The sequence below is a fragment of the Hippocampus guttulatus genome, chromosome 12, assembly GCF_054856545.1.
Source record: "Hippocampus guttulatus isolate MCC_2025c chromosome 12, RoL_Hgut_1.0, whole genome shotgun sequence".
Taxonomy (NCBI): domain Eukaryota; kingdom Metazoa; phylum Chordata; class Actinopteri; order Syngnathiformes; family Syngnathidae; genus Hippocampus; species Hippocampus guttulatus.
In genome coordinates this window covers 15,782,733-15,923,779 of record NC_141272.1, presented here as the reverse complement: position 1 = coordinate 15,923,779, position 141,047 = coordinate 15,782,733, and the positions used below count along the sequence as shown (strand labels likewise).

The 141,047-nt window shown below is 43.0% G+C and overlaps 11 protein-coding genes and 1 long non-coding RNA gene across 21 annotated transcripts in view; 6 read left to right on the top strand and 6 right to left on the bottom strand.

Annotated features, from left to right (window-relative positions):
* Window positions 1-25,253, bottom strand: part of gjd1b (gap junction protein delta 1b) — a 33,124-nt gene extending 7,871 nt beyond the window's left edge. Inside the window, exons 1-2 of the mRNA XM_086126177.1 lie at window positions 24,693-25,253; window positions 24,337-24,534 (exon numbers count right to left, since the gene is read on the bottom strand). Of these exons, the coding sequence (XP_085982303.1) occupies window positions 24,337-24,407 (71 nt within the window). The 5' untranslated portion in view covers window positions 24,408-24,534; window positions 24,693-25,253. The remainder of the gene's footprint in view (window positions 1-24,336; window positions 24,535-24,692) is intronic.
* Window positions 25,254-32,018: 6,765 nt separating this feature from the next.
* nop53 (NOP53 ribosome biogenesis factor) lies at window positions 32,019-40,540 on the bottom strand. Its single transcript, XM_086124768.1, has 12 exons — window positions 39,803-40,540; window positions 39,563-39,636; window positions 39,332-39,434; window positions 38,749-38,951; window positions 37,008-37,063; window positions 36,834-36,929; window positions 35,583-35,684; window positions 35,279-35,497; window positions 34,919-35,094; window positions 33,923-33,989; window positions 32,570-32,646; window positions 32,019-32,462 (listed from the first exon to the last, which is right to left on the bottom strand). The coding sequence occupies exons 1-12, from the start codon at window positions 40,003-40,005 to the stop codon at window positions 32,402-32,404; spliced, it is 1,437 nt and encodes a 478-aa protein (XP_085980894.1). The 5' UTR covers window positions 40,006-40,540; the 3' UTR covers window positions 32,019-32,401.
* Window positions 40,541-40,545: 5 nt separating this feature from the next.
* LOC147197637 (histone H3.3A) lies at window positions 40,546-42,963 on the top strand. Its single transcript, XM_086124769.1, has 4 exons — window positions 40,546-40,697; window positions 41,561-41,706; window positions 41,881-42,034; window positions 42,123-42,963. The coding sequence occupies exons 2-4, from the start codon at window positions 41,579-41,581 to the stop codon at window positions 42,249-42,251; spliced, it is 411 nt and encodes a 136-aa protein (XP_085980895.1). The 5' UTR covers window positions 40,546-40,697; window positions 41,561-41,578; the 3' UTR covers window positions 42,252-42,963.
* A 651-nt stretch (window positions 42,964-43,614) lies between these two features.
* On the top strand, window positions 43,615-47,269 carry LOC147197636 (histone H3.3A). The gene is made up of 4 exons (XM_086124771.1): window positions 43,615-43,777; window positions 44,754-44,901; window positions 45,780-45,933; window positions 46,022-47,269. The coding sequence occupies exons 2-4, from the start codon at window positions 44,774-44,776 to the stop codon at window positions 46,148-46,150; spliced, it is 411 nt and encodes a 136-aa protein (XP_085980897.1). The 5' UTR covers window positions 43,615-43,777; window positions 44,754-44,773; the 3' UTR covers window positions 46,151-47,269.
* A 13,080-nt stretch (window positions 47,270-60,349) lies between these two features.
* LOC147197635 (homeobox protein otx5-like) lies at window positions 60,350-65,066 on the bottom strand. Its single transcript, XM_086125416.1, has 3 exons — window positions 64,412-65,066; window positions 63,482-63,633; window positions 60,350-62,739 (listed from the first exon to the last, which is right to left on the bottom strand). Exons 1-3 carry the CDS (start codon window positions 64,509-64,511, stop codon window positions 62,101-62,103), a joined length of 891 nt encoding a protein of 296 aa, XP_085981542.1. The 5' UTR covers window positions 64,512-65,066; the 3' UTR covers window positions 60,350-62,100.
* Window positions 65,067-66,326: 1,260 nt separating this feature from the next.
* Window positions 66,327-79,902, top strand: LOC147197634 (uncharacterized). Of its 3 annotated transcripts, none has more exons than XR_015102453.1 (2): window positions 66,327-66,509; window positions 78,293-79,902. It is a non-coding gene; the product is annotated as an uncharacterized LOC147197634 (long non-coding RNA). The 3 variants fall into 3 exon arrangements; XR_015102455.1 differs by lacking the exon at window positions 66,327-66,509 and adding an exon at window positions 66,528-68,342; XR_015102454.1 differs by lacking the exon at window positions 66,327-66,509 and adding an exon at window positions 66,528-68,477.
* A 1,779-nt stretch (window positions 79,903-81,681) lies between these two features.
* Window positions 81,682-86,295, top strand: LOC147197633 (inositol-tetrakisphosphate 1-kinase-like). 3 transcript variants are annotated; one of them, XM_086125451.1, is made up of 11 exons: window positions 81,682-81,792; window positions 82,043-82,067; window positions 82,714-82,836; window positions 82,934-83,011; window positions 83,732-83,849; window positions 83,948-84,049; window positions 84,436-84,476; window positions 84,563-84,728; window positions 85,263-85,330; window positions 85,429-85,591; window positions 85,664-86,295. In XM_086125451.1, exons 1-11 carry the CDS (start codon window positions 81,710-81,712, stop codon window positions 85,807-85,809), a joined length of 1,113 nt encoding a protein of 370 aa, XP_085981577.1. In that variant the 5' UTR covers window positions 81,682-81,709; the 3' UTR covers window positions 85,810-86,295. The 3 variants fall into 3 exon arrangements, with proteins under 3 accessions (XP_085981577.1, XP_085981575.1, XP_085981576.1); XM_086125449.1 differs by lacking the exon at window positions 82,934-83,011; XM_086125450.1 differs by lacking the exons at window positions 82,043-82,067; window positions 82,934-83,011 and having other exon boundaries at window positions 81,691-81,788.
* Window positions 85,914-94,558, bottom strand: LOC147197632 (uncharacterized). 2 transcript variants are annotated; one of them, XM_086125447.1, is made up of 6 exons: window positions 94,359-94,558; window positions 92,166-92,212; window positions 92,004-92,073; window positions 90,395-90,460; window positions 88,755-89,638; window positions 85,914-87,521 (listed from the first exon to the last, which is right to left on the bottom strand). In XM_086125447.1, the coding sequence occupies exons 1-6, from the start codon at window positions 94,402-94,404 to the stop codon at window positions 87,453-87,455; spliced, it is 1,182 nt and encodes a 393-aa protein (XP_085981573.1). In that variant the 5' UTR covers window positions 94,405-94,558; the 3' UTR covers window positions 85,914-87,452. The 2 variants fall into 2 exon arrangements, with proteins under 2 accessions (XP_085981573.1, XP_085981574.1); XM_086125448.1 differs by having other exon boundaries at window positions 92,172-92,212; window positions 94,359-94,557.
* Window positions 94,559-95,339: 781 nt separating this feature from the next.
* Window positions 95,340-102,480, bottom strand: sars2 (seryl-tRNA synthetase 2, mitochondrial). The gene is made up of 16 exons (XM_086126267.1): window positions 102,214-102,480; window positions 102,031-102,126; window positions 101,371-101,400; window positions 101,124-101,264; window positions 100,975-101,029; window positions 100,821-100,887; window positions 100,542-100,647; window positions 100,399-100,446; window positions 99,997-100,105; window positions 99,546-99,591; window positions 99,375-99,462; window positions 97,972-98,084; window positions 97,788-97,881; window positions 97,517-97,609; window positions 97,367-97,432; window positions 95,340-96,438 (listed from the first exon to the last, which is right to left on the bottom strand). The coding sequence occupies exons 1-16, from the start codon at window positions 102,478-102,480 to the stop codon at window positions 96,298-96,300; spliced, it is 1,560 nt and encodes a 519-aa protein (XP_085982393.1). The 3' UTR covers window positions 95,340-96,297.
* A 291-nt stretch (window positions 102,481-102,771) lies between these two features.
* Window positions 102,772-110,283, top strand: LOC147197630 (kelch-like protein 12). Of its 4 annotated transcripts, none has more exons than XM_086126230.1 (6): window positions 102,772-102,940; window positions 103,238-103,399; window positions 103,591-103,744; window positions 103,893-103,971; window positions 106,120-106,347; window positions 107,376-110,283. In XM_086126230.1, exons 3-6 carry the CDS (start codon window positions 103,591-103,593, stop codon window positions 108,868-108,870), a joined length of 1,956 nt encoding a protein of 651 aa, XP_085982356.1. In that variant the 5' UTR covers window positions 102,772-102,940; window positions 103,238-103,399; the 3' UTR covers window positions 108,871-110,283. The 4 variants fall into 4 exon arrangements, with proteins under 4 accessions (XP_085982356.1, XP_085982353.1, XP_085982355.1 ...); XM_086126227.1 differs by lacking the exon at window positions 102,772-102,940 and adding an exon at window positions 102,966-103,024; XM_086126229.1 differs by lacking the exon at window positions 102,772-102,940 and adding an exon at window positions 102,994-103,155.
* Window positions 110,284-111,425: 1,142 nt separating this feature from the next.
* Window positions 111,426-126,947, bottom strand: fbxo46 (F-box protein 46). Of its 2 annotated transcripts, none has more exons than XM_086125038.1 (3): window positions 126,536-126,947; window positions 114,916-115,540; window positions 111,426-114,833 (listed from the first exon to the last, which is right to left on the bottom strand). In XM_086125038.1, the coding sequence occupies exons 2-3, from the start codon at window positions 115,393-115,395 to the stop codon at window positions 113,022-113,024; spliced, it is 2,292 nt and encodes a 763-aa protein (XP_085981164.1). In that variant the 5' UTR covers window positions 115,396-115,540; window positions 126,536-126,947; the 3' UTR covers window positions 111,426-113,021. The 2 variants fall into 2 exon arrangements, with proteins under 2 accessions (XP_085981164.1, XP_085981165.1); XM_086125039.1 differs by lacking the exon at window positions 126,536-126,947 and having other exon boundaries at window positions 114,916-115,107; window positions 115,191-115,361.
* Window positions 126,948-129,011: 2,064 nt separating this feature from the next.
* Window positions 129,012-140,721, top strand: coq8b (coenzyme Q8B). Its single transcript, XM_086125040.1, has 16 exons — window positions 129,012-129,131; window positions 129,999-130,180; window positions 130,781-130,922; window positions 132,320-132,525; window positions 133,506-133,572; window positions 133,639-133,710; window positions 135,016-135,135; window positions 135,249-135,334; window positions 135,593-135,733; window positions 135,799-135,880; window positions 137,395-137,488; window positions 138,223-138,364; window positions 138,581-138,688; window positions 138,770-138,835; window positions 139,523-139,609; window positions 139,789-140,721. Coding segments are annotated over exons 1-16 (1,902 nt in total). The 5' UTR covers window positions 129,012-129,130; the 3' UTR covers window positions 140,095-140,721.
* The last annotated feature ends 326 nt before the right edge of the window (window positions 140,722-141,047 follow it).

The window sequence follows — 141,047 nt, the reverse complement described above, 5'->3', positions numbered from 1 at the left end:
GCGTGAACGTTGGCTGTCTCACGCTACTCGGACTGTCGGTCTAAATACAGACTGCACGCAAAGATATTTTTGCTGATTGAGCGCTGTCTTGAGGTTTGAGCCCGTTTCTACTCAAGATCATCTCTCACGAATCACCACCATTTATTTTAATGAGAATCTCATGAACGACAACATGATGAATGGCTCCATTTAATTCATGTGACTGAAAGTGCACAGCATTAAATAGCCCATCGAACGTGACCTCATTACATTAATCATGGATTTATGGCTCTGTATGCATACAAGTAAAAAGATGATGTGTGTGTGTGTGTGTGTGTGTGTGTGTGTGTGTGTGTGTGTGTGTGTGTGTGTGTGTGTATACATGCAGGGTTCTAAATGAACTTTTTTGAGTCACCAGCCACATTGGCTGGTGACTCTAAATTTACCAGCCAATCAAAATTCCCGCTCGCCGCTTTTTTTTTCTTCAACTTTAGCTCAGTATATTGGGGTCTTGTTGACGAGTGAGGGCAGGAGGGAGCGAAAGATGAACAGGCGGATCGGTGCAGCGTCTGCTGTGATGCGGACTTTGTATCGGTCTGTCGTGGTGAAGAAGGAGCTGAGCCGAAAGGCGAAGCTCTCAATTTACTGGTCGATCTCTGTTCCAACCCTCACCTATGGTCACGAGCTATGGGCCGTGACCGAAAAAACGAGACTCCGGCCAAAATGGGTTTTCTCCGCAGGGTGCCCGGGCTCTCTCCCTTAGAGATAAAGTGAGAAGCTCGGTCACTCGGAGGGTCTCAGAGTAGAGCCGCTTCTCCTCCACATCGAGAGGATCCAGATGAGGTGGCTCGGGCATTACAAGGATGATTAGGATGCCTCCTGGACACCTCACTGGTGAGGTCTTCTGGGCATGTCCCACCGGCAATAGGGCCCGGGGACGACCCAGGACACGCTGGAGAGTCTATGTCTCCCAGCTAGCATGGGAACGCCTCGGGATTTCCTGGGAAGAGGTGGAAGAAGTGGCTGGGGAGACGGGAAGTCTGGGCTTCACTGCTAAAGCTGCTGCCTCTGCGACCCGACCCCGGATAAGCGGTAGAAGATGGATGGATGGATGGAGCTCAGGTGTTGTAGTGCTCAGTGTCACTACCAGGGGTGCAACGGACGGAAAACAAAACAGAGGTAATTAGAATTTGAATGATTCCAGTTTTCCTTCATTCGATTACGGTTCCAAATAATTCTCAATTTAGATTGGAAAACAAAAACAAGAAAAAACGACAAACTGAGTTTGAGAGTGAATAATTGACCATCTCTGCCCAAGCGTCCCTTTAATATCAAATTTATGATGCTGAATTGATAAGTTATTATTTTCTGTTTCCCTAGAGATTTATTTTTGAAAACACGAGTACATGAGTACACACCGGCCTCACACTGATGGGCTAGCTTGCTGTGTAGACAGACACAAGCAGATCAATTTGGCAACCTTTTTCAGATGAACAGCAGGTACAGTGTGTGTTTACAAAGAGCCTGTTGTGGACACATCATGTCTTTTAGTGCAGGTGAGAACACCGAAAATACTCTATACGCTGATGTAAGATGGTTATTTGCATTCGAATTAAGTCACCATTCAGTTGTGAGATATGGCAATGTTGGCATATCTCATAACAGAATGGTGACTTAATTGAAATTTGGCACGAGACTTATTTTTAATTCACTCAATTATGAAACTAATGTTCAACCTACTGTAGAGTGATGCTGAAAGTGGGAGCCTGTCAGACACAGCGCTTCGTCAACTCATGCACTTCGTCAACCTGCTTTGCGCAATTTCGTCTTATAATTTGTAAGTGTTGCACCGACACTTAATTTAGTTGAACTAAATTAAGTTGTGATTGACGCCTGGTGCACACACACAGCGTGAGCGTGCGCACTCTTCTTCCTCCTCTACTCTCCTGCATCTCCTGCCTCCCTGCTTTTTGGGTCTTCTACCATCTCGCCAAACCTGAGAGTCCCTGGATCCAGATGATTTTATTCCATGCAAAATTCAACAAAAACTTGAGCGTACATTTAGAAAGTTAAGATACGTTTAAATACATGAAAAAAGGGACGGCACGGTCGGTGATTGGTTAGCACGTCTGCCTTACTTTGCACTTTGGTTTGTGGCCTTCCTGTGTGGAATTTGCATGTTCTCCCCGTGCCTGGATGGGTTTTCTCTGGGTATTCCGGTTTCCTCCCGCATTCCAAAAACATGCATCGTAGGTTAATTGAACACTTTATATTTCCCCTAGGTGTGATTGTGAACACGAATGTTTGTTTGTCTATGCGTGCTCTGCAATTGGCTGGCAACCAATTGAGGCTGTAACCTGCCTGCTGCCCGAAGACAGCTCGGATAGGCTCCAGCACACCCACGAGCGTTGATAGGATAAACGGATTAGATAATGGATGGATGGATGGACATGAAAGAAAGGAAGAAATATGGAAAGAAAGACAGAAAGAAAAACTTTCTTCTTCTCTTTCAATTCATCTTAGTAGTCAGTGTCCCATCAATTGTAATCTATTTTTGGAACAGACCGGCAGGCTACTCATGTTAACTCGTACCCACTACCACCATGTGTGTTTGTGGGGGGGGGGGGGGGGGTTCGGACAATGCACATGTACAGTATCAACATCTCAAAAAGGCTATGTAAGCAGGAGTGATCGCATTGACCCTCTCTTGTCCCCCTCCATCCCTACTTTCCACCACTCTCCCTGTGACTGCTCACCCCTCACCCTCCCTCCACAGCAAAAGAGGAAGGACAAAAAAGCTGCTGGACTCTTGTCATTAACTTCAAAGACGTAGCGCATTCACTGATTTCTGCAAGCAGTCTTAGGGGCTATTGATAACTTGATTTATTAAACCCTTGGTAAAACGGTCAAACCAGTAATCGACCGATACTGAGGGTGAACAGTATACAGTGTGTATTCATTCATTCATTCAGAACCGTTTATCCTAACTAGGGTCGCGGGCAGGACTGCTTTTTGCAATGGGCAATGTGGGAGACCACCGTAGGTGCAATCTATATGAGCCCCCTCAAAAACGCACATGTGCGCACGCACGCACGCACGCACGCACACACACACACACACACACACACACAAACTAAAACAAAACATCGCAGTTCTCTAGACTACCACTCATTTCCATGTCGTGATAGTGATGTGTGCTCTGGGGCACCCTCATTGTCATGTCAACTCGCTGCTGAGAGTCATCTAGGTTGTGTGAGTCCGAAGAGGCAAGGGGGAGGGTGGTAGTGGATCATCTTACGACTGCAAAGGTTGACAAGGTGGGGGGAAAGAGATGAGGCCACACAACACAAACGACTTTCAAATAAATGGTTTTGTCAGTAAATAAAGCGGGAAGGAAAGGCTAATGGACATCACATTCTCGTGACATCGCACGTGTCACACTAATTAAACCTTAATGGTGGCACTGAGCGGTGCCCCTCGATGAGGCTGACTCTGAAGTTGAGCCCAGCAAGGGAGCTTCATTCAACTCTACCAGGGCTGTAACAGAAAGCGTTGCCCGAACGTGGGAAATGTGAGAGTCGACATCAGAATGCGATTGGCAAGGCTGAATGTGCTGACATCTGTGGTTAGATTGCGAGCGGAAGCATACTGTGCCTTTGAGCCTCCTGGTCTCAGCACACTCGCCCATCCGCACTTTGTCATAGATACCGTGATAAACTGGGAGAAAATTTAACAAGGATTGAATTCGGAGAACAAAATTAATCGGGCACACAGGGCTATGGCGTGGAATATGGTGTTAACTAAGCATTTATTGTGAAGCGGTACTGAGTTTACTTTGTGTTTGTGGGTGAAATAGTCTGGCTGTTCCTGTTGATCTCCTTGTGCTTTCCCTGCTAATTGAGGCAACTAAGTCCTCCACCCAAGGAAAGGGTGCCAAGGAAATCACATCGTGAGTGTGACTGGTGCATGCCAGGTGTTTTTTTATGGTTCTTGGGAGAAATTCTGCCCCCCAACAAGTGCCTGCACACATATTTGCATGACCTGGGAACACTCAGTTGATCTACGATAATATGATTGCGAACAAAGGCATCTCTTGTTAAGTTATAACATTGTATAATTCATGTAAAAATGTTGAATTTTGTGGTTTGTTCATTTCCCACAAGTGCATTAGCCACAGGAAGAGAATAAGGCAGGGGGAAAAAAGCACATCAAACTATCAAAGATAATTCTTAGTAGCGATCCTGCTGTACATGAATTCAATTGTATTGCTACTTTGTAAAATGTGAATTCAGGAAAAGGCCCTGGCCACTGAACCCGAGACTTCGCCAGAAAACAGTTGGACTGAATTTAGAAGTGTGAAGGGAAATCTACCAATCACAGTCGTGTTGCCAGTCTTGTGTGGCACAGATGTGGATTCACAGGGCAGAGATAATCCTTTGCAGCACGTGAGCGCACGCAGTTGACATGCACCGCTCATCACAACGACAGACCACTCATGACCTCTAAAGTGGAAAAATATGAGGGCATTTTTTTATGCCAGTCTTTCCACCTGTGATGAGCTGCCAAGACAAAGAGTAAAGGGGCTGCAAAAAAAAAATGGGGGGGAGGGGAGCTAGGAGGGGGTCTTTGTCATGACTGCATTAAGAAACTTGGTGCAGGTAATTCCCAATTATAGAATGCGAGAATGCAGCATAAAACACAAAAACATTTCGTGTCTCATCACAAGCAATAAATACAACATCAACTAGATGGGGATTACAAACGATTTCCACTCTCCGGTTTCAGGGGGAAAAAAAGGACATCAAATTGTGTTCAAGAATGAATCTGCTCCAGACTGGGATCAAAAGATTATAAAGTCACCCAAAAAAAAAAAAAATCCAGTGCGGCTGAGACGACATCTCCTTAAATTAAAAGAGAAACTTGCCGGGTGGCAGGACAGTATGTGAGACATCGAGGGGGTCAGTAAGGAAACCAGCAATGGAAGAAAATCTCATCACAGAGAATGAATTATGTAATAGTTTCAACACGCAAACCCACTGCATGTAATCTGTGACTGGGCCAAGGGAGGATTCTTGCATTAGATTTTTTTTTCATTGTTAATGCATTCAAATACGTTGAGATTATCCTAACCCGTACAGTAAAACCCCCCGCCTACCCAGTCGACTCCCCATTTGTCTAAGAGTCAGAGGAGACGCTTGAATGAACATCTACATTGGAGGGAGACAAGAACCCCTTCTGAATAAATACGGTATTAGTTTCAAATTGTGCAATTAATCCTTGCTTATGTTACAGAAATTGTTTTTTTTTTCAAACACAAAATTACTGAACACAGATTCTCACTCCTATAAATAATCAAGAAGTAACCACGATTCATTGCTCCGCACATTCGCTTTCTTCAAATTTAGATTCCTATGAGCAGGTTTCAGCACGCTCACACCCTCTGCTCCCAGCAGACTCTGTTTGTTGTTCCTTTTGAATAATATTTTGCCTGCGTGACCACGCCAGCGTTGGGGATTATGCAAAAACCGCCAACACATTGCACACACGTAAAGCAAGTGCAGCAATTGGGTTTCTGCCATGCGACTGTATATACTGTCTATTCATCCCCTGCGACCCCCGCTTCACTATACGGGGTGTTGAGGAAGTCGCTGTGCAAATGTATTTTGTATTGAAACGTGCCTGTTAATTTTGAAAACGAAAAAACAAAACGAAAACAAAATGGCTTCTCAACCATCATGTATAATGTTTTGAATGTGCAAAGCTGCTTCTAATAATGGACAACATTTCGTTTTGTTAAAGTCCATACAGTAGACGTGCCGCTTATTATGATGTTGTACAGTTCTGCAAACTGTAAAAACTACACACCACATCATATGTGTCATGGCTAAATTTCAGTGAGTGTTGAACAAGAGGGCGGTGAAATCGGATAAGACGGAGAAGTCGAGGCAAAGTGGAGGAAGTCATTGACAGTGAGAAATAAGAAGACGTGATTGTGGAAATGAAAAGGGAGAAGAGCAGCTGAGATTCCTTACCCAGAAACCCCATCGCAACCCCCTGCCCTCCCCACTCCTTCCTTTCCCCTGGTTTCTCATCCTTTCAATCCCCCCCCCCCCTCCACTCAACATCCTTCTGCTAGTTACCAAGGCAACAGGCAAGGAGCAGAAAGGAGATGAGGGGAGAGAGAAGTGTGCCGGCGAGCAGCAAAGTAAACTGAAACAGCTTGCTTTTGCTGAGGTTCTATTGGACTAGCCGTACGCTGCCGGTTGACTGCAATGTTGAAGACGCTTTGAAGATTTGGAGGGAAAATAGGCTCTATTGCCCTGATTTTACTTCATCCATAATTTATTTCGAAAGCTTGCTGGAAACTTAATAATGAGACACAGCTTAAAGATAATGATGCTCTTTTCAAAAGAAATTGAATGAGGCATTGAGTTTAGTGGTGGCGTTACGATGTGAGATTTTTCTCTTTGTTGGCAGCACTTGACAGTGATTTAAACCTCTTGAGTGTTATGGTGGATCCGTTAATCCTTTTCAGACTCACGCCTTTAACCTTCATCACTAACCTGCTCCCTTTCGACTTAGCTCTGCCTTTTCCCTGCTCAGCTCTCCCTCTCCTTCTCTGTCCCTCATTGTGTCTCTGTTTCAATTTTCTTTTTAATATAAAAACATTGAAACATTCCCACAAAAAAAAAAACGGGCGGTAACATGGGCAATCAAAAATCTGAAAAAATCTTGGGGGAAAAAAAAGGGGGAACAAATCCTTGAAAGTGCAAACGCACAGGTGCCGAATGGTAAAAATACAACACAATACAATACAATACATTTTGCAGGGGTTGACTTCAGGTTTAAGTTGTAATATCACTAATCACCACTAGATGGCATACATATCTTAGTTGCGCTTCCACTAGGTTTTATATTGCCCGATATTACAACTTGAGTTGGCCTAAGAATTTTTGGTGGATTTGGAATGATATGGAGGAGAAAAATAGTTCTTAAATAATATTAAAACTGAGTGAGTGGATTTTTAAAAAAATGTACAGAATGACTTTTTGCAATGTTGGTTTGCCGTTCAGCAGTTTTGTGACATCTTTCAATTGCAATTTTGATGAAAGAGATCCCTTTCCATTGGGAGAAAAAAAATACAGTATGTGGTTATTTTGTTTGCTTCCAACCCGTTATGTTTGGTTAGAATAGTGAATCTTTTATACATGCAAAGCAAAATGTATACTCAAAAATTACGGATATGAACAGCTCATACTTTGCATGTATACCCATATTTTGTCCGCATCTATAATTGAATTTTTGTCAAACACCTGGTTTGGAAATGTGTGGTCCTACATCCCAATCGCAAAAAGTTGTAGTGAGTAAATGGAAAAAAAAAACTAAAAAATACCGTAACAACCACAATATCCCGTTTTTTTTACACTTTGCCAAATTGCTTGATGAAGAGTGGATATAGTGGCATGTCTTAACGTCGTTTTCCATGCAGAGCATGTGATAATATGCTGTCCGTGTTGTGCATCAACCTTCTTCATCTCTGTGAAACTGAGCCTGCCATGTTCTGATCAGGTCCCTCACGTTTTTTACAATTCTGTCAGAGCTTCTGTACGGATGAACCATGGACACCGGGCAGCATTGGAGCACATTTGTGGCCTTGCCTGCTATACAGAGTCAGCGTTAGTGTCATAACACCGCTCAATAAAGGTTTGATTAAGTTTAATGTTAATAGTTCTCTGTCAGCAAAACAATTGCAAATCCCCCTCTTGGATAAAAATTATTTACAGAGTCTCCCTCTGTTTCTCAGCATTATAAACAGGTAGGACATGACGGCAATTATTGGTAAATGAATCAAATGCCATCACCTTAGGAGAGTTGTAGGCAGTGACTTTGAGATGCCAAGGAATAAATATTCTCCCGTCCCATTGCAGACCACCTTCAAGTTGTGTTACGCTCTATTTATGTACTGGCAGATTTTGTAGACGCAAAGCTTTAGATGGACAAGGCAGCACATAGTGTTTGAAATCTGATTGAATACGCAATAAATAAATCAATAAATAACCACTTACACGTACTGAAGGCAGTGCAGCCGAGAGAAAAGATTGAAAACAAGAGAACAGACTGTTGGGAATAAATTAAAACTATTTCATGGAACAAACATCGTATTAGAATTCAGGTTGTAAATGCTGGCTGTTAATGTTTTGGCCCGTAGAGAAGGCCTTTGCCTCACAGCACTGAAGATTTCCGACAGTTGTGTCATTTGAATGAATTTATTTCAGCCTCTGACTGTATGCGATTGGTCATTCCAACACAAAATAGCAATACATCGCATCTCTATTCCATCAAATATCAAGCTGAGAATGTTGTAGCTTCACTCTGAGACTATCCTGCTGTGGTTTATCAATAGCTCCGAGTTCACAGCGGGTCATCTGGCGTCAAGCTATATCCAAGCACACACACACACACACACACACAACACACACACCACACACACACACACACACACTCATAAGCCCACAGGGATGTTCCGAGGCTTGAGGCCAGTAACAGAAGGGTTGAGGTGGCTGCACTCTCTCCTGCCGTCAGACCTTTACGCTGCATGGCCACCTTCTTCCGAAGGGGCATGCACCACTCATACACACGCAACTGCACTCAAATGCATAGAAGAATGTCGTGTACTTCGGTCATAGAGACTGACTATTTATCTGATAAAAGGTAAGGACACCTCTTCAGTCACATGTGCACACAAATACTTTTTAATCACAGAAAAACAAACTCTCCCAGATGTCGCAGGGCGTCACAAAGCCGATTGTGTCTGACATTGCCACGTTCATCCAATCCCTCAGAGAGGGATAAAACTACATTCCATGCCGCCCAGGAATAGTTATTTTAGCATTAGTGTAAACGTTTGGGCTCTTAAACCTCTGGTAACATGAATTAAAATGGTTTCCGATCAGGTATTCCAAATCATCTCATTTGCTCAGATGACATCAGTTGTATTCATTATTTTAGACACGATACAAAATACACACCTGCACAAAATCAAATACGATTCAAGTTGAGTTCTATTGCGTGCTATTGTGTTTGTAACTTTAATGGGGCGGAACTCCCCTGCACCAAATTATTTGGGAAGAGCTGTTTGTAGTACATCGGTAAATAGACTGACGATGTCATCTCAACGCAATACAATGACATTAGTATGTCCCACCTCCTTGACAAGCACAATATGTATTTTTGATTACAAAAGTAGCACTCTACTGTACTGGACTGAAAAATGGACAATGCCATTCATTATTTTATCCCACATTGTGCGTGTGCACGCGTGTGCACATGTGTGTCTGGGGGTTCATTCTAAGGGCATTGACACATTAGGACTTTTGAAGAGGGGACTGAAAAAGATTCCATCAATGCATTAAACGTTAAGAACCACAAATATCTCAACAATGTGTGCTTTCTAACAACCATAAAACCAGACACACAACTAAATTTGGGTGTGAAGTGCTTTCTTGGTTGTGAAAGTGCCACGTAAGTCGTCACTTGTGTTACAATTCAAATGACTGGTCATCCAACCTCAATTCCCAAAAAGTGGTTTGGGATGTCAATATGTTAAATATTTCACATTGTATACTACCTGAAGGGAATCAGATATAAAATGATACAGCATAACTTACTATGTCATCAGAGGCAACATTTTCTCTGAACAGAAGATTCTTCGTTAAAAGGTACAGGTATTCAAACTGAGTAGGATGTATTTAAAAAAACAAAAACAAAATATAAACAGACACATTGGCATCGATATGCAAAACCCCAGTTGGCTGTTTGCCCAAAACATGTTCAGTGACAAGAACTCATACTGTTAATTTCAATTTGAATTTAATTGATGTATGTCATGGGCAGTCATTGTTATGTTTCGATCTGGTTACGTTTGGTTTTGATTCCTCATGTGCCCTTTTTTCGCCACCTGTTCTCGTTATCAGTGTTCCTTGTGTGTAACCAATTAGCTCCCTCAACCCTTTGTGTGTTGTCCAGGTGTTTCCCGTTGTCTCGTCACTTAGCTTGTATTTAGTTCCCTGAGTTTGTGCCAGTCTTTGTTGGGTCATTGTGAGCTGTGAGTATGTGAGCATACGTGTGCTCCTGTCATGTTTTGTTTCCTGTTGTAGTTTGGTTTGATACTTGTGATTTCCAGGCATTTTTTTTTTGAGTACTTCGACTTAGTGTTTTTTCCATTGTACTCCTGTGTGTATTTTTTTGTTAAATACATTTTGGTCAATCCACCCTGCTCCTCCCTGCCTCCCTGCCTTTTGGGGTCCTACAACTACCATCACGCAAAACGTGACAGAATGACCCAACCTACTGGACCCCGCAGGACTAGAGGCCTGGTCTAGTGATGGGTCCATGAGGCCTCATGAGGCGTGTCGACACAATGACACACTGTGTTGATACTGTACTGATACTGTGTCGCTGACCACTGCCACCTGCTGGACCTTCAAAATCCCTGCAGCCAACCCACTTGACAGACTGAACAAACTGATTTGATGATGACGTGTATACAATGCACTACCTCACTCTACCCACAATGGCCACAAGCGCCATTGTTTATGTTATTGTTTATGCTGTTTATATTGTCTATACTGTTCAGATTACATGTCTTTTTTATACAGTGTAGCTACAATCCTTTCTTAGCTGTGTGTGTTTAATGCACAGCATGTTTGCATGCATATATGCACTGAGGATTGAGAGGAAGAAATTTAATCTATGCTGCATGTCATACATAAAGCATATTTGACAATAAAGATGACATTGACCCTTGACAATATCATTCACATCCATGCATTCATATTGTATCATTCAATGTGTTTCAATAATGTGAAAATCATGTGAATGAGGATGCTTGTGGCCTTTGTCTTCACAAATTTTGATTTAGAAAAATAAGATGCTCCAGTGTTTTAAATTTCAGTCTGTTGCGTTTAATGCATGCTATTTCCCCTGTTGTGGAGAACACACACACACAATGGAGTAAGACATGTCAAAAATCCGAGAGGCACTTGGTGAGACAAGGAGATTTTAATAAATACCTTATTCTCCAAAAGGAGATCAAAATGGCTCTACACGGTGGACAATTTGTCCGGAAGCTGCTCCATAATATGCACGTACTGTAGCAACGTCACTCGAGTGAAGCACGTCTCAGCAGTCGATAGTCTGCTGCTCTCTGCTGTGAGCGCGAGCACGTACTCGCGGCGCCGACCCAACCCACGGCACATATTAAGCTTTGAACTACGACAACAGCTAAGCTAGCCTAGCCGATGTAATGATGGTCAGCAGACAAGGTTTACGTTTTATGTGACTTTTAATAACAACGTGGCAGAGTCATCAAACATGCGGTGTGCTCACTCGCAGTCACTTTCTGGAACTCCCCCTTATAGGCAGGACCTCTCAATCAACTGGAGTACGACGTACAGTACAAACGTTCATAAAGCACTTCTCATATAATAATAGCCTATTATATGACAGCCGACATGACGCTCGAAGTCAGACGGACACATCTTTTCTGATAATCAGTGTGTTTTCCGTATTGCCCAAACATATATTTTTATTCGAGCGAGGGGGAGGTCTGGCTTGTTTCGGCAATCAGCATCGTGTCGCCAGACGCACTTCCTTAGATACCCTGTGCGGGCTTTTGCTGCGTCAATGCCCCCTGCACTGAGTCGACGCCCCCTGGACTAAGTGGCGCAGCCTGGACTGTGCCAAGCAGCCGATGCAGTCTAAACTGCGCCGGTGCAGTTCATGTGTCAATTAGCAGCCTGGACTGTGTCAACGCAGCCGATGCAGTCTAAACTGCGCCGGTGCAGTTCACTTGTCAATTAGCAGCCTGGACTGTGTCAACGCAGCCGATGCAGTCTAAACTGCGCCGGTGCAGTTCACGTGTCAATCACGTGATGTAATGAAGCAGCACATGCACCGACACGTGGTTTGCTCTGTGAGCCCGGCGCATGCGTCAACGCATCGGTGTCGCTGGACCCATCACTAGCCTGGTCCCACTGCCTCTTTTCTGTTTCCGGCAAGGCAAGGGTTGCCGTCGCCCTCCGTCCCTATTCCCGGCGAGGCAAGGGTTGCTGTCGCTCCGTCCCTGTTTCCGGCGAGGCAAGGGTTGCTGTCGCCCTCTGTTCCCGTCCCCGGTGACGCAAGTGTTGCGTCCCACCCTGTTTCCACAGAGTCCGGCCGGTGGGTGACTTTGGGACGTCTGGGATCCGTCCCTTGAGGGGGGGTACTGTTATGTTTCGATCTGGTTACGTTTGGTTTTGATTCCTCATGTGCCCTTTTTTCGCCACCTGTTCTCGTTATCAGTGTTCCCTGTGTGTAACCAATTAGCTCCCTCAACCCTTTGTGTGTTGTCCAGGTGTTTCTCGTTGTCTCGTCACTTAGCTTGTATTTAGTTCCCTGAGTTTGTGCCAGTCTTTGTTGGGTCATTGTGAGCTGTGAGTATGTGAGCATACGTGTGCTCCTGTCATGTTTTGTTTCCTGTTGTAGTTTGGTTTGATACTTGTGATTTCCAGGCATTTTTTTGAGTACTTCGACTTTTTTTTCCATTGTACTGCTGTGTGTATTTTTTGTTAAATACATTTTGGCCAATCCTCCCTGCTTTTTGGGGTCCTACAACTACCATCACGCAAAACCTGACAGTCATATGCCAACCCTCAACAAAGAGCTTTATGTTGAACGACCTAATTATTTCTTTTGGCGCATCATAAGAAGCCAAAAACAGCAACAACAAATACCAAAAATTCATTCTGATCATTTAGTAGCACCCAGAGTGACGACCAGTTCAGTGTGTACCCGGTGGCATGATGCCCTGACTTAAGTACTGGAAATTCATCTGGTTCTTTTGGTGAGCCCTGCCTACTGGCCGAAGACTGCTGGGATATGCTGCGGGATGCCTACATCCCTCATGATGATAAGCAGCTCGGATAATGGATGAATATGTCAGCTAGAAGGCCTTTATTGGGCCACCGTAAACAATAGGACAAAGAGCAGCATCGCAATTCATATATCCCATGACAGATTGTTAATAATGCTATTTATCATCATATACAGTACTTGCATCTACTTGCATTGTCTGTTTGTGCAACTGAATATTTCGGGCCCTACTTTGATTCCAGGCACAAGTCTAGAGCAAAGCGGAGTCTAACTGTGCTCTTTGGTGGGGTTTTCTTTCTTTTGGTATTTTGCTAGACTTTATGGCAGTAGAACTGGTGTAATGAGACATTTGCGCCTTTGTGCACCGTTGAGGGATGCCGCCGAAACGTGTACTTCCATCCCCCATTTGCGTCAAATTCAAGGAAGTCGTAGCGCACACCTGAGTATGCTGTGACTGACATTGCGGAAACAGAAAACCATCAAGTCTTCCGGCTCAGTTATACAGTGTATAACCCAAAATACTTTCATATTCGGGATGTGGAGGGACCATTATCGCAGGATAAGCCCCCTCTATCCCAGCAGAATGCCCCTTCAGCATTCAGATTAATCTATTATGGATCAGCCAATCAACATGCACCTAATACATTGTACGTCGATGGGGGGGGGGGGGGGGGGGGGGTTGCATCGCTGTGGAAGCCCACTCCCAGGTGGCCGCACAGGGTGCTATTAAAATATCTTTTCAGACAATGGTGATAATTATCAGTTCAATTGGTAATTCAGAGGAACTGCTCAATGCATGTTGGTGTCATATTTATGAATGAAATAAAATGACGTCCACCACACACATCCGCAGAGCTACGAATCTGTCGACCTCCGCCTCGATCAAATACACCAGTAGCGCATTGGACCACTTGCACTGCAAAATAGACCTTCTTTTAGCCCATCTAAAATGTTGTCGACTATATCCATCTATCATCTGCCCGAAGTTAGGCTGAAGCCTATCCCGCCTAACTTCAGGCAGGAGGCGGGTTACGCCCTCGACTGGTTGCCAGCCAATGGCAGGGCACACATAGATAAAACACCATTTGCACTCACAATCCCACCTATATATAGTGTTCAATTAAGCTATCGTGTATGTTTTTGGAATGTGGGAGGAAACCAGAGTACAGTACCCGGAGATAACCCACACAGGCACGGAGAGAACATGCGAACTCCAAATAAAATGGCCGGGGGCCGGAATCGAACTCCTAACCTCTGCACTGTTTGGTAACCATTCGACCATCATGCCAGCAATTTAGTCTGCTATTTGCACCCAAATTTGCAGATGCGCTGGGGGACGAGGGATAAACAGCCAGTGAGGCGTAGTGTGTCTACCAAATTCATAAACACGTTGAACTAGACCATTGCCCCGGCAAGAAAATCACAATGTACCAAAAATTGTTTCTACGCCAAGTGCAGACAACTATTTGCTACCAAAATGTCAGATGAGTTGGAGGCAAGGCAACCCCGTGCACCGAAACGCCCAGTTGTGTGCAATGTGGTCCCAAACACGCGAGACTAGACTTGCAGTGGCACAAAAATTAAGTTCGTCCCGTTTTTACACCAGTCAACCAAAATAGAGTCGATTGGCATTATTTAGCTCCGTCACTGACAAACAACTATTGTAAGTAACATGAATGTACCCACACTCCCATCTATAATTACATTATAAAACAGTGAATATACCAGATGGGTTTCAGGAAAATGAAATGAGCCGAACTTGTTGGAGAATGTTTTAAATTAGTTATACCATGGCTCAAAACTGGTACAGTATTGTTTGAATGATGAATGGCTTGAAGATTAATAAATGGGGGCTTTCTTCTGAGAAACATTCAGCAACACTGTACACCACAATCTCTGTGAAGATAAATGCTGCAGTTACCTTGGCAACAGATTAAGGGATCAAGTAGAGGTAAAAATAGAAACGTAGACACCAAAAATAGACTCACTAAAATATACTTCAGAGAGCTCATTCACAGTAGATCAATGGCACACGTGACAAGCACAAGAAGTGACATGATGTGTCACCATGGAAACATAACAGCCATTGGGTTCTTAGTCTCGGGTTTTGCTGGTAGGGATGAGATTGAAGTAGGAGCAGGAGAAAGAGCAGCGGAAAAGGGAAAGAGCGCAAAAGCCTGGGAGGCAAACTGGGGGGGGGGGGGGGGGGGTTGACGAGGGAAACACAGATAGAGGGAAATGATGGGGGTAATCCAGATTAAAATTGTGGGTTTTGGACAATCCCGAGTAAAGAGTGTTGCGTTCCTGCCAACTCCCCACCCACTGTGCTTCTCCCGTGCCAAATTCCAACCCAAATCAGCTGCTTTGGCACATGCAGGGAACCTCCATCACACACACATTCATCCCAAAAGCAAGTATGTTCATCTACCACCAGCTCTTAACCATAAATGGTCCAAACTGGCATCGCCATCGCTTCACGTTTTATTTTAATTCACCCTTACTTATTGAATGGGAATGTAAATGCAAACATTCAGTACAAGAATAAAATATGGACTTATCAGAAAATGCAAGGTGTACAGGTAGCTGTGTAGAGGGTGTGTTGTAATGGAAGTACTTTTGTTTCCTTTTTGTTCAAGTTTATTTTGTACTTTACTCAAGTATCACACAATACTTAAGGAGTATTTCACTGCACAATTTCTCATTCCCTTCACTGAGCCTTTTCCAGAAGTGTTTTTTTGAGGATTCTGTTTGGCTAAAATAGACTTACATTTGGTCGTTATAGAAACCTTTGCTCTGCTTCACAGGCAGCTCTGCACTGTATTCACATGTGTATAGGCTCATTAAAATGTCATAAGAACTCATACTTTATGGGAAGTAATGGACAATATTTACTTGGTTCATGTCTTATGTCATTCATGTCATGCTTAATACTAGATAGCCCAACATTTCAATGACCAAAGCATGTTCAATTTAAAAGACGTCCAACGGGCAAAGTTTTGCTGTCGAATCGAAAGTTCTGCAAACCAAAAATATATCTGTCTTGTTATTGCAGTTGCCACCAAAAAAACTCGCCATAATTGGGTAGGAGTGTCAATGTAACATATTGCCCAGAACACTCCTGCAACTTCAGTGCTTAATTGAAGAGCTTGCAAATGGGATTCTGTGTGAGAGAAAGTGTTCATGTGTCTCGGTGTGAAAGCACTCATATAACTCTGTATATGTTTATGTGCGAGAGAGAGAGAGAGAGAGAGAGAGAGAGAGAGAGAGAGAGAGAGAGAGAGAGAGAGAGAGAGAGAGAGTTTGTCTGTCTGTTTTTTGACCCTGTATAGTGATTAAATATAGTAACCACACTGCTAATCAGATGGCTCCTTTCTTATTGTGTATTTTAGGGTTTTGGTTTTCAGAGTGTACACATTTATTATTCATGTTGAGTCAGTCACACTGCAAAGATGATACTGCCTCGAAGGAAAGTGTCTCTCACACACACACACACACACACACACACTGGCTCCTCTGATTACCTTTAAATTCTGTGCAGGAGAGGCACGTGGTCTACATGGTGTACAGTGTGTACAGTAATGTACAGTATGCTTACAAGGATCTGCAAGATCTCCACTTGCGGATGATGTAAAGTTGTCTGCCGTGAAGTGGCCACTTGGAGAGATGATTTGTAAAATATATTTTCAAAAATTCTGACATTAATGCCTTCAATGAATTGATTTCTACAATGATTCAAAGGTTCAATGCACGCTGTTATCATATTTGTTTATTCATATTCATATTCATATTCATATTGATGAATGAAATATGATGACATCCACCGCACACATCTGGGGAGAGCAGAATTTTCTGCCTTTGCCTTGATCATATTCACCAAAATTTCATTACCCTCTTTGCGCCACAACTTAGACTTGCTTTTCGTTGGTCAAAAGCAGGGACGTGCTCGTAGCATAATTTACCTCGGGAATAGTCATTGACGGCAGCCTTCACTTGCCAAAAAATAATTGTCTGGGGGCGTGGTATTTGCCGCAAGGTTGTGTCTGATCATGTGCTGAAATGTCATCAATGGGTTGCAACAGTCACATGCTGAAACGTAATCATGGGAGGTGGGCATTCCATTACTGTTTCCGTTAGTATTTCAGGCCGACCCACGTGGGTCCAGTGTGTCCCTTGTCAGAGACAGCCATTCAGCGTCAAGAATGCAATTTCCACGTCAAGCACAAATAAAGAAGAAATAATATATATGCATGTATAGATCAGGGGTCAGGAACCAACGGCTCGCGAGCCAGGTGTGGCTCTTTTGATGATTGCATCTGGCTCGCAGATAAAACAAAATATTCTCATTTGTTTAATCCATCCATCGATTTTTCACTGCTCATGTCCTGTTCAGGGCTGCAGTTGGCTGGAGGAGCAATTGTCCATGATTTTAATTGGATGATACTGGGCCACGTTGGCCGGGAAACAGGTAAACGCCCCCTTTGAATCAGCCCGCTCGGTCATTAGCTCAAAGCTAATCCTTAGACAAAAAAGATGGCGAAAAGAAAAACAGATGACGAGTTTGGTAGACTTCAGGACGAATGGATCGAAGGATTTACCTTTGTGGATAAAACGGGTTCTGCGGTGTGTCTAATATGCAATGACAAAATACCATTGATGAAACGGTCGAATGTAAAGCGGCACTTTGACATGCGCAATGCTACGTTCGCATCAAAATATGCTGCGGGAGACACCAGAAAGGAAGCAAGAAAGCTACTGAGCAGGGTGCAAGCTCGCCAGACACAACTCCGCGTATGGACCCGGCTGGATTTTTGGCAATAGTGAGGAACGGAAAACCATTCACATTAATGGTGAGCATGGTAGAGGACCCGAGCTGAATGTCGGACGGGCACCACCCGAGGGGTGAGACGAGGATTTTTTTTATATTATATGACTCTCACTGAAATGCATTTCCAAATACTTTTCCTTCATGGCTCTCTTAGTCAAACAGGTTCCCAACAGCTGGTATGGATAGATAGATATCTATAAAGAAAATAAATAAACTACAGACACAAACACACACACGCACGCACGTACAGCGCGGAGCGTGGTGATTGGCGAAACAAACACGATATGGGCCGCATGCTATTGAGTTCTGTGGAACTGAAAGGTACACAACACGGCTTTCTTTTTTCTTTTTTTTCTGTGTTTGTCTGGGTGTTAGGTGTGCGGCACCTGCGTGTGGCGTGGTATCAGATTAAGATATACTTTATTTGTCCCACAATGGGGAAATTTACAGTCAACAGCAGCAAGATTGTGGGTAAAAGAAGAAAGAAGAAAAAACAAAGGGGTTTTTTTTTTGCATTCACAGATAAAGATAAGGTGGCTGTGCTATTTACCAATGTTTGTCACATCATTTCATTTTTTATTCAGCAGCCTGACAGCAGTCGGTAGGAACTCCATTCTCCATACCGTTTGGCTGTCGGCAACAACTCAAATGGACTCTACCGGCCTGAAATAATGCCGGCAGCTCACTGACGGATTCACCGAACTGACGATGCACACCTCGGGAAATAACTACACCACCTGCGCCACAACTTAGATCAGCTGGTTTTAAGTTCAGTATACGTTGAGTCATCAAATTGTCAGATGTACCAAGGCGTGTAAAAGAAAAAAAAAAACTCATTGTCTGACATATTCTCAAGCATTAAAATCAAGATCAACAGTTTTTATACTGAGCGAACATGTGCTGTCTATGAAAGTAGCGTTTAGTAATAGAGATTACTCACTGATATCAAGCGTGTGTCTGTGCGCATGTGTGGTTCCCATGCATTCATATTTTTGTGTGCCAATCAAAAAAAAAAGTGTTCATGTTCTCATTTCGAGTATCATGGCAGCTAGGGTTCCTTGAGAACTTGCTGTACAAATGACGCAGGAAGAGGATCAGACGAAGAGGACGCAATGGAGCGGAAATGTGATAAATCAACATGCCAAAAATGAAACAATTATTCTGTTGACCAAACTGCCATAAAAATACTCATCTTCAAGCAAAATGAGAGTAATTTCTTAGAGTTTACAGCATCAAACACATTCATTCGATTGGGGTCGTTTTAGACCCCACTCATGGAAACGCGTAGGTAAGGACTAGTCTGCTTTTTGAGCATTGGCACATCTACAGGCTATTTTGCAAAACACTGAGAAACAGCTTTCTTCACATTTTCATTACACTTTGCCATATTGTATACATTAATACTGAAGTTCAAAGTAGCTACAGAGAAACTGTACAGAACAAAAATATTACATTTTTTAAGGGTGAGCACCAATTTACAAGAACGATGTCATCTTATGTTAATTGTCAGGGTTATCAATTAGGCATTCATAATAAAGACCCAATGAGGAAAGGAGACACTTGATTCTGGTACCAATCACTTGAGGGGGAAACGAGGACAAGTGTTACTGTAGGTTTCAGTTCTCTGCACGTAACTCAAGGATCTCCCTGTTCACCCTCTCATTTATTTCTCATTGGGAATCGAATACATACCAATGTCCAACCTAAAGGGTGAGGGCTGTTGAAGGCCTCAAGTGTGGTGGCATGTTTGTCCCTCAGTGATATATGAGCTGGCCAAAAGTCAACCTGTTCAATCATGACATCCCTCATCTCGGAAGACGGTTGGGTTGTTTTTCACGGTGGTGTGTTCAGCTAACGATTTACAGCTGGTCAGCCCATTGAGGACGCTGACTGTTCATGTCTTCATCTTGATAACAGACACTTGAAGTCACAGATAATCTTATGGATGGATCAATGGATGAATGCATGGATGGATGGTTACAATAGCTGGACTCTTCAGAAACCAACATTGGGCCTTTCCAGCACATTGATATCGGGAACACTTCCACGTACAACAATGCCGTTCACACCATTAAAACTGCAATTGTTAAATTATTTATCATTATAAACACTTAGATTTGAAATATTTTGACACATGCTTACAGATGGATGATTAAAGTGAGTTGCAGTAGGGCATACTCAGATACAGTACAAAATGCCTCCCACCCGTGATTCATAATCTCCCCCCTTGGAGCTTGTTAGTTCATTTTAATAACAAGCTTCTTTCAGCTTTACCGTAAAGGCAGTGACATTACAGCCCACGGCTACCCAGGGGTGATTACATATGGATGGAGGAAGTGTGAAAGCGGGAAAAAAAATGAAGGGATGAAATGAACGAAAGGCAAAGGTCTCACTTGGCCTGCTGTGACGAGTCACTCAAAAACACTATTGCAATTGCACAGCCTATTTCTGGTGTCGTGCCTTTTATTTTCTTTGTCTTTTTTCTTTCTCTGCTCACGTTTGCCAGAGCAGCTTCCTGCCATACAAACATAATCATCCATCAACTCCACGGGGGTAGTGAGTGCTTCGGAGGGATTTGCTAGACAACGGCATGTAATGATCTAAAGGTCATGTGATGACAGAGCTGTGCCCATCAACAAACACACACAGAGGCGCATGTAAATACTGCTCACTGATTAATATTGGTTTTAGGTTGGTGTAGACCAGGACCGCTGAAAGAGGACATGTGCCACAAACACGCACGCATGCTTTCCTAGATGGACGATTATACCTGAGTGACGAAGCCCATTTGATTCAGTCATGCAGACATGCAGTAGGCAGAGTGGGTCAGTCTATGTCATGATTAAAAAAAGCCACTTATGTAAGAAAGAACAGACGCACTCTTGATCACCTGCACAGAAGTGTACCAAAAAAGACACAAACAGATCGTTGTCCTCAACCAAAGCCTCACTCAGGACAGGAAATTGCTCCAGGCAAAATGTATTGTTTACTTCAAAATTTAGCCTTAGCCTAATTTGGCCCTTGCCTTAATTAACGAACAGCAATATGGTAAATGGCTTGCCCTAATTAGAGTATAACGCCTAATTTGCAAACAACAAACAGTGGCTATATCTTATTATATGAAATTGAATGAAAATATATTATGACTTTAACTATACCAAGGCCGGCCCGGTGGTCGACTGGGTAGCGTGTCGCCTCACAGTGCAGAAGTGCCGAGTTCGATTCCGGCTCCAGCCTTCCTGTGTGGAGTTTGCATGTTCTCCCTGTGCCTGCGTGGGTTTTCTCCGGGTACTCCGGTTTCCCCCCCACATTCCAAAAACATGAGTGGCAGGCTGATGGAACACTCTAAGTTGTCCCTGGTTGTGGGTGTGAGCACGGATGGTCTATGTGCGATCGTCTATGTGTGCCCTGCGATTGGCTGGCAACCGGTTCAGGGTGTACCCCGCCTATTGCCCAAAGACACCTGGGATAGGCTCCAGCACACCCCGCGACTCTTGTGAGGATATGCGGTTCAGAAAATGGATGGATGGATGGATATAACTATGTCACCTGCTCTAATTAATGGAAACTCAACAGGATAGCTTATCACATTCATACACTTGATGAAGAAAATCCCCCCCCAAAAAACGCTAACACCTGCTCTCTGAGGTAGTGATGTCTTCTTTTATGACTTGAACTTTCTTGAGCTTCTTAAAGCTTTCATTCTTCACTTCCATTTGCAGTGAGCCATGAGTACCATTGCAATGCAAATGGACAAGCTCAAAAGCCAGTATCCCGCACCTTCTGTGTAGTTGCACTTCCTTTGTCATTAGTGAAAATCAATATCCGTTGAGGGAGAGGACACATTTGTATATTTCGCAGTGCGACAGTGGCCAATAGTGGCTCACAAATGAGACTGGGACCAGTGGGCACAAGACTATAGAGACATCATGAGTGATGTGTCGACAGCAGTTAGGTATCGAGAATCCTTATCCTCAACGGCTCCTGTGTACCGACGGGAACGCACTCCCACAGAATGCCACGTGGTCCCGTGGAAGTCGATTTACAGCTGGACCGCAGCCAGTAATGGCAGAAATAAATCATGGGTAACAGGTGAATACACAAGGGCTCCCCCTCACACGCTGAAACCACTGAACAGAAACACATTTTAGCTGAACACACACACACACACACACACACACACAGGAGCGCTGCAGTTTTCTCTTATGAGCGCTTATTAAGTGACTCACTGTCATCTCATGGAGACGAAATGTGGCAACCCGGCCCAAGCGAGAAACGATTCAGTCATTCACTTAACTCTTCATCTATTCTGAAAAATATTTCAGATTCATTCCCGTTTGGTTTGACGGTGCTATTGGAGAAAATAAATAAACGCAGCACAGCTCTAATCATCCATAGGTAACTGACTCCATGCTTATTTCACTCTGTCACGATTTGATATTTCAAGTTCCGCTCTTATAACATCATGGCTATCTGGGCAACAAAAATAAATGGCAGAAATTTGTGGGAGGGTTTTTGCCTGCGGATGTCCTGAGCGCCCCCCCCCCCTCCCTTCCCGCTGAGGTCACGACACACAGCACCATCTCGTGACGAGACAGTCCTCTTGGCTTCTTCCCAACGCCCAGCAGATAGTAGCCATGTGTCTGCGTGCTTATCTGCGAATAAGTGCTGCTTGCTTCTTTTGCTTTCACTTTGGCTATTTCTCCATCAGCTGCGGTCGCCTTCTGCAGCTCTTCGGCTCAGCTTCTCACTCTCTTTTGCTTCTCAACATTCCTCGAGTCTCTTCTCAATTTGTCTTTGTGCTTTGACTGCTTCACAACTTTTCCTTTCAATCGCTTTTCCGTATCAGTCTCCCAGAGCGCTTGCAGCATTGTGACAATTCAATCTCCGGCATCTCATAAGCAACACACCACCAGCAGCAAAGTAAAACCGTCAACAGGTCATATATTCACAGCCTAATCAGGGGTCAGCAACCCAAAATGTTGAAAGAGCAATATAGGACAAAAAAAACAAATATGTCTGGAGCCGCAAAAAAATAAAAGCCTTCTCTACAACTTACAATGAAGGAAACATATGCTGTATGTATGTAGGAGACTGGACTGTCTCAGAATTGTTATTGTTATTCATTCCTTTGTTGTGTGTTCACAAACGCCCCCATAGAATTTATTTTGTAATTTCCTCGCTTGATTTTCTGTTTTGTTTTGGTGCATTATTTTCGCTTTTCTTAGTGTCGGTGATCATTAATTTCCGTTTTTCTCAGGCTGTCTTTGAACGCCGCTCGAGTCGAACGAGAAGAAAGACGGCACGGAGTCGGACGCAGACGTGTCTGTGTTTGTCGAGACTGTCGAAAGCATAAATAAAGTGTACGTTTTAAAAAACCAACACCACAGCTCTCCTTTTTCGGAGCTGCGACATGTATCTATCTATTTGAGCTATATTAGCCTGCTATGAAAATCTTTTTCCATTTTCAAATTTTTTTATAAAGCTCCAGGGAGCCACTAGATGTCGCTAAAGAGCCGCATGTGGCTCTGGAGCCGTGTGTTGCCGACCCCCCGGCCTAAGTGAAATAGTAACATGCAAATGCAAATAAGAGTGACCGGGTTGATTCATTACATCATTGTCAATATAATATGGAAGATGTACCAATGTACAAACATGGGTTACATGAGCGCAGCCCATTTTTCTGTTTCATGAATAGACTCGAGAACATTTTACACTCTGGGCAAAATACTCATCTTAAATTCAACGTTATTTCATAAAACGCCTTGCATGTTTTCACTCAATAATTCAAGAGTCCTGCTAAAACACAGTGAGTCACTTCGCTTTCGGGAGGGGAAGTTCATTTAAAGTGCTAATTCATACATGCTAATAAGGACTCAATGCTGAACCTGATTTTTTTTTTTTTTTTTTTTTTTTTTTTTAAACATGACCCAGAAAACCCAGACGTCAGGAATACTCTAAGTCCCTGACGAGTTGTAAAATTGTGTTTTATACTGAGTATTGAGCTGATGCGCCCATGGGGCTAAACGCACTCATAAATAATGTCCTCTTCTGCGGCCTATAAGAACAAGTTATTCAAAGTAAAGTACAAGACATTGCGGCATGTAGTTGAATACATAAATCATATCCTTTATGAGCTTACTCGAGTGACTCGTTTTTAGTTATATTTAGGAATGACATAATCGAGTGACTGGAAAAGGGGGACGACTGCCGTGCGCACGTGTGAAGAGAAGGAGAGGCAGTGGAGTATGACAACAGCGGAGAACGTGAATGAAGGCGGGCGTTGGACTCTAAAGGCGAGATGTCCTCACGCCGCCCATCTAGCAGCGATAGTCAAAGCCTTTGCGCGGGCTAATAGCGTCTCTCCTGTTTGCCTAAATCTTCCATCGTGTCACTCAAGGGGATTAAAGAAGCTAAAGCCCCCCTGGCTCTGCCAACAGCCCCCTCTGGACCAGCAATCACTTAACGGGAAGCAGGACTTGATTCCTGCTCAGGACATGCAACAAGTACGTTTGCAATTGAACACGCTACCCGCGAAGGATAAGGAGCACGAGCTCCTGGGAGGATGCGCGAAGTGATTTGTTCCGAATGTGCTGATATTAATCCATGCAGACTCTCACCTTCCTATCATAGTAGAGTGCTGTTGCACGGCGGCCTCCAAAAGGCGCTCGAGGATGGTCCATTCTCCCATGGTTGCAGTTTGGAGGCATACACCGGGGAATGGGGGGAGAAGGCTGACCGCCAACCTTTCAAGTCTCTTCTTCGAGTGCACTTGAGGGTGTCACTGAGGCAGTACAACTTAATGTGCTGTTGTGAACCTGAAAAAGCAAAGAAATTGATTCACAAAATAGCTCATCTGCTTGTTTTTCATCTCTCGGGTTTGACCACGAATGCACTTGAAACGCCGAGAACGTACTCAAATTCAAAAATAATGGTGCTTGTGTTGTGCGCGTGCACGTTTTAAATCCGTCCGTACCTGCTGTCCACGAGGGTCTTCACACTTTCCTTGGAGTGCACCTGCCAGCGTCCAATCACACACTCGGACCGGTGCTTGTCTCCAGATGATTTTCAAGAAGCGGCCACAATTAGTGTCAATGTGTATCCATCTCCCGAGCACAACTACTCTGCCTCCACACACTCGATGAGAGCAGCTTGTCACACCGAACCGGGGTCATGTCCACACGCTCATGTGATCCTGAATGAAAAGAGAGATGCATCTCCCTCCCATCCTCTTCATCTTTTCCTCTCATCCAAGCTGGAGTAAGTCCTTCCTACTCTCCTGCTTGTGGTTCAGGCAGTGGAGAAGAAAAGCATCATCCTGTTGCCTTCCTCCACTCCTGCTCCCTCAACCGCTCTCTCCGCTGCTTCTGATTGCTCCACTTCAAGTCGCGCAAGTACTCTACCACACTGCCTCCTGCTCTATCTTTCTCTCTGTTTCTCTTAATAAGAGAGAGCTCCCTTTTCTTTTCCTCACCTCATCTTCCTCTCACTTGGTTCTTCTGTTTGCACCCTCCACCTGACTCGCTTTCGCTCTCTCTCTTGCTCTCAGAGCTAGTAGGCAGCCAGACCGAGCGTGTGTCTAGAGGATTACAGAAAGGATTCATCTCTCTGCTCCTCCCCCTCCCCTCGCTCACTCTTCATCACCGTATTTATCCCCCGAGCACCCCCTCACCCCCTCACACACACACACACGATTATTTATAAAATATCTCAAACAGCCACATCACACCGTTGTCAACAAACACTCTCCTCATCACAATCTTTTATTTTTTTGTCTCTGTCTGTTCTCATCACCTTCCTTCACACTGTGTCATGCATCATTGCTTCCCTGCAAAGACAACGCTTGCTGTTTACCCACTTCCAGAGCCACAACGAGGCTATGCAAGGATACTGAGCAGGCACACGGGGAGTGTGAGACAGAGAGAAAATGTGTCGGAATGAGTGAGTGAGTAACTGGCTGACCAGCGTGACTGTGTGTGAAATGACGATGAAATTAGCAGCACTCATTAAGATTTGGAGTCATTTACATTGAGGATGCTCTGATGTAACTGAAGTGTCCATACTCTCTGATGTAATACATTTTACTTGGCAAAAAAAGGGATGAATATATGGAGAATGGAAATAACTGCACAACATATATCCATCCATCCATTTTACGATCCGCTTTATCCTCACAAGGGTCGTGGGGGTGCTGGAGCCTATCCCATCTGTCTTCGGGGAGTAGGAGGGGGACACCCTGAACAAGTTGCCAGCCAACCGCAGGGCACACATAGACGAACAACCATTCATGTTCACACTCACACCGAGGGAAAATTTAGTGTTCAATGAGCCTGCCATGCATGTTTTTGGAATGTGGGAGGAAACCGGAGTACCCGAAGAAAACCCACGCAGGCCTGGGAGAACATGCAAACTCCACACAGGGAGGCCAGAGCTGGAAATGAACCCGGGACCTCTGCACTGTGAGGTCCAGGCGCTACCCACTGGACCACCGGGTTGCTGAAGAACATATAGTGGATAGAAAAAATTCTAGACAACCCCGTGCAATGACACTCATTGTGATATAAAACAAAAAAAAAAAAATAGCCTCTGATAAGTCACCCATTTATTATTGAATGGCTTTATCCTCTCGTGGGTTGCGGGCCTGCTGGAGCCTATCCCTGCCGTTTCCAGGCAGTCGGCGGGGTACACCCTGCCCTGAACTGGTTGCCAGCAAATTACAGCGCACACATAGACAATTATTCACAATCACACTTAAAGAGAATGTAGAGTGTTCAATTCACTTAGCCTGCAAGTTGTTGTAATGTGGGAGGAAACCGGTTTTCCCACACAGGAAGGCTGAGGCTCAGAATCAAACCCGTGACCTCTGCACTGTGACGTACTAACCAGTCACCCACTGTGCCAAATCATTTTAAAACTTTTTTTCTATCACAAAGCCAGATCAGTAAAAGCCTGATAAATTCTTCTGATCATTTGAATTAGGTGGGTTGGAGATGGGAAAAGTCGAAAACATGCAGAATAGGGGCCCTTGAGGATGGGAGCTGGTAAACCCTGGTCTAAGGCAAAGAGCCCTTGTCATATCGAAAATATGCTTATTTACTTTAAATACAGTCCAGGATTTCCCTGTGACCTGCCTTGCAGCACTTACGGTACTCACGGATTTAAATCTGGCAGCGTAAGATGGCCGCCGGTGGCTTCACATCTGCCTAGAGCGAGAAAGCACAATTGTTAGTCCAGTCATATAAAAGGTCTGTAGCCTCACCACACTAATGCTTGCCTTATTTGCACACGGAGCGATGATTAAAAGCAGAAAAGAGAGCAAGAGAACGTGAAGAATGGAGGTGTTTCAAGAAAGTCTCATTACCGTTGTTCATAAAAATGAGTTAGCTCCTGCCTAAAAGCAGAATGTCAGAATGTGAATCAAAAGGTTTTCACAGAATAAAGTCATCTGTGATGCAGACAGTCAGCGAATCATGCGCAACTCAATATCGATATGAAATACGAATCATTTCAACCAAGGTGCATCGACTTGAAGTACCTAAAACGTTATTAAAGTAATTTTTACAAAGAGACAAAAACAAATTAGCGTGTCACACATATTTTCTACACTACCAATTGAATCTTACTTTTTTATTAACTTATATCACTTTACTCAGTGAATTAAAATGTCACTGAGTAAAATTTTTCTTCAACAGATAAGGCACGTGTGCGCCAAAATGTTATCTCTGCAACCTCAATTGTATTTCGGAGCAAACGTTTTTTGTGCTGTGAGCCAAAGTCACGGAGGGTCACAACAGAGTAATGAGCCAATTTGCCAGCCTTAAAAAAACAGACTGCATTCATTGATGCTTTAACACATCAGGTCGCTGGCAATTTCAGCTCTTAATGTGATATTCGTTACATTAACTCCTAGAAGGCACATTTTTTGTTTGTTTGTTTATTGGCTTATTTTGTGACAATACAGTGATGCTGTTTTGCATACACTGTAACAATGTATGCGTTTTTTGGGGGGAGGGCATTAATGCTACATATTTCCTGTGTTTGTGTACTGGATGCGGCCTGGTGGTTAGCGCATCGACCTCACAGTGCAGAGGTTGTGGGTTCGATCCCAGCTCCGGCCTTCCTGTGTAGAGTTTGCATGTTCTCCCCGGGCCTGCGTGGGTTTTTCTCCGGGTACTCCGGTTTCCTCCCACATTCCCAAAACATGCACGGCAGGCTGATTGAACACTCCAAATTGTCCGTAGGTGTGAGTGTGGATGGTTGTTCCTCTCTGTGTGCCCTGTGATTGGCTGGCAACCGGTTCAGGGTGTCCGCCTCCTACTGCCCGAAGACAGCTGGGATAGGCTCCAGCACCCGTGCCCTTTGTGAGGATAAAGCGGATCGGAAAATGGATGGATGGATGGATGTGTACTGGATTAAAAAACAGATTAAAATACCTGAAATTGAATGTTGATTTTAGACTTTGACACAGTACAATTAGTCTTTGTTAGCTGCTTGTGAAATGTGCTTGCTAGATTTGTTCACATCTTGTACATCTCCTGGGGGCTTAGGCCTCACTGTCCATAAAACCTATTTAAGCCCCTGGTTGATTATAAACACAGCCACATCCTGGTTACAAGAGAGTGTACACATTTGTGCGACCACGTTATGTCGGCTGTTTATATTTCACAACCCCTTTTCAAAAAAGCATGGCATTTGAACCGTTTGTGTAGACTGTTCACTGTTCATATCCACTGTATAATGGAAATGCTTATTAAATATCTTATCTTGAAAGGCGCTTATAAATAAAATCTATTATTATTATTATTATTATTACAGAAACAGGCAGTATCACATTATAGGGTGGCTCTCACACACACACACACACACACACACACACACCTGGTTGACAGTTTTGGCTGTCGCTTCAGCCTTCAAACTGTCACCCAGGTAAGAGTGTTTCTCTTCACCAAAAAAAGACCACTGTCTGGAAAAAAAGAAACTTTAAACCTAACTTAACCATAAATAGACAAGATGAACGCCATACTGCTATTAAACAATGTTTGTTTTTTATGATGGTAATAGTGTGTCATGCACTTGTACTGCCGTGCATCATCTTGACTGGCTGCTGTGTCGAATGTGTCATGTCAATCGGACTCTCAAAGGCAAATGAAGGAAGCAAAATATTTGAAACATTTTTGTGCATGCAACAAAATTTGAAAATAAAAACTCATTTATAGGAGTACTGCCAAATTAAGACATCAGAAACTGTGCATTGATGTCAATGTAATTTTATTTTATTTATTTTAATTTGATTAAAGGTCATGGAACGGATTGTCCCGTGAGTGTATTTGTTTCTGAAACCCTGTGCATTTGTAGTAATTGACACCCCCCCCCCCCGCAAATTACAGATGATTCATCATTAATCTCACGTACAAAACGTTTCAAACATCATAGAATTAACTTGCAATTAAAGAGTCAGACGAAAACAGTAACTGAAATGGAGCAAAGTAGGAAATATTGGATTATGTATAACAAATTATTATTACCATGACCATAACGTAATACAGTATCAGCATTTTTGAAGTATTCTACAACCAAATGTTGTGTTTGTGAGTGAAAGAGAGAGAGACTGTGAGAGAGAGAGAGAGAGAGAGAGAGAGAGAGAGAGAGAAGTCATGATAATTCAGTAACAAATAACACCTGCCTCTCACCTCTGGCCTGTGTCGGGGTCACAGATGCTGTGCTGAAGTCGAGCACATTGACACGCTCCAGATGTGAGCTAAGGTCAGGCGTAGCAATATGTGCCACATTATTTAAAACACACACACACACACACACAATCCTAAAACAATTTGGCAGCATTGTGACTCCCACATGAAGAGAGACAAAATGGGGGGAGGGACAAAACACAAACAACTTGGCTGTTATGAGGAAAAACAAAACAAAAAAAAAACAGATTTCCCTAACGATCAGACAGCTTTGAATTTAATTACTTTTCTTTTTTTGGGGGGGGGGGGGGGGGGGTGCAAAGTCCTCATTCCAGTTGATGTTGTTTTTTTTATTACTTACTAGTTTGGGTAATGTAGTGATGGCAGAATCAATACGTTGGCAAGGCTTTGCTCCAAAGTGAAATGGAACAGCTGCTGGAAAAATTAGAAGCCATGAGACAGTGTGTGCAAAAGAGGAGGATGAATACTAATTTGGTAATATTCAGACTGCCCGTTTTTGTCCGAGTCTTGCCACTCTCACCAAGATACCTGTGACAGAAGGCACTTGATCTATGTGGCGTCTCGCTCCAAACACTAAAGGCACTCAGTAAAAGAAGTATATTCAGCAAATAAGGAACAACGGCCAAAGACTAATGGGTACATGCATATGTATACCACCCATATTTCCCCTGGGTGTTTCACAAAATAAAGTAAAAAGGTTCACAAGACTGCCCTTGAGAACAAAAGTGATTAAATAAAACTGACGGAACAATTCATGTTGATACTTTATGCCCGCCTGGCTTTCTCCACTGAGGCTTGATGAGGGGAGCGCGGCTTGCTGAGCCGTAGCTGAGCCGGAGAAGCTTGGTGCTGTTCCAGCTCGCTGCTCAAATGAAGTTCATCATCGGTTTTTCAGAGCACAAAAGTGGTCATCCATGTTTACCTTTACATCATGTCCAAACGGCTGACATGACCCCTTCTACAACTCCCTGCAAATTGAATGTCAGGCTGTTCAAGTGGTATCGGTATGTAGTATTGCAGCATTTGACTTTGACGTTCACAATTGTAATTTGTAGTGGTCAACCATATGAGTGCAGTACAGTTCTGTACAACTACAAACCTTCCACCAATAAACACCTATCTCATTGCTTCATTTCACTCTCAATAATTATATATATATATATATATATATATATATATTTTTATTTTTTTATTTTTTTTTTAATTCCCACTGCGCTTAAAAAGTATGGATACTTAATGCAGCAAACGAAACATGGCATTTGTGTTGCTCATGTTAAGAGCTAGCTAGCATTAGCTCATCCTTTATGCCAGGGGTGTCAAACTCATTTTTTGTCGCGGGCCACATTATAGTTCCCGGTTCCCTTGGAGGGTCGTTATGACTGTGAAACCATATATGGAAGTCAAGAATAATGGTTTATTCCTTCTGAACTCTGACTGTAAATTTCCCCATTGCAGGACAAATAAAGGATATCTTATTCAACTGTAGTTTAAGTTACTGTAATGAGGGTTTTGGTAACAAGAAAACTTACAATAGCTTTCTTGTTACATATGAGAATTTGAAATGTTGGTTAAAATTTTAGCAAGCATCATAGAAGTCAACATGTTTGATTTGCTTTCGCGGGCCACATCAAATGATGTGGCGGGCCAGATCTGGCCCCCGGGCCTTGAGTTTGACACCTGTGCTTTATGCAATAACATAACAGCTTTGCCAACGTTGTGAACAGAGAAACAAAGTACTAAATGAGTTGATAATATCCTGCCTTAAAACAGCCAAAAGTAGCTTTTTTTAGGCTGGCACGAAGTGATCCATGAATCGTTCGTGTCAAACAATACTTTTAAAATCACGGATGGAAAATATCTTGCTTCTTCCTATCTTAGCCTTCACTGATGCGCCCTGATTCATATTCCATGTCACTGCTCTTTTTTTTTTTTTTACAAGAGCAAAACCTCAATCTCAATCAAGATCTCAGCCATTGTTGTCTTCATACGCACTCCATTTACATTTTTCTTTTTTTACATCAACAAGTCCGGGGGGGGGGGGGTTGAAAAAAGTAATTAGTCTATTTCAACAAAATAAGGACAGTTATTCTTTTTCAAATGTAAGTAGTAAAAAGTAGTTTTTTTAGTAAAAAAAAAAAAAAAAAAAAAACAAGTACAGCAAAGAATGAAGTGACTGAGGGTGACATTCAACGTGGGGTTGGCTCCTTGTTAAGCCAAACTACAGTGTGGGATTAAATGACTGCAGGCACACTGCACCTGTGTTCCACTTCCATGTGTGAAAGCAGCGACATATCTGTTGGGAAAAGGCATGCAGCCATCTCTCAAATGTAAAAGCCTACATTTTCACACCGTTAGTGAATAAGAGGCTTTGCTGAAACTCTAAGCACCAAGGACAAAGTGGTTGCGCCTCATTCACCTCTGCGGGGGCACCGAAGGCAATTAAGCTTTTAAGATGATGGCCTGAAATCAATTACCCCATGCAAAGACGACTCAATCCCACCAGCTTGCATTTTCTTTCAGGCAGAAACATAAAAATAGTCACTCTACTTTGAGTGTTCAGTCAAATAAACTGTTAGGAAGTCAAAACTCTCAAATGAAGTAGAAATATCAGATATATATTTATACACTGCTCTAGACAGTGAATTCAAATCTGAAGAAATCTGCTACACGATTACACTTGACATGACTGAGCTTGTTGTTGTGCTTCGTTGAAAATCACACTTGAATTGTAGCACACCATGGCTTGGCACGAAAAGTCATTTTCTGATCATTACAACAATAATGGAACAATTGTTACCGGGTGAAAAGTCACTAGCCACACAACCACACTGCCATTTTTAATTTGTGTGTAAAACGGTGGTATTTTCTGAAAAGGTCAGCTGGTCATTTTGTTGTGTATGCCCGTTGGTTAGAGTTGGTTCCGTGATGTTGCATTTGTGGCTTTCACTGCGCTCCCTTCTTCTCAGGCTCCGCGGCGTTAAGTGATGGCTCTAAAAGCTCTCTTCTCCACATACTTCAGCTTGTACCTCCTCTTGAACCTAAGGCCGAGGGAGACGCTCGTTTGAGGCAACACGCATTTTGAAGAATCTGGATGTCCCCGTGACCCGAGGATGAAACGTTATGTAAAACTAAAGCAGATTCTTACTTGGCTCTCTCTCTGGGTTCTATCAGGTTCCTCTTCTGCAGACTCTTGAAACGGTCCTTGAGGATGCTGCCCTCTGGCTGTAGCAGCACAGCATTACATGTCCCAAAAAGACAGCCAGGTTAAATTCTTACTGCGCATTATGATTCCCCCATTCATTAATTAACTTATCTCAGGGATGGCAATGGCTAGTGATGAAAAAAGCGGAAAGGGGCGTGGCCTGGACGGGGCGACCAATCACAACAAGTAAGAGATCACACACGTCCAATCGCAGGGCCGTTTACAATCGGAAGATGGAAAGACTGATCGGGAGAGCTTGTGAAAACTCGACGATAAGGTACCTGACCCCCCTAAAATTTTCTCAACGGATTTAGACGATTCACAAAAATGATCGATTTAAGAAATAAAACGGCGGATTTCCGCGTATCCGCGGAAAATTGCCATCCCTGTTATCTACAGAAAATGGCCAGTTATTTTCTGGAGGGGTTTTCACCCCCGCCCCATACTAGATGATTTAATTAAATCTTACTTTTATTGGATGTCATTAAATTGCTATGAACGCCTGTAGAGCGCTCCAGCTTTGGAGAATTTATATTTTTTGGACTACAAATTCAGTAGTCACACTGGTCCAAAAAAAAATAAAAAACAGCATTATGACGGGGAAAAAAATGCTCTGCAGTATTATGTGGGTAAATTTACTCTACAAAAACAGACCAAGAACAGTAAAGTTTGTACTCGCACTTAAAATCTAAATTCCCTTATCGTTGGTGTGTTTGGAAATACACTCAGAGTGCGCATTGCTTTCCTCCGAGAGTTTGGAAACGCAGTGCTGTTCAAATGTGCCGTTTGATGATAGAGTGCTCCAAAAAAGGAGTGCTGGAGTCCAATGCATCAGACGGCACAGATGGAAACAGGTCACTCATGAGGTGCAGATTTGTTTATAACAGGGGTGCCCAAGTCCGGTTCTCGAAAGGTTCTATCCAGGATGTTTTGTTTTCTTCCAACATAGCTGATTCAAATGATCGGGATCATGATCAGGCTTCTCAAAGTTTGCTCATGAGCTGATCATTTGAATCACGTGTGTTGGAAGAGGGAGACATCGAAAACAGGTTGGGTAGTGGCTCCTGAGGACTGGACTTGGGCACCGCTAGTTTAGAACATAGGCTGCCTGTCTGGGCTCTAATTTTAGTTGAACGTGAGTATTTGTCGGAGGCAGAGCCAAACTAAGAAAAAAAGTGCAACCAAAAAATATGGTCTAAAAAAATACTGTAAACCCGTGGGGAAATTAATCAAAACCCAACAATTAATGGCAATACTATCCCTAGTAACAGGCAAGCTTTGATAGGAAAGCAGTACCTTTAGCTGTCTTAAGGTACTGGTGAGCTCATCACTTAGTTTGATTTCAAGGTCATCAGGCTGGAACCTGAAAAGGAAAGAAAAGTGACATCTGTTCATTGTAATCTGCCAAATAAATTGATTTTAAAAAACACACAAACACAAAAACCTACAACTGGTTAACCGTGAGCAGAGAAGGACAAGTACAGTTTAAAATGCTTATCTAGCTAACTGCTAATACACATTAGAAAAACAGCAAGACTGTTCAACAATTTTCCCACAAACAAAACTTGAGCAGGGTTAAAAAGTCAAAAACAATTCTCATTAAAACGATGGCATACTAATATATTCTCACATGATAAAAACTAACTTCTTAGTTGCTTGTATGCAAATCCTTGGAACTCTGGTGTATCTGCTTACTCAAAATATGAAATCATCAAGTACAGTACTGGTAAATCATTTGCAAGCGGCTGAAAATGTTTTCGCTAGCGCCAACGGTTCTTCTCCTGCTCTGGCGGGAGTCTTAGTTTACAGAAACCTCCAATACCACCACAAAATATTTTTGCAAGACATTTTTTGGAAAAACAGTTGCAAGGGGGGAACGTTGGGGGCAAGGCGGAATCACAAAATACGACGGTGTGGCAGGTGGATGTCGACTACGTTGGAATTCTTTTTCCTTTGTGTATTTTGATGGAAGGATGTCAGAAACCTTTCATTAAAACACCAGTAAATGGTTTCAAATGGTAAAAAAATAACGCCAAATATCCTCTCGATTAAATGTGATTTGGTATATATGACTAGAAATCTAATGTATCCCAGTGGTGAGGTTGACATTTTGTCACGAGACGGATGAGGTCATTTACCAATGAAGTTGGGGTTGAATGGTTTTGTTCAAGTGCATTTGGGGACTTAAGGGAAGCAGCACAATGCAGCTGCTCTCCCCAGTGAGTATAATGTCATCATAGAAAAGCTTTTTAACAGACTGAGACAGATTAGAGGAGCATGTTAAGTGCATACTTGAGTTTGCCAAGGCGCCTGGGCTGAGCTTTCTGGGCCTCCATTTTGGCCTTGCGTTGCTTCTGTCTTGCAGCGGTTTTCTTTTCTCGTTTTTTGATAGCAGTTTTGATGGAACGAAGCTGGAAGAGCTGCTGTCGTTTGCTTTTCTGATTTTTCTCTGCCACCCGCAGTTGCTCCTGATGGAACAAAAGATGCAAAGATGGCAACCAATGCCACATGCTCACTTTTTGTACATTTCACAAGCATTAGGAGAGCTGCATTCAGAATTGCAATAGTTAAAGACAAGACGGATTACCGAAAGCCACGCGAAACCCTTTTGAACATGAAGCTACCTTTTGCATGTAATAACTCTGTAAGCACCTTAATTTTTTCCGCCTTTTCTCTTTTCCTTTGTTTCTCAGTCTTCTTCTCTGCCAGTGTGATGGCTCCTCCCACACATTCCTGCTCTTCCTCCTCGACAGGAGCCACCTGCTCTTCCTCCTCGACAGGAGCCACCTGCTCTTCCTCCTCGACAGCAGCCACCTCTTTTTCTTCCTCTTCCTCTACCAAGCCTTCCACTTGCTCTTGGAAGATCGTCTCCTGCAGACACAAACACATGGTTACAATCAAGGCTTGCCCCGAATTGAGATCCGAGAGTGATAGTGGAGCAAGACGGACTCAGTACCTCTGTTGCTCTGTCTTCCTTGTTGACAGCGAGCTGTCTCTCAATTTTGCTTTCCGCCTTCTGCTTCTTAACCTCCACATCGTGGGCTTCTTGCAGTAAAGCCTGTATTCAAAATGTAAGGACATGAGATCATGCAAGTCTTTTGTTTATTATCTGCTGATTTAAGAGCAAATATCCTTCACATGTTATCTTGAATTTTTCCATTCATATCTTGTGATGTCCATGAGTTATATTTGTCTATCCTAATGCTGTAAGATTGGCGTCCATGAGTGGCGCTTACATGAGGAGAAAGAGGCACTGACAAGCAGTTGAAGAAATTATTCAATAAATAAAAAGTAGCAAGCACATTTGGTGAAATATATTTGATTTACATTGCAAGCTGCAGGTTTGCAAATCCGAAGATCTCAAGATACCATTCACACTATCATTTTCAAAACGGAAATACTGTACTTGAAGTGTAAGGATGGGTTCATCACTGGACACACTCAGAAATATGAATCAAAAATTCCTCCAAGGTAAAGAAACACCCATACCAATATCTGTGACGATAGCATATACTGTGTCTGAAGGGTGTGTGTAAAAATGCACAGATATTAGGTCACCGATACAACTTCAGCCTGCCATGATCTTCCAGGTTTAAGCCATGTTAGCCGTGTGGAAATACTATACGGTAAACACGGGTGACAACACTTTCAGCCAAATGCAAATTGTGCCCTGCTCAGGTGACGACTGAGGTGAGCCACCCACCTAGCAGTGAGTTAGTGTTAAAATTGCTGCTGCTAGCGGGCAGGATCTGCCCTCCTGCGTCCAGACTCAGAGGGCACTGAAGCATTATGAACACCACTAACCCTAACACACTTTAACCCAAACAAACTTATTTTTATTTTGCACAAATGTGAGGCATATTCGGAATGGTCATCCTGTTTGATCTATGGCGCCCGCCTTTTCTGCATGCATGAAGCAGCCAATCATACTGCAGTGGTGGTGGTGGAGGGGGAGCTGCCTAAAACCACAATGGGATTCATAAGGCCCCACGAATAGCCACCCCTTCACAGTGTCCACTGACTTGAGACCCATGCCAATTCCCTATATTTATGCCGATAAAGATTTGGATCGACTAATTGGCCAGTTATACAAGAAAAAACAGTGTTTACACTTAATCAATCCGATCAATTGGGCACAAGGGAAACTGTGATAGGTCGTTTGCATTCATAGTCCTTTCAATCAAGCTACAGGAGAAGGAAAATGTACCTGATGGGAGAAGAAATCTGGATTGTAGGAACCTCCAGGCCCGATTACCTCCACAGCAGGTAGCACGGATGGCTTCTTGTTCAATTCCTCTGGCCGCTACCGCAATATAAACCATGAGATTACTCCGTAGGAAGGATTCATATTGGGATACTACAGCTTGATACGGTTTCTTACCTTGACCAGCTTCTTGCCAGTCTGCTGAAGGTACCATGGATCTGCTGAACTTTTAGCTGTTCACAAAGACAAACTGAGGATTACCACTCAAGTCTTTTCAACAAGTAAACAGTACGGCTTGGTGGCAGAAGAGTGTATGGCAGTCCGGTCATAATGACTTTGTAGCTGGCACCATTGGAGTTCAATGGGCTCTTATCATCAGGCAAAAGGAGTTGTGTTACATTCCAACCAAACAGACAACGACACAGATCAGCAGAATAAGAGTGGAAGTGTGTTAAGCGTCGAATGTGCCGAGCCCACTACTGGGAACGTGTGCCATTCCCACCAAGTGTTATGCTGGCACTACACTTGGCACAACTACATTTTCAAAGCTACCCATTAAACGTTTTGAGCATTGGAGCTGACAAATGTGCAATGTCAAGGACTCCTTTTCTTTCTATCTTTCAAAAGTGTTTATTGGAGTAATCATGAAACATGACAAACAGCCTGATTAAATATTGAGGACAAAAACAAGAAAGAAAAAAAATTGGAATAAAATATAAAAATGTGACTTCAAAAACTGATCGTCAACAACCAAGAGCCTACAAACTGGTCAGCATTGTCCTGATTTTCTCAACCATTAATGGTTGCACATACCGTCTCGTAGTTTAATAGGCGTGCAGAGCAAATACTAACTCGGCAACCTGCTTCACTCGATAATTTAACGTTTGTACTATCTGCCTCCGCAATATGTTGAAGAGATTTAAATTGAGCAGTGTGCTTTCCACAAGACACCTCCAAAGGCCATCAAACGGTGCAGAAAATAAATCAAACCCCAACGAGCTTCTACTTTGGGCTCGTTTGATCACACTAACATGGCAGAGAAAAGAAAACGGGAGGATTATTTTAGATCAGGCAATCTTAACATTCCCTACCATTTGAACATCAGCTACAAAATTCATCAAGGAAAACCACGTTGTTATCTCAGGCATGGACAACAGAGGAAGGACTTTAACCCACAGTGGATTCTTACAAAAAAATTAGCAAGCATGATTTGCAACTTTTTCAATCAGCAAGACAAGCGAATAAACCCCTTGAGGATCAGCTTTGCGGCACAGTCAACGTCTGCATGTTACCACACTGTCACTGCGTCCATTGACAAATAGAGAGCCTGATTCAGTACCCCTGTCCTATTTAGACCCGCTTCAATTTCAAGGGCCGACATTCACGATCCAAATATACATTCCGGCTCCGCGCTGATGCTCCTCTCTCATCCTCCTCAGCTGCACTAGCCATCCATCCAGCCACACCAAAACAAACTGTCCAATAGCGCCCACATCTCCACTGACAAAAATGGGGCTGTAAAAATGTTGCCCATCACAAGTGCAAAAAAAAATACTAGCACCTGGCGTCAGTCAAGCGGCGACTGTCAAATAGCGCGGACATTTCCCCCATTAAAATCAGTTCTGGTACATACATACTGCAGAGAAAGCACAACCATTAAGCACAGACCCCCCTCTCCTTCAACAAACGTCACAGCCTTAATGCTGAGAACAGTCCACAACGGGTCCACACGAAGGACAACAAAAAAATCACATGACCAAAAAAAAAAAAAAACAGTCGAGCTCTTGAAGAAATTAAATTTCGATTACCACCCCCCCTCCCACAGTTCCATGTGATTTGGTCACTTCTTATTCCAATAAACAGAATAGAGAGCAGGCTAATGTATGACATCATTGTTGAACAAAAAAAGTTCACTTACACTCTTGACCCCAAATGTCATAATAATCTCTCTTTGGGTTGTTGTTGGCCTCTGTCGCCGCCTTTTTAGCTGTTGTGTTCGACGTCTGTCTGTTGAGTAGCTTTCTCTGTGTCCGTGGTACTACGCCTTTGGCTGCAAGTTGCTCTAGCCTCTTGGCATGACCACGAAGTTTCTTAGCATTGGGCTGTTGGTAGGACAGTACACTGGTGAAGCATAGAGGGGAGATTATCAGTTTGTGTGGTGAACAAGCAGAGGAAGAATAATTCATAGCAAGTACATTTGGTTTAAATGTATTTCATTTACACCACTAGTATTTGGATGCCCTCAGATCCCAAGATACCATTCACACAATAGTTTCCTGAGCTCCTATATGTTGTCTTCACATTTCCAAAAAGGAAATACTGGGAGCGCAAGGATGAGATCATCACTGGGCAAACTGTTTCTGGCTAATGTTTTGGAATATTTTCAACAACATACAATATGTTTACAAATATTGCAGACCACAGAAGATTAAATTCACCATATTTAAAATGAGGGACGGGCAATCCAATTTGACAGAAATCAGTAAGTGATGCATACTGACTCTTTAATTGGTGGAACAAGAGAGTCATGCTGGAGGATCAGGTCTATCCTGAGAGGACGCTGTGACTTCCCTTTCCTCTTCTTGCCTTGCACTTGCTCCGGCGCTTCAAAGATAAAATTTTAAGATTTGGGTTCAATATGGTCCCAACTCTTATTTCGAAAGAGTTTCAATGTAAATGCAAACCATGAAATTGTAAAGTAATACCGAACTGATATTATTCTCTTTGGTTACCTTTGTGATCTTTTGGTTGCTGCCCAACATCCAGAAAGAACAAATTGTCATCCGACTTGTCAGCCAACAGGCCACTGCAACAAATAATAACATTTAAATAACACTCGCGCACGCGTATAATGTGGAGTCGTGTCAACACGCGTTAAAATATGGACGATATGTGGACACGGGAGATCTGTTGTATTTTCTCAATTAATTTTATTTAACGTTTCCCAATAAGTGAGCGATAGGCCAACTCACCCGGTGGTCCTCTCCTGATGCCTGATGTCTTCTAAAAAATCCTCTACGTCATTAATGTCGCTGTGTTTGTTCCAGTTCTTTTTCTTATTTTTGTTAACGCGCTTTCTTCGACTACTAACCTCGCCTGTAAGATCCGAGGACTTTAAACTTAAAAAGCCTGGCTGCGACGCCACCACGCGTTTCAACCTTCTGGAAGGCGCCATGTTGGAGTGGAAAGAAAATTAAACACGTGTCTTCTTCTTTCAGGGCTGTTGTGGTGTACTGCGTGGAAACGGATTTGGGCGCCGTCTAGAGGATTGATATCGTAAATACTACACAGCCTGCGTTATATGTACCTGTGAGAGTACATACAGCACAATTATTTTAATACAGTATGTCGTCTTGTAGGTTTGACAATTATTTCCAATTGTCTGTGAGAAATGTTCTTACATATGATATATTCCACGGAATACAACATTATTAAGTACCCCTCTGGGTTTGGCTGTAAATTGCAATAATGCGTTTATATTTGTTCCAATAATACCCAAATAAAATATTTGAAAACACAAAATGCTTTATAACATTGGCCCATGACTATAAAATCGGAGTTTAGTTGCATGTTCTTTCCAAGTGAAATGTAGTATGAAAACCAATAATATTTTTGAAAAGTTAACTAAAATGTATAATTTCTTAAACTAAGAATATGGTTAGGTACGCATGGTGTCTTTGTTGGTAAGCATGTTGCGGCATGTGTTTGTCCCAAATGCATCATGGGAAACTTCCCTCCAAACGGGCTCCAATATTCTTTTTCTTTTTTTTCCCCCTCCCTTCATTTTGTTGCGAGAACAACGCGTAAGAGACTCAACAAATTAAATCCCAATTGAAAGCTGCAATTTCTCACAAAAAAAATTCAAAGGTAAGAATCACATTTCCACTCGAACATCAATCTATGATTTCCAGCGGTTCAGAATTTCGGATGGACGTATATCTCCTTGATTTTCGCTAAAAACAAAATAAAACGCAGAGCCGTCGAGCCTTGATCTGACTGCGAAAGAGAACCTGAGAAGCTTTCGTGACGGCTCGATTTTGTCTCGGAAGTGCGCCTTGACTGAAGGGTCAGCTGACAAAATAATGTCCACCAAGTGGACCCTTCACATGTCTAATGTCGTCTTCAAAAATAATATTCCACTTTCATTCGACGGGAATGACACAATTCGATCATTTTCTTTCACCACCATTGCGATCACGAGTGAATTTTCCTTCCCGTTTACGTTCTTCATGGCAGAGCAGGCAGCCATTATGTGCGGATGTGTTGGTGTTTTACATAGGGCAGCCAACAGGGGCGGTGTCACTTGGATTTCTTCTAAAATAGCTCTTTTTGAATTGGAAAATATACGCTAGTGCCACATAAGGATTAGTTGTGCTTCGAAACGAACATACCCTTACTAGTGCGCAATGGGAGGGTTTTCAGCAATGCTGTTGTCATTGGTCGAAACCTCCATAATAGCCCTCAAGCTCGCTCGTGATTGGACTATTTCGTTGTCATTTATGACGCAAGACATTCTGCTATTCTACTGCCCTGAAGATAGAAAAACATTTTTTGACGCGCACATTCAATCCGAATAAAAGCATTCCCAATGTTAATTTTTACACAACATACAACTTTTGTATTATTGTTCCAGTGTGTATGCCCTCCATATCCTCAACCGTAAGAGTATATTCAATTAAACTTATAATTTGGCATGTATTAATTGAACCAAATCGTTTGTATACTTTCAGCGTTGATCCACAGCAGCAATGGCCCGTACTAAGCAGACTGCCCGTAAATCCACTGGAGGTAAAGCTCCACGTAAGCAGTTGGCCACAAAAGCTGCCCGGAAGAGCGCCCCTTCCACCGGAGGTGTGAAAAAGCCCCATCGCTACAGGTGAGAGCCATTTAGGTCAGACAAGACTTTAATGATCTTCAGTAACACCTTGCAGGTGTAAATTTCAGTTGCTCCATTATGATGTTTTAGTTATATTAGCAGACCTATTCAGGATTGCCCTCATGGATTGATGTGAAGCCTCAGGAAACCAAGCACTTCTCCTGTCTTGTACAGGCCCGGGACCGTGGCTCTGCGTGAGATCCGTCGTTACCAGAAGTCTACTGAACTTCTGATCCGCAAGCTGCCCTTCCAGCGCTTGGTGAGAGAAATCGCCCAGGACTTCAAGACAGACCTGCGTTTCCAGAGTGCAGCTATTGGCGCTCTGCAGGTACGTGTCATTCAGAGAAGACGTGGAAGCTTTTCAATGTGGTGATGTCATCTCACTAAAATGCCTTTCTGTTTTTCTTTGGTCATAGGAGGCCAGCGAGGCCTACCTGGTGGGTCTGTTTGAGGACACCAACCTGTGTGCCATCCATGCCAAGCGTGTCACCATCATGCCCAAAGACATCCAGTTGGCACGTCGCATCCGTGGGGAGCGTGCCTAATTTTTTTTTCTTTCTCATGAAATGCTCTTCTCTCGACCCATCACCATCTTTTCCTTCTCTCTACATAGATAGTAGTTTGGTTTGAGGTTCTCAATATATTATGACTGTGATAACTGTCAATGTGTGATTATGTCTTGGTTGGTGCTACAAGTAGAAGAGTTTCTTTCAATATATCTTCATTTACGTTTGAAACTTTACACTCCTCACTTTAGCTATTGCTATGAATACTGTGTTTTTGCTAGCCATAAGTAGTGTGTAACCTGGAATGAGTATAGTACATAGCGTTAAGACATTTTCACCTTCAAATGGACATATTCATTGATATCATGGATCTTGTTTTTTTCTTTTTTTGTAATTTTAAAATTGACACAAACACAGTCAGTTCTATTTTTACAACAGTGGTGTTTAATATTGTATCCAAATGCTTTATTCTGTTTGTCAATTTCAAATGTCATTGCAATATTATGACTGCATGGTTTGACACTTCTACGCGGCATATATGTAGCAGACACGATTTAATTTTACACTTGGCTTTCACCACATTATTATGTTCATGCAATGTTCTGATTTTTTTGTTTCTCTCTCAGGTCGATAACCTATTTTTTTCTACGTTTTTTTTTTTATTTGTGTTTTTGGTCATTTTGAAGGCTAAAACATTTGTACTCCAAAATTCACATACAAACATAAATAAAACTTATTGTGGTTAAATAGAGTAATTGTATGCTATCTTTCATATTGAATCTAACATTTTATTCACAATGACAAAACCACATTTTGCTGTCAAAAATATCCTGGGTGTCTGCAATATGGTATTACATTACATTATTATTATTACATTAAGTCCCAAGAAGGTAGTAATTGGGTACTTGGACAGCCCGTGTATGCAGCAGAGTTGCTGCTGTTATATATTGTTTTTAAAAAAAACGCTGATAAAATAGTTTGATATGGCAGGAAGAAAAATAAACAAGTTAGTTGCAAATTACATTTGAAAAATAAAACTTTTTTTTCCAAAAATGTAATTTTACAAAACAGAATAATTACAATTGCAGGTTTTACTTTAATTAGTATGTCCTTTGACGTATACGCCACATAAACATTACATCAAATTAGTATGTCCTTCTACATACACGCCACAAACATTACATCACGCCACATAAATAAAAACTACTGTCACGAGAAGTAACTTATTTTCCCATGGCACTCAATTTACTACCGGAAATCATACACATGCGGACAAATTGTAAGAGGCAAAGCAGCTCACTCAATCATAACAACAAGCGCCGTGTTTTTGAACAAACAGAAGCGAGTGTGGTTGATTAACACGTTGAGACAAGTCTGAGAATGGTGAATCAAGCGCAAGTGAAACGTGACCCTAACCAAAAATGACTTCAACCCTGTTGCATTTTGGGACACTTGATTGATGCGGCGGCCATTTTACCCGCTGGACGCTACCTCTCATTGTGGATACGAAGAAGAAAATAGGCAAGCGAAAGCTTTCTCACCACTTCTATTCACTTTTTCTTGAGGTAAGTCATTTCATATGCGCTATTCTAGTCGTCAATTAACTTTAGAATTTGTAGTGTAACTTAAGTCAGTTCCCGTGTTCCTGTTTTCTTTGAATAAACGCTAGTATTTGTCGTGTTTGAAAATAACACGTCGCGGAGGAGACGACGACAGTGAAGTCGCAGTCTTTCTACAGCTGCTCCGACGAGGCGAATTTCTGTTTCGAATTGTGCGCCGGTTCCACTCGGTGCTGTACTGCTAAAGGGGCCGTTCAAGTCTGCTTTAAATATTCCTGAAATCCTTGGGAATCTCTTCTGTACAATTCTTTAGTCTCCTGTTAACCGGGAGTATAAGCAACTTGTGAAATCGAAGTTGTTTACGTGCTGCTCCGTCTGCCTTGGTCTTCATTCCGTTTGCGCATCAAACCGCCGCCATCATCAGAGCGAGGGAGGCGGGCCTCCAAACATTGGAAGCAACCACGAGCCCCGCCTACTTACCAAGACCAACGCGCTGATTGGCTTATGTTTCATATTTACATTTGAGTCTTGGCTGTAATGGCTAATAGTGTAGCTTTTCTTTTTTGATTGACGTCTCATACGTTAATGACGTAATAATTTCTTGAAGTTCTGAATGTTAAACTGCATTCGGTGGCGAAAACATGAATACTTGCCTCGCTATTGTGACTTATACAATACAATAGCTGTACCAAATGCTTGCCATTTGAAATACACTAATGCACAGTATTCCCAGACATGGTCATAGATTGGAGTTTCACAATGTTTGGTTTCGCTTGCAGAGCACCATAGTCAGAGCTGTGTGGAATATTTCGATTCTTCATGTTGCTCCACATTGGGAAGCTGTCACCTTGAGTTATACATCAATCATATAAAGTATTAAAGAAGGAAACAAATCAGTATTTCCAAAGCATCTTATTTAGTGACAATAATAATAAGTGATGCAAGATAAAATGTGTCTTCATATTGTTTCCATCATCTTCAGGCGATCTTAATTAAGTAGCAATGGCCCGTACCAAGCAGACTGCCCGTAAGTCCACTGGAGGCAAAGCTCCACGTAAGCAGCTGGCCACAAAGGCTGCCCGGAAGAGCGCCCCTTCCACCGGAGGTGTGAAGAAGCCCCATCGCTACAGGTGCTTTTTTTTTTTAATTACTTCTCATATATGTCAAAATGTATTTCTTTTTTTGTATGAATAATTTTTTCAGCCTATGCCTATTTTTGGCAGGAAGAAAATACTGATTTCTGATGAATTGGTCGATTAATTCCTAACTGAATAATGCAAAAACGTATTTCCCTCTCCAATGCATTTCAATGGGTGAAAAGGCACAATATAGAAAGAACAAAATGTTAATTTTATCATTACTTATTATCTTAAATGTAATTTTTATTTATTTATTTATTGCTGTTCCAGATTGAACACACACAATACCATGAACATTGTTGTATTCAAATGAGCACATTGTCATCCATATTTGATGGTGTTTTAAGTAACCACGGATGTCCTAGTCTCCTCTGTTTTCCTCGTCATTTCCTTCTGATTACATGTGTTGCTCTGTGAGACAACTTCCTTTCCTGGAGGCCGCAGTGCATGAAAACATAAGATGAAAAGGAGAAATAGACTCGTTAAAGTAAGCGATCCCAGAACTGAAAATTATTATTATATTTTGATTACAAAGAGTCACAAGTCTAGATCTGATATCATCGTCAGTCAGCCGAACATTCAGACTGTAAGCTTTTTTCCATGCTGCTTTATGGACTCATACCAGATAGCCTGTACACTGCCCATGACTTTATTTGAGATGTATTGGAAAACCAACCAAGGATTTTGGAAAAACTCAAATAGAGAGCGGGAGAGAGCTATTTTTTTTGTGCAGTTTTTTATTTATTTATTTATTTTAACAGTGCATTGTGTTCTGCCTCCTGATTGGCTAAGGGACTGTACACTAATGTCAACAGTCTCCGCGCCTCGTCATCATGTTTCCCCAATTTTTAATTTTATTTTTTTCCCAGGCCGGGTACCGTTGCCCTGCGTGAGATCCGTCGTTACCAGAAGTCCACTGAACTTCTGATCCGCAAGCTGCCCTTCCAGCGCTTGGTGAGAGAAATCGCCCAGGACTTCAAGACAGACCTGCGTTTCCAGAGTGCAGCTATTGGCGCTCTGCAGGTACGTGTCATTCAGTGAAGACGTGGAAGCTTTTCAATGTGGTGATGTCATCTCACTAAAAGGCCTCTCTATTTTTCTTCGGTCATAGGAGGCCAGCGAGGCCTACCTGGTGGGTCTGTTTGAGGACACCAACCTGTGTGCCATCCACGCCAAGCGTGTCACCATCATGCCCAAAGACATCCAGCTGGCACGTCGCATCCGTGGGGAGCGTGCCTAAATGCTCTCACTTTATCTTTCTACTTTTCACCCATCTGTTTGTCCATCCCTGCATTCCTCTCTCCCGTGTTGGTAGTATGTTGGGAATACTGTTTGTATTAATCAAATGTGTAGTCCTGTTTTTCTTAGCGTGCTCAACAGAAGCCTTCTATGGTACCTCCCCCTTTTTTATGTGCATGTTTCAACTCTTTGGTAATGAGGTCACCTGATGGACACTCACTGACTCTCTGGTGGGGTGAAGACTATGAAGATGAGAATACCACCAATCACCACAGTGCAAATTTCGGTGGGGGAAAACAGAGGATGGGGAGTTGATCCGCTGTGAGGAAGTGCTTCTTCTTCTGGCTTCTTTCCAGCAGGGTGCGAGATGATCCTCTTCTGCTCTTATTTACGCACCAGCCTCGGCTTCGAGGTGTGCAGAGACCTCAACACCGGTCTCGGCTGGACTCTCTGTCCCTGCATTTGTCTGGATGAGTGTTAGCTCGGATCATCCACAGATATCTCTAGGCAATCCATCAACATCCCTGGACACAATACTTATTGATGGTTTTTGATCTTTATATTCTTTTTATTTCCCTCAAATAACACTGTGGATATTTGTTTTCGCTGCAATCATTGCAACATGGAGAATGAACTAAAATAGGATTATAATTGTCCCTCTTTTCCTATAAGAAATGGACCTCAACATTTTTATTACTTTTTTTGCTATTCTTTCGATGTTTAGCCAAAGCTTGAGAGAGTCATTCGTGCTAATACGTTCATATTCTTGGCTCGCTCTATTACATAAATCTTTATGGGAGGATAGTTCCAAAAGGGCTGTTCTCAGAGGTGGAAATGGGTTTTGTTTTTGGTTTTTTGGAAACAAAATGGGAGGTGTAGTGTTTCTTCAAATATTGTTGCCCTCTCCTATCAGTTTTCTCTCTGCTTCCATTTGATTTTTGTCTCCCTTCCGGTTCTTTGATCATCTGTAAACTGGTTCCAAGGTGTAGTTGTTACCCTACCACTTTATTTTTTTTAAATCTCGCGTTCTTTCATTGAAACGTTAGTGGTGGTGTTTTAATAATATTTGTAATTTCCAAATTTGTCATACAAACTGGTAATAAATGGATGTTACACACCAGTTTCAGGTGTGCTCATTTTTTGCTTATTATTAATGCATGAAGAATTTTGTTTTGAGCAAATGTTATTGTGGGTAAAGTAATAATTGCTGAAATAGACTATGCAAGATATTGTTCAGTGTATTGAATTTATTGGAAAGAACAGCTGCAGTTCAAAAACGACCGAGACCAAGCAAGCTACTTGCACTGTGTTGTTTCTCCACAGTTTGGTGTGAGCAGTTGTAATGTGCACCGCTAGATGTCAGTAAGAGACATGCCATTTGGTTATGGTCGCAGGGCAGACAGGAGAGTTCTCACTACCCGGGCGTTTGAATTCAAGGCCTACCAGGAGTCTCCAGCGGGTCCTGGGTCAACCCTGGGATCTTCTCCAGGTGGAACATACTTGGAGCACTTCACCAGGGAGGCATCTAAAAGATATAGACAAATAAAGGATATCTTATCTTATATCCTAATCAGATACCCGTACCATATCAATACAGAGGAGCAGAGGCATTATTCTGAGGTCCTCCCGAATGACTGGACTCTTATCGATGATCTTGTTCTTGAAGGGATGACTCACAGCTCATGACGATAGGCGAGGGTGGCATTCATGGCCGCCTTTTCCGACACATAAGTACTCAAAAGTTATTTTTTAATCATTGCCTGATGTTGTCCTCCATCATAAAGGAAGCGTTCGTGCAATATACTACTATTGCCTAGCAAAATATCCAAACTGAAAAAGGGAAAAAAATCCATTCATGACTGGTAGCCACGCGGCCAAGACACGGTATGAAATGAAGACAAAAAAAACCTTGGAAATTAATGTATTTTTTATTTTTTTTTGTACGTCAGAAATGTAGGTATTTGCTTCTGACAGTGTTTGTGTTTGCAAAGAAAGCTTTTCAGGCCCTGGTGGCACAAAACTGACCAAACCATGCATGAATATGCCTTCAAAATGCTGGCTGCACCTAGTAATTTCCGTCCAGAAGAGTTATCAACAGAATCAGTGAAAAAGGGCAGCCTTTGTGGGATCATACCCTCACTGGAAACAAATCCAATTTACTGCCAGCGATGCAGAACAGACTGACACTGGTCAAACAGGCATCCAACAGTCCCATACTCCCTGGATAACCCGCCAGATATATATATAGCAGCACAAACATCAGAAAAGCTACGAAACGAAGCAGACAGACCATTTGGAATTATTTTATAAGTATTCATGGACAAAGTATACCGCATTGGCCCGAATATAAGACGGCCCTGATTATAAGACGACCCCCTCTTTTTCATGACTCAAGTTTGAAAAAAGACTTTTTGAACACCAAATAAATTTTTAGACAGAAAATAATTACAGTACATCTGAAACAAAAGATTATAACAATATATTTGAGAGAGAAAGCATGTTATTTTGCCTCATTCAAATCTTAATACAGTATCTGAACATTTAAATATGTAAACTAAAGTGCAATCACATTCGTATATGAATGGCTTCTCGTTTTTGAAATGTGAATTACATCATAACTTCTCCTCAGCTGCCGGTTAACCTGGCCGATCTTCGACCCACTTTTCTCCAGATTGTCGCTTCGTTTCTCCATTTTCTGTTATCTCCTATTATTTTCTTCTCTTTTCTTTCTTACCGCTATTTTTTATTTTTCTTCTTCATGCTACTGCTATTTTTATTTTTATTCTTCGTGACATTATTCGCTTTGGCCTGGGTAGTCAAGTTCAGTATTCGCTTCAATGATATCTAGCGCCATCTAGCATCGTGAATGAGTATAATGCTTAGACTCCGAATATAAGACGACCCCCACTTTTTCAGTCTTATTTAAATGCAAAAAACACCGTCTTATATTCGGGCCACTATGGTAATTAAAATGTGTGATTCAATCTAATGATTGATTCAAGGGGAAAACGGATGTTTCAATATACAATACAGTACTGTACATCCCTTTCGTGGGTTGAAGCATAACTCGTCAACGTTATTTCAATTTATCATTCTACTCCCTTGATTAAAATAGATAAAGCCATGTCCTCAGCCATATTCATTACAATGAAAGAGACATACACTCATGTCTCTAAGGCCTTGGCTATACTCATTACAATGAAATACACAGAAACAAACAAAACATCTCCTCAAACGGCAGACTTTAATCCTGTTGTTTTGTGTGGACATCATTGTGCACGCACACATGCACACACACACAAATAAGCACACATATATACTGTATATATGTGTGTGTATATATATATATATATATATTTATTTATTTATTTTTACACACACACCCTAAAATCCCTAATACTTTGGCAATCATTCTAATATTTTCAGAGTTTGATGTCAGTGTAAGTAAAGATGTCAACATACATTTTGGTGACCATCGATCAGTTTTGGCACATTCGGCAACATTTAGATTCCGACATTACGGGTTGAGACTGTCATGTTGTACGGCAAGTGGTGAGGAGAAATGTTACATTCGTGCTGGCAACAAAAGAGGCATTTGAATGGTTTAATCCAAGATTCCATGCGAGCCATAAACTCTTCGGAAATGTAAAATGAATATAGATAATCTTCTCCTTTTTCTTGTCATTTCTGTAACAGACAATTGTTGAACCGGGTCGAAGCGGTATGTCATCTTATTCGCCATTATCGTATGTGGCTTTAATGTTAGCTATAGATTCAGCAAATAATATTGTAATACTGAACTAGAATGATATCATACAATCAAAAGCAATAATTGCATATTTTGCTTGAGGATACATCCCGAAGGAGGAAGCATATGCACAATTTTCTTCACTTTATCACAACCAATATGGCTGCAGCGTCGACATACTCAAGAAGGTGTCTTTGTATATGGAATGTAAATGTTGTCTATGATAATGCTTGCGGTTGTCAAGATGGGATCATCAATGCTACGCTAATGTATGGAGCAAAGTTAGTGCTGTCTCGTCTGTAGGGTATAAATTGAAAAAAACATTTACCCAATAGATGAAGATTATTTGTTTGTGAAAGACATCAACTGGAGATCAAACCTTACATATCTCCGATCACCAAATATCTTGCAACAAGAACATGAACACTTGTGTCTCTGGCTTATGGATGATGTACTGTAGTTGCATGACGCTGATGTTAGTCATCTGCCTCAACATGTAATTGATTGAATGCAGCCAATGGTACACATACATATTTCATTCTAATGAGAATTCTTTCTTTGTAAATGTGTGTGTGTGTGTGTGCCATGCATGCACGTGTACAATAGTGTTCACCTTCCCCAAGGTCTGTGCGGTGGCCCTCCATCTGTGGCACTCAGGGGATTATAGCCAATCTGTCTGTCTGCTGCTCAAAGTGCTGACCATCAGAGCAGCACCAGATTAACACAATGTTCAGATTGGTAGACGGGGGTGGTGTATGTTTGTGGCAGAGGAGAGATGTGGGGGTGACCGGGGGCCTGTTGGAAGAGAGGGATGGATGTTGAGGAAGCAAGAGATATTTGTATGGTGAATTCAGTGGTGACAAGGGAGCAGGTTGAGAGGCTGGGGACAGATTAGTACACAACTGGTACACAAGGAAGGAGGGGGCATGGAGTTTGGAGGGCCGCAATGATGGAGCGGCTTGAGGGGTTGGGTACCAGAAGCATTCCAGATGTACAGTACTGTGTGTGTGTGTGTGTGTGTGTGTGTGTGTGTGTGTGTGTGGTTTATTTATTTATTTATTTATTTATTTATTTTTGCATGTCAGTGGTATTTTTGTGTGTGTGTGGTTTTGCTGTTCGGTGCTTTCTACCGTCTTTGTTACCGATTTGTTGCTTTACTGTTGTATATGTTAGTTGTTCCATGTACAACACTTTGTATGCAGCGATGGCTGTTTGAAAGTGCTCTATAAATACAGTTGAGTTGAGTTGAGTTGAGTTGAGTATGAAGAGTTGCACATTTGCCAGAGACATATTCCAATTTTAGTAAAGTTGCCATACATGTATGATGAAAAAATAAATATTCTGGTCAATTATTGCCAGAAGATTAAATACATACTTATTCACCAACTAACCGCCATGTCAATGCAAACATCCAGATAGCATCATCAAGGAAGTCAAGAGAAGCAACAATGCGCTCTTGGTGGTCTGGCTAGAGTTCACCAAAGCCTACCCAAACGTACCACACCAGCTAATCCACAAAGCACTGAAGACCTTTCAGATACCAACAGAGGTTGCCATGCTTGTGATGTTACAGGGTGAGTGTTTGTGGTTTTACCCTCGAATGGCAGGAGTTTGAAAAGGGCATTGCGGCAGGATTCCAAATTTTGGTCCCTCTGTTCGTGGCCACAGTGGACCTGCTAATCAAGGCAGTAGGGATGCAGTGCAGTGCGCCTATACCAACTAGAACAGTCTGTCCTCGATTTGAAGCTCCCTGGCTTGTAATATTTTGAGGACACAACATAAGAATATGTTGTCACAAAGCCATTCAGTCGTACTTATTAGTTTTCATTTACATGTTTCATATTTATGGCCGATAAGTGCTTTTCCTATGTGTAAAAATATGTATAACGGTAGTAATTATGATTTAACTGCTTTAGCATAGGTTAGTGATAGACTATGCCATGTACTGACCCTCATATAAATTTGGGGTCATTTTGGAATGTAATATGGAATCACACAAATTAACCAATGAGATTATAGATTGTTTATTATAGACTATATAAATTCCTCGTCTCAGCCCCCCTCGGGTGGTGTCCGTCCCTCATTCAGCTCGGGTCCTCTACCAGAGGCCAGGAAGCTTGAGGCTTCTGCGCAGTATCCTTGCTGTTCCCAGCACTGCACATTTCTGGACTGAGATGTCCGATGTTGTTCCCGGGATCTGTCGCAACCACTCATCTAGTTTGGGGGTCACTGCCCCGAGTGCTCCGACCACCACAGGCACGACTGTCACCTTTACCTTCCAGGCTCTCTCCAGCTCCTCTCTGAGCCCTTGGTATTTCTCGAGTTTCTCGTCTTCCTTTTTTCTGATGTTTCCATCACTTGGGACCGCTACATCCACTACAACGGCTTTCCTCTGCCCTTTATCTATGATCACGATATCTGGTTGGTTCGCCATTACCATCTTGTCAGTCTGGATCTGGAAGTCCCACAGGATCTTCGCTCTGTCATTCTCCACCACCTTCGGAGGTGTTTCCCATTTTGACCTTGGGGTTTCCAGTCCATACTCCGCACAGATGTTTCGGTAGACTATGCCAGCCACCTGGTTATGGCGTTCCATGTAGGCTTTCCCTGCCAGCATCTTACACCCTGCAGTTATGTGTTGGATCGTCTCAGGTGCCTCTTTGCACAACCTACACCTTGGGTCTTGTCTGGTGTGGTATATCTGGGCCTCAATGGCTCTGGTGCTCAGGGCCTGCTCCTGAGCAGCCAGGATGAGTGCCTCTGTGCTGTCCTTCAAGCCAGCCCTCTCTAGCCACTGATAGGACTTCTTGAGATCGGCCACTTCAGTTATGGTCCGGTGGTACATCCCGTGTAGGGGGTTTGTCCTCCCATGATGGTCCCTCTTACAGCGCCTCATCTTCTGTTCCCCATTGTCTGAGACATTCTCTGAGTACGTCATCCGTTGGAGCCTTCTCCTTGATGTATTCATGGAGCTTGGATGTTTCATCCTGGACAGTGGCTCTCACACTCACTAGTCCCCGGCCTCCTTCCTTTCGGCTTGCGTACAGTCTCATGGTGCTGGATTTGGGATGGAACCCTCCGTGCATGGTTAGGAGCTTTCGGGTCTTAACGTCCGTGGTCTGAATCTCTTCCTTTGGCCACCTTATTATTCCTGCAGGGTATCTGATCACTGGCAGGGCATAGCTGTTTATTGCCCGGGTCTTATTCTTGCCATTGAGCTGGCTTCTTAGGACTTGCCTCACTCGCTGGAGGTATTTGGCCGTAGCCGCTTTCCTTGTTGCCATTTCGAGGTTGCCATTGGCTTGTGGTATACCGAGGTACTTGTAGCTGTCCTCAATGTCTGCTATAGCCTTCAGTGCGGGCTACCTTTCCTCTCTTAGTCACCATCCGACTACATTTCTCAGGCCCGAATGACATCCCGATGTTTTATATTCAAACATAAAAACATTCTTGCTTTTACTTGGTTGCTGCATTTGTGTGTAAACATGACATAGCCACAGATTTAACAGCTCCCCTTCATATAGCATACTGCATATACAGTAAAAAAACAAAACAAAAAAAAACAAACAATTGGTTCACAATAATTTTCTTTCTGGCATGGCCCCGCCCCTTTCAACATGGCTACTCCAAGTGCTTTAGATCATAAAAGGGGTCCGGTGTAGAGTCCATGTAATCCGACAAACAGGTGGAACTGAGGTGGGTGAACAACATATGAACTTCAAATGCACTTTAGGCCTGAAGCCTCACCCTGTAGCTCCATAAACATGACAGCTTCAAATGTGAGGATCCATTACATACACCCTTGTTGCATTCTGTGCCTCTGTGTGTTTGATTATTATTATTTTATTTTTTTTTGTATTTCTGTATTTCATGACTACTGCCCAGCAAAAGACAAATATAATCGCGATTAGCATCGTATGGGCAACCTGTTGGGATGTTCATCAATCCTAAATTCTAAAGTGTCCATGATTTGAATAGAATATCAAATATGAGTTACAAGGAAAAGTACAGAGAGAAAGTAAAAGATAATGCAACATCTGTATGAGGGATAATAAATACTTTGTAATATGCTGCCTAGTTGGTTGACTCCGCGTTCACTCAACTACAAATTGCATCAACTTTTGGATCTCTGAGTGTTTGTGTGTGCCCTCTCATGATGAAGAACAGTTCTGGGTTGCGCATCCACACCGCCCCCTAATGACCAGTTTAAGTAACGACAATAGGCAAAACTGTAACAGTACACTTCTATTTTATTCAACTTGATTGATCAAAAGTTCCGAAAGTAATAGTTTGATTAACATTTGTGATACATTCGCTTCAAATTTACACAAAGTGTTGGAAATGTTTTTTTTTAAATGCATATAATCAGAAGACGGCATGAGGAGTTTTGCACCACTACAAACACAATCTTAAATGTATTGTTGAAACTTCTTTGAAAACGTCCGTAAAAGCTAACCTTTTTTCGTAAACATAAACATTTTGATGCCGATATTTTCTCTTGTAATGTTGGTCCCCTCAAATGTGACATGATTATGACAAAACAAAACAATGGCAACCTTACTTAAAACAATAATAATAATAATAATAGTAATAATAACAATACATTTAATTTTGAAAGCAAAATTAAATGTATTTACAAAAGTTTAAAACACAGGATAAAATGTACACTTTAAAGCCAAGCGTACATGATTTAAAATAAACACATTTACAAAATAAATTAATAGACTTTAAAAAAAAACTGCACGTCGTCTTATACAGACAACCGCATACAGCCATAACAACAGAAGCTATACAAATGCATGCATGACCCCAAATTCAGTAAATATTTGTAAGCGGGTGGACTTCACTCACAAAACAGCAAATGTCGTATTGTTGTGTGTTGGCAGCATGCAGACTTTAATAGCCTCTGAGTCCCTGAGATGAAACAAACATGTTGACTTGTTGTTTTCACATTGTGCCTGTGCTCGCATGAGTACATGTATGCCTGTGCGCCTGTATACGTGTTTTTGTGTGTGTGTGTGTGCGTGTATGTGTGTGTGTGTGTGTGTGTGTGTGTGTGTGTGTGTGTGTGTGTGTGTGTGTGTGTGTGTGTGTGTGTGTGTGTGTGTGTGTGTGTGTGTGTGCCAATGAGAGAGAGAGTGCAAGATCGTGTGTCATATGGGGCAACTTAATGGAGGCACCCGCTCACCCCTCACCCATCCCACCAGTTTGGGATTGGTTTTTGGCTCCAGCTCTGAGGATTAACGCACGTTTCCCCACTTTTTGTCCTGTTCCCCTCTTTCCTTGTTCCATTTCTCCCACTCTTTTCCCCCTATCACATGATCCGTTACATCATGGGATTGAGGTCAACACTGGATTAGGGCGAGCGACATAAGCGAGAGAAGCAACGCTGGAATTACTAAAAGTGAGGGAGGAAGTGCAATGCGTGTGTGTGTGTGTGTGTGTGTGTTATAGGAGGTGTACAGCATTCAGATGAAGAGAAAAAGAGACGATGAGAGAGGACACAAAGAGAGGAGGATGCATTGGAAGGCAAAGCCAGGGGTTGAGGACAGAGGTTTACTCTAAAAGGGAGCTTGAACATGAACGCATGCAAAGGTCATGCCTGATGCTACAACCGCAGAAGAGTGTCCATTTGGACAAAACTGAGTTCTATTTTTTGTTTGTTTGTTTTTCAAAACTAAAAGCTAAAATTAAAAGTGCCCAAATTCTTAAATCAGTCAGATAATGTAATGTGAACACAATACATTTGAACTTCCTCGGACTCACACCAAAAGTAAAAGTACTCACATTAATGAAGTACACTAGATGTACAGGTACCTGTGTAAGAAATGTAACTCTGGTAGTATCAACCCATCCATTTTCCGATCCGCTTCATCCTCACAATGGTCGTGGGGCGTGCTGGAGCCTATCCCAGCTGCCTTCGGGCAGTAGGCGGAGGACACCCTGAACTGGTTGCCAACCAATCGCAGAGCACACATAGACGAACCACCATCCACGCTCACACTCAAACCTTGGGACAATTTAGAATGCTCCACTAACCTGCCACACATGTTTTTGGAATGTGGGAGGAAACCGGAGTACCCGGAGAAAATCCACGCAGGCACGGAGAGAACATGCAAACTCCACATCGGAAAGCCGCACCTGGAATCAAACCCTGCACCTCTGCACTGCGAGGCCGATGTGCTAAACACTTGCCCACCGGGCCACTAACTCTTGTGGTAATAGTCGTAAATTCCTTTATTTAAATGAAATCCCTCCATGAGCGATCACCTTAACGTGGTGGAGGGGTTTGTGTGTCCCAGTGATCCTTTCGGCTTTACGCCACTGACAGGGTCACCCATTGGCAAATGGCTCCGATGTGAGAGACTCTTTTTCAAATAAGCACAGAGCAAATTAATCTTGCCACTCTTTCTGGTGTTATTGGAGACTTTTGGAGACTCTGAGATGCTCTCCAGGGCAGCATGTGTTAGGCTTCAGAATTCTTTTTGCTGCTACCATCATGAGTTATGTTGTCAGTAAAGACTCGTGAGCCCGCTCCAGAACCAGCCGTGCAAGGCCAAGTCATGACTTCGCCTCCATCATGCTTTAGACATGAGCTTGTGTGATTCGGGTCAAATGCAGATTCTTTTCTTTCTTTCTCCATATTTTGGTCATTTTATCACTTTGGTACAGGTTAATGTTGATCTTATCTGTCCATAAAACTTTGTTCCAAAAACCTTTGAGGCTCATCTCTGTACTTCTTCACGAAATTCACTCTGGCCCTTATATACGTTTTGCTGATGAGTAGTTTACATTTGTGGTACGGCCTGTATATTTCTTCTCATGAATTCTTCTTTGAACAGTGGATGGCCATACCTTCACCCGTCCCGTGTGGAGGTTGGCAACGGTGTCACTGACTGTTATATTTGGGTGTTTCTGACAACGTTTCGGTCATCAACTGCTTTTGATACCGTTGGCTGACGTGTTCGATGCCTGTTGCTCACGACACCAGTCGTTTCTTTCTTTTTCAGTTGTTGTTTTGGCTAAGCCCAAATGTTGGTTCTCTGAGCTTCAAAATGGTTTGCTCGTCTCCCACAGACATCTCTCTAGTCTTCATGTATGCTTAGCAGCAAATGCAGATGTCACAGGTGAAACCAAAAGCCCAAAAAAAACTAACACTGTCTCATATTGAAGCGATCGGTCCAAAAGGCAACACCTGAGCAACTGCAAACACCAATCGTGTTACAATACTTTTGATCACTCGATAAGTAGGCGGCTTCAAACAAAAGGTGCTCTGTCCTGAGTTGTTAAACACATCGAGATATAAATACCAAGAAATAAAAGCAGGAATTCTGAACTTTTATCTCATATTCACCTTTTGATCTGAAACAAAAATGTCTTCTGTGACAACAAAAATAAAGAAATTGCCCTTGCCTTTTCATTAGCTTTAAAGGGGAAGTGTAAAGAGACAGACAACTACTCACACCTTTCAAGGAGTGGGAACTGAACCCATACTGCTTACACCACCCGTGTCAAACATATGGCCTGAGGGCCTGAACCGGCCCCGATGAGGTTCGATTAGGCCCGCAGGATAATTTTAAAATGAAAAAATGCATACAAGACACGGAATGAATATTTTTAATAAGATCCAATTCATGGATTATCCACTAGGGGGAAATTGTTTTTTTGTTTGTTTATAAAGTGTAGGCAGGGATTAAATTTGGATTTCATATGCACATGTGTAAATTGTTTAAAAATCCTTTCTTTATAAATCTCATTTAATCTTAAAATGCATGCCTATATTTTTCAAGGCCAATAACTTGTTCAAGTCTTGTGCCTTTGTACAATGAGTGGGATCAGTTGCAATGCATATATGTGAATGATAAAAGTAAATTGCACATTTTTCTGAGGAAATCTAAGGTGTTTCATGAAATGTTAGGTAAAAGATAGGTTCATTAAATTTCAACCTTTTCCTCATGTTCTTGTGCTTCGCAATACCAAATCAAAGGAAAGACATGATATTTTGGTTATTTATAGCAGAGTATGGTATAATTTTAATGGTCCGGCCCACTTGACATCGACCGAGGCCATATGTGGCCCACAATGTGAAATGAGTTAGACACCCCTGGCCTACACCAAAGTCACCATCAGTGCAACTGCAATAGTCACTCATTAATATCCCGGTACTCCATGATATGAGAGCAGACCATGAGCAAAACGACCAATATCGTCATGAAAGTGAGAAGATCTTAATCCTGTTTATTAAATGAGATTCGTCCAGAGAAAGTTGGTCGCAGCGCTGAAGCGATGACTGACAGTTCGACAAGGAATTGCAAGAGAAGGACGGGGACGAAGGGGAGGAGGAAGAGGTAGACAATAATCCTGTCTAATTCACTTAGGGTTGCGCTGAGGGAGCAGGACACTAAGAGGATTTTGGACATTCTCTAAATTAGATCAACAAGAATAACAAACTGCCAGAAGAGGTGGAGCAGAGGGCTCGAAGAGGGCGCGCTGCCAGAGGTGGCATGACCCACCCAAAGGAAGCGGGCAAGAAGGAGGCAACATGTGTCATGAGTATGAAAAAAAAAAAACAGAAGACGTGAAGCAGAAGATGACATTTTTCCATTTTGGGTTTCCACCTCAAGACATGGAACAAAATCAAGAAAGTCATGCCAACGTACACTGTGCAAAAACTCACCAACACAATCTAAGAGGAGTGGCCATCGACACGAATGGACAGTGGTCAATCAATGTCATAATCCAACTGGTTTGGGGCAACGCGAAACTCACACTTTTACCATTCGGGATATTTAACAAGGTGTACAAATTGTAATCTGCGGCAAAGGCCGCAGTAGACGTGTATGCTGAGAATGACAGTCGCCGGTTGATCCATTCATAGTGTAATGCTGATCCTGTTAGCACTGCTAGCTGCAGATCATTCAAACCTACTTACACCGCTGTAGGTGTGATTTAGCAGCATTACTGCGCGATTACAAATCTTCTTTCGACTTCTGGTTTTGATTATGGTTGGCAATAGACATCAAAGTCACGCAGAAAACAGCAATTGAAGTGGCACTTGGTATTTTTACAGGGCTATCATTGTACATATTCTTGATTCGTTGTTCATATATAGTACACATATGTGCATTTTGCATGGAGTTTTACCATTTGGGATCATGAATATATATATATTTTTTAATGACTGAATTTGGTGCTATATGTGTGCCGTGAATTATATGTACATAGATGAGTGCTCAGCCTCGTGCTTGACGCGTGTACGTTTGGCGGCATCGGGATTAGGAATCGATTAAGATGAAATTGGACTGCGGGCCAACAGGAGGGAGAAAATGGTGCGGATGGAGAGGGGGAGGAGGGAGCCTGCGATGGCAGAGAGGCTGGTCGGCTCTTTCAGCCTGTGGCATGATTACAGTGTGCCTTCGGAGCAGACTGGCCACCAGCTTGTTTCCAGAGGATTAGAGCTCGGAAAGAAATGAATCATATTTCTAAGTCCGGAGTGTATCTGTGTATCTGTGTGTCTCTGCACTCCCCTGTCCATATGTTGCCACTGGGCGGGATTACAGGACCCTCTCTATCTATCTATCTATCTATCTATCTATCTATCTATCTATCTATCTATCTATCTATCTATCTATCTATCTATCCCACCCCACTCAACATATTTACCTGGAATGGAGCATGATGAGCTCACCTACCATCACATCCAACTCTACAATCCTTTTTCGGCAGATCTACCGGTACTTGTGCTCATGCAAACCTCGTGTGACAATTGACACCTCCTCCAAATGTGCAAGGGCTAAAGACAGGAAACGTGTGCATGGGACATTCAAAGTAGTCACACTTGGTAAATCATGCTTGAGCAGATGTGTCACTCACTGTCTCTGACCAGTACATTTTGATGAAGTCAAAATGTCCAAATATGGGGACAGTGCAAGAGCAGCAACTTGTGTTTTCAGTTTTGGCAATTAGTGATATTGTCACTGTATTTAACTACTTTTCAAACATCTTTAGCTTGAGAGCTTGACTGTGAGGGATACAACAAAATGATCTTGCAAAGGTTTGGGGAACGGGTGAGCCACTGAAGAGCCTCAGCGCCCTTATCACGCAGGAACTTCTCACACACGAGGCTTGGCATCATCATGCAACAGAAGGAAGTCAAGGCCAATCAGTCTGATGATGACGTCACTGTATCGAACAGCAGCCAGGGTACCCGTGTCTAGCAGGTGTGGTTCTCCAAAAACATGCCTCCCTTGAACATTGCTGCTAGACCACCAGATGTGCCTGCTGGAGGACGCTGAAATATCGTCTGCCCTGTTTTGGTCACAGCAGGACTCAAACCTTGCCCCTCCGGGTACAAAGTTCGGGTTCTTACAGATGCAGTCAACATAACAAAGATAGCGCTCTTCATGTATGCTCTGATCATGGAGCAGCAGCATGCTGGAAGAAGCCAGACAATTTTTACACAAGGTTATTTAATGTCTCAGAATAATTAAAGCTATCTATCGTGGTAGTGGTGCAGAGTGGTCAAACAAATACAGGAGACAAATGAAATATACAAAAGAATAAGAATCATTCAGAAAAATAAAGCAGTGATGATATAATTATGCAAAAGACAAAAGTCAATTAGAATGAAGAAGCAGTTACCAGAATTGTTCTTATTACTGCTACTTTTATCAGATCAAACCCTGAGTTGGGAAAAAAAAGCAGATAGCAGAAAAATATAAACGGGGGGGAAAAAAGAAAGAAATTGGCAGTTTCCTATGATTTGAGAACAAGCAATGCTGTTGCATGGAGTGCTTACGTGAGAGGTGGACGCATTTCCAGGGTTAAATATGTACAAAAAGACAACACAAAGTATTTTAGCAATGGCCGTGCTATCTAAAGAAATAACATCATCGATGTTGATCACAGTCGTAATACTGATAACATCACCTCCAAAACAAATGACAACGATTTTGACTTTTACTTTGACAAATCCACAGATATTTCAAGAAACAAACATTTTTAAGTCTAAGACACAAAAAAAAAAGATACATGAACTACATTTATTGATACCCATCACATTTTGACATGTTGGATGGACACTTTGAGAGAGACACCAAACTCTCTGTGCTAAGGGTGGGCAGGTGCTTTGGCACCTCCTTTCCCTTTCCCTGGTGCGGTCGTTTTGCCCATCGGACGTGGAACAAAAATATAACAATACAGTCATTGATAGATTATCGCAGGAGCGCTTAAATTCTGCCAACTTCCTGTGAAAAGGAAAGGGGCTATTCGTTGGGTGCCAATGGCCACAATGTGGCCATTGTTGCCCACCTGTTGATCCTATTAAACTAACAATGCAAGAGCCATTCCCCTCATGATTACAAGCATGCTCAAAGGCAACAAGTTTGTACTGCAGTCACTTCAGGGACTCGATCAATCCTCTTGACTAGGATCACACGCAGGCTGAAGAGGGTCAGTATCAAACAAGGCTACTGGGGAGTCATCGGCTTTGATGGCCCTATTGATCCGCACCTCTTAAAGGTCCCCGTTGGGAGAGCTGATCCGATGGGCTCAATGCTTGTTGGGTGGGATGACGGAAAGCAGCCTTATTGTCAGCAAATACAAGACACATCACAAAGCAAAAAAATAATAATTAAGCAACCCTCTGTTCATTTTTCTTTGACTTTGCTCAAAACGGCGGTTAATGGTGAAGCAAGTCAGCTGTTGGGTGGTATACAGGATAAATCAGCAGTTTGAGATGAGTTGAGTTCAAAGCCTGAATGTGTCTTTCACGGTGCATCATGAAATCACATGTTGAAAAGTCAAAGTTTCAACTAAAATATTGTAGTACAAACATTTTTTAATCATGCTCATTCGTTAAACATGATCAATTTTTTTGACAGGTTTGAAGTGATGACTGATGGCTTTGACAGCCTAATGTGCGGTATTAGTGTGACCTCATTTTAGCAAATATCATCCAAGTCATACACTTCTTAGATGGAGCAATAACTATCATATCAATATCTTCTCTAGTTTTTATTTTTTCTATATTGGATGGTTTAGGATTGAGCCCAGCATCAATACAAAAAAAAATATTCCAGCCACATTTCTTTGCTCAACTTGTCAAATCAACAACGGTAATTTGCTCTATTCACCCAACTTTGACACTGATTCAAAATGTCTTCCCATATAGCCTCGCTAGCCGACCCCTCACTTGATGCTATTTACAAGACCTGGAACTTCCAGGAGTTCTGGTCTTTGTAGTCCAGACAGTCTGCAGCATTGAAATTGAGCTTCCAGGCAGCTTGGTCCTTGTAGTCCAGACAGTCGACTGCTCCGAAGCCAAGCGAAGCGGCCGTGTAGCCTTGGGAGGAGAGTGAAGCGGGGGACTGGCTGAGGGGCCCGCCCATGGAGGAGGCGGTGATGGGGCTCAGGGCACCTCCTGTACCCGACAGCTGCGGGTGCATGGGTGACAAGTAGGAACTACAGTCCAGGCCGGTGAAGTAGGAGGAGGAGCCTGCGTAGCTTTGGCTGTAGGCCGGGGCCTGGCTGTAGGTCATGGGGTAGGCGCTGGCACGCTGCATGCAGGGTGTGGTGGAGGCAGACAGGGGGTCCGGCAGAGGTGAGATGGAGGCCGGGCTCCAAATGGACACTGTGGCGCTGGCAGAGCTGGAACTCGGGGTGATAGCAGTTCCCGGGGGAGGCGGCGGCGGGCTGTAGGGACCGTTGGCCGGGTTGGCATTAACCTCGGCGCTGGCCTCCCGAACCGGTGAGGCCTTCTTTTTAGGAGGCCGCGGTTTAGACTGGCCTGTGCTCTGCTGTTGCTGTTGGCGACACTTGGCACGGCGGTTCTTGAACCATACCTGATGATGGCAAGGTCACACAACATTTCATTTTAACGCCGTCAAAATGCATGTGAAAATTTGATAATTCCGAAAATAAGGAATGGAAATTTCATTGTGAGCGTTGTTTGTTTGCCTTTCTTCTGGACAGCAGTCACTCTGTTCATAGTTTTTGTTCTTTTTGTCCTTTGATTGTAATTTTGATCTCTATTATGGTATGTTGAATTAGATTTTATATACAGTGTGTGTATATATATATATATATATATACGTATATATACACATATACAAGAACACACCTATATTTTGGATGCTGGTTGGCACACCCATCTCATAGTTTTGAGGTTTGGAGTTTCAATCAGGGCATGTTCTCTCCTCCCACATTTCAAAAACATGCATGTAGGTTAGCTGATCACACTAAGTTGTCTTTTGGCATGAACGTGAATAGATGTGAATGCCTGTTATATTTTCCTCGTGATTGGCTGGTAATGAGTCGTAGATGTACCCTCCCTCTTCCCAAGGTGCAGCTGGGGACATCCTCCACCTCTGTAGAAATTTAATGGATGATAGATGTACATTCCTATCTAAGCCCTTTCCCCTTAGTCTATTATTTTGAGTTTTTGCTCCCCCAGCACTCCAAAAATATCCTGATTCAAGAGGAGTCACGCCTTTGAGTCGTTTATTACAGTGGTTCGAAAGAAATAAAAAAGATGAACCACTGCAGTTCAATAAGTGCATGTGCTTAATAATGCGGCACCCTTACCTGGACTCTGGACTCGGGCAAATTTATCTTGAGGGCCACCTCCTCCCTCATGAAGATGTCTGGGTAGCGCGTTTTGGCAAACAGAGCCTCCAGGATGTCCAGCTGTGCGCGCGTAAATGTGGTGCGTTCGCGACGCTGCTTACGTGGGGTACCTGCATGGACAAAATAAACACAATAATTAAATTGAGAATAATAACGAGTGTATTCCAATCGTTGTCATTGTTATTATTACCACATTACTGAACAGATAGTATTATTATTATTATTATTATTATTATTAATATAATAATAACATATATAATAATATATATTATACAATAATATATATATATATAAACAATATAATAATAATTGGATTTCGTTTTCAAGCTCTGGTCCTTTCTCATTCGTTACATGACACAAATAAACACATACGATTAGAACTATGATTAAACTAAATGAACGGCGTTCCGTTTTATGAAACAAAGTGAAGAACAAAAATATTCATACTGTATTTAAAAGTGTATTAAGGGCCAGGCTTGGCGTCCAACGTGCCTTCTGTCATTTCTTCATTACAGATGACAGATGTTGCAAAGCACGGCTGGCTCAAAAGCGAATACAAAGAGAGACACTTAACAAATATAGGTTACGTGTTAAATGCAGCAGATTGCGATTTGTTTGAATGTTAAAATCCGTGTGAGAACAAGCGGCCTTTCGATTCACACACGTTTCGCATTGTTTTGGAACTCTATAATCCGCTAAAATTATAGGTCAAGTGAACACATGTTCCAATCTCGATGCGGAATCTCAGAAAAGAACCACACGTTACTCTCACCGACTTCCCGTCAATTTTTCCCCCCGCATTTATCTTATTTTATTATTTATTCATCCACCTCGAAATTTTTTTTTTCAAAACGTAAGCGACCATTTAAGAGTTGATCAAGTACTCACTGGGGTATCCAACGGCGGTGGTGTGCAGCAGATCCATGCCCGGGCCGGACAGAGTTAACCCGTTCACGGCGTAATGGGGTTGCTTAATGTAGGACATCATGCCTCCTGTGGGCTTTAAAACACTCCCTCACTCACTTGTTCTTCTTCTCTCACAACTCGGGCCTCCTCCTCCTCTAGTTTGTCTGCGTCTCACTCGCTCTCTCTCTCTCTCTCTCTCTCTCTGTCTTTGGCTTGTGATTCGTTCCACGTATTTCCCCACTATTCCGCTGTGTCCGCAGCGTGTACGTGCGTAACACCTTTGAATAGTTCAGGTGCGTCTCGGTTAAGAGTGACAAAAAGAAAAGTCAAAAGTCAGCTGCTCACTAACAGTAACGCTACAAAGTCCGACCAAACGATGTGATTTTACGCAGTCCAAGTCGTTCGGGGACAACAGTGCGCATGGGTTGTGTCCAGTTGGAAGGCGCGGAAAGATGGAAGTTCCAAAAGAATGCGCGCGTCTTTGTGAATGTTGAAAAGCGGAGAATGGCTCCGGGTGGTCCCTCACGTCAGGCTGCGGGCTGGAGAAGATTCGCTTGGAAGCAGTGTGGACAAAGTGAGGCGAGAGAAGAAGTGGTTGGCTAATTAGAACTTACCCAAGTAGACACCCACACCAACCGCCTCCTTCCGTCATCCCTCCGTTGCTCCCTCCCTCCCTTCACTGCTCTCTCTCTCTCTGTCTCTCTCTTTCTCTCTTTCTTTGTTAGATCTCACGAAATGTAATATATATTAAACTACAACTACACTAACTTTTGTCCATAATCTGAACGATTTATTTTCTATTAAAGGTGAATAACGGATTCTCGTTGAAACTAGTTATAAAGGGTACATCGTTTGTTTCTTGTTTCGTGAGCTATTTATCATTTCAGGCCACTTCTGCAGATATCCAATGATTCCCATCAGTCTGTACAAATGGTTAACAAACGAACTAATGCATCAGGCCAAGGTTGCACGCATGCAATTGAAAAGTGTGCGTTGTTTATTGTTTAACATGAAGCTGCTCATTGGATTGGCTCGTGGGGAATTTGCAGACGTAATGATGGAAGATCGTGCATTATAAAGAGGTAAATATTGATGATTATAGACGGTGTATTGACATTAAAGCTCGATGGAAATAACTGAGTGACTACAGCGCGGTGTGGAGGAGAGCCACAGGTCGGATTAAAGGCGACACAAAAGAGCGCTTGTTCTGCAATTAAATCCGCTTTGGAAACCCAACAGGAATGGTCCCGCCAGCCCGCCCGAGATTCATAATTACAACAACAGCAATAATAATAATAATAATAATAATAACCAATATTCGGCATTTAACACGTGCGAATAAAGCGCTGCGCACTCGATAAAGCTCAGAAAAATTTTGAAACATTTCACCATAACGCAGATTCTGACACGACCGCAATTCCAAACAAAAGCTGCAATATAACATATTTTCTTTTCATCTTTGACATTATTTGTTTAATATTGTATGATTTGTGATGTTATTTGCTATTGTTGTATTATATTGTTTGAAAAGGCTGAGATTGTCCATGTGCAGATGTCTGTGGTTAGCGGTATGAAATACATTTTTGAACGTGGTTTTATATTCTCAGCAAATGAGCGGTGATGGGCAGAATTACTGAGGGGATCCGTTGCAAAGCTATCAGCGATGTAAATTTATTAAAGCTAATGTTTAGTAGGGTTTTTTGTTCGGTTTGGTCTTTTGTTGTTGTGGTTTTCCACCTTCCCACCGCCCCCCTTGGGTTATCGTTTGTCGCCGCGCAGTTCGTCCCGCTGCCTCCGAGTGCGCCGAGACAATTTCACATGATCCAAATCCGATTCTCTTTGCTTGTTAATTGAATCGGCTTTCTTATAGTTTAAAATCCACAGACACACACGCACATCGACATGAAAGACAAGCACACAAGCCCATGTAGCTGCGGCCCAAAGTGTATAAGGGGTTTATCTAGCCGTGTAAAGCCAAAGCGGAGATATAAAGACACACACAGAGCCGCAGGCAGAATTTCACCGGCGTGTTTTCAATGTTTCCAAATCTCAAGTGAAATATCTTCACCTACTCCATGAGGTGAGTGCGTTTCGTAAGGGCCTGTGACCGCGTGAGCGTGTGTGTGTGGAGGGGGGCGTGCGCGTGCGCGTGTGTGCTGTTTGATGCCGCATCGGGCCTACCTGGATGCTGCTCGTGCGCGTTTCAACCGCCTTTGTTTTTCCTGCTTTCAGGGTAGTTGTTGAACTAAATGAACACGTGAATCAGTAAAAGATACATAAAGACACATCGAATAGAAACAAAAATAAAATAAATAAAAGGGGCCCTGAGATTCGGGTGCTTCCGTGTGCGCGCAACTGAGGCGTGCACGCGCGTTCCCACGAATACAGCCCTTTCCAAAAGAATTGAATGCCCTCGGTAATATAAAATGTAGATTTGTCATTCTCTCACCGTGAGTGTACAGAAACAAACTGAACGGCATATCTAATACATATTATATTTGCCCTTAAAGTCCTTTGTCTACAATATGAATCGAATATTTAGATGAAGCTGTTGCTTTTTTTCCCCTTTTTTTCTCTGCTTTTTTAATAGCCGATTTCGAATCGAATTAATGTTTTGTCACACAAAGTGGGGGGAATAATTGAATGATTTAAGGTTTTATAAACACACACCCCTATAGTGTTCATTTAGCCCTCTCTCTCCTTCAAAAAAAATAACTTGTTTATGAATTGAATGAAACTAGTTATAATCACATGGTAAAATAAGTTGTTTATGTCGCAATTTGCTTTGCCCAACGTCTGATTTTGTCAGTAGATTGGACGCGCTAGGACCCGGAGCTCAAACAAATTAAGGACAGCCACCACATAAGAGGCTTAGTGTATCTAATCTATACTTACACACACACACACACACACACACACACACACACACACACACACACACACACACACACACACACACACACACACACACACACACACACACACACGCTGAGTATTTCATAAACATCACATTTTCCAACAAGCACGCATACACGTCCCAGAGGCGAGCATGAAGGCCATTGTATTTTCATTTAGTTTTCATTTTCTCCGAACTTTTTTATTCCCCCGGTTGACCTTATCGTCCCTTCCACTTTGTTGCAGAACATTTGCCCATATGTTCTCCTATTTCTCTCATGCAATTTCATTAGCGGGCGGGGTTTTCTCCGTAAATTGAAGAGAGAGACAAAGTGCAACTGCAGGCGCATACCTTGTACAGTATTTCGATTCAAGTGGTCATTTTGAAGGATAATCTGGCTACCTAAAAAAAAATTGACATAAAGTAATAATTTCTGACAATAGTTGCCTTTTTGATCTGATGACATAATGCTATGTGTAAGCGGGGTTTGTAAGTATCTTCATGGATTGCAATTGGAGTCGGTGAAGCAAAATAGCACCACAAACCAGACGACCACATCACGATGATCACACTCACACAAACCTTTCACACACTTTTCCCAGCTGTTACCTCTGACATCATGATGATCGATACACACGCTGTCCACACCCTATTTGTATGGCTGTGTATGCATGGTGTGATTATAGTCTGTGTGTGTGAGAGAGAGAGAGAGAGAGAGAGAGAGAGAGAGAGAGAGAGAGAGAGAGAGAGAGTCACACACCCACACATTAACACACCCACACATTAACACACACATACACGCACACACACACATGCACAGAGTTCAGCCGATTTATCATAATATGCTTTATCTGAAAAGTAAGTATCTTACCTCGGGATAAAGGGAGGAAAGAGAGGTTTGTGGCCAGATTGACAGAGGAAGGGTGAATGCAGAGAATGGAGCACTGGCTGCACATGCAGGCACACAGAGCGGGACATGCACTTTTTTTTTGGGCCGGATCGATCACTTTTGATAAGGTAACTGCTGTGGTACTGACCTGTGGAGGTGGTGGGGGTGACATTGTGTGTGACAGAGAGACATGGACACTGGCGAGCAGTCGTGCATACATGTGTGTATGTCAGGAGGAGCGGAGGCTGCAAATGCAACTGCGGGTAAGCGGGGTGAAGAATGGATGTGGTGGGAAGGAGGGGTGCAAGTAGGAAGAACAGGATGATCAAACATGGCTGGAATAAGAGAGAGGGATGAGGAAGGTGGCTTATGGGAGGGGCCTCAGCGGAGTTTGCTGTAGTGTGAGAAGGATGCTTTTGTTACCTTCTACAATGAAACACTTTGATGTCTTGTATTGTCTTTATTATGTCTGCTGCCTCTGAGGTTTTTTCTTTGAAACGTTGTGTTTTATTTCGAAGTCAGTGGACGTCAACTTTTCATCACAGTGAAGAGTAGCTTCGACCGCGTGAGGCCAAGCCCAATGTACTCCCATTGCAATGCATACAGATCCCGGGTACGAATCTGGCTATGGCGTTCCCGCGTGGAGTTTGTATGTTCTGCCCGTGCTTGTGTGGCCATGCTAGGGGAATCGAACAGTTTGAAGAACAGCTGCCATGCTCATGGCCAGATCAGACTGGGTACATCGTTGTTTGTGGCCTACAAAAGCTAATATAAGGTGTCTCAACTTCATTTTTCTTGCTAAATAGAATTGGTCTTTTCGAGAAGAAAATCTGCAATACAATTGCATTTTCACTCACTTTCCGATCCACTTTTATCCTCACAAGGGTTGCAGGGGGTGCTGGAGCCTATCCCAGCGGTCTTCGGGCAGAAGGCGGGGGACACCCTGAACCGGTTGCCAGCCAATCGCAGGGACAATTGCATTTTTTTTAATCAATATTTAAAGATATTGCAAGCATTTAATTTCAACAAATCCCTTTTCAACATTAATTATATAGTAGGTTTATTCTTGAACATTTGGTCATCATTCTGCATCTGTTTCTTTACTTCTGATTTGCTGAAAAAAAACCCCAAAAAAACAAAATCATGATTCAAGGCACACTGTATCACCCAAACCACTGCAACAGCCCATTTCCCCAACTCAAACGGCCCGTGTATTTGTCGTGAAATTAGCAAAGAAAGCTGCCCATGGTAATTCTGACTGTCCTCTTCACTACAAGTACACTTCCACATTGGGTTTTCGAAGCAGGCCATTAAAATATACTGCCTTGTTACTTAGTATCACAACCCATGTACTGTATTGAGATACATATTGAATCATCTTTGACTAGAAGCATCCTTTTATTATCTGAATTTCTTATCCTCGCTAGGGTCGCGGGGGTGCTGGAGCCTATTCCAGCTGTTTTCGGGCAGTAGGCGAGGGGTATACCATGACACCCAGAACTGGTTGTTCGCCAACCGCAAGGCACACATAAACGAACAACAATCTGCGATCACACTCATGCCCCGGGACAATTGAGAGTGTTCCATTAACTTGCCATGCATGTTTTTAGAATATGGGAGGAAACTGGAGAAAATCCATGCAGGCATGGGGAGAACATGCAAACTCCACACAGGGAGGCTGGAGCCAGAATCGAACCCTACACCCCTCTCTCTCTCTCTCTCTCTCTACATATATATATATATATACATAGTGCCTGGAACAGAGTCTACAGTATTTGTTGTTTGTTCTTCAGTGAGGCTCAGTCTGCTACAGGTGGTAGAATGTGGCACATCTGTCATGTCTCACTCCTGGTGTATGTCAGTAAACTCAGTGAGTCGATTTCAGTTAAAAATAATGGTATTGGGTCCGAGGTGACAACAACGTGAGCATGCTTTTGTGTGAGTGTGTGTGTGTGTGTGTGTGTGTGTGTGTGTGTGTGTGCAGGTTTTGCATTCTAAAGGAGGTCTGGCAGGCTGCATAAATGAGCATACAGTTGAGAAGCATGTGCATGAGTCCATATAGAAGGATTAGTGGGTCCAAGCGAGGCATAAACTCAGGCTCGGATCACATATGGAGTGTACAGTATCTGCAGCACACATGGAATAGTTTACATAGCGTAGATGCGTCGATGGTTGGATATTAATTTATTTTATACATTCACAAATTAGTAGTAGAGATATATGTTTAAAAATAGACTTAATTCATTTATTTATGCATTGATATTTTTTTTGCAATTAATATTCATCACAATCTTCAGCAGTCTAAACAGTTACAGTGGATATTTGTTCACACACAGACACACTTGCCTGTCTGACATGCTTGTGATGTTCACACTCGCGTGAGCTTAGCATTTTGATCAATTTCACAGACAGCATCCCCCCCCCCCCCTTGTCTGCATGTGCGTGTCCTGCTGCCTGCTGGGGGTAGACAGACCTCTAATCCACTGCAGACAGCAGCAGGTGGGGTCAGTGTGTGTTTGTTTGTGTGTGTGAGAACATCATTTAGCCCCCTCCTGACCAGAGTCTGCGGCTTTAGCAAGAAACACCTGTTTATGCCTTCATACTCATACACGTACGATAAGATGAGTAATTGACCATGTCTTTAATATAACCATTCAAAAAGAAACATCAGGACACTAGTTGCAGATTAGGTACACATGCATCTAATTGCATTTTAATAAAAAAATTATTCCTTACGACGGCAATGAATAAAAAAAATTCTGTTTATAATAATAAAACTGAAAAGTGGCTGCCTTTCAAAGATGATAGTCCTTTTTCTGTTAACATGGTCAGCAATAGTATGAATAACATGAATTGTAACTGTAATATGATTGTAGCTTTATCAAACTGAACTGCATGATATTATTTGGAATATTAAATCAAAGATGCACATTTCATTATGATATGCATCATATTGGTTCTGCACTAGACAATATGTGGTGGTTGCCTTTATACCTAAGCAAATTGATCACATTCAAAAACTATGATACAATTTTACAAAAACAAAAGTTGGCATCAACACACACACACACACACACACACACACACACACACACACACACACACACACACACACACACACACATTGACATGTATCATGACTGTATGTATCTGCTGGTGTGGCTGCAATATAATATATGCAAGTAGATCTGGGTGTATTGAGTTGAAGTGGGTGTAGCACGGTGCCCTGTAGCATGCACACCTCCACCTGCACCCCCACCATCCCATATGGCAGTAGACATCAGTAGTAATCATGGAAGTGGAGCAACAGGCCTTGAGCTTCACTAATCCCAAGCCTCACTCCGCCACGTGCCACACTGATGCATATAACCAAACTACACACATGCATGAACGCACACACATACACGCACGCTGTACAGACACATGCCAGACAGAGCGCCACACACATGCTAACACAATACAGTACGAACAATGCTCATTTTATTATTTGAACGACCGTGACATGTATAAAAGGGCCGGTGAACTCGCCGCTGGTGCCTGCAGGATTAGTATGCCTTATTAAGAACACTGTGACACCCACTCGGTGACTTGCAAACGTTTTTTGTTTTTTTTGTACCCAAAAAAAAAAAAGTGTTCCAGTCTGTTTCATTCGCATCAGCAATATTTTTTTATGAGGTAATATTGGGCATATTAAAATAATTCAAATAAATCAAAAAAATTGTATAATCGAGTATTTTACAAACAAACAAACAAAAAACACCTTGCACACCAACAGCATTCCTCATCACACATATACAAAGAGTCAAACACACACTCAGTGCAACGCAGAGGCCACGCTCACAAAACCCTTTAACTGTGACGCAAACGGAGACAAGGCAACAATGGCCCTCTTATTGTTAATTGGCCATTTAATCCCAAGGAATGCGTCTGATTAGTACCCGCCGGTGGGTCGGGGTCTTGCTCAACGCTCACAATCACTTGACAATGGCCAGGCTGTAAAAGAGATCAGGGCACAGGCGCTCAAACATGCGGCTGCATACGCCACACACATTAAGTGCAAAAACACACTAAGAAACATGTAGTTGAGCTCCAGAATATGTTTGGACAAAGTCGTCTCATTAACCTGATTTATGTACTGCAATACAAAAAGTTGATTTTAGCACTTCTTTACAGTAAAAAAAGAATGACTAGAATTTTGAAATTTAAGCATCCTATCATACCAGTAAATTATCTTAGAAAGAGGCAAATACTCTTCCAAGGCTTGGGTCAAAAGTCGATTAATTGACATTTATTTTGATAATCCATGAAGTCAGGGGTGTCAACCTAATTTTTGTCTCGGACCACTTTGGAGTTACATCTTCCCTCGGAGGGGGAATACACGTACTGTAACTCAAAAAAATGCTAACCCAGCGCTGGGTCCAAAAGGGACTGAGTCATTCCTTGGTTATTTATACCCAGCACATTGAGTTGATGATTTGACCCAAATGCTGGGCCATGTTTTTGATCCAATAAGGGGTAAAACCTACCCATACTGATGAGTTAAAGCTACCTAGAATTGGGTTGCTAAATTATTACGGCCAGGCAAGGTAAGGCAAGGCAAGATTATTTGTGCAGCACGTTTCTGTGCTGGGCGGCCCGGTGGCCCAGTGGTTATTGCGTCGACCTCACAGTTCAGAGGTCTTGGGTTCAATCCGCGCTCCAGCCTGCATGTTCTCCCCGTGCCTGTGTGGGTTTTCTCCGGGTACTCCGATTTCCTCCCACATTCAAAACACATGCATAGCAGGCTGATGGAGCACTCAAAATTGTCCCTTGGTGTGAGTGTGAGAATGGATGGTTGTTCATCTGTGTATGCCCTGCTATTGGCTGGCAATCGGTTCAGGGTGTCCCCCGCCTACTGCCCAAAGATGGCTGGGATAGGCTCCAGCACTCCCCGCGACCCTTGTGAGGATAAAGCGGATCGGAAGATGAATGAATGAATGGAAGATGAATGAATGAATGAATGAGACCAGCAGCGAGATTTTAAAATCTGTTATTTGACTCACAGGAAGCTCATGTAGTGATATGAGGACAGGTGTGATGTGGTCCAGTTTCCTGACGTTTGTAATCGCTCTAGTGTCAGCATTCTGGATCAGCTGCAGCTGCCTGACTGATTTTTGTTTTTATTTTGTTTTTTATTAAGATCCCATTACCATACCATTAGCCTACTGAAACTAAAAGCATGAACAGATTTTTATGTGTCTAGTTGAGACAGAAAATCCTTATTTGCAGCGAGGTTTTTTCGGTGATACTAGGCAGATTCAAGTCTGAGTCATTTCACCAAGATTTCTGGCTTGATTTTTAGCTTTCTATGACACTGAGTTAAAGTGACTGCTGCTGATCTTTGAGGTTTCATTTTTGGGGACAAAAAAAAATATTCTTCCATCTTTTCTAGATTGAGTTGGTGAAAATTCTGCTTCATTCACTCATTAATTTGATGAATTCATGAAAAGTAAGGGATTACAGTCATGTGATGACACTGAAATGTAAAGTTATGTGTCATTTACATAAGTGTGACAAGAGACATTGTGATGCTCTATAATCTGAGCAAGAGGTAACATGTTGATATTAAACAGAAGTGTTCCAAGAATGGACCTTTGTGGAATCCCACATTTGATCTTTATTCGCTCAGACTCAGGACTTCCAATTGAGACACACTAGTCACTATCTTGCAAGTGTGATTAGAACCAATTCAACACAATGCCAGTCAGTACCACCACTGTTCTGGTCTATGGAGCAGTATAATTGATCAAGTACTGGTATGTCAGATGCAGCAATGAGATCTAGCAATACCAAGACAGCGTTTTTGAAGTCATTTGACATATGTCATTAAAGACTTTAATAGGTATAGTCTCAGCACTGTGGTGTGGTCGAAATCCTGGATGAAATGCATTCATGAGATTGTTTGCATCATAAAAACTCTTAATCTGTTGAAACACAACTTTTTCAATGGCTTTTCCCCCAAAATTGAAGATTTGATATGGATCTGTAGTTACTGATTGTTGAAGCGTCCAGGTGAGCCTTTTTTAAAAGTGGTTTTCCCTTTTGGGAGTTGGGACCTCTCAACCAAAGATAGCATGGGATAGGCTCTATCTCACTCGATGAGGAGAAGCATTTTAGGAACTGAATGGATCAATGGAAAGTGATTAATAAACATTACAGGACAGTTTTGAGGAAACAATCTTTCACACGATTCTAAGGGATCCTAGTTACTTCTGTTAGGGTTCTGGAACAAGTCGGAACTGAAGCAGATCCTAGAAAAGGTGTGGATCGAAATACAAAAATAATGTATTATAACAAAAGTGGTCGCGAGACTGCCAAAGTACTGTATAGCAGAAATCCCTGGGGAGCAACGCAGAGTTAAATAACACCACAAACAAAACGAGCTTGCAAAAGGCAAGAAAAATAAATAACGCAAAATTACTTGTCCAAAAACGACAAGGCAAAGCCATTCAATAAATCAATATAAACGCACTGAGGATAGCAATACCAAAACAAAACAAAGATAACAAGAAAAACAAACAACAAGATGGAGAGCGACGTCTGTCTAGAAAAATAAGCATTTAGACGTGAGACGTGAGCAAGGCAAATATTCCGACAACTGGTGATGCTTGATCAGTCCCTTATAACCCGCAAGAGTGATGGCGTAATAGGCAACAGGTCCAGAACGGAAGAGCGCTGCCCATCAATGCCACCTGCTGGAGAACAGACAGAAAAAACATGACAACTTCTAGCATAAAAGAGACTATTGATTTTTTTTTCGACATGAAATGTTTTGTCATCCATCATTCTGTTTTCTAAAGAGAATATGCTCATAATAGTTGCAGGTGATCTGGAGTTTATGCCAGCACACCCCCAAAGAAATATGTTTTAAAAGGTTGATGTGTGGGTTCTGCCACCTACAAAGTAATAGAAGAGCATGTTCTGCCTGTCACGATATGTTGCCAGCATTGAAAGAGGAACAAAGATACACCATTTGTAGTCATATTTTCCGACCAATTCAGTGAAATTGGAGAATTTCCCACAGCACACTAATGTGGTGGGAATCATTGAAATCAATGATCAGAGCCATCAGTATTGTGTTTGTACGTACAGGTTAGGCTTGGCTGCAGTGGCCAAGATAGTTCTGTTGTGTATTCAACAGGAATACGTAAAACAAATTTAAGAACATTTCTCACCATTGGAGGATGGAAATAAAAGTAGTCACGACACAGAAATAACTGAGCTCACAGGTGACAATGGGCTACGTGTGTGCACTTTTCTGCATGTGTGTTCTGCAGGAGGTCCCGGGCAGGCTGCATCATTGCTGACACACTGCTGCGGGCAAATCCAGCTTAGTGTGTCTAAAACTGGCTTTCGAAATCTGCCACAGGGCCCCTAATGCGAGGGCCGCTGTCACCCTCAATCACTCACACACACCTAATCCCCACGCTGTGACCCAACGCACACACATGCACACACAGGCACACACAGGCTGGAGTGCCCGATGCAGCGGACCTATTCAGCTTGGTAGGCAATCCCAGTACCAGGCAATACCAGCCACAGGGTCAACTTTTCATACTGGGGGGAAAGAAGCACAGAGATGTGTGAGGAATGAAAATGTTGCAGAACAGAAGAGGAAGGGCTGGTTGAGGATTGAGATGCTAGACATAGTCAATTGGTGGGTCATGTTTGAAGGAAAAGGTTTGCAATAACCTACAGTAATATTGTGAACAACATATCATACAGTGTTCCCTCACTTTGCTCGGGTGATGCGTTCCAAGCCCCCTCTCAGTAACTGAATTTCCATATTCAATTGAAATAATGGTCAAACTGATGAGCGTGATTGTTTGGAGTTTTTTGTTAGTTTGTTTGTTTTTTGATAAATATGGACTCATTTTTTTAATTTAATGCCTGCAGCATGTCCCATAAAAGCTGGGACATGGGCATGTTTACCACTGTGTTACATCACCCTTCCTTTGAACAAAACTCAGCATGTATTTGGGAACTGAGGGCAATAATCGTTGAAGCTTTTTAGGTGGGATTCTTTCGCAATCTTGTTTGATGTCTAACTTAAGTTGCTCAACATTTCGTTGTCTCTCTTGTTGTATTTGCACTTCATAATGTACCATACAGGTCTGGACTGCTGGCGGTACAGTCTGGTACTCGTACTTTTTTACTCCAATGCCATGCTCTCGTGACATGTGCAGAAAGTGCTTTTATTCCAAAACCTACATGTACCATGCATCCATCCATTTTCTGAGCAGCTTATCCTCACAAGGGACACGGGGCGTGCCGGAGTCTATCATAGCTGTCTTCAGGCAGCAGGTGGGGGACACCCTGAACTGGTTGCCAGACAATCACAGGGCACACAGAGATAAACAACCAGGTCACACACACCCCTAGTGGCATAATTAAAATAAATAATTAAGTTAGTTTTCAATAAAGATATAGTCGCCGATGGTGTAGTAGTACACACGACAGGTTTGGATATGGGCAGTGTGGGATCGTTTCCCACTCAGTGAGAGTGTGAATGGTCGTTTGTCTCTACATGTGCTCTGTGACTGACTGGGAACCAGTTCAGGGTGTAGACTGCCTTCCGCCCGAAGTCAGCAGGGATCGGATCCAGTAGCTCCCCGTGACCCAGTTTGGGATAAGCCGTGTTGAAAATGGATGGATAAATAAAGATTTGTGAACGGAAAAATGATCAACATAAATCCTTTGTATTCATCGAAACGATTTGTTCTCAAAAATAAATTTGTAACTTTATTTGAAGGTTTTCAGATGATGCTGGGATCCTTGGATAATGACATTGAAAAGCCTGCTGAATAAAAATTCATTTTATGAAATTGTTGTATTGTAATATTTACATAATTTAACAGTTATTTTCTTTCTTTCTTTTTTGCATGGGTGCTACTCTTTAAATATTTTTTAAAATCTTACATGCCCCCACGGAGTGCCTTCACGTCCCCTCAGCGGTACACGGACCCCCATTTGAAAACGTATATACAGTATTTTGAGCATTCCTCAACTTTCCCAGCATTTTTGTCATGTGCTACAGGCGACAAAATCAAAATGAGAAATTATTTGGCATGAAAAACAATCATGTTCATCAGTTTGAACATGAAAAATCTTGTATTTGTAGGGTCTACAAAAGACTACCTTTTGAAAAGGATTTGCAATTCATTGTATTCTGTTTTTATTTACATTTTACACAACATCCCAATTTAACTTGGATTGGGGTTTTCATCATGAACGCTGTGTTTCAAACACCACTGCAAACTAAAACTGCAAGCTCCCGATTTGTGTCCAACTTGTTTCAAATGGAGTCGGATTGTGCAGGGGAATATAATGTTGTGGTTCGTGTGTGTGTGTGTGTGTGTGTGTACATGTAACTCAAGAAATGATTAAAAATACAGATGGCCGAGTGCTATTTGTTGGCATTAGAGTTATTATCGCTGTCCTGATAATACCCCAATGTTATATAATTCAAACTATTTGCTATTAGCGGCCCGGTAGTCCAGTGTTTAGCACGTCGACTTCACAGTGCAGAGGTACTGGTACTGGTTCAATTCCAGCTCCGGCCTCCCTGTGTGGAGTTTGCATATTCTCCCCGGGCCTGCGTGGGTTTTCTCCGGGTGCTCCGGTTTCCTCCCACATTCCAAAAACATGCGTGGCAGGCTGATTGAACACTCTAAATTGTCCCTAGGTGTGAGTGTGAGTGTGGATGGTTGTTCGTCTGTGTGTGCCCTGCGATTGGCTGGCAAATGATTCAGGGTGTCCCCCGCCTACTGCCCGAAGACGGCTGGGATAGGCTCCAGCACCCCCCGCGACCCTAGTGAGGATCAAGCGGTTCGGAAAATGAATAAATGAATGAATGAATATTTGCTATTAATGCATCAGCAAACCCAGTTCAGTATGTGTACAAAAATAATAAATGAATTTAAAAAGGCAGCATTTGGCTGCATTGCAGCAAACAACTCTGAATGATTGGAAAGATTTTTCCTCTTCCTTCCAGTGATCAAGTGTACTCAAAAGCAAATGTCCTTTTTCCCCGCCACAGGTTGTCCTTCCCAGACAAGAACAAGATTAGATTTGGAAGTCCACAGACAGCATGTCTTCACAAATCATCTCAGCCGACACGAATGTCAACTATTCAGAGTAACTGTTGTACTACCAATAATTAAAAATGGAAGGTACAGTATACAAGATTGAGTTGACTTTGCATGTGTGTTACTGATCTTTTAAATAAAACACGATGTTCAGTATCCCTCCACCTTTTAAGCATTCAGTGTGGGATTGGATTCAGTAGAGCCTTCTGTAATCTGGTCTCGTAACGTAACATGGAGTATCTTGCACTATAGGTTTAAGGAGACGAGTAGGGCTGCTGGATTCATTCTCTCAGTGCTACAGACTTAAATCCACACTGTGTCTGAGGAACGGAGCTAACATCCCTCTTTGCAAGCCGAGAGTACAAGAACACTAACTAAAGTGGCTTTGTCTGTTAATGTGAAATGAATTATTGCCAGGTGGCCCGGTGGACCAGTGGTCAGCGTGTCAACCTCACAGTGCAGAGGTGCAGTTCAATTCCAGCTCTGGCCTCCCGGTGTGGAGTTCTCCCCGGGCCTGCCTAGGTTTTCTCCAGGTACTCCGGTTTCCTCCCACATTCCAAAAACATGCATGGCAGGCTGATTGAACACTTCAAATTGTCCCTAGGTGTGAGTGTGAGCGCGGATGGTTGTTCGTCTGTGTGTGCCCTGTGATTGGCTGGCAACCGGTTCAAGGTGTCCACCGCCTACTGCCTGAAGACAGCTGGGATAGGCTCCAGCACCCCCCGCGACCCTTGTGAGGATAAAGAGGATCGGAAAATATATAATTAAATAGGTGATGAAATGTAAATTACTTTTATGATTTGGGATACAGGGCGGCCCGGTAGTCCAGTGGTTAGCACGTCGGCTTCACAGTGCAGAGGTACCGGGTTCGATTCCAGCTCCGGCCTCCCTGTGTGGAGTTTGCATGTTCTCCCCGGGCCTGCGTGGGTTTCCTCCGGGTGCTCCGGTTTCCTCCCACATTCCAAAACACATGCATGGCAGGCTGATTGGACGCTCTAAATTGTCCCTAGGTGTGAGTGTGGGCGTGGATGGTTGTTCGCCTCTGTGTGCCCTGCGATTGGCTGGCAACCGATTCAGGGTGTCCCCCGCCTACTGCCCGAAGACGGCTGGGATAGGCTCCAGCACCCCCCGCGACCCTAGTGAGGATCAAGCGGTTCGGAAAATGGATGGATGGATGGATTTGGGATACAGTGTTTTAGTCAACACAGAGTGATTAAATAATGACACAATAAATACAAAAACAAACATCAATAGCATTGTTATGACATCACAGAATTTTAAAATCATTCATTTATGATGTGGCCGATATGGAGGAATATAGCATCTGCAACCGTAAGGCAATATGTTACATTATGTGTGCAAAGATTTTGAGACATTGTCCTCTCCATCTTGTCGTGTGCTGACCGAGCATCCTTCTGTTGTTCATATACTGGAACTGTTTTGTGTATGATCCAGATGAGTACAGTAATACTCATTATATTCATGGTTCTTATATGTGCATGTTGCATTGTATTGTATTTCAGAAATTACTTTTATGAATAAAGAGCAAAAAGAGACCTAATTTTGTGCAGTCTGTCAATGTTTGAAATGTATTTACTGTCATGAATGGATCCGTTTCTGTTGGTACGTGTACAGAAATAGACATCATGTTGGTGGTCCACATGAATTGAGATGGACGGTGATCCGTAACTCCAAATCCTGCTACGTCACTGTGTAGAGGACACGCACACAGACACACATGTTCATGTCATGTTCGAGCGAACACACACCCACACGCACGCCGCCACAGTCACCACGGCTACGTCTAATTGTCCCGGGTGTCAAAATATACACGCAGTTGGTTTGTGCTATGCAAACTGCAGAAAAATAGAATTGCAGCACATGGTACTCCCTAAAATTTATTGAGGCAAGGCACGCAATTTTCAATTAGAAAAATCTCACGGCACACCACCAAACCAAAAAAAAAAAGTATGAATATGGTACTGAAATAATGATGATCATGTCTCACACTATTATGATTCAAGAGTGAAATCTGGGCGATTTTGACTGAACGCAAAGCTGATATACTCACAGAAGCCACGACTCCATATATCGTCACAACCAATCCCCAACTCCACTGTCAACTGGCCCTTTGAGGCATCTACAGAGTCTGCTCAGCCGGACAGAATGATTACACTTGAGGTAAATGTTTCATTAGCGCCATCTTCTGTTCAACGAAAGAAACGCTGGTGTGATTTAAAAAGAGTTTTAATAATAATAATGATACATTTCCTTTATAAGCGCCTTTCAAGACACTCAAGGACACTTTACAACCAAAACAAGAATAATAAAACCACAGATAAAATTATAAATAATAAAAGGAGAGATGAATTTAAACGGAATATGCGATTTTTGTCAATTCTTCACAAATTCAGCAGTGGCAAAAGTACGCACTCAAAGTGTATGTAGAAGAATAAATACTTACTTAATTTTTTTTTTAAAAACACTGGTCGGAGTAGCAATACTGATATGAGTTCTTTGCTCAACTAGAGGTAAAAAAAACTGCCTGACAAAAATTAAAAAGAATATTTAGTCAATTACAGTACTGTATATACAATAGCAATTTGATAACCTGGCACAAAGAAGGCAAACATTAATGTATTTATTTATTAATAAAGCGCTAGCTAAAGGTAGAGAGAAAAAAGTCATCAGAAAAATAAATATCCGGTACTCATATAAAGCACATATCTGGTAAGTAAAAAAAATTACTTACATCCAGTGATGAAGTATTTGTACTTATTTGCTTGCTTCCCACCACTAGCTGTGTCGTGAATGCATGATGGCACTTTATACTCTCCTTTCATGACTAAACATTCATTCATTTTCTGTCCAATTTATTATTATTAGTGTCGTGGTGAGCTGAAGCGTCAATCCCGGTTGATTTCGGGCAAGAAATGAGATACATCACATTTCCACATGTGGACAATTCTGAGTCTTCCAAAAATGCATGTTTTGGGAATACGGGAGGAGAAAACCTGCTGAAGAACGAAGAGAACAAGCAAAGTCCATACATTGACCGGCGTTCAGATCTGAACCCTGAACCTCAGACTACCGCACCGTGCTGATCTTGACCAAATACAAAGAGGCACTAGATGAAGATGTAAAGTCAAACGACCTCAAATAAAAGCACTTTTTCTTTGTTTGTCATTCTGCCTGCCGAATTGTTACAAGATATTTGAGGGTTGTAAAGTAGAGTTGAGGAAATCTTCTTTTGAGATGTAGTGGGTGGGAGCGTGAGAGTGTGGAGCCAGTGGGGTGGAGGTTACGGACAAGAGCGTGGACACTCCAACCTAACTGTTCATCAGAAGGTCACAAGAGAAGGACGCCAAATGTCACGCTGCAGAGTGGGCTTCTGTCTCAGTGATAAGAAACGCCAGAGGATGAATCTGGATGGCTTTGTGGAGTTCTGTGCGTAAGTTTCATGGCTAATGTTTTGTTTTGTTTTGTAAATCATAATCACATTAGATTGTTAATTCAAATTGGAGTCAAATTAGGGTCACAAAATTGGTCCACTCAACGCGGAGACAGAGCAAAATGTCATTAGCTAATGATATTAATGAAAGGATATAAAGTATTCAATTTTGAAGACTGATGACGGTTCTTTATATCACAATCATGCTACTCTTGAATAGAATTTAAATCGATTCATTTCGTTCATCCAGGGACCATGGAGTGGAGGTGGTGGAGGTAATTGTTTTAGTTTTATGTAAAGAGGGGGGGGCATAATTTCTCACCATTGAAGATTGGTGGCGAATTTAGGATTTCCATATTGTTTGCATCTGTTTTCCTTGGTAGTGTGCGTGTGTGTGTGTGTGTGTGTGTGTTTGGGGGGTGCATGCATGTATAAATGGGTAGATTTGTCTTTCTCTGCGTGATTTTCAAAGCACATGCATTCCAGATTGTGTTGCACTGTGTTAAGGTTAAATCGTCCACTTCAGTGTGCACACATAGCCACGGGTGTCATATACAGATGTCTGCAACTTTAGTAATCCATGTCACAGCCATCTGCAACCACCTCCCGTTAGCTTTCTTGTGCATTTTCCTTGAGAAGGCGTCATGAAAAAAAAGGCCCTTTAATTGTGGTACAAAACTGTTAGCCTGTAAGCAGCATTATCAGTTTTTGTGGGGTTTTCTCATTTTATTTATCTAACGTGTGTGTGTGTGTGTGTGTGTGTGTGTGTGTGTGTGTGTGTGTGTGTGTGTGTGTGTGTCCATGTGTGTGTCCGCGCAATAAAGCCAATGTCCTGTGACAAGGCTACTGTAAGGTGGGAAGAGGGCAGATTCAAGATAAAGGACAAAGAGACAATCAAATGTTTTCTTTTTTCTTCTCCAGATTGATTTTACTCAGCCACTTGAGCCCCAAGGACCCTTCGATGTCATAGTTCATAAGCTGTCCGATGTCATCGTAGAGGCGGAGCATGACAAACAATCAAAGCAGCTCCTGGTCGACTTCCAGGTGGAAAAAGAACCACATTGCACCACATCATTGGTTTAAATGTTAAAAAAAATATGCAATGTGCAATAGAGCCTCATCGGTCATTCTGCATTACCAGACACATAATGGCCACGATATTAAAAGCAAGTATTTGGAACACTCCACAACTAAACAGATGGATTGGAAACAGATGAGTGTCATGATTGGGTATAAAAGGAGCATCCCAAAAGGCTCAATTGTTCACTACCAAGGATGAGGCGAGGTTCTCGACTTTGTTGACAACTGCATAAACAAATGCAGGCAGTTCAACATTGGAAGAAAAAAAAATCTCAATGCACAAATGAAAAGGAATTCACTGATTTCATCATCTACAGTCTGTCACGGTAGGATAAGGAGACGAAAATGGCAAAGTAAAAGTAGATGTGGAAATTCAAAGTAAAAAACAGAGAGCAGCGCTGGAAGCAGCAGGGCATAGAAAGTTTAACGTTCTGACAAACTCACTAACTCAAGCTTGTATAGAGTAAAACAAGCCCAGCCCTGTGTGACCAAATAAAGGACACAAAGAGCCAAACTCCGTCACAGTCACAACAGTCACTACCCTCACTTCAGAAGGGAAGGGCTGAGCAATGGGGACCCAGAGACCCAGGAATGTTCCTTGGGGCCGGAGCCCTTCCAGTCAACTAAATACCGAAAACGGGGACCGCTGTGACGTAGATCCATAATATTGCGGACAGTGTAGGCGGGGTGACCGTCAATGACCAGTGCTGGAGGAATGAGACATGAAAAGTGGGGTGTACTTGGAGGCAATTTCTATGACTTTCAAGTATTGATTACGGTGACAAACAATCAGCAATTTAGCTTTTGTGTTTAACCTGCCGGATGTGAAAGCGAAATGTGCTCCTGTGTTATGTTCCAGAGCTATGTGTCAGCACACAGCAGGATAGTTCTTCTGGATCCCCTGCCTGCCATGACCCAAATTCTAGACCGCTTTACCTCTTACCGGATCATGAGCAAGCTGCACAATTCACTCCGAGGTCTCATGTTCAGTCATAAAACGATTTCAGCAGTACCGTAAACACCGGATTGTTGACCTGAAGACTTCTGTTGTGTTTTCATCTATTTTGTTTGACAGACTGGCACATTTGCAGTCCTCCATACCTAGAGGTCCACAGTGCAAGCGATATGCCTTCCGTTCAGCAGAAAGCGATGACTCAGAACTTGAGCTTCCCTCTCAGTCAGTTTTCTACCTCGCTCTCAGAAGCCTTTTAGATGCTCACTGGTTTTTGTTGTATTTGATAAACCGCAAGCTTTAAAACGACTCGCAAGCGAGCAACGTTGTTGGGTGTTCATATTTTGTGAGGCAGAATTTCATTTGTGTCTCAGGTGAAAAGAAAAAAAAAACAATTGTCACTGACAGGGATCTGCATAGTAGTACAAGTTTATGTACACAAATATAGGGACAGAATCAATCCAATCAAATCGAAAATATGTTTTGGAAAGACAAAAGCAGGATGAAGCTCAGCTAATTATGGTCATAATTCAGATCGAGGCGAGTGCGTCGACTTTCCTTTCTGATTTCCTGTGTTAACATCATCCAATGTTATGGTCTCTGTTGGACAGTTTGTAAAACGAGAGTAGCCCACGGTTCTCTTTCCCATGAGGTAAGTGCAATCGGGTCGTTTTTGTTCACACACGTTCTGCCTTTTGTCCGTCATCGTGCGTCGTCGTCCATTTGCTGGGTGCATAGATGTCGCTGATCTTCAGTGAGGCATGTCTGTCGGAGATCCAGCCTCCATGCGTTCTTCAGAGCTTTGTCAACCACGGAGCCGTGCTGCACAAGGTGTTTGTAGTCGGAGAAAGACACTTCTGTGTGGAGAGGCCCTCACTCAAGAACTTCCCCACTGGGCCATGTGGTCAGTCAAAAAAATGCAATATGCCCCCTTTCCTGTCTTTCTTTTCTATCCACGGTCTCATTCAATGATTAATTCTCCCTACCCTAAACCAATATCCTATTGTACTGATCTGCTTTTGCTAGCTCGTTTTTTTCTCTCACTTTCTGTTTTGTTTGTTCACTGTACACCACTGGTGTCCAAGTCAAGGGCCGGGGGCCAGATCTGGCCCGCCACACCATTTTATGTGGCCCGCAAAGGCAAATCAAGCATGTCAAGTTCCATGATGCTTGCTGAAGTCTGAACCAAAATTTCAAATTGTCATATGTAATCCACAAGAACAGTCATTATTCTTGACTTCTGATTCAAAAACTAGTTATTCATCCATTTGTTGTGCGCTGTGCATGTAATATGTGGAGGGGATTAAACATTTATGTGGTTTCCCGAAATTCATAACGGCCCTCCAAGGGAAACCGAAACAACAATGTGGCCCGTGACAAAAATGAGTTTGACACCCTTGCTGTACACACTGCAGCTGTGGTTTGTCTCTGCCTGCAGACAGAAAGACCATCTTCTTTAACAGTCAGCAAGTATCCAAACCAGAGTCAAGTTCTGATCTCACAGCTGTGAGTATTGAATGCTATTTTTCAAGCAACAATTTGCAATTTTTGTGAAAAAGAACACCTGTCTCAAACTCACTGAAAATGTGTCTCCCTTCCCCAAGATGGATGAGCAAATACCTTGCCTGCCTCCTCCCAGCACGGAGGCTGTTGCCGCATTGGTCCAAGAGCTACGCGTTCAGTTGGGCATGTCCCTGTTTGGAGTAGATGTCATCATCAATACACAGACATACACCCTCACTGTTATTGATATCAACGTTTTTCCAGGTGAACACAGCTATTCACACGCACACACACGACACAGGCAGATAATCCAAAGTGTTCTTGTTCTTCTGTCAGGTTATGACGGTGTGCCCCAGTTTTTCTCTTCTCTGCTCAGCCTAATTGAGTCAGTGTTGGACAAACAAGCTTCTTCTGCTGGCTCTCCTGACCAAATGACCAAACACCAAGGGGCAACTTCCACTATGGGAAGAGACACGATGTAATTCAACAATCAGTCATTTCATTCAATTAAAAACATCTGAATTGACTGTGTTTTTATTTAGTGTGCCGTTATTCTAATGACACCAGAAACAATTGGCAGCAAACGTGTTTCGTATACTTTTATTGATTAATGAGTAGCATCGAAGACACAGCAGGCACAAAATACAGCATTATATTGGCCAGTAATATTACAAATATTGTTGCTATTTTTAAATGGTTTTGAAATGTCCTCAATATCACTCTCCTCCAGACGTATCCTTCATCTACCTTGCTGGTTGATACATCTTACACATATGTACAGGAAACAACTTTAAAGTACAGTAACCGTTCTTCAATTATGAAATGAACAATCATCTTTGGAAAGGGTTGTACTAATATTTTTAGTGTTAACGATTTTTTATGTGTGTTCACATCCGATTGCAATTCTTGGCTGTATAGAGAACAAAAAAAAGAGAGAACATATTTAATAAATGACTACTATATGTGCACTTTAATGGCGTATTAAAATACCTGTTGTATTGTCTTGCTCGTTTAATATTCATTATTGCATTCATGTGTGCCGCAGTGAATATTGCAATTGCATTATTGCAGTTAACTGAGTTGCTTGCTAACCCTGTTAAAGGTGTACATTGTGCAATTTGACGCAGTGACCTCTTGGGGGCGCTTTTGCTTTTTACTTTGTATGACCTTGGCGCAATGACATTTACACGAGCACAAAAAAAACAAAAACAAGACAGCATCCACTGCAAACGTGGTGCCACACCACCGAGCGATTACAGTCCAGCGGTTATTTTCAGCGTTAGTGTTCCAAAAGACAAGAAAATGGCTTTAGTGTCTTCCTCGTCCCTGCCTCCTCCTCCTTGGCTTATTAAGAGTGCAAAGCTGTCCTGAACCTCAAGTGACACGTTGAGACCTTGTAAGCTCTAAGTACATCATTTCCCATCGACTGTACGCCAACCTACACAGCGTGTACATCCACACGCCACGTGCAACACCTGACATACGTACAAGATCCATTTGTGTTTTGTTCGTGTCACCCTCGTTCATCACAAACAGTCTGATTTTAACAGTACACGAGCCTAATGAAGCAATAGTTATTTCTTGAAAGAATGAATGTTTACCCTTGGATAGAAATATCAGTTATACATAACAGTCATAACACTTTACATGGAGCTATCGCTAATTGCACAAAACAGATATTGAGACACTCACATTGCTTATAGAGAATGTTGTCATTTCTGAGACAAGAAGCACTGTGTGCCTGTTTTTAATGACTCAGCACCCAAAATACTGTGTGGCGTGTGTATGTAAAGTTTCTAGGTAAAAATGGCATTCAAATAAAAGTGCTGAATGCTTGCATCTGTGGCAGTTCACAACTGATTCCACTTGTCAATTAAACATTTACAGGTGATGGTGGCAAGCCCACTAAGCATGGATTCAGAGAGGCGCCTTGAGCGCCAAAATTAGCATTGTGTTAACAGTGATGAAAAAACTGTAGGAAAATAGCAAAAATCATTTTGCATCCAAAGAGACAACGAGGCTGTTAATGGGAGCCGAATGTTTGAATGAGAATGCAACCAAGGGCAACTGTGTGTGTGTGTGTGTGTGTGTGTGTTTGTGCATGCGTGTGTGTGTGGGTGGGTGGTTATCCTCTCCGCAGCTCTCTCAGCTCTGCGGCAACTTTGCGTAACTGGGCTTCGATCTCCAGCAGCTCCTGCAGATGGAAAGGAGAGAAAAACGGCACCCACTTATGCAGACAACATTGTCAAGTTTCCCGTTACAGTCCTCACTTGGAGTGGAAACATTTAGCAAATTAAAAGAAACAGTTTTGGATAGCATCAAGTTCTTTACAATGAACTGACAAGAAGATAGTGTGCTCAGAGTCGGAGCTATGGGGTGACCATTGGTTGCTCTCCAGCCAGCCCAGTGACCACCGTCTAGGGCAAGATTATGATAAAGGTGATTTTGTGGCGCAGATACTTAGTTACCCCTTAGAGTCGTTTCCGCACAGTCGCATGACAATTTTGCATATGGAATTGTCGACTGTGGACTATCAAGCTGCTCGCTGAACTCAACTCATCTGAATTATATCACACTTTAAAACAACCTTTGCTGCATGCAAAGCGTATACATGTAGTAGAAATCAGTCATCCAATAAACACAATGAAAACGGTAAATCATGACAAATTCATTCATTTCATATTCCGATCCGCCTTTATCCCCACAAGGAGGGTGCTGGAGCCTATCCCAGCTGTCCTCGGGCAGTAGGCGGGAGACACCCTGAATCGGTTGTCAGCCAATCGCAGGGCACACAGAGACGAACAACCATCCGATCTCACAGTCACCCCTCAGGACAATTTGGAGTGTTCCATCAGCCTGCCGTGCATGTTTTTGGAACATGGGAGGAAACCGGAGTACCCGGAGAAAACCCACGCAGGCCCGGGGAGAACATGCAAACTCCACACAGGGAGTGTGGAGTACCTCTGCACTGTGAGGTCGATGTGTTAATCACTGGACCACCTGGCCACCCTCATGACAAATTTCATAATAATTTTTAAAATCAATTAACACATTTATTAGTGAACCAATCAATCAATGAAATAACTACCGTAATCAATTAGTTGATCAGTTGATTCATACTAAAATACCTTGAAAGACTGACTTTAGCACAGTCACCGTGGCGATGCAACAATGTCTTGGATTCACAAAGGTGGCGGGCGTGCTGGAGCCCATCCCAGCTGACTTGGGGCAGTAGGTGGGGGACACCCTGAACTCGTTGCTCGCCAATCCCATTGTTCATTTAAAGTCATTTTTGCACGTAACACGTAGCAAAAAACAAAACAAAACCCAAAAAAGTAGCCAGGCGGTTGACTTTTAACTCCAGGACCTACCATGGAAATGATTATGACGCTAATTTTAAGATAAAATAACAGTTTCTTTGACATACCTCGCCATCTTCATCTTCTAAACCACCTTCATCATCATCATCATCTTCATCCTCTCTGATGTACTCATCCTCATCTTCCCCATCCTCCCCATGTGGCTCGTCGTCATCCTCCTCCTGGTCCTTGAACCTCTCTCTCTCAAACTGGCGAGTGGCCTCATCGCTGGCTTTCTCCATCACTCTCTTCTGCTGCGGCTCCTTCACCTCCACCGCTCCCTCTTTGCTACTCGCGTCATTCTCACCTCCGCCATTGTTACCTCCTCTTTCAACATCCTCGTCCTCCTCGCGCTTGCTCTGGTCCGCACCATTGCCACCCGCCTGTGCTCGCGCCTCGTCCTGCACTCGTTGCATCTTCTTAACCAGCTCGTCCAGCTCCTCCCGCTTCTCCTTTCTTGCACTCTCCTCCTCTGGCCTATTCTTGCGCGTCAGCTCCTTCAGCTCCTTCTCCACCTTTTCTTTCTCCACACTCAGCTCTAACTCATCCTTCCTGTGATCGTCAACACTCTCCTGCTGAGCTTCCTCTTTGTCTCTTGCCGCCTTTTGCTTAGTGTCATCCTCCTCCTGACCCTTTTCTGACCACTGGCTTTTTGGGCTCCCTATTTCCTTCATCTCGTAACGCTTTTTCTTCAACTCTCTCAGCAGCTCTTTGAGCTCGTCATCATTCCTCTCCTCCTTTTCCTTCTTGCTGATCTCTTCGGCTAGCAGCTCCTCAAGCTGCTTAGCTCTCTCCTCGTCATCGTGGATCCCTGTGTCATCGATCTTTGGCTCATTCATCTCCCTCTTCTTGGGATCGTCTTCCACTGTTGTTTTGGTCGCATCGCTGTCGGCATCCTTCGACTCCAAATCACCTTCTTCATCAGCTAGGTTATACTCATACCGCTCTCTCTCTGCAATGGTCAGCAACAACATACCTCATTTCAATTTGTACACAATAGCTGGAGAAATATCATTACAGTGACCCCCCGCTATTTCATGGTTAATCTTTGGTGCCATATGCTCAATCGCTGATTTTTAAGCGATTTGTTTTTTTCTGGGTTTTTACTATGTACAGGTAAGGCTGAATATGTGCGCTTTCAGTTTTTACCACAGTGTGCTGCAGTCATTGGTCCCATTGAGCAGAGAGGAAAAAATGCCTGTGAGTCATTTTGTAGGCTCCGTTTGTATGTGTTACTGATCGGTGTGTGCAAAAATTGCAGTGATTTGAAAATTTTGTTACCGTGACATTTATGTTCATGTCCGATAGCCCGTCCATGGCAATTCACATTATATTTGAGACATTAAACTTCAGCCAGGATTGACAAATAGCTAGAAGCAAAGATGCTTTGCCCCCTAATTTTGAAAGAGCCTTCTTTTCATTCCCTCAAAGTGATATTCTACAATAGTCTCCCGTTTCTTGACAGCAAAGGAGTGAGAACAAGTGCTAAGGAACACGGGAAAAGTGTGCTTTAATAAGTTAACGGGTGTTTTAACATGTTTAAATGTGTTTAAAGTGTGTGGAGGAGGTAACATGATGAAAAGTGTCTTTTTATATGGTCTTTACACCGGGGATGGGTCAGGAACATATTCCCTACAATAAGTGGAAATTTCACTGCATATTTTGTTGAGAAAGGACAAATAATCAGAATGAGGGAATCACTGCGCACCTTCATCAGCCAGCCGCTGCAGCTCCCCAAGAAGATCCTGGTGTCTTTGCACTTCATCAAGTTCCGCTGCAGAAAATTTGACATTTCACATCATCAAATCAAAGACACACAACAGCATCACGAAAATAAGTTGCCACCAGCAAATCATTTCAGTGCAACCTCAAAATTCAAATGCAGGGCATGCTCATGTAGGCTGGCGCCGACATAGAAGGATTTGAGGTTATGAGCGTTGTGGAATCGTTTAGTTCAACACGTTTTACACGACATTAGTAGTTGATTACAGTTTAAGGGGGACCCTAAATAGAAAAAAACTGGCACGCAGAAAATTATTAAAATATGGTACATCTTAATTTATATCGCACTTTCACAACAGCTGCAGCTATAGCAAAGCGCTTTGCAGAACATTTAACATAAAATAACAATAATACAACAGAACACAATATTAACTCTTTCATTCCACAAGACGTACTTGTACGTCTTTTTGAAATTAGGCCCCGCCGACCAAGGACGTACGTGTACGTCTAAGTCTTTTTTTTGCGTCATAGAGAGGAGCAGGGTCTAATGCAATCTGTGAATGAGAATAAGCCGTTTGCATTGTAAATCATGTAAAAAAGCGACCAGCAGGTGGCAGTGGTTCCTCACGTGCTTGAAATGCATGCTTTTACAAAAAGCTCTTTTTCTCTGTTTTTTGCCCAGGAATCGCCATTTTCATGAAGCTTGGCCATTTTGTAATGCCAATTGCTGAAGAATGGAAAAAGATAGAAACAACATTTTTTTCTGCTGAAAGAAGAGAGTCCAACCCTTATTTTGGTAGGCTCCATGTTCATATACCATTAGAGCCAAATATTCTGTGGGCCATGCAAGATCAGTCAAAATCCAGTAAAACGCTGGGATTGAGGGGGTTGCTCCAGTGAAAATGGCTGGGATTGAATGAGTTAAATATAATCGTAACAACAATTCCTATACATAAAGCTCGCTGTTGTTGAAAGGGTTAATATCATTTGACAGATGGGTTACAGTTTTTTTCAATTGTGAGATGCAAAAGGTGTATCTGTCAAACAAGAAAAATGTCCTCATTTTTCATTTAGCAGGGGTGTCAAATATACGGCCCGCGGGCCGGAACCGGCCCGCAAGGAGGTTTGTTCAGGCCTATGTGTGCTATCTGTGCAATTTACAGATAAAAGTAAATTGCACATTTGCCTCAGGAAATCTAAGGAGCTTCATGAATTGTTTTGGAAAAAATATGTTCATTAAATTTCAACATTTTCCTAATGTGCTTGTGCTTCTTTAGACCAAAACAAAGGAAAGACATTATTTTGGTTATTTATAGCAGAGTACGGTATAATTTTAATGGTCCGGCCCACTTTACATCTACCGAGGCCGTATGTGACCCACAATGTGAAATAAGTTTGACACCCCTGATTTAAAGGGTCTTTAATTGTTTTAATGTACGATACTTGCGTGGCTGTTGAGGATGTCAAATGTTGTTTACAGACAAAAGCATGAAAAAATGACAATAATGATAATATAGCAGAATGAATATCATATAGTATCGTATTATAGTATAGTATTGATCACAGACTACGTGAATGGCAATTACAGATATCACCTGCTCGCTGAAGGTCACACTCATGTTGCGACCCATCCCCATTCAGAGTTTCTTGAATGATACATTCAACCTTCACAAAAAAAAAAATGTCAGTGGAGTAAATAAGGAAGATTCAGTAAATATCACAGAGGAGGAAAAAAAGAATATAAAAATAGACTCAACTCTGACCTTTGCATCATTGAGTGGTGAGATTACTGGCCGACACCCCACTGGAGCAAAAAAAAAAGGACAATTAGAGTAATCATATTTTATATTTCTGCCACAATGGCAAACTAATGAAGTAAAACAAAAACAAGCAGAATGTGATGCTGTCAGTGAGGGAGGACTTGTTACCAACTAATCACTGTTCCCTTGGTGAAGTGGCAGAGCAAAGAAGCTTACATCTCTCTCACAGTCACAATAACACACAAGCGCAAACACTGTCCCCAGAGGCACAAGCCTGCAGGTAGTTTCCATCTGAGGCTAAATCTGTCTCCAATCCCTTTCTGCCATTATATCATTAAAGGTAACCTAAGCAGTGCAGCACTACCCTGCAAGCTAAATGTCAGTCGATGCTGTAGATGGTTGGACGTACTGCGTTTGACTTTCTCAACACAGATCAAAAAAGGAAAATATCTGCAGAATTATTTTCCAATTTCCGAATCAGAAAAGACAGGTTCATCTTGCCGACTATGCCGTAACTTTTGGCAGTGACTGATTTCAATAAGCTGTGGTTAAAGTTCATATGGGTAAAATCCCAACTGACCAATAGGCAAAAGAGGAAAAAAAATATGCAAATGACACTCACGCACCCTAGGCTGTTTGAAAGGCTAACAAGGTGGAAAGATCAGCAAGTCTGACACACACTAAATTAATTATAACAAAAGCAGCACTTAAAGAACTATGTGATACACATTAACATTCATAAATCAGAAAGCCTATCCCAGATTACTTTGGGCAAGAGGCGGGGTACACCATGGATTGGTCACCAGTCAAATGACATTGATTATTGCTACCTTGTGACACACTGCAACAAAAGCATAAACCTGCAAACGGTTGCTAACGGCTGGTACCAATGTTCCCTTGTTGGTACCAGCCATGTCAGCTTGTTCTACCAGGAGCAGGATTTGTCCCACTGGGAAAAGACATTTGAGCTCTTATCCCAAAATCCTTGATACCCATTTTCAGGTCCATGTACTACTCGTGCCATCTTTGTCTTCACTAGTGAGTCAATTTAGTGCATTAGGAGAAGCACTTGCATTCTCTAGTATAAGGCTCGAAATATGTTCTGCATTGACTTAGTCTCATATAAATGTCTTGCTAGTGAGGACAAAGAGAGTTTATGGACCTGCAGGTGTTTTTTGACATGAGCAGTATGTCTTGCTGCACAGGGCGGCATGGCTGGGGGTTTTGGTTGTTGCAATGTTCCTCAAAATAAGATGACCAAAAAAAAAACCTGACATGAAATTGTTTTCTATTGTTTAATGACATGTCGTGTCTGTAAAATTGTTTTTCCTAAATGCATATAACACAAGCCAAATGAGTGAGGTATGGTGATGAAATTGTTGAAATAAATTATTTTCACCATTAGATTTCACATTTTCACCAACACCATTCCACATCTTGTTTTTTTATTATTTTTTTTATTGTTCTTTGTTTTTATACCAGTGTAGCTCAAACTACGAGAGTCAAATTCCTCACATCCGTTTACACATTTGGCCAGTAAAAATGATTCTGAGTAAGATCATTCCAAATCATTCTGTCTTTCCAATGTCATTCCACATCTATTCCATAATCATTTAAAATCAATCCACATAATTCCATATCTTTTAATGTCATTCCACGTTTCCACAATTTTATTCAGCATTTCAGCATTCCCACACAATTTCTGTGCGTGTTTGTGTGTGCGTACGTAATAGCTCTGGCGTTGTGGACGGCTTAAATAGGGATTCTACACAAAGTGCAATTCGAGTTAGGACCGCCACTGCATGGACCTAATACGTTGGATATAAAAAAATATCGAATGATACTGCGAGGGTTTGCCATATACCGTACACACCAACACCAAAGGCTGCACACGCTCGGACGAATTTATAGCAGCGCCCGCATGGTGTCCTCTTCGCTGCTTAATGCAAAACGGCGACTTTGAGCCCCAATCTGATTCCATCTCCAAATATAAATAATTAAGACTGGTAGTAACGCCTCAGTGGCTAAAAGACAGGCATATAACAAATGACACATACAGGTAATTTTATTATTGAGCACGATGGGTCTTATACGGGAAAGATGCAGTCACCATTCAGACATTTTCAGCATTAATTCCCGCTACATGTGTCCGGCAAAGTGGAAAAAGAGCGAAATATGACAACCACTGACCTCCCACGGCTGCCAACAGACAAACTGCGGCTGTTAGAACTCCCATAGGACCTCAAAAAGACGTTCCTTCCAGGAGATATCCTTCAAACCGCGGGCTGGATGTGGGTGCCAGTCATCACACACTAGACATACGTAACACCGTCGCAGAGGAGAGAGCAACTGAGCAGAGGCTGTACAGCACAGCGGCGTGTACGCGCGTGCGTTTGTGTTGGGTCAAGTGACGTCGGCGGTCTCAATCCTAAATCCTAAATCTTGTAACCTGTACTTTGTCAATAAATCAAATGGAACATGGTTTATAGACTAACTCCAGAGTCTAATTGGCTGCTATCTGAATATTCACCGTTATTGTTATGTAAAAAAAATAGTATTCAAATGTTATGACTTCATGTATTTTGCTCATGTCCATCGGTGAGGATGTAAATGCAAGCCTGTACGTACTTAGAATGTCAGGTACGCGCTGTGTTGAGCTCTGGTGCTCCCTACAGGCAGACAGCGCTCACTCGTATACGTTTGTGATGTATTACAGCACTTTGTTGACGAACACTATCCTCGCTCTCTGATGGCCAAGACAAATAACATCGACCCAAATTTACGACCTTCACTAAAATATTTGTTCCATGAAATTGTATTGATTTCCAAATCCATTCGCATCATTTCATAGTGGCTCTCTTGGCTGCACTGTTTCCAATAGTGCACACGGTAGTTTTTCCACCCATCAAATTTCGGTCACTTTGTGCACACTCCAGGATCAATTTAACCTTCAGAATCAGTTCTGTTGGCCAAAGTACCTTAAAATATTTGCAATGGGATTGAAACATTTATTTAACTACCGGTAATCAGATTTCAAACTCATCCTTGCAGGGTCAGCCGGCATTGACTATTTTTGTCTGGTTGATCAGAGCAAAACTTGTTCCACCTAACTTTAACGAGCAAAACAGATTTGCAGCCTTTCTCATATATTCTTACAATTGGAAACCAACATCTGTGGTGAGTATGTTTTATTTAAAAGTTTGATGGTTTTATCATATCAGATGAATGGTCATTTTGAATGGCACCAGATGATGTACATGACAGTTGTGTGCTGCTGTCTTGCATTTCTGTGTAGTACAGTACTGATAGTTTCTATAACTGCAACATGCTAAGGTACATGGTGGATTAAAGTCAGTAAAGAATCCACTGAGGACCCAGACACCAAATGCACAGCTCACCACAACAGACGGTAAATGCAAAACATTCATCATGATAAAGGTGAACCAGCCATCACTGTCATCCACTCTTGGATATTACTCATTCATAGTTGCTGCCATTTTTAAATAAGTACAATATTCATGTGCCTCCCAAATATTTTTTTTGCTGTAGCCAACTATTAGAAGACATTTTACAGACAAACAATTCTCAGTTCCTATAATTCCATGTTTAAGTCTTTAAAAAAAATATGGAGAATAAAAACCCTTTTGCTAAGCATTATGATGTTGTAAACTGTCCTGGAAGGTACCGTAATCCTTGCTGTTCTGTCAAATGATTAACATGTACACACACTGAGTGACATGATCAGTCAAGGGGATGATTTACATGACATATTTTACAGTATACTGTATTGTATTATACTACTGTAGATCACTGGGCAATTTTGTCCACTGATGCATGAAAAGTGACTGAAATTCCAGCCAATGACCAGTCTGACTGTACAGACCATGCAGGAAGGTGGGGCCTTAGAAGCACAAGACACAGCAAAGCGGAACAATATGTGTCGACTGAGTTCATGGAATGCTGTATGAAAATAAAATTCATACCGGTCCTAAAAAGGGCACACTCAGAAAAAAAAAAAGAGATGCTTGAGGTGAATTGTAATATACGTCACTGAGATACCGCATTACAGGAAGTGATCATTACTCTCACTGCAATACTTTATAATAACACAATCTTCCCAACGCCGACGTCACGTAATTGTGGGAGAAGGCCTGGGCGGGCGGCTCGGCTGGTTGGGACCAATGTATTTCAGAGGAGTGTACTTTGGCTTCTCAATTATTTCAAGACCCAAATATGGTTGCAAGGCTTTGGGGACGATCACTGATCCTTCCTGTGGGTACAGAAATATAGAAATTGTGATCATGTACAGGTATCTAAACTGTTTTACCCTCATATAATTAGGGATACAGGCTCAACTGCTCGTCAGTAAAATGTGGTTGACCATGGGTTCGACATTCCTCATATTTCATGACATATTCCTCAGTGTACCATCATTGAATGTATTCGCAGGATTATTTAATATGTTTATGAAACCCTAATTAATGACCCCAGAAGAATCTGATTATAACTGAGACCCTAGATGTATGTACCGTAACTGGCCACTGACAGTATACATATCATTCTCAGCAGTAAGAACAACATGGAGGATCTGTATGCTTAAAGTCAAGCCCAAACATTTCCTTTACAGTAACGTTTTATGTGCCTCTACTAGTCTTAACACATAATTTGATTAATTCCGTGGTTGTGGAATATGAGTTAAGCAGCAAAATCAACCCGTTTTTAGCCATCGCAGGGGGCGGCCAATTTGCCACTTTGTCAACTGAAAATGACTTTCCAGTTTTTCAGGGCTCAGGTAATGATCAGTCATGGCTCACCTGTTTTCTGAGGCTTAGCCATGATTGGTTGTTACCTGAGCAACTGATGGCATTTTCCGTTGACAGAAAGTGGCAAAATCGTTGCCCCTTGAGGAGGTTAAAAACGGTGGATTTTTCTGCTCAATTCTTATTTCACTAATGCAACATTGATCAGAATAGCATGTTGAGACCAGCAGCTCCCCCTGCAGTATTTTATTGCATTGCGTGAAGATGCTTTGAGGTTAGGCTTGTTCAGGAACTACTTTATTGACTGCAGAGGGAATTCCGCATGACATTTGAATGAATTTGACGGTACCTCAAGATTTAACTTTGCATAGAAAGGGCAGTTGGTATACATAAATTTTCAGAAGCAATTATCTTCAATCTAAAGCTGTTAAATCTTACCTTGGTTTGGTGAGTCTCTAGTATGGCAATGATTGTTCTGGGGATGGCGCATGCTGTGGCATTCACCTAAAAACAACACACACATCAAGCAGGTTTGCTGGGTGCTAAATCAGCAGGAGAAACACCAGAGAGTCTAATCTGCAGTCTTACTGTGTGCGCATACTGCAGGCTCCCATCGTCTCCCTCATACAGGATGTTGAGGCGTCTGCTCTGGTAGTCAGTACAGTTCGAACCACTAGAAATCTGAAAGGCATCAGTTTGATTGCAATGTTGTGAAAACTATTACAATGGGCAAGCACAACATTATTTACTGCCTAATTTCAGTTCAGGTGGTTGCTTTCGTGTATAAACAAGGAAATTAGATCACTATATGCGCTGTATAATAATAATGGCAGTAGTAACACTGTATTACGTAACTGACCTCGCCATAACTGTTCCGCCCGGGCATCCAGGCTTCAATGTCATACTTTCTGTAGGCTGGAGGACCCAACTCCTGTGTTGGCATGTCCAACACTCTAGAAAGAAAAAAACACTCCCAATTACACAAAGAAATAAATCTGCGATCAACGATTCACTGCAGGATTTTATTGTGTGCCTTTTCTGACCTGTAGTGTAGCTCCAAGGCAGAAAATATCTCTTTTTGCAAGGAGACAAACTCTTCTAGGAGCTGAGCACTCTCCTCACCTGTCTCATTTGCTGTCAGTCCAAACATCTCGACCTAGACACAGAAATAACACCATTTTAAACTCATTATTTGTCATATGCACACAAAAAAACAATGGTTGCACTGAGCAATTGAATTCTTACTTTGTTACTATCGTTCCACTTATACGAAGAATATAAAAGAAAAAAAAAATTTTGAAGCGAGTGCCGTACTTTAGTACCTGCTTTGACAAATCAAATCCCTCATAAGATTACTACACTACTGTGTCAATCCATTTCAAAGACAACAATCCTAATGAAGTTGTCAAAACAGAATAAAGCGATTTGCAAAATATGTTCCACCTATACTTAATGTAATACTCTACAAAGACGAGATATTCAAACTGATAAAATTTATTATTTTTAGCAAATAATCATTAACTGTTAAATTTTATGGCTGTAATACATTCCTAAAAAACTGGGACACGGTCATGTCTTACATCATATTTTCTTTTAAGGCCATTCAATAAATGTTTGGGAACTGAGCACACTAATTATTTAGGCTTTGTAGGTGGATTTTTTTCCCCCCAATTGTTACTTGATGCACAGCGTCAGATGTCTAGGGTCTCTGTTTTACGCCTCATAATGCGGCACACATTTTCCATGGGAGGCGGGTCTGGACTGCTGGCAGGCCATTCTAGACATGACATCCATAATTTCATTGTCCTTTAACTGTTCGACTAGTTTCTCACGCGGTTGCTCACAAAGAGGTGAACCTCACCCCATATTTGTTTGTGAATGACTGAGCAATTCAGGGAAGCTGCTTGTGTACCCAATCATGGAACCCCCACTTGTTCCCAGTTAGCCTGTTCACCTGTGGGATGTTCCAAACAGGTGATTGATGAGCAGTCATTTTGGCCACCCGTCCCATATTTTTTGGAACAGCCATAAAAGGTAATGATCATTTGCTCCAAACAATACATTTTTATCAGCTTGAACATTAAATATCGTGACTTTGTTGTGTATTTAATTAATTTACAGGTTAAACATGAAATGAAAATGATTGTATTCTGTTTTTAATTTATGTTTAACACATCAAGTAAGTCCATAGGATAAATGCAACATGCCAAAAATCCAATTGGATGCATTTAAGTTTGAATCTGTTGAGTAATCTGCTGCTATTAAACCTGACAAACATTTGCTCATCTGATTGAGGTTTCATGACAAGACAGTGTTGATCAAAAGCAAGCTTACAGTACTTTTGGAATGGGGTGAACCTTTTTTTTTTCAACAGCTTTAGCACTGGATTTACAGTCATTTGATTGTACGGCTTGCTAATGTAGCAACTGATTAAGTCTGTACTTACCTTATTGAAATGATGAACTCTATAGAGGCCCCAGGTCTCTCTCCCCGTGTCTGTCTCTGCTCTGTAACATGTACTGCTGCATACTGTCCTGAAGCAGGAGGCGGCAAAGCATGTCAGCTACTAATATTTCAAACACCAGCATTTGACGGGGAGTGACGGAGAACTTGTTACCTGACAGGCATGTCCTTCAAATTAACTGCATGATCCATGAAATAACCTGGGGCGGAGAGGAATCAAACATTGAGCATGTGCAAAATTAGTTCCTTCCCTCGAAGGCCCATTCAAAGTCAACATGATGAATCTCATTTCTAGGCCATATACAGTATATAAACCAGTCAAATGAAAAAGAGCAAGTACAGCAGTAATTGAGCGTGCCTCTTGCGCCACATGACGACGTATTCTTACGCTGCTCTGCAAACTAGTTCATTGCATGCCAGTCGCAACCGTGAAATGCCATATGTCGCTAACTCAGAACCAAGGACTCCTGTTTACGCAAGTATCATCAACAAATCAAAAACGGTCATGAGCATGTATGCAGTAGTGCTGGTATGCAAGCGTAAAGTTCAGTTATTTCAGTTATTTCTAAAGGGAAAATAAATATGTACAAAATAGCCAGAAAGACCTGCCACTCCGACTTCTCCGGTACCAGCCAGGTTTAAGTCTGGGAAACGAGCCGGGTCCAGTGAGTAGACCTGAGAGCGATGGGCGTTGGGCTGCATGCCACATCCCTCCTGCAGACAAGACAATGGATGAAACATCCTTTTATCAGAAAGTTAGTTTGACATTGTCAATCAATAACTAGCTAAAAAAACAGTATGTGCTCTGAATGACATTAGTCCGGTTAATATTCCATTTTGATTTTGATTACAGAGGCAGCTTTCTTGCTTCTTTTCATGATGCAATTGTTTACAGTTATGGTTTTCTTTGTTTGCTTCAATCGTGTGCATTTTTATAAAATTAATTAATAAATGTGTCATGCAGTCCAAATAACACACAGACCAAAAATAGTGAGTATGCTACTTACAAACACTGCACTCTTCAGCATGTCAGGTACAACCAAGGGAATGAAGCCCTGTTAGAGCCAACAAAAATATTTACATATAATAAATACAGAGGTTTAGGCCATACAAATTTGTTTTACCAATAGCGAATCATTCAGCAGCTTACACGGCGTTGCAGTGTGTCAAGTGCAAAGTTTTGGAGCGCAGTCTGAAGTCTGGCCCCTGCCCCCCACAGATAGTAAGATCTGTGACCTGAGACATGAGCAAGATGCCTGAAGCAGAGCAAAGATGTGTACTCAGGCAAATGTACATGGCTGATTCATCATTTAAAAAGGTACAACCATATTCATTCCAAATGTAAATGTCATTGCTGCTACCAGCCCACATGGTCAATCAAGAAAAAGACATCTGATCGATACGACGGCACAAAAAGAGTCATCATCACCTCTGCCTGATGAGGCCACCCAACTGCTCCCCCAGTTCAACATGGCCTCTGGGCTTAAAGTCAAATTCTTCAAGAAAGAAATACATTATTTTTACTATACCACACATGGATGTAAAGAATGCATTTAATAATCAAAGCGGCTCACAACACTCACCGGGTTTCTGGCCAGCCAACTCCACTATCTTTGCTTGGCTCTCATCTCCAATGGGCTAAGGAGGAAACGTTTGAAATGTCAACAATATCATGCTCCACATAGAGAATAAAACAGCTCTTAGGCGCATCTGACTTTCAGTGAATTCTCACAACATCAGGGTGTGTGGTGTTGGGCAGACGAAGTGCTTGGCTATAGTGTTTCTGATCCAGTTGCGTCTCTCGGGGATAGAGATGGTTGAGTCTTTTACGGACCTCTCGACCGTTCAGTAGTGCCTGGTTGTACTCCGGAAGCTGTGTGGTGAAGGCATGTATGTTAGGAGCAAAAGTCTAATGGAATTAATCCATTCAATATTTGTAAAGAATTATTTGATTTGAAGAATTATAACATTTGACTTACATCGGCGAGGGCTTCCTTTCTGTGTTTTGCCTAAGAACAGATGACTGTTGTGAAATTCATGTTTCTGGCTCTTGCTCCCAAAGAAACACGTGCATGAACACAGGCATGCAAAAATGTATATGTACAGGTCAAGAATGCAGATATATTATTGTGTCCAAGTCAGGGATGGGCATAAATATGTATAAGGTCTTGAGCTGATTATTAAGAATTCTATGACTATGTAATAATAATTCTTCAGTGTGCTCCTCCTGGTTTCACAAACCTTTCACTGTCCTCTACCTGCTTAAAAACTACAAACATTATACAGCTTGCCATATCATCTAATGCTACTATTTGGGGAAATTTTACCCAGAGAATAAATATATTGTACTAGGCATGTACACTTGAGGTGGAGAAATTAATTGGGTCGTTTTTTGTTGTTGTTGTTTTAATTTTTTGTAACTCCTAACCATTTGCACACATTATGTGATAGCTTCGCATATTCTAAAATTGGGACGATGTGGATAAGATACCGCTGCCTGTGATTATACACCTGGCCAACAGGTGGTTTCGCGTGCCAAAGAAGCTACGCGAGATGAACCATTTGCGAACCATGTGGCTCAATTGATGTGATGCTTCGTGAGGCTTCATCTCACTATCACTACACAAATCTTTACTGACCACTAAAGCTTTAACCGTTCCACTAATGTGCTGCTTCTGCTGTTCCAGCTCAGAGATTTCCCTTCGTACTGCCTGGAGCTGCTGCCACACACACACCTGAAAGAAACACACACGCATGTCAACAATTCTAGAAAACGCAACTGGAGACAACACCAACATGTGATTCCCCCCCGTTCCACTTACAATTTCCTTGACGTCTTGCCCGCACAGCTCGCCTTTCCTGCTCTCTACATTAGCTATGACTTTGTCGGTCTGATCACACACTGCTCTCATGTCCAGCTGTGGCTTATCGCTATATCCTTCACGAACATGCTCATATAAGCTGCTCCGATGAGAAAAGTGACGGGGGACCATAAAACACACATTCGGCGTTGGGAAATGTCGCACTGCCGGTGTCAATAGAAACTTTATAAAGCTAGACGAGGAGAAGGCGCCCACGTATGTCGCCATGTTGGTTGTATGACGGTTGGCACATTCATTGCAGTAGGAATTTCTACAACACACGTGGTGGGCACTGATAACCACGCTTTACAGTGTGGAAAATGTTATCTTAAAATAGGCAATACAAAATCATACGTGATAAGGGCTATGACATAGTAATTCGTTGTATGAATATAAAAGCAATTCGTAGGTCACTCCTCGCTCTTACGAAAAGATAAGTATTCAATTAAACTACACAGAAGCTGTCCGAAAAGGCAGCACGACTCCGGAAGCAAAACTAGATTGAACGTCCACTGTTCCTTGACAATTTGTGTGTACAAATGCGATGTACTTACAGCGTGTGTACTTTTTCGATGGATTTTTTTGTTTGGTTTTTCATACCGAGAGGATAGGAGTAGGAATATTAACATTATAGCAGTTGTGTACGGAAAGCTGAAATATTGTCACGAGCTAAAGGTCAACCAATCAGGTGAGCCGAAACTAAGCGCTGCGGTGATCCGGTCTGATATGACAAGTGCGGACGGCTGGACCTGAACTCAGTTTACATTTCTTGGTCCGTATTCCCAAAACTAACCTATTTTAAGCTTCATAATCATTAAGTCGCATGTCACGAGACTATTTGCCACCGAGGAGTAATCACTTGTTACGGCGGGACGGGTTATGAACAGGAGGAGAATCGTTCCCGTGTGCGCTCATTTTTGTATATCCTTTAGTGATGTGCTTGTGGCTGGATGAGCAGCGTGTGACCGATCTGTCTTCACCGCAGGCTGGACGAAAGCTATCGGCTGAGCCCGGAGCAGCGCAGTACTGTCTGTGACTGTAAAACGGGTGTTCGGGTGCAAATAAGCCCGCTACAACGTGCCTCACACTTTCCTGTTGAAGTGAGACACAACCGGCCTTCACGGTGGAAACGAGAAGAAGAGCAAAGGTAGTGTTGACATGAAAATGGCTTGCCATGTAAATACAGTTTTGCTATCTTATTTGATAAATACCCACATCCCCCCACACACACTTTATTGTATTTTTTAATTAAGTTGGGCTATTCTCTAAGCGATCATTAACTTTGGCTTGCACAGCAATCAAATAATACATGTTGGGCGTGTGTTTACTGCACTTCAGATGAATGCTGTGCGTGGGGGAACAGTCACATGGCGCCCCCAGCCATGGCAGGATGGGGACGGAGGAGGAGGGGAGCCTCTCTCAGACAGTGACTCAGAGGAGGAGGACTTTCCCGATGACAGCACCACTCCACTGGGAGACTACGTCACTCTTGGTGAGGCAGGCTCAAATAAAGAGGGGGTACCCTTCAAGGACATGACTTGCAGACAAGTCAGTTTAACTCCTTTCCTCCCATGACCTCCCTTGTCATCTGCTCAGTGTGGTTCTTACATCACTCTATGTTTTTCTTCATGCATATTCAGGACTGAAGCAGCTCCTGGAAGCTCAGCAGCTGTGTGATGTCACCCTGCTTGTCGAGGGAAAGAAATTCCTATGTCACAGGTACACCTGCAACATTCTACAACTCATACACTAGTCATTGGTTGTCATGTACTCAGATATACACTAAAACGACTGGACAATTATGATTAACGTAGTTCCAAGATAGGGCCAAGACAAATTTGTACTCCAGGCCCAAGTTGGGTCCTACTGTTGACTGGCAACCGGCCCTGATTCTCACTCAAAGTCAGCTGGGATAGGCTTCAGCGGGACACACGTGGGAAGTGCTGGGCCATTTAGACCCAAATGAAGCTAAATGGTGTCGTAAATGGATAGAGGAATGGATCACGCTCACATTCCACATACTACAATTATAACGTAGGTTTTGCTGGTTTCAGCCAACACTGAATATTTTGTCATTTGGCAATAAACGGCAGAGTGGACTTGGTGCCTTGAGATAGGAATGACCTGACTTAGCAATCTTTCAACTTACTTCACAGCATGTCTGGAAGCTATAATGAAATATTTTTCTAAAACCTGTTTCGCGCCACTCCCCCCAGAAGGTTTCTGTCAAACTAAACATAAAACAGAATTATTTGTTTATTTAAAACACACAGATAGCTTTTGCTACTGTTGGGGCAGAGATGGCCTTTCTCTTCCACCGTGTGTTCGTTAATTTCGGTTGCTGAGGATGTTGGCTATCCAAATACAGGCTGGAGACGATGAACAGTACCTTCGAAGGTTTTATTTCCGGAATATTCCGGGCACCATGGTTTACAGACAATGGCTGTGGATCACGAGTGCACCGACACAAGGGATTCACAACATATTTCTATCATCAGAAGGGCGGTACTGCAACTTCTCGTGCGGCATCGGGACTTTTGTTTCTCCTAAACCGATTCTTAACTTGTATCAACTGGCGCATTCCTATGCCTAACCGATGAGGTGCTTCAAGGACACATCTGGCTACAAAACAGAGTTTCATTATGAGAAAGTTATACATGACTAAATATGGGCAGAATATACTGTACACTTCACTACTTTAGTGCTAACATACAAGTGGAATCTTCACAGTCACGTGATCTAAGAATTAGCATCTATGTGGTCGTGTTCTGACCCTTAAAGCAAGGGATAGCTAAACACAAACTGTGCAGAAACACATGTCAACAGATCATAGCAATTCTCACAGACATATATTATCTATCCTCTGTAAAGAACAACTAATATTCCTGCCGTACCGAGAAGCCAAGAAAGGAGCGAAATGTACGCTACAGCACTGTATGCATGTATGTCTAACATATACTGCCCCCAGTTGGGAAAGGCGCGCACACCAGAATGCGCACCACAATGCACCAAGTGAGAAAAGCTGTTTGATTCTATTTAATTATGTCCTTGATTTGTCTTTTGATAGATTTTAATATGATAGAGTTCTGTTTTTCTCATTACACAACACAAATCAAAATATCTTCCTATTTTGTCTTAATAGTGCAAAAAAATGCATTTTCTGAATTTGAAATCAGTTCAAACCAAGGTAGTTGTCCGCCTTTCCCCAAAAGGGACACTTTGCACAAGACCGCTTATAAGAGTTTTAAATAGTGTAATTTCCCCCGCTTGTTTCCTCATTAACAGCGTCAGGTTGTCATTCCTGTTCAAACACTTAACACACTGATGAATGGTGAATCACTATACCTAGCTATTTTTGCACATGTGCCGCTCAAGATAATTAATTTGATAATGCTTCTCCGGTGTTTATAGTGACCAGTGGGGGCTCATTACTCCCATAAATATAACTGAAGAGGCCCGTTCCTTTGACAGTGACAAACCTGAATCTGTACGTAACTTAGAACGCCCCCTCGTCCATCCCTAACGTACGGTAATGCAGTCGTGAAGTCAGAATTACAGCAAATATTTGGATGAAAAACACTCTTAGGCCATAAATGTAAAACAATCAAAGGAAAAGCAGTAAGCGCGGCGTTCGTAATTTCAAACCATTGCGGGTACCGCCATAAACCTTTTTGCGCTTTCATACAGTACAGGCCAATCAGAGTATTACAAATACACTTTTAGATAAGATGGCTGACAAGCAGTTATTGTGCACATGTATGGGCCTTGTATGCTATTTTTGCCATGTTTTTGCAGCTCCATGTGATTGGCTATTGTTTTAAAAGGGTTTTCATATGTACACACAACTTTCCTCTTTGGCCTGTTCAGGGTGCTTCTCGCAGCTGTAAGCCCGTACTTCAGGGCCATGTTCACCAGTCCTCTGGTGGAGTCTCGCCTCACCGAGATTCGGCTGGAGGAAGTGACACCATCTGTCATGGAGACCGTCATCCAGTTTGTGTACTCCGGGGAGGCAGGGCTGTCTCTCGAAACCGCCGAGGATCTATTTGTGGCCGCCAATCGCCTTCAGGTTATGCCACTACAAGACCTGTGCTCCAGGTGAAGTCATATCTGTGGTTTAATGTTGTCAGTGGTTGATCCTTGTTGGAGGTACCCCTGACCGTATCATGCCTGTATTCACTGAACCCTTCATAATTGGAAAATTATAATAATAATCTTCATTCCTATGCCTACCGTCTTTGAAAATAATGGACTGTATGCCTACACCATTACTGTATTTGGGGTGTGACGGTTGCTTACTTCCGGTCGCTAGGCTAAGGCAGAGCGAAAACAATGACAGCATCAAACTAAAAATATATTCACTGTGTTTTTTCCACTTATCCAAATATCGTCAAAGCTGTCAAAGCACCATACTGTATCTGATTTAATGAGCCATCCACGGTTTTGCAGTCCGCTTGCACAGCTTTTTGGAGATGCGCAATAGAGTTCTAGAGTAGGATAGAAAGCCTTTATTGTCACTGTATGGTGCGCAATGCACATGCAGCAAAGTTGATGGTTTGAAAATAATAATGACAACCTATTAACTGCCACGATGTCATGTCACCAATTCTTTGTTGCACTTGGAAATTGTCTCAGAATGTATACATTTTCGATCTCCGTTAACGGCTCACTGCTCAATGTGTTCAAATAAAAGGTCGAGTTGACTCAGTGAACCTATCAGCCGGCTCACCACAGAGACGACTGGATACCTTTGCCTTCAAAAAGTCGCTACTTATATTTTGAAATGCACAATAACCGGATTATTTAACAGAAACTACAGCACTGTACAAGCCCACAATATCTCAAATTTCACGAATGAGGTTATTTTTCCTCCAGCGGGCATCCCAGTAGCTTGAAACAAGCAAAGACCGAAAACGCCTTTTCACCGGAAATGCTGAATGAGTTGCCGTGCATTTGGTACATTGTTTGCAAAGATACATCGTCACAAACAATATGAGTAGCTCAAAGGCCATCTCCCGATTTGGTGACGCCAAAAGGACGAGAGCTTTGTTGTTTCTGAAGAGTTGAAACAAATAGTACAAGTGGAGTGAACTAATTTATTTCCCTTTGGAATATATTTCCTCCAGGTTTCTATTTGAGCACTTGTCAGTGGACAACTGTCTGGGGATGTATTCCCTAGCTCGATCTCACCATGACCAGGTGTTGCTCCGTGCCTCCCTGCGACTGGTGGCCCAACACTTCCCACGTGTGTCCCGCCATAAAGACTTCCTTCTCCTTGATCACAGCACCCTCGGTAGCCTCCTGAGTTCGGACCGTTTGGGAGTAGATTCCGAGGCGGAGGTGTACGATGCAGCAAGGCGCTGGGCTGAGCACCAACCGTTGGATCGCTACGCCCACATGCCAGCGCTGCTTCACCACCTGCGTCCGGGACTGCTGTCGCAGGAGGAGAGTCGAAGACTGAGCCAGGAGTTGGGCCTCGCCGCAGCTGGGGAGGGCCTCGGAGGGCCTCTGCGTCCAAGGGAAGGAATGTTTGAGAAAAAGATTGTTTGCGTGGATCTGACACCGAGGGAAGATGAGAGATTACTCGCACGAGACTACACCGTGGACTGCTTCGACCCGCGGACGGGGAAGTGGGAGAAGCTGGCAGCGTTGGGCTCACTAGTAAGTCCTGGCTGCACGGCTGTGGGCGAAAGGCTGTTTGTAGCAGGTGGAATTCTGGGGACCGGCTCAGTGTCTTCAGCTGTGCACGAATACGACGCTGTGCTGGACCGCTGGACAGAACGCCCTTCCATGGGCCTACCCCGGTGTATGCTGGGCCTGCTGAGCTGCGGCGAGTCCCTCTACGCCTTGGGGGGAAGCAATCGCTCGGCACTACTGGACTCCAGTGAGACCCTGGAGCTGACGACACTGAAGTGGGCACCGGGTCCTCGGTTACCCCTCCCCCTGCGCGCCTTCGCCTGCGCAGCTCTGCGGGGTCGACTCTACCTTTTAGGCGGAACCACACTTGAACAGAACCGCGCTGTGGTCCACTCAGGTGTACTTATTTATCACACACTTACAGACTGCTGGACTCGAGTGGCTCTGGACTCTGGCGCTACCTGCCTTGCTGGAGGTGTAGCAGTGCGAGGAGGAGTCTGTGCCATCGGCGGATACATCAGGGACACCACTAAGTTCCTCGATGGAAACTACACCAATCTGGAGACATTGGACGCAACTGGCCGCGTGCTGTTTTTCAGGGAGGGCCGGGCGTTTGGCGTGGAGCGAGAGGTGACCGGTGGAGGGGTAACGGTCTCTGCAGAGCAGCGCGCAGGCGCAGGTGGGGGCAGCGATAGAGCACCGAGCCCTGTGATTTTCCCCGGCTTGCCGCGGAGGATTGCCGCCGGGGGCGTAGCCAGGTGGAAACGGAGGATTTATGTTTTGGGCGGAGAAAACGGCTCCCGGTTCTATGACAGTGTGTACTGTTGGAAGCCCGGCTGGCGCAGCTGGGTGCAGAGACGTGAGAAACTCCCCGGAGACACAGGAGGGGTCAGTCAATTTGGGTGTACCACCCTTAAGTTCCCTAAGAAACACATCCTGTCCAGACTGAGACGAGCCAAAGAAAACTGCGTTGTGCATGAGTAGCTTGACGGGAACCGCTCGCAACTCAAGATAAGGTGACAGCTTCAACTTGGTCACAATTTCACAAAAGTCGAATTGCAACCGCACCGTATAGATCGTAGAAACCCATGACGGGGCTAAAAGGGTAAATGGGCCTAAATGTACTTTTATCACCTTACACTGAAATCCTGACATTGGTTTTATTGTTTTGAATTCATTTAGTGTTGAGCGTCTAGCATTTAATACAGCTCTGTTGCAAGACAAAATACTTGAGTTGTGTTCTGTAATTTTAAGGCATTTTTAAGAAACCTGAACAAATGGTTTTATGACTATGATTGTTTCTACTATTCTCCGTTCAGTATTTACTTTTGATTGATTTTAAGTTAGTTGTTCTTTTGAACCATGTCTATGCGGTTCAGCTGACAACAAGCAAGTCCTGCGCAGGCTCCACAAGCAAATGACACGAACGCAATTGTTTTATTTATTGGTTGCAAAACTCAAAACCAGTCACTCTAGAGTGGCACAAGCTGTGATGATTATGTGAATCCTGTTAAATATTTTGCTATGTGAATTTAACAGCAACTGTCCAGGTAGATGCACAACCAGTCGGCCAATTCGGATGTGGTCATTTAGTTCAACGAAACTAATCACATTACCTGACTTGATTACTGCCTCTTAAGCCTACGCATCCCTAAATAGAGCCTGCTGAACATAATGAAGAAAATCTAAAATCTCAACAAGCAAACACCTCGAAAGGCTGTTTTCTCATTTACGGTGTTCGTGAGCCCCCGTTATGCTCTTAGTTTATGTAGATGTTCCGATTGATTTGGAAATTGCTGTTGGATAGTAGGGCTCTCAAACTCCAGTTCTCGACGGCCGCTGTCCTCGCATGTTTTAGATGTTTCCCGCCGACACCTGAGTCAAATGATCGGGATCGTTTTCAAGGTCCTGTAGAGCTTGCCGGTGAGCTGATTATTTGAATCGGGTGTGTTGCAGCAGGGAGAGATGGAAAACATGCAGGAAAGTGGCCCGGGGGGACCGGAGTTTGATACCCCTGAACTAAGGCATCTTATATGCGTTTGTTTCAGGGATTGGACTTGTGAATGAATGTAAAAAGGTTGTAGAACCTCAAATATCTGCAACATTGCACCTTATTTTTAATTTTTTTTTTAGTTTTCTCAAGCTATCATCCAGTCAATTTAAGAAGGTTCCACAGACCTACTAAATTAATTTCAGTGAAGCACAAAATTATACATTGGCCAACTTTTTAGTTAGTTGATAGATCACTTAGCGGGAAGTAACCCTAGAAATTTGAATGCTCAGTTGCCAGGGGTGATGGAATGGTGCAAATGTTATGTTTGCTCAAAATGGATAATATGTCACTATGTCCTGTCTTGCCAGAGGATAACCATTCATCCAATAAAAAGTGCAATACTTCTCTAGTGTCACTCAAAAGTGAATTGTTTTGTTTTTAAGGGCGGATTTTTTGGGGGGGCGGGGGTCGAATATGGATTACACAGTTTCAATTATTTGAAGAGTACTTATGTTAAAGCAGAAGCTTGAATTTATGCGCGGAAAACGCACTGATGAAGTGCAAGATTTTGCCTCTATTGTATTCATTGAGTTGCAGTGTAATTTGCATGTTTCAACTCATTTAAAGAGACTAGGCTTATTCTAAAAATAAATCAAAGGCAATCTCGTTTAGAGCTCAAACTTGTGCAAAATCGTCTTGCCACAATGGATTTGTAAATTCAAACGTTTTTTTTCTGTGTGCCATTGCTATGTATGTGGAAAATTAGGGGCTTTCCTGTTCTAAAGTGGTAAATCTGCTCAACACCAGCTCTTTACACTGCACACATGCTCCATCCTTCCGTGAAGTCGTTTTTCTGCCATCAGTTCCAGTTAGTTTTTTTTTAAACTGCAATACAAATTAAACTTTGTTCGTGCTATGTGTTGATTGCTGATTAAGTGCATCATGAAATAAGAGAGGTAAAATGGAGCGCATGACTATTCTGACGGGTTGTGCTGCATCATCTTCACCACAGGTATCCTGCATGGCATCCTGTTTCCTGATGGAGATTGTGCTGATACAAAAACTACCGCAGCTAAGCATTCCACACGTGTCCATCAACAAGGGCAATGGGTTTTAGAAATAACAACAATGTCTGTACTTAGGTAACATGAGCAGCTGGTTTCAGTTTATTCTATTCAAATGGTGTCCAAAATTAACTCTGACAAATCCAGGACTCTATGATGCTCCTGTTGACAATATCATCTTTAAAATAATGTTACAAATGATAAAACCTTCTCATTCTATTCCTGCACCTTGTTAAATATAATGCACAAATTAAGCTGGTTCTACATTTGCAACCACGGAGTCCTGTGTAAGATTGGTGTATTTCCATTTACATTACAGTTCTGGTAGACATTGATTCAGTGACATTGCGTCAGCCAGTTTTTTCTTCACAATTATAGTCCTGACTTGATGACAATTAAACCATTCATCCGATCCAACCGTAATTCTATGCCTGTAGTCAGTACTTCAGTCTTTCCACACATGAAACACCACAGAAACCATGTCAATGTTGGATTTCCAGTTTTAATCATCACCTCTTTTACATTGATGCCAATATTTCCCATTAGAGTTGATCATATCTGGAACCAACGGATATCTCCCATGACGATCAAACCATTGTCCCACCTTCATGCAGAGTTTCAGCAACACGATAATAATGTCCAATCAGTCAGGTTGTTGGGATGTGGTGGTCAAAAAGCAGGGGAGAAAGCTGAAGGAAGAGAGGACTTTTTAATTTTATTTTATGAAGCGTCTATTAAACCCCTTTAAAAAAGGTGTGTGTTTGTTATGGTGCAACACCTAATATTTTTGACCATCTGTGAGGTATCTGATGCCTCCTGCAGGGGAATTGGAGGTAAGGGGGATTTAAGGCTGGAGGTTGGTGGAAAGTTTCTATGATCTGTGTTGGTTGGTTTAACATAAGAGCAATGTCGCCAATGGCCAACACTACCCTCTGCCCAGTTGGAGGACGGAGAAGGAAAAAGTGAGATGGACAAGTTAAACAATGATGCGTAAAACACAAAAACATTCTTTGTGATTTGGGAAAGAGGACCAGTTGATAAGGAGCAAAGTCCTGTAGGACAACAAACATTCTTGTACACCCAAAAAAAGCCAATCCCCATTTTAAAAAAGGCAAACAAGCAAGTCAGTCAATCATAAAAAGCGACATTTCTTTTTTTGTCTTAATCCCACTGATCTTAATCTGTACATTGTATCTCCCAGAATTAGTCCTTTGTTTCTCCTGTTGATGGCTGGTCAACTAAAGTAGGTTCAGAATCGGAGGGAGGGGGCACCTGATAAAGTATGTGAGACTGTATCAACTAATGGTATGTCATTTCCAGAAATAACATCAGTGACACAACCAATGGGGTTTCAGCAGCATTATCAGGGGGACTGATCGACATAATAAATACAGCACATTCAGAGAAATAGAAATGCATGGTGCAGGCCAGAGCCCATATGGTGGAATATCAAGTTTGCCGCATACAATCACATTTCTTTAGCAACGCTGGACATTCCACACTGAATGGTTTGGCATGGTAGGTTCAGTACAGTTCGTTTATGAAATCGGCTGCGCTGAACCCAATGAGCGTATTGAAGTTGGTGGTCTAACACAGAACAGAGACAAAAGTCTTGGGACAAAAACCAGGCTCTAGGGCATTACATTTCTATTTGTCACTTAATGCTAATCTCAATCAAATACACTGCAAACTTGTCACAGGAACTTTCTGACGACCTCCAATGCACGGAGTTGAGCAGTAATCCTGACACGCGAGAGGCATTGGAACAGGGCAAACAGACAGCAGCAAAAAGAGACCCCAAAACTGGTAGGGAGGCACACCTGATAATGTGCCACTCTGTAGTACAGTGAGGAGAGAAATTCTGTAGGACTTGGCGGGGGGGGGAAGCCATGGTGTGGCACACCTCTTTTTGTTCCTTCTTTGCCACTCAACCATGTTGAGAGCAACAAGATATGAGGTGGAATTAACGTCCTGGAGTGATTATTTCTCTCTTTTTTTCACCTTTTTTCATGATCATCCTTTGAGTAGAAATGACGCGGGGTAAGCAGAAGAAATGAGAGGCAAAAATGTTAACTCTTCTACCTGGCCTCTTCCCGTCTGACCTCTCTCTTGAATCGGACGGGCTGAGAGCCATCAACAGGTTGCTGGACCCAGTTATTATCGTGAAGTCCGACACGACATCCTGGCGTGTCCTTGTCCGTACGTCGGCAACACATCCAGTAAGAACGTCCATAAGGCAGGTCATGGTGGTAAGGTTTAGGGTGCCATCGGCACAGTGAAACATCCCCACGCTCATACTGGCGTTTACACTGCTTACAGGGGTCATCTCGATAAAGGGGGTCTTGATTCCAGCGAGAGTCCACAGCTCGCACTCCGTAGGTCTCGATCAGCACCTTGAAGTAGTGGCAGGTGCACTTGAGGGCTGCCAAGGAGCGGGTAGGAAGGTAACTGAAGATATTGACCATGATGTGGTCAGGGAGCAGCAGCATATACTGGCGAGGTTCCAGCAAGCGCTGAATCTGAAAGCGGATCTCCAGAAAATCATGGGAGACGTGGCGATAGAGGCGACACAGCGATGGGTCTGAACAATCTTCCCCAACACTGGCTCGAGGAGAGTCCGGTCGAGGTGCGCGCTCTCCTGAGCATGTAACTCCTGCTCCTGGGCTGCTGCTGTTGGCACAGTCCAGAGAGCATAATCCCGAACCCCTGCCAGAAGCCGTTGCATTTGATTCCTCCTCTGCCACTCGTGGCGATGGAAAGAAAAAGAGCTGTCCTGGAGGAGGATCCTCTGATGAGTGGTCAGTGGAGCCAACCGTTCCTCCCCCACCAGACATAGCAAAACACACAGTCTCCTCCTGAACATTTTCTGTACTGTCCTTGCCATAAAACACACATTGGTCCACAGCCCCTGTCACCACGACTTCCACGTGAAATCCCGTCACTCGCTCCCGACCCACCCCAAGAGATATTTTCTCCCCAGAAGAAGGTTCCTGGGATGTTTCCGGGCTGCCACAGGTCTGCCTGTCATAGTGATGAAGGTCTCCGTCTGGTTTAGGCGCAGGAGTCGTGGCGGCAAGCAGCAGGCTACTGGGGTCTCTTGAAGAGGGGCTGACAAGCTGGTAGAGGTCACAAGTAATTTTCTCCTTCGATCTGGCTCCCGCCTGGCTACTCCCGCCTCCGCAACTCATAAACATACAGCGTGACCGGCCTGCCGGCTCCAGCTGAGAACAAGGGTCCAGATTTGACACTCTGAAAGCTATCCTCACCTCCCCTTGGCTGTGCTTTGGGGGTGGCGGAGGAGCTACATGACTGGGCTCTGCTCCTCCTCTCAGCTCCCTGTCTCGATGAGAAAAGCCAATAGCTGAACCGGCGCCCATATGGAGGCGATTCTCCAGATTCTGAGACTCAAAGTGCGCGATGGCCTGTGCAACCCGGCATGACTCTTGCTGTTCCTCCAGCTCCTGGTCCGTCTGAATGGGAGCGGATAATTCCTTGACGTCTTTGGAAGATTGGCCTTTTGAATTGTCAGACATGAAGGACAAATGCGAGGGCTCTGATTCTGTTTCCCGGAGTAATGTGTGCTGGTGAGGGGTAAAGCCCTGCTCTTGACTGGAGGGCTGGTGCTGGTTTCCATGTACAGCCACAATGTTCCGGAGGGCCATGGCTGTCCTTTGTTCAACCAAGGCAACCATCTGAGCCACTGACAGCAGGTCGGTCTCAGACACCCCATCGATTGCTGGTTGATCAGGGCTAGGGAGTGCTTTGGGTCCTTCAGAGGAGTCATGGCTGAGGTGCGTTTCAGAGGCAAGTGTACGGTTTGGTGGGTCATAGGATGAGCATCTTCTTCGCCTTTTTGCTTTACTACAGTCAGTTGCCCAGTTGCCTTTAACCTGTGATGAAAAAAAGAAGAACGAGAGGTACTTGGAAAAACATCTTGAACTCAAAACACACATTTTTGGTTTCACGTCTTACCTTCATGGCGCTGGGTCGGGGTTGGCCTGCCCCACTAAACTGATGTGCCACAAAGAAGGCAATCTTCTCCTTAGTGTTTCCTGGTTTAATGACATACCAGGTGTCCAGCAGCACTCGACCATCTTCCATTTGAGTCCCAGAAGAAGGGAGCGGTGAAGGAGAGGACGTGGGCATAGCGGGCTGACTTTGCATCTGGGAGCCAGAGTTAAGTTCAGGTTCAGGTGGTGTGTTCTCAGAGCCCACATCCTCTACTTTTACATTGTTTTCCTGCACACCCACGAGAATTCCTCCGTCTTCTGCGCCATCTCCGGCCCTCCTCGCACCAGGAGGGGGATCACCCTTGCAGAGGGAGGAAGACCCTGCCCCACCTACGGCTATAACATTGCCCCCTGTGCCAGGACTCCTGGCTTTGTTCTGAGAGTAGGTGCCAAAGGGGCGTGGGCACCACAGACGGATGTGAGAGAAGGTGTCTCGGTCCATCAGGATGCGGACCTCTGGAACATGCCAGCAGCTATGCTGGCCTGCAGGGACCCACAACCAGCGCGCTCATGGTCAGAGTCCTATCTCAGTGCTGCCCTGTGGGGAACGGTTTGCCGCAGAGCTTCCCTTAGATCAAGCATGCGACCTGGATTAAGAGGACAGTGAGAAGAGGGAGAATGAAGTTGTGAGGAAACAGAAAGCATAATGATTAAAATCATTAATATTTCGACAGGTGCGAACCTCATTAATATACGAAGCGATTCACATTCGATGCATAGTCATTTTTCTCAAGCATAAAAGACACCAGTCAAAAGTAAACTACTGTATTTTCCGGACTATAAGTCGCAGTTTTTTTCATAGTTTGGCCGGGGGTGCGATTTATACTCCGGAGCGACTTATGTGTGAAATTATTAACACATGATTATGTCATTTCACATGTTATTTTCACATTAAACCACAAGAGGGCGCTCCCGGCCTGTGTTGATAAATCGACGACAAGTCGGATGTAAGCGAAGTAGAAGATGAAGCGGCGCATCGTCTACCTCCCGAGTTGGGGGAGTTGTTTAAAAGTGACACCATGGATGAAGATTTCATTGGATTTAATGATTTGGAGTGAAACTGATAGTTTGGTAAACTTGTTAGCATGTTCTTTATGCTAGAGTTATCTGAATAACTCTTAATATGTTACGTCGTGACTGATATTACCAGGCAGGTCAGTCATGTAACGTTAGTATACCGTATACTTATTCAGCCTGTTGTTTATTTTAAATTGCCTTTCAAGATGACATGTATGTTTTTGGTGTTGGATTTTATCAAATAAATTTCCCCCAAAAATGTGACTTATACTCCAGTGCGACTTATATATGTTTTTTCCTTCTTAATTATGCATTTTTTGGCTGGTGCGATTTATAATTGGGAGCGACGTATAATCCGAAAAATACGGTACCTTCAAAATGAATACGCGCTAAATGACAAATGCCCAGCATCTAACTAAAATGAAGCTCCATACAGCAAATCACATCCTCTCCCTGTGCCTCGCCCGTCAAAATCAAATAAAGAGATTCCATTTCAGGTTTGTATCAAACAGATGAGATGCAACATAATGGACCGTCCTCTGCTGAATCTTTGTGGCTCAAATTAACACAAAGCAACATAAGGAGCGTGCAGGCATTTGCTGAACCGATTTTCAGCAAAGAATCGAAGGGGGTGGGGTAGCGGTAAAACTGCTACAGTCTTCTTGTCCTGTCCCCTTGATTCTGACGATGCTCCAGGGCAAGTGCAACCAAAATGCTTTTGCTTCTGCAGCAATGCCAGCTTTTGGGGCCGTAAAGTATGCACAGGCGCACTTCAAAGGGCAAAGGGGTATTACAGCAATGAGTTTGGCTCACTGCAAAAGGCTTTCTATGCTGCTAAAAACAGCTTCAAGCCACATATACTGTACAGCTCATCCAGCAACCTCGGGTACGCTTTAGGACAAACCAAAACAAGACAATTAGAACACTGACTACACCCTTGAAACGGACTTGACAGATGTGTGAGTAACATGTTGACCAAGGATGTTAAAAACTGGGGGAAAGAAAATGTATACGAATCTAACTTGTCATGTCTGTGCAGTGTTCTCCACATGTGCAGGTCCAAACATGCAACGACTTCAGTGAGACTGTCATGAAAGAGCAACTATGCCCCTTTCATTAGCTTGTCCTCGGACAGCTGATTTCAATGTCTTGAGTCTACATGGAAAATATGAGAGCAACTATTAAATCTCTAGTACAGCTTGGCAATAGAGCTGCAGCTGTTGAGTGTTTAGGTATTCGGATATTCTATCGAATAATCGGCTATTCGGATTTATAAAAAAAAAAAGACAAGAGAATCAAGAATAAAGAATTGTGACAAGGTGTAGAGCAAAATCAGCATTAATTTAGGTTGGTACGTAACGATCCTAAATTGGGAGGGGGGGGGGGGGGGGGGGTTATACCCAATTGTTGAAAATTTTAAATGAAAACAATGTTGCGTTAGACGTTTTGACCAAGGGACGTTTCTTCATACTTTATTAACCCCCTGCAGTAAGTTAAGGATTTCTTTCTCCAACATAACGAATGAACAGATTTTTGCTGGCTGATAATAATTGTGTAGATACTTTTATAAGCTTTTAAATTAGCTCCAGAGTAAGGGGATGCGGCATTGAAAACATAATGATGGAGGTCATGCGCTGTAAATTCCAGTAAAGTCGGCGATTTGATTAAAACAGTGAACACAGCAGGCAGCAGTTGAAGTGTTGGATGTAATGGCTAGTTGGGCAAAAATAACACACAGTCGCTAAGTTGCTCCATTTTCCATCCACTTCTATTTGGAAGTCATTATCTTTTGCCGCACGTCACTTTGCACTGACCAAGTGATGTAGCTGCAACGGGTCAATAATGCTCGTGTCCGAACAAGGACACGTCTCCAAGGCTTGAAATAAGGTGTTTTGCGTTAAAGTATGTGAGTCGCAATTGCCTTGTTGCGACTCACGACGAGTTGCCGTGCCTCGATGGGATCACCACCTTATCGTGGTGAGGCACTTTGCGCGTCTCCATGACCCCTAGAGCTATGTCGGCAGGAGTCCCGCACTCCTGGCAGGGTCACCCAAGCCGAACAGGTCGAAGGGTAGAGGCCAGACAAAGAGTGATCCCAAACCGGCACCTGGGGGCAGGCACAGGCGGAGTCCAACAGACCGGACTACCGGCAGCCCCCTGCAACTCTTGCCAGGAGAAGGTCGTCATGGGTACCCTCATGCCACCGGAAACCACCTGGCAGGAGTGAAGATGGTGGGAGTGAGGACTGCGCGCCCACACCCTCACCTTAATCCGAACCTCTGCGCAAGCTTCTTGCCCCAACCCCACACCCAATCCCCCACCCTGCATCCCCCTAATCCCCCAAAGTCCTGTGGCGATGTGGAATGGCGGTGGGCACAGGCCAAGGATGTGGCTGGGAGTGCCTAGCCAAACCATGCACACAGGCGGCAATGGAGTGATGGTCGTTGACACTGCGGGATGGAGCAGCGCATCTCTTCGGCAGCTTCCATTGTGACTGAGCAGCTCCACACTGCTCACCCCTGAGATGGGGAGGGACCTAGAAAAAATGGTCTAAAAATTGTCTGCTCTCCACACTCCGGACGGTAAACCGCAATCGTCGGAGCATCCCCCTTGCGGTCGAAAGGATAATAAACGAAATAGAAAAAATCTATGCATAGCTTCGTGGAATGTCCGCACACTGCTGGACCTGGCTGAAACTCCTGACAGGCCCCACCGGAGGACAGCACTTGTGGCCACAGAGCTCGCGAGGTATAACGTCGATATCGCAGCTCTCAGCGAGACCAGGATACATGGAGAGGACTCCCTGACAGAAGTTGGTGCAGGGTATACCTTCTTCTGGAAAGGGGTCCCTGAAGGCACTCGTCGAAACCATGGAGTTGGCTTTGCTGTGAAGTCCCAACTGCTGAAGCGCATCCCAGAATCCCCCACCGGCATCAATGAAAGGCTGATGACATGGCGCATTCCCCTGGCAAAGGGACGCTTCGCCACACTCATCAGTGCCTACGCACCAACTCTGAATGCCGAGCAGAATATAAAGGAGGATTTCTACAGAACTCTGGACACCATCCTGCAGCAAACACCGGCTATGGACAAGCTCATAGTCATGGGAGATTTCAATGCTAGGGTGGGCACGGAACACCTGGTATGGAGTAAAGTTATTGGCCAACATGGAGTGGGAAAAATGAACAACAACGGCCTTCGGCTCCTCTCTCTCTGTGCAGAACATCAGTTGGTCATCACTAACACCATTTTCCAAATGAAGAACAGGTTTAAGACCACCTGGCAGCATCCCCGCTCCAAACACTGGCATCTCCTGGACTATGTGATTGTCCGTCAAAAGGACATACGGGATGTCCTCATCACCCGTGTCATGCGCGGAGCTGAGTGTTGGACTGACCATCTCATGGTCAGATCCAAACTCCTCATGAGCATTCAACCCCGTCATCCAAGGACAGCTCCCAACAAAAGGCTCAACTGTGCAGCATTGAACAACCCCACCACCAGAGCCAACCTCCGGCGACTCCTTGCTGAAAACCTTGACAAGATCCCGGAGGAATCAAGTGACTGGCCAGCTCTGCACCAGGCTATCCAGAGCACAGCTTCGGAGGTGCTTGGCCAGTCAAGGAGACGCCACCAGGATTGGTTTGACTGCAACTCAACCGAGATACATACACTTCTGAAAGCAAAGCATGAGGCCCATAAAGCTCTCCTGTCCTGCCCTACATCTCTCACCCGTAAAGCCACCTTTTCTGCAGTTAGAACAGTGACCCAGCGAGCACTCCGTATCATGGAGGACACCTGGTGGGTGCAGAAGGCAAATGAGATCCAAAATCTGGCAGACTGTAACAACACCCAGGGCTTCTACAATGCCATCAAAGCACTGTATGGTCCCAAGAAGCGGGCAATTGCTCCAGTCCGATCAGCTGATGGCTCTGCACTCCTCAAGGACCACCATGAGATCCTTGCCCGTTGGGCAAACCACTTTGAACATCTTCTCAACCATACCAACCCTGTCAATCCACACATTCTGGACAATCTTCCAGACCTGCCAACAATCATGAGCCTCGACGCCCCACCATCCTATTCTGAAACCCAGCAAGCCATTGCGGGCCTAAAGAACAACAAAAGCGCTGGACCTGATGGCATCCCTGCAGAGGTTTTCAAACACGGAGGTTATCTCCTCACGCGCCGACTGCACCTCCTGATTCAAAACATCTGGGAACATGGGACCGTCCCGCAGGATTGGAAGGATGCTAACATCGTTGTTATCTATAAGCAGAAAGAGGACAGAGCAGCCTGTGGGAATAGCCGAGGAATCTCTCTCCTCTCCACCGCAGGAAAGATCTTGGCCAAAATCATGCTCAGCAGGCTAGTCGAGCACATCTCAGAAGGTGTGCTTCCAGAAACTCAGTGTGGCTACCGGAAGACTAGATCCACCATTGACATGATCTTTGTTTTAAGACAGCTAATGGAGAAAAGCAGAGAACATCAAAAGGACCTGTACATAGCCTTCATCGATCTCAGCAAAGCCTTTGACACCATTAACCGTGAGTTGCTCTGGAAACACCTCTCCAAACTTGGGGTCCCACCCAGGTTTCTCAGCATCCTCCAGCAGCTGCATGATGGGATGCAAGCCAGAGTGCTCATCGGAGGACTCCAGTCAGAGCTCTTCAAGGTGAAAGTCGGGGTGAAGCAGGGCTGTGTCTTGGCTCCAGTGCTTTTTAACATCCTCCTCTCTGCCACCACGTGCCTCTTCCACCGTGGCATGGGACATGAAGACGGTGTCCATATGGAATACCGCCTAGACGGAAGCCTCTTCAACATCAGACGGCTCCAGGCTCACACAAAGACAAAAATCTGTCAGATCTGTGAGCTTCAGTATGCTGATGACTGCACTATATTAGCTCACAGTTCAAACTCTATGCAGCACGCCCTCGACACCATTTCCAATCTGTACCAATCCTTTGGTCTTCAGATCAACATTAAAAAAACTGAGGTCATGTTCCAACTCGCTACCCCAACCTCCACATCCCCCAGCTTTCACATTAATGGCACTCCACTAAACGTAGTGGACCATTTCACCTACCTTGGCTCCACTTTATCTTCAAACTGTTCCCTTGACACTGAAGTCCACACCCGTATTAATAAAGCATCATCATCCTTTGGTCGCCTACGCAGCAGGGTCTTTGAAAACCGAAACCTGAAGACCTGTACCAAGATTGCTGTGTACAACGCAGTGTGTCTCTCCACTCTGCTCTATGGGTCAGAGTCATGGACTCCATATCGCCAGCACATTACTACCTTGGAAGCCTTCCACATCCGCTGCCTGCAAAAGATCCTTGGCCTGTCCTGGAAAGATCGAATTCCCCATACAGACATCCTCAAAAGCACCAATTCCATCTGCATGGAAGCGGCCGTGGCGAAAAAACATCTTCGGTGGATTGGACACACCATTCGCATGCCAGACAACCGCCTGCCCCGCCAGGTCCTCTATGGCCAACTGAGAGGTGCAAAGCGTTCTGCTGGGGGCCAAAAGCGGCGCCTCAAGGACTACAGCAGGGACCTCCTAAAGCGAGCCAACGTCAACCCCACGCAGCTTGAAACACTTGCACTCAACAGACCAACCTGGCAGATCACTTGTGCTACTGCAATCTCTGAAATACACAAAATTAACCAAGCCAGACGAACCGAGAAACACATTCAACGACACCAGCGGGCAGCTGGTACCCCCCTGGTATCCGGTTTCCCTTGCTCCATCTGTGGTCGAGTCTGCGGCTCAAGAATCGGTCTCTATGCCCACGAGAAGTGGCACCAGCGACAGAGTTGCTGACCCCCCCCCCCTACCCATCCTCCCCTCCCTTGGAGCAAGTGTCATCATCAGACATGATGGACAGCTAGAAGTGTGAGTCGCAATTCACATTTTGGGCCTCGAAAAAACAAATTAAAACACAAAACTGTGAATGAGCCAACACAAACGTTATAGAAATCACTAAAAGCGACTCATTACACTGCTAATGTCATGAATGTTCCGATTTTTTTTTTTTAAGTCATCGAGTGTCCATCGCTACCAAGGGCTTGTATTCCCTCCACTTCCTCCTTTCGGGACTCGGAAGGCAGGCAGCCCCGGTAGGTCCCTCATGTGCAATAGGGGAATGAGCCCGACTGACGTGGGCAAGTCTGTAATTGCACTGAATTTAAGCACATTACTTCAATGTACCTATGAAATGTGTGAAAGTTGTGCAATTCACATTAGTCCTTGTGACCACTACCTGAGCGGCTAATCACACTTTCAGAATCAGAATCATCTTTACTGGCCAAGGATGTAGAACACACAAGGAATTTGTCTCCGGTAGTACAGGCTACACTAGTACTGTATCTCAACTCAACTTAACTGTATTTATAGAGCACTTTATCATAAACTGTTTTAATAATAATAATAATACATCACATTTGCAAGCGCCTTTCATAACACTCAAGGACACTGTACAACCAAGAGCAATAGTAAAACACAGATAAAATAATAGACAAAGAAAGAAAGATTTAAGGCGGGTAGGCAAGTCTGAATAGGTGGGTTTTGAGCTGGGTTTTGAATATGGAAAGAGAGTCAATATTACGAATGTTGGGAGGAAGTGAGTTCCACAGTTTGGGGGCAGAGCGACTGAAGGCTCTGCACCCCATTGTACTGAGACGGGCAGAGGGTAGAAAAAGGTGGAGGGAGGATGAGGACCTGAGTGAGCGAGAGGGAATGGAGATTTGAAGAAGATCTGACAGATAGGGGGGCGCAAGGTTATGGATGGCTTTGAATGTATAGAGAAGCAATTTGAAGTTGATTCTAAGTTTGACAGGAAGCCAGTGGAGCTGTCGGAGGATGGGGGTGATATGATGGAAGGAGGGGGTTCTCGTGATGATCCGGGTTGCTGAATTCTGAACAAGTTGAAGTTTATGGAGGAATTTTTGATGGACACCGAAGAGGAGTGAGTTACAGTAGTCAATACGGGAAGTGACGAGACTGTGAACAAGGATAGCAGTGGTGTGAGGAGTGAGTGAGGGACGGAGGCGGTTTATATTGCGAAGGTGGAAATGAGCGGACCGGGTAATGTTATTGATGTGGGAGTGAAAGGATAGTGAACTGTCAAGGATGACATCCAGACTCTTCACCTGGGGGGAAGGAGATATAGTGGCATTATCAATTATGAGGGAGAAATTGTCGGCTTTGTTTAGAGTGGATTTGGTACCGACGAGTAGGAGTTCAGTTTTATTGCTGTTTAGCTTGAGGAAATTATGGGTGAACCAAGATTTGATTTCTGAGAGACAGTGAGAGAGGGATGAGGGTGGGAGAGAAGCGTCGGGTTTGCTGGAGAGGTAGAGCTGGGTGTCATCCGCAAAGCAGTGAAAGTGTAAGCCAAATTTGCGGAAAATGTTTCCGAGCGGAAGGAGGTAGACAATTAAAAGGAGCGGACCTAGGACAGAACCCTGGGGAACACCAGAAGAGACGGGGAGGGATTGTGAAGTAAAAGAATCAAGTTGAATGAACTGAGAGCAGCCAGTGAGATATGAGTGGAACCAACGTAGAGGGGTGTTGGTGATGCCTATGGTAGAGAGTCTGTTGAGGAGGATGGGGTGAGAGATTGTGTCGAAGGCTGCACTCAGGTCAAGGAGGATGAGGATGGAGATTAGGCCAGAGTCTGCTGCCATGAGAAGATCGTTTGTGATTTTTATGAGGGCTGTTTCAGTACTGTGACGGGGACGGAAGCCGGACTGGAATTTTTAGGGTATGTCAGCCGGTTGACACAATCAACGGATGCCAACCACAGATACTTGAATTCAATTTTGACATGAGATTTCCATTTGTTTTTTTTAATGAGTTGTATATGGGGTAGGTCATATTAAAAGGAGGAAAAAGTTTTGAAATGATTTCTTGATGTAACTTTTTACCTCACAAAAACCTAGCACTTTATTTTCCAATACGCTTTCAAAATGTGTTTAACAAGGTGTTGAATGTAATCAAAACTGTGCTGAAAGCATCATAGTTGTAATAAATGGCATGTCTATTTTTCCATTCACTTTGTATAGTTTAATACAAGGCTACTTGGTGAGAATACTACACCCACCGAACCTGACGATCCGGACCATTGGTCCAGGCCCTTAACAATCAAACTGTGACAACTATTCATGGTGGATCACTCTGCTCGTTTTCATTTGCTGTGTTACTTTAAAGACTGAACAAAACAGGAGTGACAACAATCTAATTATGTTAAAAAGTCAAAATCCTCATAAAGTGTTCATAAAAAGCATGACATATTCAATATGCCCATCAATGTTCAACATAACATAAAGTGGTGAACCACAGCAGTCCGAGTACCAAGTACAGAGTACCAATTAAACACAAGCTTCATTTGAAACACTTCCTGAAAAAGAAGGTCTGGATTTAAGCTTTCTGCATCAAACTAATCCGCCAAATCCTGGCCTAGCACAAAAGCAGCCAACAAAACTTCAGAGCTGGGACCTTGGGGACATCCTTTTACCGATGTACATGTGCTCTCTGTCAAAATACACAAGCAAGAGTTTTGGTAAGTGGAAATATACAAATGTTAAATGGTTATGTGGGCTAAAATTTAAGGACATTTAAAATATGTTTTACAAGAACCTCAGCAGGAAGTCTGCTCTTTACCAAACATGAGTATTAAATGCTGGCGGCCCGGTGGTTGCCTGGTTCGAGCGTGAGCCTCACAGTGCAGAGGTGCAGGGTTTGATTTCGGCTACCCTGTGTGGAGTTTGCATGTTCTCTCTGTGCCTGCGTGGGTTTTCTCCAGATACTCCGGGTCCCTCCCACATTCCAAAATGGCAGGTTAATGGAAGAGTGAGTGAGAATGAGTTGATCAGAAAATGAATGGATGGGTATTAAATGCACACCGCCAACCTATAGACGCTAATGAGCTGTGTGCAAATTCTGATTCCCTTGTTTTTTTAGGGAAATTTGCACCAAAAAAAAAATAAAAAACATCTTGTCATACCAACAACAGCAGTCTTTTGATTTCACCAAGAAATAGATCATTATAATAGCTGCGGCGCTCTCTGTTCCACATCAACCACCTGCTCTTCCGCACTATTTTGTATTGTTTGTTAAAAAGACAGCAATGGTTGAATAACAATATACCCCAGTGTCAAGTCAATCTGCATGGACATCTGTGTATGTTCTTGAGGGGAGGGGCTCTGCAACCCAAGTATAGTCAAAAGTGCCACTGCTACAAGGTGCCAACCAGGCTATACAGCTGAGTGCACCATTCAGAACAGTGGTCAGTTGTTTCTGTGCGTTTGTCTTTTGAGTCCTGCCTCCCACACCAGTGAGCCATTTGAGTGAGAGGAGAGGAAAGAAGTAACATCACTCAATGTTGATGAACATAAAGAAACATACAGGTAATTGGCAATTCATCGAGTCTGGAAAGAACTACCGTGCCCATTTTTTTGTTTGTTTTATCCAACAATAAGTCAATATAGTAATTCTCGTGACAGGCCGACACAGTGACAACATTAAAAGTTAGACTTTGATTCGTCAAACACATGAACCATTGTGGCATCTCACAGACACACTTGTATCTGTTCAAATTCAATCGGAGCACCCAGTCAGTATGTCCGACTAGGAGATTTCGTCGGCCTCACAGCGCAGAGGTGAAGGGTTTGATTCCGGCTGCGGCCTTTCTGTGTAGAGTTCGGGTGTTCTCCCCGTGCCTGAATGGGTTTTCTCCGGGTACTCCGGTTTCCTCCCGCATTCCGAAAACATGCATGGCGGGTTCATGGAACATTCTTAATTGTCCCTCGGTGTGAGTGTGAGCGCGGATGGTTGTATGTCTATGTTAGCCCTGCGATTGGCTAGCAACCAGTTCTGGGTGTTCCCCCCCCCCCCCCCCCCCCCCCGTCTACTGCCCGAGGACGGCTGGGGTAGGCTCCAGCATGCCCCGTGACCCTTGTGAGGGTAAGCGGATCAGAAAACGGATGGGTGGATGTGTCTTAAAACACAGTCTTTAATTCGGTTTAATTGTATATGTGTTTCCGTTAAACTTAGTGTCAGTGAATAAATAATGTTTTGAACGTTGTCCATAGTCGAAGGCCGTATGATCGATCTTGTTTATTTAAATTACAAAATATACAATTAAATCAACCCTACATTCAAATAAGACATAGCATATTTGCTGTTATGTATTTTGGGTGAGTTTATTTGCGTACTCGTTGAGCAAGTCGTGACAATACAGTAGCACGTTACCCAATTAGCCAATTGAAGCTGATTTAGCGTCACAGAACCACGATTTATAAGTGTTCATTGTTTAGGACAAACTTTCAGATGCTTGTGTGTGTGATCTTTAATCGCATCCAAGGACGAAGAAATTGTACTTTAATTGATGTTTATTTTAGCGAGTTCGCATACGGGAGGTTAGGTAAATAGCCGACTACAGAGTTGCTAACAAGCTTGCTAACTTGATATCTTAATATACCTGCAAAGTGGCCAGCAAGATAAGGTGAAAAAAAAACACACAAACACTGGCGTTGGATTTCGTTTGCACTCTTACCTCAACAACTATGGCCTTCACAAGCAACCGTCCCGGCTCTTAAAGCGTCGATGGTAACACTTTCCTCGTAATGCTTCTTGTAGCCAAACCAGTTTGTGTAGTGAATTGCAGGTGACACGACTTTAAGTGTTCGCGTCCACGTAGCTAAGCTAGCTGCCGCTCGGGCTAACGTCGACAGCAACTACAGTACTTTCTATTGTCAATCTTCTCGAAGCGGCGGTGGCTGCTATCGAGGCTTGTCAGTTCTCTGAACACAGCCTAGCGGATTGTATACCTTGTTAGGACTCTCAGCAGCCCCTCTCCTTCTGTATGTATTTAGAAGTGACACAAGCGTTTACGGTATGTGTGCGTGGATACCAAAATAATCAGTGTCAAAACGACTGAAGGAGGAAGGCCATCTTGTTGACAAGCAGCTGCATAAGGCGGCCAGCCAATAGCAAACGAGAGTCGGTGGTGTGCCCATATATGGCGTGTGCACGGCTCCCCCCCATCCCTCCTCCACTGCTTTTCTCCCCCACTCACTGGACAACGACGGCGTCCACTCTTATGGTGCATTCGAGGAACGTGGGAAGTTGATCTTTTCCGACTTTGGACTGGGAAAAGTGTACCACAACGCTCCTGTCACCTGGGAGATCTGAGTTGCGAAGTTTGGGGGGGGAAATAAGGACCGAGTTCACCGACTGACTTTCAATGTGACGTCGCTCGACAATGGCTATCCCAAGGAGAGTGAATGGCAAAACATAATTTACAAGATTATAAACATATATTTAGATGTACCTATTACTATATTAGTTATTTAAAATAAATTCAGGTAATGCAACATGATTCACACTAACTGCATAAATATATGCGGTTGTTTTCCTGCATGTTATTCGGTGAAATGAATGAAATACTTTGGAGATACTGTATAAAATTTACGAAAATTATAAAAATGTTTTTTTGGAGGAGGGAAATGTGATTGACCAAAATAAGAAACAATTTATCGGAATCAGACTTTATTGTTGACACTTGACACTTGGCTCGAACGCTTTGAGGTCGGAATCAGGACAATCCGAGTGGGATTCCTACGATTTCCCACCTTCCTCGAATGCAGCAATAACATCACGCGGTTTCACACACATGTCCGCACAAGGGGAACTGCTGAGCAGGTCCCGAACAACCCATCCATCCATCTATCCATTTTCTGATCGGCTTATCCTCACAAGGCTCGCGTGGGGTGCTGGAGCCTATCCCAGCCGTCCTCGGGCAGTTGGCGGGGTACACATACCGGTCAACTTTTCGGAGCGCCAACCTGTATAAACTACCAAAAAATCCCTTATAAAGAGCAAAAAATCCTTATAACACACCAAAGCATTTTATATGTCAAAATAACGGCAGAAAAACCCCCCACGACATTTTCAATGATAGTTATTGTAGATCTCCATAATACATCCATCCATCCATCCATTTTCCGAACCGCTTGATCCTCACTAGGGTCGCGGGGGGTGCTGGAGCCTATCCCAGCCGTCTCCGGGCAGTAGGCGGGGGACACCCTGAATCAGTTGCCAGCCAATCGCAGGGCACACAGAGACGAACAACCATCCACGCCCACACTCACACCTAGGGACAATTTAGAGCGTCCAATCAGCCTGACATGCATGTTTTTGGAATGTGGGAGGAAACCGGAGCACCCGGAGAAAACCCACGCAGGCCCGGGGAGAACATGCAAACTCCACACAGAGAGGCCGGAGCTGGAATCGAACCCGGTACCTCTGCACTGTGAAGCCGACGTGCTAACCACTGGACTACCAGGCCGCCCTCCATAATACAATGTCTGGTTAATGTCTAATCATCATTCTACTTAGTGGCATTACTGTGTTCAGAGTGGTATTCCTGCGTTACTTTTTTCACCAACTCCAAATCATTTGGAGTTGGTGAAAAAAAACCCCGGAAATGTTCAGAATCCGTATGATTTGTGCGATACGGCCATATACGTAAGATTCACCACAAAATCCGTATGAACTATGGCTAAACCGTATGAGTTGACAGGTATGGGTACACCCTGAACTGGTTGTCAGCCAATGCAGGGCACACATAGACAAACAACCATTCACTCTCACGTCAACACCTAGGGACAATTTAGAGTATTCCATGAACCTGCCATGCATGTTTTTGGAATGTGGGAGGAAACCGAAGTACCCGGAGAAAACCCACGCTAGAACGGGGAGAATATGCAAACTCCACACAGGAAGGCCGGAGCAAGAATCGAAGCCGTCCCAACAGTGCACGTGCAACGTGGCGTCCTCGAAACATGCAACCTCTCCTCGATTCCAATTGGCCTCCTTCGTTTTAGTCCCTCCTTACAATGTATCCGACTGGACACATTCTCTCGACTAGACGCCCTTTGTCATCAATTCGTTTCTTTCATTGGCCTAATAATTACGCCCATTTTTTTTTAAAGCATTTGTTTTGGGCGATGTGATTGGATCGCTATGACGTTGGTCAAAACTTCACTTCCGCGTCTTCCGTAAGCATATTTTGCCTTGCACACAGACATAAGGCGACCTCAAGGGTCGGATTGTAAATACGTAAGGAGAACTGTAGCCATTCAAAAAAAGTAAGTATAACATTTTTTGGTAATACTGCATTCGTTATCACGCTTTGAGGAATAGTTGTGTTTGTGTCAATATCGCCCGCGCCCGCTTTTGTCTTCGTTAGCATAAAAAGGCAGGAAAGGCTGTTTTGCAGTTTCTGATGGTGTACTGATACACTCGCCTGACTTGTGTGCGGGCAGCGTGGGATCGGTTACCACTCAGTGACGATGTGGGTGTGAATGGTTGTTTGTCTCTATATGTGCCATGCGACTGGCTGGCGACCAGTTCAAGGTGTTGTCTCCCTTCCGCCTGAAGTCAACTGGGATAGGCTCCAGTAACTCCCGGCCCCCTTCAGGATAAGCGGTGTTGAAAATGGATGGATGGCTGTCATTGCTCGCGTAAGCTATAGTACCCGCGTGTTTTGTATTAGCCACTTGATTATCCGTACTGCTGACAACATTAGATCGGTGATGCGGACACGTGATGAAAACACAAACGGGTTCAGTAAGTGTTGTCCAAGTCTGATCCTCGAGAGCCCCTATCCAGCCAGTTTTCGATGTCTTCCTCTTCCAATCCACCTGATTCAAATGGTCAGAATCGTTATCAGGCTTCTGCAAAGCTTGCTATTAAGCTGATCGTTTGAATCAGGTGTGTTGGAGGAGGGAGACATCTAAAACAGGCTGGATGGTTGCTCATGAGGACTTGCCCTAGGTTAAACCATCCACCAGAATGATAAACATAAAGCACAGGGTCTGATACACTGACAAACCATTATCACGGTGTGTATTGTATTTCCACAAAGCAAAATTCAGCAAACGTACTGGAAGGTTCTTAAAGTGCTTTTCCTCAGCTATTCTCATGTTATAACTTCTCCACCTCTCTGTCCACAGTGGTGATCTCAGAAGTCCTGCAGGTACTACGCGGGGCAAATAAAGTGGGATATGCTCTGATCACCACCCAGGGGGAACAGTTAAGATTAATTACCTGCAACTCCTCATTGGGAGCAGGAGTTAAAGTTGCTCAGGAAGTGGTGGAAGGCCTTGTGAGCACCTTCATGGGTGGGAGCAATGCGGTAAGAATTCCTATGCTGTGTTTCCCTCTTGCAAATGTCGTTTTTTTAAGGACTAAACTTGCAAAAAATAAAAACTGGCTTGGTGATGAACTGCTGATTTATGTTGAGAAAATGCAATCCATGCTATCTTTGTGGGGTCTCACATGCAACATTCAGACCTCGAGTCATCATTGTAACAAAATCTGTCATCTCCAGTACATGGACACCGGTTGCTGACTGGATGACACAGGGCAGCCCCCCTCAGAGTCTCATTTCAGAAAGATCAAATTAATATTAAAAATGAGGGTGTTGACCGCCGGGTCTGTAATTCTTGATAGTTGAGGTATTTTGATGAAAGCATGTTGAAGACATGTTACTAAGACGCCTGGGAATTGATTTGAAATTGTGAAAAAAAAATAATGTCTCCTCTAGGAAATTCAGTTTACATTGTGATAGTTTACTGTGTTATTCACAGTGCATCCATCATTTTGCGTTTTTGAAATTTGTAACGAACTCTATTCACAAAAAATTTTGATAACAACTCCTGAAAAGAATTATGTGGCTCGATTGTAGATGTATAACAGTTTTGTAATTTAATTACCTTTCCAATCATGTCCTTAGCAACAGTCTGTCAAGGAGGATGTCTTTCCGGATATGGAGGGCTGGGAAAATGTGGATACTGATGAAGCTACCAAATGGGCTGTGGGCTCAGAGTTCCCTCCTGATGTTAATGACAAAACCCAGACGGACGACAGTGCTCCAGGTATCGTCTGTACCTTTAGTTATTCATTATCATCATAGCAGAATGTTCGGAAAATCATCTCAGTCCAGCGGGGAGGGGGTGGCGACAGATATTTTGGTACTGTAACTATTTTTACCAGTGGTGGGCAATTAATTTTGCAAAGGGGCCGCATGCCGTGGGCCAAGCCAACATGCTAATTTCAATTTTGAGCTTGTATATACAAATATCATATAGTCTTGTTTCAATAAATTGCTTCGTGTGTAGATATTATATGTATTGTTAAGGAAATATACATTTGAAACAAAATTACAAGTGGCAATTCAAATGACATCTTTAGACTTGACAAATTGAATATTCATTTTGTACGCCAACCACCAACTCATTATCGCTGTTCCTAGCCAGGGCTCCAAAATAGATAAGTGGGAAATATATTATTGACATTGATGTATAATGATACAGTGATGTCTTAAAATACACCCAAATATGTACAGTCTATGAAACTGTAGATTTACAAATTCTCTTGGCCCTCTTCCCTCCATTGTGCAGGAAATAAGAATGCTGCTAACACTGTTGTCATTTTTTGCTTGTCTCTTTTTTTGGAAAAATTGTTGCTAGAGATGACAGAAAAGTCACTAAACATTGCAAAAACATATCGGTACTTAAGTCGGCAACACTGCAGACACAATTCGTAGTTCTTGCCCGCTAGTAGGGCTGAGCGATATATCATTAGCGTTTTCTAATTGAGGTATGAACATTCAAGTTGGATGGAAAGCTCAGCCTCAGTCCGACCAAGCACATGCCTCCTTTCATTTTTTGCAAGTCCAAATGGTACACTGACAGGGTGGACTGATACAATGTGGCACTTTTTAATCCTACACAATTTTTTAAAATGAGAACTTACTCAAGTATTTTATTCACAGATTTGTAACAGAAACATAAAAAAGTACATATTGTATATGGAGCCTCACAACGCAATCTTGGTTGACAGAGTTTATATCGCTGGGAGTCCACACATCCCATCGCCATGTAATGCATCAACATGGACACATTTGTATAGAACAACACACATGTTGATGCACATAACGCAAACACAACAAACAGTTGTGTTGTAGCAGAAAATTGTAATTTGTCACTGAAGCGGAATAGCAGTACTATGTGAATTTAATTACCGGTACTTGTAATTCATTGCGGACTTTGTTCATGGTGTTGGCTGTCATTAAGTTGTATGACAAAAATAAAACTGCACTTTCTTTTTTGCGCTAGCACGCAGTGGATTTCAACTGCATCGCTCAAAGGGTGCGGTGGCCCTAAGATATTCTTATTTATCATTTCTTTTCATTTGGTTGAACTATATGGATTTCAGTTGGCTCAATTTTGATGTATTGAATAAGAACGGTGCTTGCTGTGATCTACCATAGGAGTCCATCCTAGTCCAGGGGCGTCTTCAGCAGGTCCTGGCTGGCCAGGTCAGAACACACGCTTCCTCCACACGACGTTTGCGCCCAATAGATTTTACCATCTGACCAGATGTGTCCATGATACGGTGGTGACCAGACTCACACCAGAAGATATCAAGAAGGCGAGGGAGGTCAAGCAGGGCTTGGTCAAACCTGCTCGACAGAGGGTACGTCGAGTTACTTTTGACGCACTGAATTAAATGGGTTAATGTTGAATTGTACTTTTTAATTTAATGGCTTATTGCCGTACTGAGCATCAAATCCATAGGGGAGTAAATTCCGGCACTACGTTTATGGTCTTTCGGGGTTTTGTAAGTGCCGCAAATAAATGCATGGATTGTTTTCTTCTTTTTAAACACTGTCACAGCTTATGATTTACTGTTATTGTCTTTTTAGTCACTCTTCTAAATAAATAATAGTGCAGGGGTGCCCAATCAGTCGATTGCGATCCACCGGTAGTCCGCAAACTGGTCCCAAGTCGGTCACGAGGGGTTTAGCGGGAAATGAGGGAAAAAAGATTTGTGTGTCTGTGTGCCTGTTATGAACATTGATATATTTTTGTGTTATGTGCACTGCACCCTATGAATCCTATCACTTTGACAGAAAAAAAGTACTAAAAAAATCAAATACAGCGGTAATAAAAAAATTTTTTTTAAAAACACAGGTCACTTATAACCTCCGGTGGTGCGTGACCTGCATCACTGGGAGTTGTTAGCAGTCAGTAGTCTGCAATTGCAGCTTGCGATCAGAGATGTTGCGCTGTCTTTTATTGTTGTTATTATTTTTCTCATTCAGAGTTGGTTTCATCTGCAATTCAGCGATGGCACTGGCAAAGAATGGGAATCCGGAGGGCCGGGAGAAGCATTTTAAAACGATACGCGTGAGCTACGATAGTGGTGCTCTTGCACTGAACACGCTCCGCAATTGCGTCCCATGCCTCCGTGTCAGGTCGCTACTCAAGTGATTTCCCTTTCACAAACTCTTGTATGCGTGGACATGCATTATTGGTTTGATCGCGGGAGGTTGGTTGCTTGAAAATTAGATCTTCGGTCAAAATAAGTTGGGCACCCCTGTAATTGTGTGTTGGGTAGAGACTGTGTAATTAACATGCCATGTTTTCAATAAATTGTGGTTTATCTTCATTTAGCTGAATGACCGTGCTCGAGAGAGGAAGGTGCCTGCAACAAGAATCAGCAGGCTGGTTAATTTTGGAGGTATGAATGATCCAATTGGAGTTTTGAAATTTGGCAAGCCCCGCATGAAACATGTCTTTGCCACAGGACTGGCAGTCGGTCTGGGGATTGGTGCCCTCGCAGAAGTAGCGAAGCAGTCACTGGGAGGCAAACAAAAAGGTAATTTCCATCTGTCCGAACATTCTCTGAAAATGGCTTTTAGGGTGGCCGAGAGGTAAAATGCTTGGAGACTAGGTTTTGGAAAGATAAACCGATTCTAACGGATATCTGTTCATCAAGGAGAGAGAGATACGAGTGCATCGGTAGCAGACTCTTCAATCGATACAAAATCCAACAGAAACCCTTAAATACAATAATTGTACAGTTGTGGAGCGGACATTGAGAGGCTAAGACGAAACAAACTTTGAAATAGAAGAATAAATAAAAATATATCGCGACAGCTCTGATCTCATGTTGCAATTGCAGACTGCTGAGTGCTAACAACTTCCGGTGATGCAGGTCATGCTATATTTGATTTTTTAAAATTCTTTTTTCATGAGAGTGAAACTGATAGATGCTTAGGGTGCAGTGTACAATAACACAAAAATATATCATGTTAATAAAATGCACAGAGAGACACACATTTTTATTTTTTTGTTCTTCTTTTGCAACCTCCTGGATGAGTCGTGTAATTGGGAGTACCGGTAATTTTAGCTGGTCAACCACTCCTGGGAATGCGCGTCACTGTTCCCGGTTTTATCCATTTGTGGAGAATGGCTCTGACAGTGGTTTGCTGAAGCCCCAGAATCATGGAAATGATTTTATAACCTTTTCCAGACTGATGGATTTCAAATACTTTTTTTCCCTCATTTTTTCATGAATTTCTTTGAATCGTGGCATGATGCGTTTATTTCTTGTAGCCTACTTCACTTTGTCTGTCAGATTCTATTTCTGTGATTTCTCGACTCAACAAATGATGTGCTAGGGTGTTGCCTGTGAAGTAGAACTTGGCTTTCCCTGTCATTAGTCACAGTTACTTTGCGATGAAACAAGGGGCTCCCCTTTTTACTTAGTCCCATAAGGACTGGTACTTTTGGATTTTTTTTTTTTGTGCCTTAATCAATGAAATTGGCATTTAGAAACTGCATTTTAGATTTCCTTGGGTAGTTGCTGTGTGATATTAAAATTGGTGTGATGAACTGGAAGTTTTGTATGCAAATAACACAGAAATCAGGAATATCAAATTGAATTATCGTATTGAAACTCACCATATTGCTCCCAAACTGAATCGAATCACATCGCCCTGGAAAATAACTTTTTTTTTTTTCGATCAAATCACAGCCTGTATATAGCTAGACGTATCGAATTGGCCTCATGCCTGAGATTCCCAACTCCAGTGAAGACGGCTTGAATCTTCTAAACCTGGATGTTTAATTTTTCCTTGTCCTCATTTTTGCATGTACTCACACGTCACTCTTCTTGTAGACATGAATGCCTTGTTAGATTCCCCCTTCCTGTCAGAAGCCAATGCGGAGAGAATTGTCAACACACTGTGCAAAGTACGCGGAGCTGCGCTGAAGATAGGACAGATGCTAAGCATACAAGGTAAGTGCCACACTCCTGTGATCACTGCATAGTGGCCCTTCCTACGTTTGTGCAGGTGAATGTTCAAATATTTAACGGTATCGAACAAGCTTTGTATTTTTTCCCCTCCCCAGACAATTCCTTCATCAACCCCCAGCTTCAAAAGATCTTTGAGAGGGTGCGGCAGAGTGCAGACTTCATGCCCACGAGGCAAATGAATGTAAGCAGGGATGTTGCAACATTTTCAACTGCAGATCATTTTTTTGGTTGCACAGGCATACAGTGCATCTAAAAATGATTCACAGTGCTTCACTTCTTCCACACAATATATGTTCACATATTCCAAAATTCTACACACAATACCCATATTCACAACATGAAATGCTTTTTTTTTTTTTTTAAACAAACAAAGGCTTTGTATCCTTATGTTCTATCCATGTGATTTCTACATTTTCCCCCATGTGCACCATACTTGTAGAATGTTTTAGAGAAAGAGCTGGGTCCGGGTTGGAGAGAAAGGCTGTCATCCTTTGAGGACAAACCCTTTGCCGCAGCTTCCATTGGACAGGTGCATCATGGGGTTTTAAAGGATGGCAGAGAAATCGCAATGAAGATCCAGGTAGGTTGGAAATGTAATATTATCCTCTGACTTAGCATTGATCTTCTTTTTTGTTTTCTTCTTAGTACCCCGGAGTGGCAGAGAGTATCCATAGTGACATAAACAACCTCATGTCAGTGCTGAAATTAAGTGTGGTTCTACCTGAAGGTAACATAAGATAAGAAAACCTTTATTCGTCTCACAATGGAGAAATTCCTAATTTATATCTGTAACTACAATAACATTTGTTTTTCCCGTTTTAAATGTAAATTTGATTGATTTATTTATTCGTTTATTGTGTGCTTCGGTCATTTGACGTAATTTATAACAGTTTAACCTTTGTATTAAACTACCTATGGACTGCATACAGTCTAGACTCTAGTTTATGTCCAAGGTACTTTTTAGGGTTGTATGTAACGAGTCCTGATCCGATATCTCACCCATGCATTCAGAAGCAAACAACGGCACACAACCAAATTGTCTCAACTCCCTTAAATTTTTATTCATTTATTTTAATAAAGGCATCCCAACGTGATGGCTGGTTACAAGAAGCATTTTTGTGGAATCCTTGCACTGGTGTGGATGTGGTTTTCTGCCTCTTCCCTATTTTAAGCCACCACACAAACCCCAAATGTTACATTGTGTGGTGTAAAACCATGGCATTTCACTTCAATTTTGCAACTCAAATTTATTTGGTCACTCAAAGACCTTTAAAACTTAAGAAGGAAAAAAAAGGATGATTTTTGCCCATCGCCGATCAGATGAAAATTACCTGATTGGATTTCTGGTCACATGATCAGAATGGGACAACTCTCGTCAACCGTCATACTGTACAGTATGACGGTTTTGTAAGACGGCAAAACACGATGAGGACGCAGTTTAAAGTTAAATGACCATCATTTTTATTCTTTATTCATTCATTTTCCGAACCGCTTGATCCTCACTAGGGTCGCGGGGGGTGCTGGAGCCTATCCCAGTTGTCATCGGGCAGTAGGCGGGGGACACCCTGAATCGGTTGCCAGCCAATCGCAGGGCACACAGAGACGAACAAAACCATCCACGCTCACATTCACACCTAGAGACAATTTAGAGCGTTCAATCAGTCTTTTTTATTCTTTATTCTTTGTTTTGTACATTATGCACAACTCTCATTTATTGTGCAATAATCTAATTGTAGCATGTATTTGTTACATATTTTGATGCATTTTTATGCTTTAGAAAACATTTATGTCTGAATTTTGTGGGGGGGGGGGGGGCTTGGAACGGATTAGGGCATTTACATGGAAAACACGTCTCTACTTACAACATTTTCAAGTTAAGAAATTACTTCCAGAAGCAATTAATTTTGTAAGTAATTGTATCTAAAACTGTACTGTTTTTCATCATGGCATTTTTAGTTCACACCACAGGGTGGCGCGATTGTTGCTTATCTATTTCCTGGTCTTTAGGTTGCATCCTTGTTCAAGCGTAATTCTTGGGCAGGTGTTCATTTTCAAACACTCAACAATACGGCTACTTTTGTTGAACCCACCCCACAATGCTTGTTCTTAAGATGTAAATCTTTCATTGAGTTCTATGGTTTGTTTAGTTACAGAAACTACACTGTTGCATTTGAAGAAAATCGTGACCGTTTTTCTTTGCTTTCGAATTCTTAGTTTTGCATGGATTCATTCTTTTTCCAGGCCTCTTTGCAGACAGCAGCTTGGAGGTTCTTCAGCGAGAACTGGCATGGGAGTGCGACTATGACCGGGAGGCTGAGTGTGCCAAGAAATTTAGGTATGTTTGTGTATTGGAGTTTAGATTAGGTTTGCTGAAGTTATGAGCTCCTCGAATGCCACAATATTGAGTGTGACACCCAAATATGTTCCGATTGCCGTTTAATTTGTTCAAGATATCTGTTATTTACTGCTTGAGGGAACAGCAGTCTACGGGATTACGGAAAGCTCCCGTTGCGCTTGATGCGACGTCATCTGTAGGTGAATGAGGAGATACTGGAGAAGTGTTGTCACAGTGTTTAAGCGCTTTCAGTGTCTTTAAAGTAGAAAAGTGCTCCATAAGTCAAAAACCCCCCTAAAAAGTCTTTCAGGTTTAAAAAAAATAAATATGGACATTGCATTTGTTGACCAGGTTTGTACTTAACCTCGGTCCAGTCTTTTTTTAATCTCAACACACAAAAAATAGCTTTAGAGAACCACATTAAACAAAAGGCCACAATTTTACAGTCTCATCATAGGCTGGGAAGTTTCATCAGTAGTGATTTTTTTAATTACTCCCACCGGTGGTGCAAGTGCAAAGATGATCTCATTAAACTTTGGTGCAAATCCAAGTAAAGGTCCAGTCTATAGAATTAATTTTTCTTGACTGAATTACTGCTTGCCCATATGAGGCAGTAAAACATCAGATTCAGCAGGTAGAAAAAGAATTGCGTTGAATTGTTTAGATTGCGCTATTCTGAGGGTAATTCTCCTTCTTTTTGTCATCATGATTATATTTATATCTACGGCCTCCAGATCACTGCTGGAGGGAGACGCATTTTTCCAGGTTCCTGAGATTATCGATGAACTGTCAACACAGAGAGTATTGGCAATGGAGCTGGTGCAGGGGGTTCCGCTGGACCGCTGCGTGGATTTGGACCAAGAAACCAGGAACCAGGTCTTCATTTAAACTGTTTTCGATAAAGGGGGCCGATATCACAGGGGCAACACTTTTTCTTTAAATTCCTTGTCTTTGTTCCTATTCTTTAACATGTTTAAAAATACTTTTATTTTAGTTTCATAAGAATTTTAGACAGCGTCGGACCAAAAAGCAACATCACTCTTCAGATATTAATCATCAATCAACACCCATACCTCATTTGAAACTTTCCAGATCTGCTTCAACATCCTCCAGTTGTGTCTCAGGGAGCTTTTTGAGTTCAGGTTCATGCAGACAGACCCAAACTGGGCCAACTTCTTTTACAATTCAGAAACAAACAAGGTAAGAAATCTGGCATATTCCACAATTAAATGCTGATTTGCATGAAAGGCAGTCAACATTTGCAAATCAAAATTTCTTCAGGTAGTTCTGTTGGATTTTGGAGCGTGCAGAAGTTACGCGGAATCATTTACAAATGACTACATAGAGGTAAGATTAAAACAGGGATGGACACCTTCGATCAGTGGTGTCAAGCATGCGCCTCGCGGGCCTGAACCGGCCCCCAAGGAGGTTCGATCAGGCCCACGGGATAATTTAAAAGTGAAAAAAAATGCATTCAAGACACGGAATGAATATTTTTAATAAAATGCAATTAATTCATTATCCACTAGGGGGCACACTGTTTTGATCAGAGTAGAAGACAACATTGTTTTGATCAGAGAAGAAAACAACAGTCTCAGTCTGTCACTGAGACAGACCCATTACTGCAGATGGTATCAATGCGCCAATGCTTCTTTATACCAAAACAAAGGAAAGACATGATATTTTGGTTATTTGTAGCACAGTATGTTATAATGTTAATGGTCCGGCCCACTTAACATGTACCGAGTCCGAATGTGGCCCACGATGTGAAATGAGTTTGACACCCCTGCCTTCAATGATGCCACAATTTATATCTAGTGATAAACTCATTTCAACTCAGAAGTGCAGTGTTAGAGAAGCATTTTAGTCATATTCAAAAAAATCAAATGGAGGTCTGCTCCAAGTGTAGGTGTATGCGGCCCGCAGGCCAACCAGTTGCCCATCCCTGATCTAAAATATCTAATAGGGGGTTTCTTTTTTTAAAATGATTTGTGTTTAAAATTGGGTGTATCTTTGTCTGTCAATTGTATACAGGTAGTGCATGCAGCTTCTGTCAGTGATCGAGCCACTGTTCTCTCTAAATCAAAAGACCTTAAGTTCCTGACAGGTTTCGAGACCAAGGTAAGATCAAATAATTTCCTGTATTGTGCTCATTTATTTTTCATATTGTTTTAACTCCAACCATCTCTATTTTTCCTCTGCTTGCTGTGGCTCTCATCTCATATTTCCCCATCCAATTCTCTATTTGCTGTGCACACTTTTTTGCTAAAGATTCTTGTTATGGATTCATTTGTCCTCAGACCTTCAATGATGCTCATGTGGAGGCCGTAATGATTCTTGGTGAAGCTTTTGCATCTTCTGAGCCCTTTGACTTTGGCACCCAGAGCACCACCCAGCGTATCCAGAACCTCGTCCCCGTCATGTTGCGACACCGTCTCACTCCTCCACCAGAGGAGACCTACTCCCTCCACCGCAAGATGGCCGGCTCCTTCCTCATCTGCTCCAAACTGAAAGCACGCATACCGTGCAAGGACATGTTTCTGGATGTGTACAATGCGTACAACCAGAGGAGGCAGACTGGTCAGGTAGCCCAGGCCAGCGCGTAGACAACTCCCAGGAGACTGACAGTCAAGAAGGCTTGGATACTTCCTGTGATGGAGGATTACAATCTCTCTGACTATGCTGTACTCTTATGAATGCTGTACTATATTCAATCAGCAGACAAATTGATAATAGGGGAGCTATTATCAATTTGTCTGCTGATTGAGCTCTGAATAGTGTGGTTTAATATTAATGTCAATCGGTGACTCCTCAAGTTTCCACAGAGCTCTCATGACTGTAGCGACCAGCAGGCGGCAACCGAAAAGACTTAAAAAGCCATTTGGACCATCTCCCAAACAGAAAAAAACCCCACATGGAGCGATAAAACCCTTGGACAGCTGATGAGTGAGGATAACACTGCTTATGTGGTGGTGGTGGTTGTTGTTGTTGTTTTGTTTTTTTACCCAGATGTATGCAAAATTATACTGTGTTGTATTAAGAAAATTACTGAACTGCTCCAGGCAACCTGACATTTTTGTTATGATGTAACAAGAACATGATCTGGTCAGGCTCTGCTTCTGAAAAAAGATGCTTGGTTGAAGCCTACTTTAAAAAATATATATAATCAATGTCTGTTTGAGTCTGACTCGTATTAATAAAATTTATGTCGAATTAAAATTATTCACTTGCAATGACTCAAAAATGTAAACCCCAAAAAATGCTGTCTGCCTCTGCTCCATCCTCATTTCATCACATGCGGAGCATGACTCATCTGTCAACGTGACATATATTGTATACCTGTATTTATGAAATAATGGGCAATTACAATTTACAGTTTACTTTACCCTGTTAATGTCATGTTTGCTGAACCTCAACGAACAGCATCGGCCCAAACAGCTCAACTCACCCGTTCGCAAGCAAGCCTCCTTCTCCCCGCGATTCTCACATTCGTTCAATGTATGTTGGTTGCCTCGCAAGGTGGTCGTGATCGTGAACTTAACTATTGTAAAACTAGGCA

What these genes read in the sequence shown, in the direction of transcription:
- sars2 (XM_086126267.1), bottom strand. Translation starts at nt 102,480, where the DNA reads ATGGCGACATACGTGGGCGCCTTCTCCTCGTCTAGCTTTATAAAGTTT. An exon ending in GTTGGCTGGCCAGAAACCCG is followed by an intron (nt 100,888 to 100,974) that starts GTGAGTGTTGTG and finishes TCTTTCTTGAAG; the next exon opens with AATTTGACTTTAAGCCCAGA. An exon ending in GCCTGCAGTATGCGCACACA is followed by an intron (nt 97,433 to 97,516) that starts GTAAGACTGCAG and finishes TGTTGTTTTTAG; the next exon opens with GTGAATGCCACAGCATGCGC.
- LOC147197636 (XM_086124771.1), top strand. Translation starts at nt 44,774, where the DNA reads ATGGCCCGTACCAAGCAGACTGCCCGTAAGTCCACTGGAGGCAAAGCT. An exon ending in AAGAAGCCCCATCGCTACAG is followed by an intron (nt 44,902 to 45,779) that starts GTGCTTTTTTTT and finishes TTTTTTTCCCAG; the next exon opens with GCCGGGTACCGTTGCCCTGC. An exon ending in CAGCTATTGGCGCTCTGCAG is followed by an intron (nt 45,934 to 46,021) that starts GTACGTGTCATT and finishes CTTCGGTCATAG; the next exon opens with GAGGCCAGCGAGGCCTACCT.
- LOC147197637 (XM_086124769.1), top strand. Translation starts at nt 41,579, where the DNA reads ATGGCCCGTACTAAGCAGACTGCCCGTAAATCCACTGGAGGTAAAGCT. An exon ending in AAAAAGCCCCATCGCTACAG is followed by an intron (nt 41,707 to 41,880) that starts GTGAGAGCCATT and finishes TGTCTTGTACAG; the next exon opens with GCCCGGGACCGTGGCTCTGC. An exon ending in CAGCTATTGGCGCTCTGCAG is followed by an intron (nt 42,035 to 42,122) that starts GTACGTGTCATT and finishes CTTTGGTCATAG; the next exon opens with GAGGCCAGCGAGGCCTACCT.
- nop53 (XM_086124768.1), bottom strand. Translation starts at nt 40,005, where the DNA reads ATGGCGCCTTCCAGAAGGTTGAAACGCGTGGTGGCGTCGCAGCCAGGC. An exon ending in CATCAGGAGAGGACCACCGG is followed by an intron (nt 39,637 to 39,802) that starts GTGAGTTGGCCT and finishes TATTTGTTGCAG; the next exon opens with TGGCCTGTTGGCTGACAAGT. An exon ending in GTACCTTAAGACAGCTAAAG is followed by an intron (nt 32,647 to 33,922) that starts GTACTGCTTTCC and finishes GTGCTGCTACAG; the next exon opens with CCAGAGGGCAGCATCCTCAA.
- LOC147197630 (XM_086126230.1), top strand. Translation starts at nt 103,591, where the DNA reads ATGAATGCTGTGCGTGGGGGAACAGTCACATGGCGCCCCCAGCCATGG. An exon ending in AAGAAATTCCTATGTCACAG is followed by an intron (nt 103,972 to 106,119) that starts GTACACCTGCAA and finishes TGGCCTGTTCAG; the next exon opens with GGTGCTTCTCGCAGCTGTAA. An exon ending in CTACAAGACCTGTGCTCCAG is followed by an intron (nt 106,348 to 107,375) that starts GTGAAGTCATAT and finishes TATTTCCTCCAG; the next exon opens with GTTTCTATTTGAGCACTTGT.
- LOC147197632 (XM_086125447.1), bottom strand. Translation starts at nt 94,404, where the DNA reads ATGGGAGTTCTAACAGCCGCAGTTTGTCTGTTGGCAGCCGTGGGAG. An exon ending in TCTGTTGGCAGCCGTGGGAG is followed by an intron (nt 92,213 to 94,358) that starts GTCAGTGGTTGT and finishes TTTTTGCTCCAG; the next exon opens with TGGGGTGTCGGCCAGTAATC. An exon ending in GCAGCGGCTGGCTGATGAAG is followed by an intron (nt 89,639 to 90,394) that starts GTGCGCAGTGAT and finishes TGACCATTGCAG; the next exon opens with AGAGAGAGCGGTATGAGTAT.
- coq8b (XM_086125040.1), top strand. An exon ending in TCATGGGTGGGAGCAATGCG is followed by an intron (nt 130,181 to 130,780) that starts GTAAGAATTCCT and finishes TCATGTCCTTAG; the next exon opens with CAACAGTCTGTCAAGGAGGA. An exon ending in GACGGACGACAGTGCTCCAG is followed by an intron (nt 130,923 to 132,319) that starts GTATCGTCTGTA and finishes GATCTACCATAG; the next exon opens with GAGTCCATCCTAGTCCAGGG.
- fbxo46 (XM_086125038.1), bottom strand. Translation starts at nt 115,395, where the DNA reads ATGGACCGAGACACCTTCTCTCACATCCGTCTGTGGTGCCCACGCCCC. An exon ending in CCCGACCCAGCGCCATGAAG is followed by an intron (nt 114,834 to 114,915) that starts GTAAGACGTGAA and finishes TTTTCATCACAG; the next exon opens with GTTAAAGGCAACTGGGCAAC.
- LOC147197633 (XM_086125451.1), top strand. Translation starts at nt 81,710, where the DNA reads ATGTCACGCTGCAGAGTGGGCTTCTGTCTCAGTGATAAGAAACGCCAG. An exon ending in ACGGTTCTCTTTCCCATGAG is followed by an intron (nt 84,477 to 84,562) that starts GTAAGTGCAATC and finishes CTGGGTGCATAG; the next exon opens with ATGTCGCTGATCTTCAGTGA. An exon ending in TGATATCAACGTTTTTCCAG is followed by an intron (nt 85,592 to 85,663) that starts GTGAACACAGCT and finishes TTCTTCTGTCAG; the next exon opens with GTTATGACGGTGTGCCCCAG.
- LOC147197635 (XM_086125416.1), bottom strand. Translation starts at nt 64,511, where the DNA reads ATGATGTCCTACATTAAGCAACCCCATTACGCCGTGAACGGGTTAACT. An exon ending in CACCGCCGTTGGATACCCCA is followed by an intron (nt 63,634 to 64,411) that starts GTGAGTACTTGA and finishes TTGTCCATGCAG; the next exon opens with GTACCCCACGTAAGCAGCGT. An exon ending in TGCCCGAGTCCAGAGTCCAG is followed by an intron (nt 62,740 to 63,481) that starts GTAAGGGTGCCG and finishes TGCCATCATCAG; the next exon opens with GTATGGTTCAAGAACCGCCG.